This window comes from Eupeodes corollae, chromosome 1, assembly GCF_945859685.1.
Source record: "Eupeodes corollae chromosome 1, idEupCoro1.1, whole genome shotgun sequence".
In the NCBI taxonomy this organism is placed as follows: domain Eukaryota; kingdom Metazoa; phylum Arthropoda; class Insecta; order Diptera; family Syrphidae; genus Eupeodes; species Eupeodes corollae.
Window position 1 is genome coordinate 156,558,410 of NC_079147.1, and position 144,179 is coordinate 156,702,588.

A 144,179-nucleotide genomic window follows, 5' to 3' on the forward strand; every position below is an offset into this window, starting at 1 on the left:
GTCGTCAGCGAAACAGTTTAATGCATTAGAAGTGGTAGACAAGAGAATGTCAGGAAGAGAGTTGAAGACAAAAAGCAGCCTTAGGGAACACCATCATTTATTTTATGAATTATAGACTTGAAACTATCCTTTACAACTTTTGCTGAACGGTTAGCAAAATAGTTTCTAATCCAAAGAAGAAGAGATTTATCAATACTCGGCATTATGTCAAATCATATGAATAATCAACTTATTTGATTTTTCTTTTCAGTTGTTAATAAGTCAGATAAGTGAGACAAAACGACCTTAGTTTAATTTTAAGTTTACAATGACTCTTAAATATATATAAATAAATAATCTTAATTTTAACTTTAAAAAAATTGATTAACTAAATTTAATAGTTTTACCTATATGTAAATATACAATTTTTGGTTTTGTTTTTATCTTTTTCTATTATTATTTAAAATAATTTATTTTGTTGTGTAAATATAATTTAAACATAATTTACCTTTATGTATGTTGTACATTCATTTGGTTATTTTACAAAGATTTTTTCTAAAAAGAAAAAGGTACGTACACCGCAATATTTGGTTTACACTTCTATATCCCTTAAATTAAACTTCTATAGATTCTGCAATACATGAATTTGTGGCCGCACAATTCGGCACTGACTTAGAACGTTTGCAAAACACTTTGAACATTGAAAACTTTTCACTATGATGGGCAGCATCTAGCTGAATGGTAATTGTTGTATCAACAGCATCATTTATATTTTCACATTTAGGATTGAGACTGTTTTGACTCTGCTGCGGCGATGGCGGTGAAGAATTTTGTAAGCTATTTTCAACCTGTGCACTTGTTAGGAATGTATTTGCTTCGTGCTTATTCTCTTCGATTTTATTTCTTAAGCTTCTATTTGTATGCTTGAGAATTGGTGTAAGATATTTACATGAATTCATAGAATATGCAGAGACCTTGCTACTGCTACGTTTAACACTGATCCGAGCCTTCGTACCGTATCGCAGAAATATGCCCTTGCACTGCAAACGATGGTCCTTCGACCGGGCATCCAAACCAAACAGTCGAGTGACTCCATGGCGCACACGCTTATTTCTGTAAGCGAATATGAACGGTGAGCTGAAATTCGCTAGCAGAATCATTAGCACTGCCAGTTGTGTTGAATGAGGAAAATTATCGATCAATCGATCTTGTAGTAATACTAAGAGGCCATACGGTAAATATGACACTAGGAACATTATTACGACTAAAATACTGATACGAGCGGCTCGTGACTCTTCGCGTTGCTTAAAAAGCGACGAAGCATTTGACAGCCTCCGACGAATTGATGTCATATAGCTCAATGACTTAGGTGAAGCGTGAGGATGGTGATGATTACGCAAATGGAATGTTGTTTCAAGCCCTGTTAAGGAACTTCGTTTTTGTAGATTAGGTGATGATTTTATCTGTCGAAACGAATTCAACCGACTACATTCAATGGTATCTTGATGCGAAGAAAGTCCCGCAACCGGAAGTTGTCGCACTGAATAATTCCTTTTTATCTCTCTTTTGGTACTTTGGCACAAAGCCAATGGATTGACGGTGGTGGTGGCTGATGTATTTCCTTCTTCCGTCAAAGATGTCTCGTCTGGTTCGGAAAGTGGTGGTAATATTGACTTTGGCTTTTTAGCTTCAGCAATCTTAACAGTGTTTGATGTTGTTGTTGTGTTTGTGGTGGTTGGTATTGAATCTTTGTGGTTTCTTTTCCTATCGATTTTTAATTGCAATCCACCACCTCCCCCCGAATTATTGTTAGTGCTGTTAGTTATCGAATTTCTTCGCATTAATAAATGTGCATTTCTCTGCTGCTGCTCTTGACTATGTGTAAGATTTGTAGCACTCTGCAGCAGCGGTGATGATCCATTCTGACGCATTCTCAGACCATTTTCTTTGGCTTCCGAAAAGATTCTCCAATACATACCACAGACAAACCCGAATGGGAGCAAAATAATCACAATAAAATAAATACAAGCGAAAATCATGCTAAAAATTGTGCTATGTGAAAAGCTAGAAACTTGAATTTGCTCCAAAGAGGTATTTCTCCTTTTCTCAAAAACTGTGTTGTATTGAAAATTGATTTCCCTCAATGCCGACATCACTCCGAAAAGAACCCCCAAAACCCAAGTCATGGCAATCAGAACCCACGACTTCAAACCCGATATCCGACTGTGATAACGTAGGGGATCTCTCACCGCCATCCAAGTATCGCCCACCACCAGCAACACTGACAATGCTCCCAAAGCTGCCGCCAGATCTATCGACCAACATCTCACCCCTGGCCTCATCGTCGTCGTCGTCGACTTCAATAGTCTCAACATATCACTTAATTTCTTCTCATTCAATTCAGTTATCACAATTTTCTCCTCGTCTCGCTCCTCAATAAATGTCAGCTGTTCGCTGCAATAAGTTGAATTGCATTGGAATGTTGTCATCTGTGAATCTGATGAATGCTCACTTTTATTATGAAAAGCAACTCCGGGGCCTCCTGCGTTAACCATCGTTGTGGTGTTCTGGCTTTGAGTTCTTAGTGCTGTTGTCAATGCAACTTGTTCACTGCCAATTTGATGAAAACTTTCATCATCGTCACTTAAATATAATGTAGGTGCTAAGATACAACAACCAATTAAATTTATAATCAATAAATTTATAACAAATCGATTAGCCGTTGTTCGTAAACCTGGTGTCACCCAGAATGCACCTAATGGCAGCAAATTTATTATGAACGATATCACGAGAAAACCAAAAATTAAAAAGTCTATTGCCATATTTGTTCATATTAATATTACTTTTATTTGTTGTTGTATTTTCTTAGATTGGCTTTCTGCCAAGTTTTACTTTTTATATTATAATTTCTCGTTTTGGATTATATCCGGATTTAATATTCATTTCCTTCGAATTTATTAATTTTTGTACTACACCGATTGAAATCAAAGCTTCAATATGGTTTTTTTGATATAACTTTAAGGGAAACAATAATTTGACTTTGCTTTTATTTAAATATTTTAGCCCATTTTGTGGGATTTTTTCTTTCAATTTACATAAATTTTGCACTCAAACTATTATTCACAATGAAGCAACTTTTTCATTTAATCTGAATTTCAATTAATTTATGTTGATTTTAATTGACAATTTGTTAATAAATCACATTGATATTATTTAAGTTAGATTACCGCTAGAGTTTAAGATCTGTTTTTCTGGATTTCTGATTTCACTTAAATAAGTTCTTTTGTTTCCTTAATTTTGAAGTCGCTTAGTATTTTATTCTTTGCTTTTTTACAAGAAGAATCCGCGTATTGAATAGATCTTCACTCTTGAGCGTGATATTCACAACTGAAGTGTTCATGATTGGAATTAAAAAAAATTCCCTCAAAATAACAATAATAATAATAATTATAATAAATAAAAGATCTAAACATAAAAAAACTGTATTTATAAATAAAATACTACAGAAGAGTCTTCTATATTCTCAACAAACTGAATCTCCTGTCGGCATTTTGTTTTGAGTTTAGAGTTTTTGAGGTGAGGATCGGTGCGGCGTATGCGGCGTTTCTGTGTTTTGTATCTTCTATTTTTCAATTTTTTTTGAATTCGAAAAACCCTTACTTTTTTCTCTAGATGAAAAATCTCTTGACTTGTTTTTGAGCAGATAAGAGATTCATAGAGAAGTTAAGAGAATGAAAATCGTAGCTATAAGTTTCTGTAAGTTTTTGATGAGGTACATAAAAACGTGGTGAATTTTATTTTTTCAATTCTCATTTATTTATTTTATGCATTTGTATTCGTGGTTGAAATTATTGGTATCTAGAAGGTTAAAGATACATGATCTTCTGTAAGACCGGATTTTGAGTGAGAAGTTAGATTTGAGTGGTTCTTTGATTTGTTTATTAAAATGGAACGTTACTGTTGTTTAGTATTATTATTTATTTATTTTTTTTAACATTTTGTTCATTGATTTGTTTCATATTTTTTAATGAATGATATTATTAGGTTAAGGCTGATGAGTTCGAGCTTTTCTTAAAGTTGTTCAAATTTTCATTTATTCTTTTTTGTTCTGTTTCTTTATTTTTTTGCATATTAATAAAATCAAGTTTATCCCACAGTACCTAAGTGACAATTTATTTGAATACAATTATTTTATAATTGTTGATGACGTACAATTCCAAAGTTCTTAAATGTGTGAAATAAATGTACTTCAAAAACGAGTCAAAGCGTCACGTTGCGTCGCGTCGCGTCGTGTGTTAAGTTGATTGATTTTGTCAATAATAAAAATTATTATTGTTGATTAAAGATTCACTTGATCTTCAAATTCGCGTGGTCAATGCAAAGTCTTAGACAAATAATTATTAACGATGACGTTATTTTATATAAAGTGTTAAAATTGGAGGGAAACAAGTTTTGTTAAACTATTTTTTAATATCGCAATCGATTGATTGATGATTGAGATTGCTGGATGGACATGGACATAAGTTTAAATGGCTTAAAGTTGTTTTTACTTTAATTTTTGTTAAAGTTAGATTTTTTTGTTTATATTTGGTGATTTAACTTCTTAGGTATATTTTGCGCCACGATTTGTGTTGAATGTCTTGTGTAATAATGTTTTTTTTTTTTAGCTCACAGATGTTTTGTAGTTTTCCTTTACCTCATATGTAAGTTGTTGTATAAGTTGAGAGCGAGAGATCTTGAATGAATTCTGAAATTGAAATAAGAAATCGTTATTGCACTTGTTTCTTTGAGGGGTTTCCCCCATTCAAGAGAGTTCTATAAGACTATAAGACGTGTTAAAAGTGGTTTGTTATAATTGTTTAATATAATATTACTATAAATAATTGATGATGTTGCAATTTTAATTCAATGAATTTAAAACAAAAAAGTAGTTTATAGAGATTAAATATAACCAACTTATAAAAATACTCTAGCGTGCTACAAGATAGATTAATATTATGTGATTTGTGTTGCATTTTGTATTTTAAGTATCTTTTTTGTTTGGCTCTTAATATTATGGCTAAAACTTAAATGAACTTCAAACAATAATTAATAATGTTCCATTTATTAAAAGTTTATTCCATCGTTTTGGCTAGCATTTGAAGTTAAGTAAAGTTAAGGCAAGTGAATTATCTTCGGATAAGAAAGAATAGCTCATAAGACTCTTAATTTGAAAAAAAAGACATTTTTAACTTCCCATAGGAAGTTATTGTAATGGGTCCGATTTGTCAAATTGAAAATTTTGACATTTCTCGACGTTTCAAGGTCCCTAGAGTCGAAATAAAAGATTTTTAGAAAGATGTCTGTGCGTGCGTGTGTACGTACGTTTGTACGTCCGTACGTCCGTACGTCCGTATGTCCGTACGTCCGTACGTCCGTACGTCCGTACGTTCGCGACGTTTTTTTCGTTGTCCATAGCTCAAGAACCAGAAGAGATATCGACTTCAAATAAATTTTGTTATACAGATAAAAAGGCAGAAAGATGCAGAAAGGGCTCTCAAGAATATTGCGTGGGTGGTTTTTTTAACCCTAAATATCTTACGAACCAAAAACGCTAGAGACTTGAATTAAATTTTATATAATATATTGTAACATGATGCCAAACAGGTATATTTTTTGAAAAAAAATCAATATAACAGTTTTTTTTAAAAATCAATAAAACTGAAAAAAAAATTTGTCACCTCCAAAATTTTACGATTGAAATATGATTTCATCTCTAAAACAATTTTGTGCAACGAAGAATAATGTTTTTGACATCTGATAAAATTTTGAGAAAAATCTAATTGACAGTTTTTTTTATAAAAAATAAAAATCTAAAAAAAAACATTGCTCAAAGTTGGTAAAAATTGAATATCGATTTAAATATCTTTTCAAAAACTTGAAATTTAGGCTTCAAACTTATTTTATCTTAAAAGAAATATTGTTTTCAACATTTTGAAGAATGTTGAGAAAAATCGAATTGACAGTTTTTTTACAAAAAATAAAAACCTAAAAAAAAAATTATAAAAGTTGGTAAAAATTGATTTTCGACTCAAATATCTTTTCAAAACTTTGAGATATTGGCTTTAATTTACTTTTATCTTTCAAAACATCTTGTTGTCAACATCCAGTTAAAGTTTGAAAAAAAATCGAATTGACGGTTTTTTTTAGAAAAAATAAAAACCTAAAAAAAAAATTATAAAAGTGGGTAAAAATTGATTTTCGACTCAAATATCTTTTCAAAACTTTGAGATATTGGCTTTAATTTACTTTTATCTTTCAAAACATCTTGTTGTCAACATTCAGTTAAAGTTTGAAAAAAATCGAATTGACAGTTTTTTTACAAAAAATAAAAACCTAAAAAAAAATGTATAAAAGTTGGTAAAAATTGATTTTCGACTCAAATATCTTTTAAAAAATAAGAAATATTGTTTTCAACATTTCGTAAAATTTTTAAAAAATCGAATTGACAGTTTCTTTACAAAAAATAAAACAATACTAAAACTTGGTAAAAATTTACTTTCGACTCAAATAGCTTTTCAAAACTTGAAAATATTGGCTTGAAACTTATTTTATTTCACAGAAAATATTGTTTTCCATATTCAGTAATTTTTATATAAAAATTCAACAGTCAGTTTTTTTCATAAAAAATCAAATCTACAAAAAATAGTACGCAAATTTGGTAAAAATTGATACGAGTACATATAGACAAACTTTTAAGCAAGACAAATCGACAGACGGGATGGGAAGTTATCAGTGTGGGTCGCATCCCAGCCTCTTTTTAAATTATAAAATTTAGACAGATGTTTGAATTTTTCTCATAAGAATATTTTAAGACAAAATGGAAGATGTTTTGAAAAATTTTATTATAAAAGTACTTTTTTATCGTGATATCAATTTTACCGATTAACGAGTTATTTTTTGAGAGCTATCAAAGATTAAAAACAATAAACATGCAATTGAGAAAAATGCAATCTTATTTGAAACATTTCCTCCGCTACCTCGAGAATAAGTACTTTAATGTTGGCTTCTAAAGTACTTATCTAAAGAGACTTGTCTCTTGAGACATAAGCCTTACATAGCCTCACAAAATATAGTCATAAGGCATTTGATCGCAAGATCTGGCCAATTGGCCATCTTCAAATGTGAAATTAGCTGTTTACGCCTGTTGTATGACATGTGGAACCATCTTGTTGAAACCTCATGTCATGGAAACTCAAGAACTGAATTTGGATCAACCAAATTGTTATTATAGCACTTTAGCCCTTAACGTTGCAATTCGCATCATCATCTTAGAAGAAATACTGCCCCATGATTCCACCAGCCCATAATCCGCACCAAATAATAACTTTCAAGCCTTATATGGAATGTTCGCTTGTTCACGTATCCATTCAACTATTCACCAAAAATTCGGTTTCAATTCTTGAACAAGCTTTATTTCCAAAGGCTTTACATCTTTATACTTTTGCAATTTTGTCTACTTAGTAAAGGATTAGAGGGCCAATTGATGCGAATGGGACCGAATTGATAATTCAATATCATCATTAACGCAAGCCTATTAGGCTGCGATATTTACCTTAGTTCGCACTTTTCGTAAGCAAGGTTTTGACTTAATGACCAACACTATAAATTTGGTTTCGAATAGCCTCATCATTAAGTCGTCTAAACTAATACGAAGAAATTCAATAATTTGCAAGCGTTTTTTTTTCGTAAGATTATATTTACGAAATTAGTTATCTTAAGGGCTGTTAAATTTTAAGGGCCGATGGGATTTTTAAATTAAACTCAAATTAAGTTTTTGGTTTTTCAACAATCACTCTTTGATTATCATTTTGCTATTGACGCATCCACTGAGGTGATAATCTGCCTAATCAATGAAGCAATTTGGTAGCGTCTCAAGTTGTTATACAATTTAATTGAAGTCAATAGCGTTTTTTGTTCGTAAATTATTGGAGTCAACCAAAATGTTTCTCAAATTGCTATATAAAGAAAAAACTTCTTTTATATTTTTTTAGAAAAAGCTTTCCGTATATTTTAATGTTATCTGTAAGAAAAGATTTTTTTGAAGTTCTTGAGATATAGCCGAGGAAAAAAAGTATCCCCAACGTCCGTTCACTCGCAAAAGCAGGCATCTCTCTATAGTCCAGTCAATTTAGACATTCGAAGTTACTTAAATTCCCACCAAGCTGAAAATCGATCAGATTGTTTAAAATATCATTAAAAACAAAATTTGAAAGTTCCGCAACTTTACAACTTTTACAACTTTTTGATTCGTTACAGCTAAAAAACGGTGGCTCGTAGAACAAAATTTAAAGGAATTTTTTGTAGATAATTTTATGATCTACATTTTTTGTTTGAAATATTTTTATGATCAAACTTACCGTTTTGCTGAAAATCGCGAAAAACTCATTTTTTTTTTACATTTGACTTTGAAAAAAAAAATTGTGGATTTATATTCTAGGGTATTGGTCCAAGAATGGCCTTATTTTCATTTTGATTAAGTAAGACAAGACAAATTTACCACAAAAAGTTATTATAGATTGTTAAAATGCTTACGAAATTGGTCATCAAATTAAAATTTTAACAATCTCAAGGCAAGCTTAAGAATCAAAAACAAGTTTACACGCACCAAAATGTGTATACAAGGATTAATCTGTAAATTCAGCTAACAAAGTAAATATTATGAATTTCAAACAATTTAAAATGTTTATGTTACTAATCAAAGCTGCTAACTATAGAAATAAATTTGCAACATTTGTCAAAAAAAATATATCAGATCAGTGCTATTTATATATTCTTTAAAAAAAAAAACCTTGTTTACTACGGATACACCACTTTCTTCATCACGTTGATTTTTGCCAAACTTGTTTTCTTTTTTATCTCACAAATTCGTTATTGTTATTATTTGTGTTACCATTATACAGGTCATTGTTTAATATCAAATCAAAGTCACACGGGAGAGCAAATCCGAAAATATCTAGACAAGAAGTGTATTTTTGATACAAATTTATTACATGTGGCTGATTTAAAATTATTGTCAAATGTCACATATATATGTTAAATTTCTCATAAATATAATAAACTAATACATTAAAATTTAGTGAATAGAAATAAAAGTCCAGAGTCCTGCATGTCTTTTTGTTCAGAAAATAAATAAACAATAATAAATGAATTTGTTTGGTAGCTATACATTATATAGTTTTAAAACAGTATGAATAATTTAAAAACTGTTGTTAGGTTGCAGACATATTTTTCTGTCTGGAAGCTGGGCTAATTGATTGAATAAACCTTATTGAGATTTTGTAGTTCAATCTTCTTTTTTTTTGATATTTACAGAGTCCAATTTATTAATCGATTTTTTTCGCAAGCCTTTGAACTTTGAAAAATAGTAGTACTCTTGTTTACTTGTATTTATGTTTTAAACTTGACGATTGAATTTATTTATTATGGAAGATTTATTAACTTCCCATAGGAAGTTATTGTAATGGGTCCGATTTGTCAAATTGAAAATTTTGACATTTCTCGACGTTTCAAGGTCCCTAGAGTCGAAATAAAAGATTTTTAGAAAGATGTCTGTGCGTGCGTGTGTACGTACGTTCGTACGTCCGTACGTCCGTACGTCCGTACGTTCGCGACGTTTTTTTCGTCGTCCATAGCTCAAGAACCAGAAGAGATATCGACTTCAAATAAATTTTGTTATACAGATAATAAGGCAGAAAGATGCAGAAAGGGCTCTCAAGAAAATTGCGTGGGTGGTTTTTTTACCATAGCAGTTTTAAAAAAAGGTGAAAATTTTGGTTAACCCTTAATATCTTATGAACCAAAAACGCTAGAGACTTGAATTAAATTTTATATAATAGACTGTAACGTGATCTCAAAGAAGTATATTTTTTGAAAAAAATCTATCTAACGGTTTTTTTCTAAATCAAAAAAACTGAAAAAAAAAAATTTGTCACCTCCTAAATTTAACGACTAACATATGATTTCATCTCCAAAACAATTTTGAGCAACGGAGAATAATGTTTTAAAAATGTGATAAAATTTTGAGAAAAATCGAATTGATAGTTTTTTTTATAAAAAATAAAAATCTAAAAAAAACATTACTCAAAGTTCGTAAAAATTAAATATCGATTCAAATATCTTTTCAAAAACTTGAAATTAAGGCTTCAAGCTTATTTTATCTTATAAGAAATATTGTTTTCAACATTCAATAAAATTTTGAGAAAAATGGAATTGACAGTTTTTTTACAAAAAAATAAAAACCTAAAAAAAAATTAATAAAAGTTGGTAAAAATTGATTTTCGACTCAAATATCTTTTCAAAACTTTGAGATATTGGCTTTAATTTACTTTTATCTTTCAAAAAATATTGTTTTCAACATTCAGTAAAATTTTGAACAAAATCGAATTGACAGTTTTTTTTATAAAAAATTAAAAACCGAACAAAAATTAACAAAATTTGGTAAAAATTGAATATGGATTCAAATATCTTTTCAAAAACTTGAAAGTTAGACTTTAAACTTATTTTATCTTATAAGAAATATTGTTTTAAGCATTCTGAAAGATGTTGAGAAAAATCGAATTGACAGCTTTTACAAAAAATAAAAACCTTAAAAAAAATGTATAAAAGTTGGTAAAAATTGATTTTCGACTCAAACTTCTTTTTAAAAATTGTAGATATTGGCCTTTAACTACTTTTATCTTTCAAAAAATATTGTTGTTAACATTTAGTAAAATTTTGAAAAAAATCGAATTGATGGTTTTTGTACAAAAAATTAAATACCTAAAAAAAATTTAACAAAAGTTGGTAAAAATTGATTTTCGACTCAAATATCTTTTCAAATCTATTAAATATTGTATTCAAACTAATTTTATCTTATAGAAAATATTGTTTTCAACATTCGATAGAATTTTGAAGAAAATCGAATTGACGGTTTTTTTTTACAAAAAATAAAACTCTAAAAAAAACAATACTACAACTTGGTAAACATTTACTTTCGACTCAAATAGCTTTTTAAAAATTCAAAATATTGGCTTCAAACTTATTTTATTTTACAGAAAATATTGTTTTCAATATTCAGTGATTTTTATATAAAAACCCAACAGTCCGTTTTTTCATAAAAAATAAAATCTATAAAAAATAGTACGTAAATTTGGTAAAATCGATACTAGCACATAAAGACAAACTTTTAAGCAAGACAAATCGACAGACGGGATGGGAAGTTATCAGTGTGGGTCGCATCCCAGCCTCTTTTTTTTGTTCGTTTTATTCCATTCGTTTTCTTATCAACTTCCCATAGGAAGTTATTGTAATAGGTCCGATTTGTTGAAATGAAAATGTTTACTTTTCTCGACGTTTCAAGGTCCCTAGAGTCGAAATAATAGACTCTTAAAATGTCACGAACATATAATTCTAGAAACTTGAATTAAATTTTACAATCTATATTGTAACGTGATACTAAACAAATATATTTTTGGAAAACAAATTAATTAAAATAAAATATTTGTCACCTCGAAAATAGTACGAACAAAAATTATTTTATCTTTAAAACAATTTTGTGCAACGAAGAATAACTTTTTAAACATTTGGTACAATTTTGAAAAAAAAAAACGAATTGACGTTTTTTTAACAAAAATAAACACTTAAAAAGGGCATTACCACAAAATTCGTAAAAATTAATTTTTCGACTCAAATATCTTTTCAAAAACTAAAAATATTAGGTGCAAAACTTATTTTATCTCATAGAAAACATTGTTTTCGACATTCAGTAATTTTTAATAAAAATTCAACAGTTTTTCATACCAAAAATAGTACTCAAATTTGGTAAAAATTTATGTTCGGTTCTCCATATCTCGTGAATAATAGAAGATATTGGCTTAAAACTAATTTCATTCATCCAATTTGTATTTTATTATTTAAGAAATATAAAATTTAAAGAAGTGCTACTAAAATTAGTAAACATTGGTTTTAGACTAAAAATCTCGTGAAAAAAAATAGATTTCGAAATCAAACTATTTTATTATATGCAAAATATTGTTGGTTATTTCTGATTTTTTTAACTGACAACTTTTTTAAGAAAACACGAAAACCTATAAATTTTTAAGCAAGACAAATCGACAGGCAAGATACGAAGTTTTAAATGTGGATCACATCCCAAACCCTTTTTTTAGTGTAATTTAACGAGGCTGGGGGTGGGGGCAGAAGTGCAGTGCTGGGGGAGGATATCACTGAGTGGGTCTACCTGAACGATCACACACACCGTTGTCGGACGCATGCAAATTACAGAGAAATCCTGCAAATATTTTATTTGTCGTGTAAATTTAATTGTTTTTTTAATACTTAATGATTTACTCGGTTTGTCACCTAACCTTACCTATGACAATCACACTTAGTATGGCCTCAACCTATCTCGGTAAATTTAAACATACGTAACAAAAAGTACAGCTTAGGCTTATTCATTCACTATCCAAAAAAACTATCTAATGCGGACGAAATCGCGGGTAAAAGCTAGTTAAATATAAAAGGTAATATTAATTATACTGAAAAATAAAAATGTTTTTAATAAACGTCAAACATTTAGCTTTTTCTTATGAGAAGGCGGTCAAAAGCACCCAAAAAAAGTTTATCAAAAATTGTATAGCACTTAGAAATAGTAAGTTTTGGGCACTCACTTGAGTATTGCGATGACAGTTCGTGAAACATTTAATTCTGCATCAGAAAAAATAAGCCAAAAGTTTTGGGACTGAGTATTTTTTGAAAATTTAAAAGTTGTGAGTTATTTGGCGTTCGCTTTTAAATGTGGCAATTCTTTTTTCGGAGTTGGTTTTTTTGACAGCCGACACTTGAATTAAGCTTAGGGCTAGCCATTTCATAACGAATAGACTTACTCTTGAAACACGTTTGCAAATCGTTCAAATACCAAAATAATGGTAGGGTTGGCATGAAGCCACAATTGAAGGTAACTTTTGGTAAGCGGATTAATTACGACATGTTGTCAGGCCTTTTAAATCGTCCAATCAAACACCGCTGGACTAGTTTTTGTGTGGTTATGTGAAGTCCCTTATCTACGCAGATAAGCCGGGGTCGTAGATTAACGTTCTGAAAAAGATTATCACATTTTGCTGAAAAAGAGTGGCACAAAACATTGACCAAATTATTTTTAAAACATATTGGCATACGCTTAGTTTTATAATAAAGCAGGATTCTTCGTCAGAGAATTTGATAATATGTGTTTTATTTCTTCTTGAAAACCACACTTTCGAAAAAATACAATCTGTCTGTACGAAAAACCATCCTGCCTTAAGATTTTTGCAAATTCAAAGTTTCGAAATAACAAACAAAGATATAAAATTCAATAATGTTCCTTAAAAGGTCCCAAAGCAAAGTTCTTATGTAGCTTTTTTAATACATCGAACGAAAGATGAAAATGTATGTCATTATATGAATTATTTTTTTATTGAGTCTCGTTTTTCAGGCAAACATTGAACCAATTTGAACAAATAAGGAATCAAAAGAAAAAGAATTGTTTCTATATGTCAACTTGCTAATCGAATGCAATTCCTGCATTTCATTCGATAAGTTTCCCGATATTCCATTTTTTTTGGGATGAGTTCTTTCCTACGTTATGAATGATTATCTCGGAATGCTTTTGTAATCGGTCTGAACGAAGGCCATACCTAAGGGATAACTCATACGGGAAACAAAAACTCCCAAACTAGTATCTTCCCTATCTCCTTTTGGGTTTGAACTTATAGGTTAGGTTAAGGTTAGGTTAAAGTAGCTGTTGGTTGGGAAGTCCAACACACATAGACCAAAGTATGATCCGTTGTGATACCACATGGATCAGTTAATCGGCTTAACTCGTCGAACCAATTGGAGCTCCGAATGAAGCGTTGGAGACAAATAGTGTCAGAATTTCTTAGATTGCTGGTATTGTTGAAGTAGTAGTCTCCAAGGTGCATTCTACGTCTTTGTAATAAGGCAGGGCATGTGCACAGAAGATGAGAGATTGTCTCCTCCTCGTCCATGCAATTCCTACAAAAATCATTTGCAGGGTCTCCAAGTCGAATAGCACGCCTTCCTATAAAGCAGTGCCCGGTCAGGACACCTACAACGTAGCTAATGTGCAATCTACTCAGAGATATTAATTGTTTTGAGCGCCTGGCGCTAAGATTAGGCCAAATTAGTTTTGTCGCTAAATAGGTGGTGGTGTTATTCCATCTGAAGTTTGTTTTCTCTATGGTATCTTGCTTTAGCATGATGCTATGAGGGGATACCTATGATAGCATTGTGAGCCAGCAGAGTTAAAGTTGTTTAGCTTTTTGCAAGTTCGTCAGCTCTGCAATTTCCTGGAATGTCTCTATGGCCCGTCACCCAGAAACGATGAATGTTGAACTGTGTAGCCATCTCCGTAAGAGATGATCGACAATTTAGGGTTGTTAGTGAGTTAGCGGAGACAGAGTCTAGGGACTTTAACGAAGTTTGGCTATCCGAGAAGATGCGTGTATCATTAGTTCTTATAACGTTTTCTCTAAGCCAGGATGAGTTTGAACTTGATTTAAATTAATTTTAAATTTTTCATTCACTTGGATTTTGTCAGAAAATGGTGAAAACGTCGTGTTTTCGCATACTAAAAAATTTAACCAAAAAATTAAAACGGTTTAGCTGACTGCATAAGGGGCAAGAAAAAACGAGACTAACTATAGGAACCTTGAGATATACTTATTATTCATTTTGATCTTTGACACAAAACTTGCACGGGTATTTATTTATCCTTTGCAGACTAATGAACAAAGGTTAAAGTAACGCCCACATATAAGCTTCGCTCGTTTGGTTTTTCTTTATTTTGGTTCGAATAATGTGGTTTCGTAGCTTTGTCTTTCGTATCTTTGCCTTCTATAATTTTGTATTTCGTAACCCTGTCTTTTTCTAAAAAAAAAAAGAGGCTGGAATGCGACCTACACTGATAACTTTCCATCCCGTCTGTCGATTTGTCTTGCTTAAAAGTTTGTCTATATGTACTCGTATCAATTTTTACCAAATTTGCGTACTATTTTTTGTAGATTTTTATAAAAAAAGGGACTGTTGGATTTTTATATAAAAATAACTGAATATCGAAAACAATATTTGTGAAATAAAATAAGGTTGAAACCAATATATTTAATTTTTGAGAAGCAATTTGAGTCGAAAGTAAATTTTTACCAAGTTTTAGTATTGTTTTTTTTTAGAGTTTTATTTTTTGTAAAAAAACTGTCAATTCGATTTTTTTCAAAATTATATCGGATGTTGAAAACAATATTTCTTATAAGATAAAATTAGTTTGAAGCCAACATTTCAAATTTTTGAAAAGTCGAAAATCAATTTTTACCAACTTTAGTTGATTTTTTTTTAGGTTTTTAATTTTTTGTACAAAAACTGTCCATTCGATTTTTTTCAAAATTTTACTGAATGTTGAAAACAATATTTCTTGAAAGATAAAAGTAGTTTAAACAAAATATATACAATTTTTGAAAAGATATTTGAGTCGAAATTCAATTTTTACCAACTTTTATACATTTTTGTTAGGTTTTTATTTTTTGTAAGAAAACTGTCAATTCGATTTTTCACAACATTTTTCAGAATGTTGAAAACAATATTTCTTATAAGATAAAATAAGTTTGAAGCCTAAATTTCAAGTTTTTAAAAAGATATTTGAATCGATATTCAATTTTTACCGAATTTGAGTAATGCTTTTTTTAAATTTTAATTGTTTATAAAAAAAACTGTCAATTCGAATTTTCTCAAAATTTGATCAGATAACAAAAACATTATTCTTCGTTGCACAAAATTGTTTTGGAGATGAAATTATATTTAAGTCGTAAAATTTTGGAGGTGACAAATTTTTGTTCAGTTTTTGTGATTTATAACAAAAACCGTTAAATGGATTTTTTTCAAAAAATATACTTCTTTGATATCACTGCGTTTTTGGTTCGTAAGATATTTAGGGTTAACCAAAATTTGCACCTTTTTTCAAACTGCTATGGTAAAAAAATACCTACGCAATTATCTTGAGAGCCCTTTCTGCATCTTTCTGCCTTATTATCTTTATAACAAAATTTATTTGAAATCGATATCTCTTCTGGTTCTTAAGCTATGGACGACGAAAAAAACGTCGCGAACGTACGGTCGTACGAACGTACGACAAATCAGACCCATTACAATAACTTTCTATATGAAGTTAATAAATGATTTTGTGTGTCATCATCCAAAACACTGCCAAGCTCATAGTTTCTACATTAAAGGAAACACATTTTTAAAAAATTCTAAATATTTGTTTGATTATTTTAAAGGAAGAAATAAAAATTATGTATCATGTGTGTCACGGAACTTTATACTAAAGAGAGTAAAATGCGTCAGTCACGACTTATTTATTACTTTTACTATATCAGTTGCAAAGATTAAGATAATTGCCTTGAATAAATTTCAAATAACGATTGGTGATATGTTATATGACTTATTTACAAAATGAAAGTTAATATAAATCAAGGAAATAGTTGTGTAAATACCCAATAAATTTATAAACCACAGGTGGTGATCTATATATTTTACAATTTTTCAACAATGATAAGCAAAGAAGGCTGTCAGTCTGGAATTAAAAATGTATTAGTCATTCTTATTACACATGGAACTAGTATGATAGAACTGTAGATAATTGAATAAGAGTTCATTAGCTTTCATTGAAAAGTATTTTAAAAATGAAAAAAAAAAAACCTTTTAAATGTGGACAGTTTACAAAGAACCAGAAATTAAATCATAGCCAGGCAATACTTTTCTGCAGAACCAGATCAGTGTCCGTATCTGGTTAATGCACATAGTGTTATTATTAAGATCCACTACTAGGTTGTTTAAGTGACTGCCACTGTTGGCTTCACATTTCACGACATTCTATCATTCTAGTTTAAAAAAAAAAAACAATATATGGATATTGCTGAAATCCTAGCTGTAATGTGATCAATTATTATCGCTAACGGGTTAACGCGATTTGGGAATTTGGTGTACAGACGATCGATTAAGGTATGAGCTTTGTGGTTCACCATCAAGGTCGCTCAAGCCGAATCTTTAATTTAAATTTAAAAAAATATATATATATTGGCTCCCGGCAGTAACGTGCAGGTTTGTCGTGCCCTAGATGCCCTAATGCTTCTTGTCAGAAAAGATGATTTTGTTAACCCAAAGTCTCTACTGAGAAACAATTAAGAGGTGGATGGATGGCTGAATGTTCGTGCGTGTTCAATAGCTGAGTCATTTAGATCTTGCAAGCGAATAATTCGAGATTTTTCTCAAGCTAATTCATGAGGAGATTTCTTCTTTTGTGTCAATTGCGAGTTGATGTTGGTGAATTGAATCTTCGTTACAATAAGCTTTGTCATTCACATACCATTCAAACTAATTTTTGTGCAGCAAAAGCGGTGGTAACTTCATTTCTGTCAAAACTTCTCACTTTGGAAATAAGTTTACAATATTTCCTAACGTTGTTATTTAAGAGTCATTTCGTTCCACTATATGGTAAATGATTGAATTTGAATTTGCAGAACATCACATTGAACTCATAAATATTGGATGATAATTACTTAATATTGGGATTTTCCAAAATAATAATTTCTAAAACTTCAAATAAATATGTCGATTTCAAAATGTTTTTGCGGCAAAAGATAAGGATATGACCAAGACATACATATTTAAATTCAATAGTAAAGGATTGCATAAAATATTCCCTAAAACATGACCAATATTGTGTAAAATTATATCTCATTTTTAATAAAACAATTGTATAGGGAAAAACACAAATATCCAACTCAAATAAATACAAAAAATATATAGACAGACAATTATAGACTACCACTCAAAAATCGAACTTCAAGAGTTTTTAAGTTAATATTCAAACTTCAAGTAGTTACATAATTTAGACGTGATTTATTAATCCATTTGGAAAATATTTCAAGGTATTTCCCGACGACATATTACTTTGTGTTTTTTTGTATATAAATGTAAGGCTTAACGTTTATTTTATGTATTATAATATTATCTTGTCTGTGCTCCTAATCTATATCTTTATTTTTATATGAAATAATAATATTTAATTCATATAAAGTTAAGATACACAATTTCGGTAATAAAACAATATTTGAAGAGTAGAGTTAATATCTGAGATTGCTTATTGTAAAAAAAATAAACTTTGATGGTCTCGATAATGAAAACAGTTTAATTCATAATAAAAAGGTCTTCAAAAAAAGAAAAGCAAAAAAGGTTGAATTCAATAGTGACTAAAAGTAATCATTGGAATTAGTTTCTGGCTGACTAAGTTTCTGTTGATGTTAATAAAAGACGAATGATATTTTTAGTTTAAAAATTGGTTTCTTCAGAAGTTTAGATTAATTGAAAATATTCTGATGGTAAAAAAAAAATGATGATACATATTGGATACATAAATTAAAAACCATTGATAAAAATATGACTAACAAAATTAAGGGTTTTTCTCTGAAACTTCGTGATAAGGCAGATTAGGTGTAAATAGTAAAATTGACTTTCCAGAACAAATATGAATAATACAAAATATTTTGTTAAAACTAGATAAATCATTGAACAAAATATGTGACTGTATGAATATAAATTTTATGCTGAAAGCTGAGGAACGTTTTCCTTTAATAAATATTGTTTGTTCTTTTATAAAAATAGTCTTATCCTTATCACGTTATGGGCCCAGTTCCATCTTCAAATCCCGCAGGCTTTGAAAAGTATACTTCTTCTTCAAGAGAACCGTAAAAAAATTTGTTTTGACGTGAAATTGTTCAGTCCTTTAGTTGCAGCTAGGGCTAACGAACTGTGTCGTAATGGGCTACAGGACATACCTTTTTGCAACAAGTCGTGCTTTGTATCGTCTATTCTCGGAAATTAAAAATATGAAGATACAGGTGGACAAGTTTCATACCGTAAAGCTGCTGGCCGCTTGATGTATCTGCCAACAGCAACTTGACTAGGCATTGGTCTTGAAGTAAGTTCTGCAGCAAGGAAGATAGAAAATCATAGCATAGAATTGTATACGAACTTTTCTCTAAGATGCCAAGGGAAGACCAGCAAAGAAAATCTATCTATATTGCGTACATGGACGAGTCAGCTTCTATGAATCTCTCCCTTACCAACAACGAAAGGAACTGACACCAATGTTTAAAGTCATTAGTGCAAGAGCTGTTAAATTAGGAAAGAATCCCGAGTTTCACAAAAGAACGAAGGATATTGAGGTTCGCTATATTTATGTTCGTGAATTTTTGGTGAAAAGGCTCTTGAGAAATTGGCCGAAAATCCACTTTTTTATCGAAAAGATGTGTTCAGCAACGAAGTTTATTTCTTGTTGAATGGATACGTGCACAATCGAATCTCATGTATTTAAAGTAAAAAGCAGTCATAAGTATTGCCAGAGCTCCCAATTTATCCTGAAAAAGTCAATGTTTCGTACGGATTATGGGCTGGCAGAAACATTGGGCTATATTGTCTCAAAAATGATATGCGAATCGCAATATTACTTTGATTGGTTAATGCTACCGTGCGATGATAACAAACCATTTTTTGTGCATAGTGAAAGTGTTTGACATGTGATTTTATCAAGACGGTGCCACATACCACACAAGACGTGTAAAAGTAAACCTTTTGAGACGCGAGTTCGGTGAACTTTTTTATTTTTCTGCCCGATCTTTTTTGCGGGGATATGTTAAGATTAATATCTGTAGCGATAACCCGATTAAGCAACATTAACATTAAAGCACTTATTCCTGAGATATTAAGGGAAATGTTGGAAGGAGTATGCCCAAATAAGTTCATACGGATGGACCATTTGAAGCAAAGCTGCGGCAAAAATTTGAATGAAATAATGTTAATTTTTAACAGCTCTTACAAACTTAGTCAATACAAAGTAACATACTATAAAATAAAACAACGTAACTTATAAGAAATTAAAAACAAATCAACCTATCTCCTTATCCAGAATATCACACTCACTTTTTCAACATTACCATCTTTCATTCACCAAACAATTAAACTTCCGTCTTCGTTATAAGTTTCAATTCATTAAAAGTTAAAAGTCGCGTGATTTTAAACACTTTTTTAAAAATTAACATAAAACAAAATAATATTTCAGGTTATAAATTTAAGCATAATTAAAGTAAATAAAAGTTTAATCCATTAAACTAAATTGAATGCATATTAATTTAAACAATATACAATAAAAAGGTAGATTTTCCAAAAACACTATATTTAAACTAATTTCATGTTCAATGCCACCGAGAAAATTGATTTTATTAATATTTGTTGGGCCATTGACCATCACTTTTATGTCTACCTAAATACGTCATCAATATTTAGAAAGAGGAAACTCCCGATTTTTGAATAATAATAATTCAAAAAATTAAACCGGCTAACCGCTTTAAATGATAATAGCTTAGATCTTAAGATAAATGTCTTATTATTTTCTTATAAAACAAATTCATATTGAAATAATCAATTAACAAACAATACTAGCAGACAACAAAAAATAAAGAAAAACAAGAATATTTTAATTTTAATACGGATCCAATCAAATAAATAAATAAAAAAGAAGTTATTTTGTTTAGCTTTGTAATTTTCGTAATTATTATGCACATAAAATATTAGTGGAAATTTTTATTTCTGGTTGTTTATTGGAGAAGTCAGAGTTGTGGAATATCGAGAATCAGTTTTTCATAAAAGAAATTACGTTTCAAATAAATTATTATTTTCTTTAATATAATGAAACAACAATGATTTATATATACTTTACTTATGTGGGTAAATAAACAATAGGAATATTATCTCGATTTTCGGTGAATATTTTTGTCTTATTGGTTTAATAGGTCTAGGTTACCGTGTTTTAGATAGTTTTTTTTTTTAATTTAAGCTTGTTCTTTTCAAGCTCTGCGAATTGTTTACCGGTTTTTCAAGGCCAAATCTGATTTATATTTTCTATGTATTATTTATAAACTTTTTAAAGTAAACCAATTTATTTTTTTGGTTCTGAATAAAATGTGTTAGAAGATGTTAAGTTTGTTTTATGAATAATTTTCACAGTGTTCCACATACGGTTAATACAATTTGAATAAAATATTATTTTTATTTTTATTTTTAATAAACTATATCTAACAATGAGGTAAAATATTAATCTACCATGAAATAATAAAAACAATTACTCAGCAATTTTGAAGTAACAAAAGGGGTTTTAACCACAAACAAGAAGTTTGGTTAAATCAAAAGATAATTTAAATAAATTGCGTTTTCATTTTTATTTTTTGAGGAGAAATTATTCAATATCTTATTTATTAAAAAGTCAAAAGTCTTAAGTTTAAAACAAACAGTTTTTTGTGAATAACAAATTTACAAATTTCAACAAAAAATAATAAACAAAAATATTGACATCGTTAAAAATTTGAATGAATTTATTAGGTATTGAAAATTTTCCAATGAATGTTATGGTCATTTTATAAAAGGCTGTTTTTGTGCTTCTTTTTTTTTTAATTCGATGTGAATCAAGCTTTCAAAAGTTATTAAGGTATGACCAATTAAAAATAAGTGGAATCCCCCTGATATTTATGTAGGTATAATTGATTTATTAAAAGACATAATGAATTTACAGTTATGCAAGTCAATACATTTAAATGCAGTGTATAGGTGACTGGTACTGTTTTCAAATAAATAATTTGTATTTTTATTTGGGTAAGACAATGTCATCAGTTAAAAAAGAGGCTGGGATGCGACCTACACTGATAACTTTCCATCCCGTCTGTTAATTTGTCTTGCTTAAAAGTTTGTCTATATGTACTCGTATCAATTTTTACCAAATTTGCGTACTATTTTTTGTAGATTTTATTTTTTATATAAATATTACTGAATATCGAAAACAATATTTTCAGTGAAATAAAATAAGTTGGAAGCCGACATTTTTAATTTTTGAAAAGCTATTTGAGTCGAAAGTAAATTTTTACCAAGTATTGTTTTTTTTTAGAGTTTTAATTTTTGTAAAAAAAACTTTCTATTCGATTTATTTTCGAAATTTTATCGAATGTTGAAACCAATATTTCTTATAAGATAAAATTAGTTTGAGGCCAATATTTCAAATTTTTGAAAAGATATTTGAGTCGTAAATCAATTTTTACCAACTTTAGTTAAATTTTTTTAAGGTTTTAGATTTTTTTTACAAAAACTGTCAATTTAATTTTTTCCAAAACTTTACTGAATGTTAACAACAATATTTTTTGAAAGATAAAAATAACCTAAAACCAATATCCCAAAGTTTTGCAAAGATATTTCAGTCGAAAATCAATTTTTATCAACTTTAACAAATTTTTTTTTAGGTTTTTATTTTTTGTAAAAAAATTGTCAATTCGATTTTTCTCAACATTTTTCAAAATGTTGTAAACAATATTTCTTATAAGATAAAATAAGTTTGAAGACTAAATTTCAAGTTTTTGAAAAGATATTTGAATCGATATTCAATTTTTACGAACTTTGAGAAATGTTTTTTTTTTAGATTTTTAATTTTTATAAAAATATCTGTCAATTCTATTTTTCTCAAAATTTTTTCAGATGTCAAAAACATTATTCTTCGTTGCACAAAATTGTTTTAGAGACGAAATCATATTTCAGTCGTAAAATGTTGGAGGTGACAAATTTTTTTTTTCAGTTTTATTGATTTCAAAAAGAAAATCGTTATATTGATTTTTTTCGAAAAATATACCTGTTTGGTATCACGTTACAATATGTTATATAAAATTTAATTTAAATCTCTAGCGTTGTTTGTTCGTAAGATATTTAGGGTTAACCAAAATGTTCACCTTTTTTTCAAACTGCTATGGTAAAAAAACCACCCACGCAATTTCCTTGAGGGCCCTTTCTGCTCCTTTCTGCCTTATTATCTGTATAACAAAATTTATTTGAAATCGATATCACTTTTTGTTCTTGAGCTATGGACGACGTAAAAAACGTCGCGAACGTACAATCGTACGAACGCACGTACACACGGACGCACAGACATCTTTCTAAAAATCTTTTATTTCGACTCTAGGGACCTTGAATCGTCGATAAATGTCAAAATTTTCAATTTGACAAATCGGACCCATTACAAGAACTTCCTATTTGAAGTTAATAATTTGAAAGCTATAAATGTGCGAATCCCCAATCTCATTTTAAAGAATAGTACGATACTTTGTCCTATTTTTGAAAGTTCTTAACAGTTGTAAACTATCAAAAAACCAAAAATATTGGAGATAGCAAAGAAAAAGTAAGCAATTCTTGGAGGTAATTCAGCAAAACAAAAATATTTGTCCAGATGATGGCGGGCGTTTTCCTTGCAGTCACTTTTTTTAAGACTACTTTAGGTATTTTTGCTCAAAAAACCATACAGCCCAAATCATAAAATATCATGGAGCTCAAGAAGTTAAAAAATAAATCTAAAAAAAAGCACAAAACGGAACACCCAAATATATTTTTAATAAGGAAACATTTTTAATTTATATTACCCTTTGTGAGATTTATTTTGGGCATTACGACGATTATGATTTTTATCGTTTCTAAATCTACACCAAGCCCAAATAAACTGTCATATCATATCAACTTTCAATGTGGATGTGGTAACGTCCTATTTTAGAAATTTCATAACGTCTAAAATATTTCTTGTTTTTTTTTGCTAAATTGTTGAAAATTTTGGCAGGAGGATTGAAAGGGTGCAGAATGTCCCCATACATATTTAACAGTTTATAATCTGTAAAATGTGTATGGGGAGTTTTTGTGTCATAGGACATTTATTTCGTCCTATAACGTTTGCTTTGGGCAATATGACATACATTTTGGGATTTATGACATTTTGTTGCTATCTGCCCAAATCGTAAAACTGCAAAATGTTAATAAAATTGTTTTGGGTGCTATGATATTTTCTATTTGAGTGATATGCGGTTTTTAAGCGAAAAGAGTTAACGCACTGATAAAGTTGATTTTTTAATAAAAAATATTTTTCCAAATGTTTTACTCCGTAATATTTTCAAACATTTGTCTTTTTTTATTATCTAAAGACGTTGCTCGTTCATATCGTTATCATGATAAAAATGTTAAGTTAACTAAATAAATTGACAACGACTCGACGACTCGATGATTAGTGAAAGGATGCGTTCGCGAATTAAATTAAAAGTTATCAAATCCCGATTGGAAACTCTGATTATAGTTATTTTAAAATTAAAAACGGTATTCAAAAATCGTTTTTCAATTTTCGTTTTAATGAAAGGCAATGGTTCTTTTCATAATTTGTAACACAAAAGACTGCACTCGAAGGAAAAAACAAAACTTCAATTTTTTCTGCTTGGAATGGTGCTACTTCATAACTTACTAATTCAATGGTATTAATACAACGCGAGTACAATGCAATACAATACACGAGACATAATATTTTTTAGATCAAAGCAATTTTCAAGAACATAATAAGAAACTAACGCAGTTCAGTGATCCACTAAGTTGATAAAAACTAATCCAATTCATTGTCAGAAGCAGAACTCGGATTACAACAAATTGTACACATTTTATAGTTGCCATTAAAAATGATGAGATACTTTCAGCCAGGTAAAAGACAAACCTGATGAGAGAAAAAAATCAACTTGTGCTTGTGCAATGTCTTGATTTGTTAAACAGTTTCCCACACTATTAATTTTTATTTGGCTTTAGGTGGAATCTTACACCCCATTTCATTTCAATTGATACAATTTTTATTTTTTAATCTAATTAAGTAGATTAAGTATTGATTTCGTGTAAAAGTTATGGAGGTCATAAACAGAGTTTTCCAATAAAAGGTTTCAGTTTTGATATTGCAAAAACAGTATTTTTTAGAAATCTATGGATGCGTATTTCGTTGTAAAGCTGAAGGTCTGAAATAATCTTTTAAGAACTTCAGCCAATATCCTATTGATGTAATGATAAGTTGACAAATTTGCTGCCCATAAGCCTTATATTTTGCCTGGTTTCAGAGAAAGGAATAAAGGTCTTAAATCACAAACACTCGGTTCCCAATATTGAGCTTCTTTTTTAGACACGGTCAGGAAACTTTTCTTGCAAAATTGAGTTTATTTCTTAATTCTAAGAATTTAAATGAGATTACAGCTTCAAAAGTGACAGCTGTCTAAATAGCGGACTATTTAATCATTGGAACGACTAATTTTACGATTTACTAAGTTATTCTTAAAGAATAGGCAAGTTTTCCTTTCATTTAAAACAATTTAATATATTCTTGGGTCTATTCTTTTGAACAAAAGTTTATGCGGTTGTGGTCTCCTACATACTTTGGCTTCATTTACTTCTTTTCTCAGAGTCGTTGTCCCCATCATCAGTGGGTTCAATCTACTTTTATAGATAGAATTGAATAAATAGATAGAGGGCATTCACTGTATTGGATGCATGCAATGTGACTATGGCCTTAAACTGTTTTTTTTTTGTGTGTTTGGGGCTCATTTTTATTGCCTCTCACATTTTGGTCAGATCTATGGTATTAAAACTATATAGAAGTAGATTGTGTGACTTAAACGTTATTTACCTACATTGTGTCTTATAATATTTTGAGTTGAATGCATATGTTGGGTAGTTGACCTTGGGAAATGTTTTTAAGTATATGATTGTATTTTTATTTTTAAAAACTTCATTTATTCTTCCTTTGTTTAGAGAACACAAAATAAAATTAAGGTATGAGATATTGAAATATGAGAAAATATAAAAATAGATTCAAGCTTATTAAAGGTTTTTGTAATGAATTTCTAAAAAATAAAATGCATTATTAAGTGGGTGTGATCGTGGTGTCGTAAGAGAAGCCTAAATTAATTTGAATTTAATTTTTTTATACCTAAAGGGTTTTTTAATAAGGGAAATAATCTTGAAATGGAATAAAACATGCTGCGTGTTAGGTATAAACAGTTTTTTTGTATTTGAAAGTCGCATGCATGCCATTAAGTGTGGAATATAACATCATTCAAATACCTGCCTCGGTTTCCTACGGTGGCACGGATCCCAGTGGTCCTATTTTCACTGACTCTTCTGCATAGATCCGGCTGAATTTAAACGATGGCCTGTATAACACAACGTTATGTTCACCTTTAGGGCATAGTCGATTGTGGTTTATTTGCATAGACCTGCGACTTCAACAAACCCGAAAGAAAAAAAGTCTAGCGGGGTCAAATAGCATGACCTTGGTGGCCAATTCTCATCACCCCTGCTAGAGGTAACCTTACCTTCAAATCTTTCTTGCAAAATGTAAATCGTGACGTTTGCTGTTGGCACTTAGCGCTGTCTTGCTGAATCCATATGGTTCAAATATAATGTAATCTTAAGGCCTACAATTCAGCTTTATTATAATTACAAGGGTATATCGTTATGTTTTTTTTTTTTTATAATAACCGCACACTCGAAGGGATATATTACTCTTATTATGTAGACACAGTGTGAGCACTAGGAAAGGAAGAGAGGGTTTGAAAGGAGATGTCGGTGCACATTGGTTTTGCATTCCTGAATATTGCAATAGCTGGGAAAGACAAAGTGTGGCAAGGCAGTACGACCGAAATTGGGCTCGAGGGTATATTGATGAGCATTCCTAGAAGCGCGAATATTACGGTTGAACTGTTTAAGGGGAGGAATGCAGCTGTCTATTTCTCTAGAGCATAAACCATTAAAATAACGGTAAAAGAGGGTGAGACAAGAAACATTTCGACGATGTTCAAGTGACGTAAATGATCTTATGATCAATCAATCTAAATGCTTCACGTTCAATACTATCCAAGAGGCTTAAGTAAGTTGCAGGAGCACCAGCCCAGATATGGGAGTTATACTCAAGCTTTGGACGTATATCAGTCTTGTAAATAACAGCCAGATCAGAGGGGGAGAAAAACTTCTTGCATCATGAGGCATTTTTGGTGACATCGCGTATGTGATCGTTCCACAAAAGGTGGTTGGTGATACACAAACCAAGAATATCGAGATGTTCAGTTTGATCGATGCAAGTGCCATTTATGGATAATGGCAGGGGGGTATATTTCGCTTTAACGATACAAGACAGCATTGCGTTTTCGAAGCATTAAATTCCACGCGGTTTCTTATTCCCCATTTTACAATGCTGTTTAGGTTGGAATTTAATGAGCTTATCATATTTTGACGTTGCAGTTCCACATCCGAAAAAGAGGGGTGTCAATCTGAAAACGAATATGAAAAGCTAAGAGTACTATCGTCCGCGAAACAATGTATTGGATTAGATGTTGCAGACAGGAGATCATTAATAAAAATGAGAAAGAGTGTTGGAGATAAAACAGAGCCCTGGGCCACACCAGCATTTATTTTGTGGTTTTCAGACTTGAATCCATCCAATGCAACTTGTATTGAACGATTCGAAAGGTAATTACTAATCCAATGAAGAAGGGATTCATGAAAACCGAAGGCACGCATTTTCGATAAGAGAGCCTGATGCCAAACCCCCTCGAATGCTTTTGAAATATCTAGTACAATAATCTTACTTTCTCCAAAACTATGTAAAGATTTGTTCCACTGTTCGGTGAGATGAACCATGAGATCACCAGTGGACCTATTGCTACGAAAGCGATTCTGTCGGTAATTATGAAGCTTCCGTTCTTCAAGAAATTTCTTGATCTGATAATTAATCAGCGTTACCATGACCTTGGAAAGAGGGGACGTAAGTGCAATCGGTCGGTAATAAGAGGGTGGGGAAGATTCGCATTTTTGGGAATATGCTGGACAAATGCGGTTTTCCATCCGCTCGGAACGAGACCTGAGGAGTAGGACAGATGAAAAATCTTACGTATTGGTTTTGCCAGCAGAACACCTCTTCAGAAAAATAGCGGGGATACCATCCGGACCAGCAGATTTATGTATGTTAAGATCTTTTAGGGCTCTCGCTACAGTACGAGTGCGAAAAAAGATTTGCCCCATAGAATCATTAACTCGATCAAGTACAGCCGGAGTCACAACACTCACTGGCAGCGTTGAATTTGCGGCGAACTGCCTAGCAAAGAGATTTGCTTTCTCTAAAGAGCTAACAAATGGAGTGTCATTCAACGAGTGTAGGAACCGAGGAAGAGGAAAAATTCCTCATATTTTTTACAAATGTCCAAAAATTTGTACTGCCTTTGGGACATTGCAGTATTTTTTGCCGTAATTTGTGGTCATGTAAAAATTTAGTCCGTCCAATATGGGCCTTGCAGGTCTTCCTGGCTTGCTTGAACTTATTCCGGTTTTCCTCAGTTCGATTGGCTTTAAAACAACAGAAACTGACCTTCTCTCTTCGAACCATGCGTTTTCCTTTGGTCTGATGCTTTTAACCCTATTCGGGATAAAAGTTCTCATTCCCAGGAGAATTAAACTTGTGATCGTATCAGCGCTGGCGTCAACGTCACTATCGAGGAAGCATAGTGACCAGTTAAAGATCCTGAAGTAATTATTGAGACCGTCCCAGTTGGTTTTCTCGTATTGCCAAACGGTTCTCTTAGGAGCTCTTTCTTTAACTGAAGAGTTAAAAAGTGATTCGATTTGATAAATTCGAACTTATTGCAGGAATTAAGCCATATGTCACATTGAGCTTCAATCAACAACAACTGATGTCAAAAATACAATTTCCGAAAAACGTATTCCTATATATTGAAAACCATACCACTAAAGAAACAGCCATTATTATAAAATTTATTTTGCTAAGGTCAAGGAAAGGATGTTTAATTACTACTTGAAATGCTCTTCGATTTAATCAACATTAATTGTTTGACAAATTTTGCTTCATGTTTCATAGTACAAAAGTTAAAACCGTCATCAATTTTGTAGCTTGTGTAATTATTCAGAAGGATTTATGTTTCCAATGTTTTCAAATAATCTTATTGTGTTTTAAGATTAACAATATAACCATCATTAAACTTTTATCTCTACTTGAAATGATGTTATTGTAATAATAAATAAAACCAAATTCCAATTAAAAAAAAATTATAAATTCAATTATTTTTGAACCAACATAAATATGTAAGTATTTTTATTGAGCATTCATATTTAATTAAGAGAAATAAAACATTCAGCATTACAATAACACCGATAAAAGCTGCTAAAACCAATGACACTTTTTATTTTTTGTTTGAATAAAAATATTCATATTCATTGAACCATCAACCCAAAAAAAGTTTTATAAAATAACGTGCGTAAGTATGTAATAATAAGAATGTTAAATAAAAATAAATTAATGTCTACGAAATATAGTATTGCATTCATTAAAAATACATTCAATAAAATAGCACGTTCTTATCGTTCCTATACTGTCTACTGACTGAGACTTATTGTTAAGTAGGTATTTAGTTGACGTTTGCAATAAGTTTAAAAATACTAAAGAAGGCTCACGCACTTTGCAATGATAAATAATGAGGGCAGTCGACAACTGGCGCGAATAATTGTGAATGCAACCTATTATCAGTTGTGGGTTGGCATTAAGTTGTGTTTTTGTTTTTATTTTTAGAATATTAATATAAACCAATAAATAATGTGAAGAGCATTTATTGTTGTCATGTCATTGATTTACAATTTATTCTGAGCTAAATTTATAAATTATTGTTCTTTCTTTTCAACAAAGAATTTTGCTGGATTAACACAAAAATTGGCGATTTATTCGACAATATTTGTGTTTTCGGATTTTTGCCTTAGTAGTAAAAATTGAAAGGACTAATTTTCGGGAAAATCATAGACTTAAGACTATAGAACTATGAAACCATAAGCCCATAAAAATATAACACTGCAGAACGAGATGACCTTTAGGTTAGGTTAAAGTGGCTGTCCAAGATGGACACACTTAGGCCTGTTAAATGGTCCTATATAATTATTGCATTTTCGAGCCAGAGCAGGGCATGTGCAGAGAAGATGAAGAACTGTTTCTTCTTCTTCCTCGTCCATTTAGCTTCTGCAAAAGTAGAAGAAGAAGAGAATACCCCTAGTCACTTGGCGTGTTTTCCTATTAGACAGTGTCTGGTTATAACACCTATTATCGAGCTTATATGCGATCTGCTTAGAGAGAGCAAGCACCTTGAACGTTTTAAATCCAGTGTTGGCCAGATGTTTTTTGTGACTCGACACGTGGTGATGTTGTTTCACCTGGTGCCTGGTGCCCTCCCCACATCGTCTTGCATTAGCAGCAGTTTACAAGTAGCAATTGGTATGCTATGCCCGTAAGAACCATAGGACTATAACACCATGCGAGCTTAAAGTGGAAACGTACGAAACACAATGCCATTATCGGTTGTAGCACATCCACAATTCCTATGAAAATAAATAAATAAATTATTTGGCGCAGCAGTCCGTTCGAGAACTAGGCTTCAGTGACTGGCAACTCTCTACCATTCCTGTGTGCAAGTATTGTTGTCAGGGATGGAAGGGACCTACAGTTTTAAGCCCAATCCTAACGGAAAATTTCAAAAAGCATGACAAGAATTACTCTTGGAGAATTTTTCAATTCCTCGCAAAAGGCAGTACCCGTGAAAAAACTTTCGATGGCACAGGCAACTATTGTCCAATATCACTCACATCACTTCTTTCCAAGGTCATGGAAACGCTGATAAATTATCAACTCAAAAAATATTTCGAAAAATTAGAGATTTTTAATGACCAGCAGTATTGCTCTCGTATAGCCACTGAACAGTGGAACAAATATTTACATCATTTTGGAGATAGTAAGATTTTTGCTTTTGATACTTTAAAGGCATTTGATAGAGTTCTTTTGGTGCTTTTGGTTTTGATCTCTTCTTCTTTGGATTAGAAATTACCTTTCAAAACGTTCAATTTGAGTTGCTTTGGGTGGTTTCAAATCTGAAACTCATAAAATAAATGCTGGTGTGACCCAAGGCTCCGTTTTGTATCCCACTCTCTTTCTCATATTCTTAAACTATCTCTTGTCTGCCACTTGGAATCCATTAAACTGTTTCGCTGATGACAGTTCTCTCAACAGACAGTACCATCGCCTAAAACGCTGTAAAGTGCTCAGGATTTCTCCGACCCGACGACGCAACCGTGCAAGACATTTTTCACCCCTTCTGATCTGGTTGTAATTTTACAAAAACTTCATTCGTATAAGACTTGAGTATAACTCATTGCATTTCCCCCTTAAAAAATTCAGCCGTAATACTCGCGTTTTTATTTTTGAGGGCTAAGAGCGAATTCTAAAAAATGTTTATATGATGTTGCAGATCTCCAAATTATGATCACATTTGTGGAAAACTTCCTAATTTGAGAAAATAGGGAAATTCTCTTACAGTTTCCGGCTATCAGCTTTGGTTACTTATCAACAAGTGTGATTTCTTTCAAAAATATCCGCAAGAAGTATAAATTTATGGGTATGGAAAATACAAACCCTTCTCTGCAGATAAAAGTAGAAGTAGGTTCCAACTGCGATTAGAATTTTGACGTTTGCTTAAGAAGAGCTTGAGAACTTTAAAAAAAAAAAAAACGCATAAAATTTGCAAAATCTCATCAATTCTTTATTTAAAACGTTAGATTGGTCCATGACATTTACTTTTTGAAGATAATTTCATTTAAATGTTGACCGCGGCTGCGTCTTAGGTGGTCCATTCGGAAAGTCCAATTTTAAGTAACTTTTTAGAGCATTTCGGCCGGAATAGCCCGAATTTCTTCGGAAATGTTGTCTTCCAAAGCTGGAATAGTTGCTGGCTTATTTTTGTAGACTTTAGACTTGACGTAGTCCCACAAAAAATAGTCTAAAGGCGTCAAATCGCATGATCTTGGTGGCCAACTTACCGGTCCATTCCTTGAGATGAATTGTTCTCCGAAGTTTTCCCTCAAAATGGCCATAGAATCGCGAGCTGTCTGGCATGTAGCGCCATCTAGTTGAAACCACATGTCAACCAAGTTCAGTTCTTCCATTTTTGGCAACAAAAAGTTTGTTAGCATTGAACGATAGCGATCGCCATTCACCGTAACGTTGCGTCCAACAGCATCTTTGAAAAAATACGGTCCAATGATTCCACCAGCGTACAAACCACACCAAACAGTGCATTTTTCGGGATGCATGGGCAGTTCTTGAACGGCTTCTGGTTGCTCTTCACTCCAAATGCGGCAATTTTGCTTATTTACGTAGCCATTCAACCAGAAATGAGCCTCATCGCTGAACAAAATTTGTCGATAAAAAAGCGGATTTTCTGCCAACTTTTCTAGGGCCCATTCACTTAAAATTCGACGTTGTGGCAGATCGTTCGGCTTGAGTTCTTGCACGAGCTGTATTTTATACGGTTTTACACCAAGATCTTTGCGTAAAATCTTCCATGTGGTCGAATAACACAAACCCAATTGATGCGAACGGCGACGAATCGACATTTCACGGTCTTCAGCAACACTCTCAGACACATACGTAATATTCTCTTCTGTACGCACTGTACGCATTCGTGTGGTTGGTTTAATGTCCAATAAAGTAAACTGAGTGCGAAACTTGGTCACAATCGCATTAATTGTTTGCTTACTTGGTCAATTATGTAGACCATAAATCGGACGTAAAGCGCGAAACACATTTCGAACCGAACACTGATTTTGGTAATAAAATTCAATGATTTGCAAGCGTTGCTCGTTAGTAAGTCTATTCATGATGAAATGTCAAAGCATACTGAGCATCTTTCTCTTTGACACCATGTCTGAAATCCCGAGTGATCTGCCAAATACTAATGCATGAAAATCCTAACCTCAAAAAAATCACCCTTTATTATATTACTGTGCTAAGTCTTTGTCTCTAAGGCATGTTTGTAGAATATAATGCCTAAGTGGTTTGTTGTTAAGTATTTTCCATTTTACAGTGAGAGTTTATGCCTTTTACTGTTTGCTGCACGTTTTGAAATTTTATGTTTTAGACGCAACCAAACTAACGCATCATGATTAAAAAAGTATCTTTTAAAGTCTTCAAAGAAAAAGATAAAGATACGAAAATTCGAATCTTACTTCTCATTCTAGTTTTCAACTTTGCTTAGCATAAACTCTAAATCTTTGAGTTCTCTGTGCGTCGTTATAATCGTTTTTTTTTCAACACTGGATTTTTCTTGGCAATCAAGTTGCAATTTTTTTCGGATTTTCTAGCTTCTATTAAAGTCCGACTAAATACACATGTTAATAAAAAAAAAATGAAATAATGTTGACAACGGTTTGCTCAAAACAAATATCTAGAGGATAAAGACTTCTTTATTGCAAATCCATCTTTGAATAAGTTGTACTTTAACTTAAAAACCGAGTTTTTGGTTACCATATTTTAAAAAGCAACCTGATGTGATGTGAATTCAGGACAACTCCTTTGAAAAAAGTATTGTTTTATTTGTGTGACAGAAAAAAAAACATAATTTTGACGACTAGTGTAATTAATTGTTAAAGTTAATAAAAATAAATTGTGTTCGTAAGCTATTTTAGTTGTACAGAAATAGACAAAAGCTGTTATATTTGTTTGTTGCTATTCAAAAAGATACTGCTAACATAGCCCCATCTTTTGCACGCAAAGATCTACACACAGTCAGACCACAATCAACGAACAAACCCCTTATCGTGAGTTCTTGATTTAATCAAATGCAGTTTACAAAAAGAAAAAGAAATTACATATAAATTATTTCTCTCATTTTCTTAATTTATCTTTTTTAAAATTGTCCATTTTATTATGTCAAGTTTAGGTTTAGTTTTAATTTTAATTTCTTTAAATGTTTGACAATTTTCTTTTAAAATTACTCTAAAATATTAATGCATTTTCAATTATATCATCTTTCAAATGTATGAAACAAACTACTGTGGATAGATAATTTTTGTCAGTACTATAAATGGGATCCCAAAAAAGCACAACTGATATTGAAGTCGCATGTGTTCAGTGCTTTAAAACTTGCAACAAAAACACGGGTACATTCGCGGAAGACTCATATTTTATTTTGATTTATTCAAAATCTACTCGTATAGCCCTTAAAATGACATTTCAGTCATTTAAATAGGAGCAATAAGGACCGTTAGAAAGGCAAAAAAATGACCATTTATGGAACCTTAACTGCCGATAGAAAGTTTTAGAAAAATGTCTTTGGGTTTCGGTATTTCAAAAACTATGGAATATTTCCACATAGTTTTAACGAAATTAGTATTTAACATTGTTCATTTTTTTAAATCAAAAATTTTTAGATACAATGTCGTGTGAATTTCGACAGTATGTTGTGTTCATCTTTTCAAAAACTAGCCATGCTTGTATTTGAAATAGTGAACCGATTCAGTTGTTACCAAATTCCCGATATCGATCTTAACAAATTCAAATTCTAAGTAGTACAGGTTTTTGAAAATTGTACAAAATTAGATCGTTTTTGGATTAACATCAATAAAATGAGAACTATGCTAACACATAATTTCATTAATTAATCAGATCGATCAAAATAACTTTTTTTCAATACGAACAATTCAAAATTAATAATAATAATAAATCAAAACCAACACCTTCTGTACATCAGTAGATTAAACAGCAATAAACATAAAGGCCTGTGTTATCAATATTATTTTGTTTACGATTCCAAATGGCAATGACATTTGATAAACTTGAATCTATTGTCATGAATATAAGATTCGCCAGTTGTCACCATGCAACGTATAATATTTCTACCATTGCCACCCTCGCTTGACCTCAAAAACTTCTACATAATTCACAAATACAAAATGTTGAATTACTGAAAACTTTTTTGATTATGTTTGTGAATCGTGTTAAAAAAATATCGCTTAATCTCTGTTGTAATATAAAAGTGTAACGTTGTATACCTACAAATAATAATTTTGTTTAATAGCTGACTAATTAAAAAAAGCCGGCCGGCTTGCCACTACGCCACCCGCCGCCGCGCCGGGCGGTCGGCGTTATATATATTTATATTTTCCTGATGGTTTGAAATAAATAAATGCTTAGTAACAAAAACTTGGGTGTCTTCTATATATATTTTTATATAAAGCTCTATGGAAGATCCCCAATAGAGTTTTCCAGACAATTATGTCAAGTAAGATGTCAAAAGAGGACTTTCCTGAGTAATGGAGTCACGTTTCAGAGAATTATTGGAGCAAGAAGAGATTTGTTATTTGACATACTGATGGGAAATCAGATTGGATTGTATTCAACTTTGTTTATGACTTTTCTTCAAACTTATCACACTTTTATTTTTCTTTCTCTTAGGAAACCGCTGACCAGAAGCAATTGACGAAGAGACGAACGAATGCTGAGTGACAACCAACGATGGGACGAACGGCGCGACGGTAGGTTGGTTTTGGTTGATGAATGGATAATTCTCATCAAAATTATGAAAACTTTTTATCTTGACAGTGTTTTAGGGGCGAGCTTTAACAAAAAAATAAAAATACCTCCAATATTTTTTTATTTTCATAAGATAGCCCAAGGCCAATTTTTTTTACTCACACAAAGTTTAACTTAACTTAGGGAGATTTTTTGTATGGTTATATTGTTCACTGACTCAAAGTTGAACTCTTCATACTTTAGACTTAATCAATTTTATTTTTTCTACTTTCAACTGGAAAAACCGAACAGTTGGCCAACTGTATACTTTTTACATTTGATATTTCAAAAAGGTTAGTACCAGAAGGTTGATCCCGGAGAATCTGAATTACCATGAGTATTGCAGAACGATATCTTAAATGTGAGGTGCTTAAAGAATTGTTGGAAAGACATAATAGCGCTTTGAAAAAGGAGCTTTTAGAGTAGATAAACTTTTCATTGAAGCTACCGATATTAACCAGAATCTACTGCAAACAATGCCTTGCGGCGCAGCCAGACCAATTGCTGGAAAACAGGCGTAAAAAGGCAATGCAAAGATTCTACAGAAGTACGTACGAATACATAGGGAACAATGTAAGCACAGACTACTTGACTCCCAGTCTGAATTTCAATAATCCTATTAGAACAACGTTCTGATTGCTGGAACAAGGGTGCTGGAATAGGTGCGCAAGTGAGACTGCTGCGAAGCAAGTCTCAATGATGGCATTATCACGAGCTAAAATCACCATTTTCATTGAAAGTCGAACAGCAATAACATTTATGGCACAATATTCAGATCGAAGCTGTGCGATTTAAGAAAGAATCTCTATACTTGACAGTACGCCCAAAATTTAGCTCAAGGGTAAACTGATGAGCATTCCTGGAAGTGCGAGTATTACGGCCGAATTGTTTAAGGGGTGGAATGCAACTGGCTAATTCGACAGAACATTGTTTGTAAAAATATCGATAAAACAACGAGAGGCATGAAACATTGCGGCGGTGTTCTAGCGATGTAAATGTTTCGATTATAGTTCTATCGCCTATCATTTTTAAAGCCCTTTTTTTGTATTCTTTCCAAGAGATTTAAACTTGTTTTAGGGGCACCTGCCTAGATATGCGAATTATATTCAAGCTTTGGAGGGATGAAGGCTTTGTAAATTACAGCCAGATCAGAAGAGTCAAAAATTTCTTGCACCGTCGGAGAAATCCTAAGCACCTGGCAGCATTTTTGGCAATATCAAATATATGATCGTTCCTTAAAAGGTGATCTGTGAATCTCATACCAATCACTGACAGTTGATTAGTTTCTTGGATGCAAGTGCCACTCATAGATAGTGGAATCGGGGGTGTGTTACGCTTTAACGACAGGAGACAGCATTGAGTTTTCGAAGCATTAAATTCTACACGGTGTTTGATTCCCAATTGTACAATTGTACTGCCGGTGAAGTTTCACATCCGAAGGGCAAGGATGTGAATCTATAAACGAGTATGAGAAGCTGAGGGTACTGTCGTCGGCGAAACAGGTTAATGGATTAGAAGTGGCAGACATAAGATCATTTATGAATATAAAAAGAGTGTCGGAGACAAAAAGAAGCCCTGAGGAACACCAGCATTTATTTTATGAATTTCAGATTTGTAACCATCCAATACAACTTGTATTGAACGGTTAGTAAGGTAATTTCTAATCCAACGAAGAATAGATTCATCAATACCAAAAGTACGCATTTTCGATAAGAGAGCATGGTACTCATCTCGGTGAGAGAACCATGAAATCACCAGTGGACCTATTGCTACGAAAACTATACTGTCAGTCATTAAGAAGCTTCCGTTCTTTGAGGTATTTCTTGAGCTGATAATTAATCAGCGTTTCCGCATGACCTTGGAATTGGAAAGATGGGACGTGAGTGCTATTGGACTATAGTTAGAGGGAGAGGAGGATTCGCCTTTTTTAGGGACAGGCTGGACAAATGCTATTTTCCATCCGCTTGGAAAGAGACCTGTAGAGTAGGAATAAGGGAAAAGTTTTACTCAGTGGTTTTGCCAGCGATGAAGAACACCTCTTCAGAACAATTGTTCCAGAGCCAGCGGATTTGTGTATGTCAAGGTCTTTCAGTACTCTTGCAACTGTCCGAGTGCGAAAGAAGATTAATCCCATAAAATCATTTACGCTCGCAAGAACAGAAGGACTCATGACACTTTCCGGTAGCGTCGCATTAACCGCAAACTGTGCTGCAAGCAAATTGGCTTTATCAATCGAGCTTACATAGGGAGTCTCATTGTGGACGAGTGTTGGAACCGAAGATGACGTGGTGTTTCGTACGTTTTTTACAAATAACCAGACATTTTTACTACCTTCGGGACATTGTAGTATTTTTTGCCTTAATTTCTGATCATGCAAAAATTTGGTTCGTCGAATATGACCATTACATGTCTTTCTAGCTTGTTTGAACTTATTCCGGTTTTCCTCAGTCGGGTTGACTTTGAACCAACGGAAACTTACATCTCTGATCCTAATAACCTCTTTACAGCTCGAATCAAACAATGAGTTCTCTTTGGGTTTGACAGATTTTACCCTGTTCGGGATAAAATTTCTCATTCCACAAAGAATTAAATTTGTAACCATATCTGCGCTGGAATCCACGCCACTATCGAGGAAGCATAGTTACTAGTTAAAGTTCCTGAAGAATTCATTGAGACCGTCTCAGTTGGCTTTCTCATATTGCCAAACGCTTCTCATAGGAGTTTCTTCTTTAACTGAGTTTTTTAGACATGAGAATTTTGCAGATACGATACAATGGTCTGATGTACCTACAGGCGGTAATACACTGATTGTGTATTTATTAGGGTCAGAGGTAAGAAACAGGTCTAGGGTGTTGGCGGATTGACCTGCAACGTCAAGGATTCGAGTTAAGCTGAGTTAATTGATTTAACTCAGCAAAGATCTTAACATAACTTCCTCCGGTGTTGACTGGCCAGAATAACGAAGCCAAGAAGAATTGTGTACATTAAAATCAGACGGAGCATCGTTAAAAGTTGAATTTCTGTCCAGATTTGGACTTCGATATAAAAAACATGTGTGGATGATGTCTTTATTTACCGTGAATTTTAACCACATAAAGTTAAAGTTTGTGATTGAGCACAAACCATATTGTGGCTGAAGTTGGTATGCAACATCATTTCTTATATATACGGCTAATCCAGTCATACACTTCTTAAATAATATTCAAGAACTTGAAGAAATTTCAGGAAACAACCTATAATGCTTAATCAAAACATCCAAATGGCTACAGCAAGACAATGCATAAAGTTCAAAACTTCAGGATGTGTAGCGATAACGTCAACAATTGTCAGGCTATTTAGCTAATCTAACGTAAGCTGGTAATGCAGGATTGTTTAAACATAAAATGAATATCTTCAAATATGCAAATTCAATAGATACTTTTGAAAAATATCCCAAACAAGGATCCGAATAAAAAGATTGTTATTCCATGTTTTGTGTTACAGGATTTATTTAATTCCATATCAAACAGGAAACACGATATCTAATCAAACCAAAACCAATAACCTATTTTTCTCTATCAAAATGTCTCCAAGCATCTTGGCGACCAACATACGACCTTTCTGTTTGAATAAATTATTCTTATCTATAAAGAAAACTTCTTGAAACTGACCACATCCTGAATGGTTGAAAGGATAAACCTATCATACCTACATATTTAAATATGTTTGGTTCTATGCAAATTCTTTTTTCATAGAGTATTGATAAGTGGATTAGAATAATGGACAAGATTCCATTTAAATTATCCAGAGCCTACAATTTAATAGCTTCCACATTATTTCTTTAACTGTGTTTTTTTTATACAACGTCTCATTCCTATAGATGAAAAGTTTGGTTTATTTTGTAATATTTACCGGAAAAAAAGTGCTACAAGTAAATTTGAAGCAAAAACTAGTAAGTCATTTTGTGTATTGGATTTGCACAGCTTAAAGTCCTAGATCTTTTTATGTTTTTCAATCTGACAAGACTTTCTTTGCAATTAGTCTTTTTGACAGCTGTCACTTGGCTAATGCTGGGTTTGGTCTGTTATTTAATAATGAGTAGGCAATATCTTGTGGTGGAATCGTTTAAAGTGGTTTTTAATATATTACAATCTTGAAAACTACACGTTTCAAAAGAAAAAACCTCTAGTTCCTTCATATTGAAGCCATCATAAGTTGAAATCTATCGGCTGACAAATCCCATGAATCGACTGACTTTGGAACCTTTTGCGAATACTCTCTTGTATAACGGCGTTATATTCAACAGATCTTGTATTTCAAAATTGATTTTAAAAAAAAAAACGCATAAAATTTGCAAAATCTCATCGATTCTTTATTTGAAACGTTAGATTGGTCCATGACATTTACTTTTTGAAGATAATTTCATTTAAATGTTGACCGCGGCTGCGTCTTAGGTGGTCCATTCGGAAAGTCCAATTTTGGGTAACTTTTTCGAGCATTTCGGCCGGAATAGCCCGAATTTCTTCGGAAATGTTGTCTTCCAAAGCTGGAATAGTTGCTGGCTTATTTGTGTAGACTTAAGACTTGACGTAGCCCCACAAAAAATAATTTAAAGGCGTCAAATCGCATGATCTTGGTGGCCAACTTACCGGTTCATTCCTTGAGATGAATTGTTCTCCGAAGTTTTCCCTCAAAATGGCAATAAAATCGCGAGCTGTCTGGCATGTAGCGCCATCTTGTTGAAACCACATGTCAACCAAGTTCAGTTCTTCCATTTTTGGCAACAAAAAGTTTGTTAGCATTGAACGATAGCGATCGCCATTCACCGTAACGTTGCGTCCAACAGCATCTTTGAAAAAATACGGTCCCATGATTCCACCAGCGTACAAACCACACCAAACAGTGCATTTTTCGGGATGTATGGGCAGTTCTTGAACGGCTTCTGGTTGCTCTTCACTCCAAATGCGGCAATTTTGCTTATTTACGTAGCCATTCAACCAGAAATGAGCCTCATCGCTGAACAAAATTTGTCGATAAAAAATCGGATTTTCTGCCAACTTTTCTAGGGCCCATTCACTGAAAATTCGACTTTGTGGCAGATCGTTCGGCTTCAGTTCTTGCACGAGCTGTATTTTATACGGTTTTATACCAAGATCTTTGCGTAAAATCTTCCATGTGGTCGAATAACACAAACCCAATTGCTGCGAACGGCGACGAATCGACATTTCACGGTCTTCAGCAACACTCTCAGAAACAGACGCAATATTCTCTTCTGTACGCACTGTACGCATTCGTGTGGTTGGTTTAATGTCCAATAAAGTAAACTGAGTGCAAAACTTGGTCACAATCGCATTAATTGTTTGCTCACTTGGTCGATTATGTAGACCATAAATCGGACGTAAAGCGCGAAACACATTTCGAACCGAACACTGATTTTGGTAATAAAATTCAATGATTTGCAAGCGTTGCTCGTTAGTAAGTCTATTCATGATGAAATGTCAAAGCATACTGAGCATCTTTCTCTTTGACACCATGTCTGAAATCCCGAGTGATCTGTCAAATACTAATGCATGAAAATCCTAACCTCAAAAAAATCACCCTTTATAAGAGCGACGTAAAAACTAAAATAACTTGTTTTAGTGACGTTAAGCAATATTACATTTCTTGATTGATGTCAAGAGATTACAGTGAAATTATTAGCTGTTCTTTTATAATTGACTAAAATTAAGTACTGACTTTGAAACGTATTTGAAGAGTTTTAAAAGTCAAAGATAATGCAGTCCAATAAATTAACTAATTTCTTTGCAAAAAGTTCAATTAAATATGGTGGCGTAACAACTCGCAAAGTCAGTAATATGCACTAAACATCACGCTACGGAAAGTCTCTGGCCTTCAGTCATTTCGAAAGACCTCACAAATCGGTAAAAAGCGCTAAACGAAATACTTATGTACTTTCATAAAACAATGAATATGTTGATTTTGTAAAGCAGATTTTGGTGGCCAAATGTAATACGACTGGTTGAGTCGTATCTTTAAGGAACATCAGATCAGCCGAGAACATTGCCACGGTCCGTGAAAATGTACAGCAGAAACCGAGGCAGTCTATTCCTCGCCGTGAACAAGAACTCAGTCTTTCGCAGACTTTAACTTGGCTAGTTTTGCGTCGGGACTTGGGCGTACACCCGTACAAGATCCAACTGACCAAAGAGTTCAAAGCAAACGGATGTCAGGTCTGAGCACCAAATTATAACTGTCATAAATTAATAACTGCTGCAAAAAAGTTCTTGAGATCTCCCACCTTATCAGTACAGACTAAAACTTATTGATGGGCGGAGCCAGACGTTCTCATTTATGTTTTGTGTTTATTGTACCTTATGTCTTATATCAAATATAATATTCCCGAAAGGAAACTTAGATCGACTTTTTGAGCATCAATAAAATTGTTCTGATAGGTAATGGTGCAACAATCGATACGAAATCACCACTAAATTTTGTAGGGCTAGTAAGAAATCAAAAACATGCATATTAAAAGAAATATTAGACAAAATTTGATATCAGCGTACTGAAAAAATACACAATTAATTTAAATAGGAAGTATTTCTGAAATTAAATTAAAAACAGTTCATTTTAAATATCAAAGTCCATCTTGTGTGACACCATAGTGCTTTGCATGTTGGATACTACATTACTATCACATCTATCAAGTGTCAAAAGTTTCAACGCTTTAGGCGAGAAACAGATTTATACAGCAATTTTGACAACCGCTTCAAACTTCTTAGAGCCAATGTTTTTAATTGGCTATGAATACATTAACACAACAAGCGAATTCAATGTCAATGTTGGCCCTTTACTACAAATTTGATTTCTCTGTGCAAATGCTATGCGAATATTTTGTTTATACGTTTTTAAGCTGTCAAAAGCACAGTTAAAGTTGTCATCTACTTCACATGACTTTTGTAGCGGAAGATTTCGTTGGTGTAAAAATTTCTGTTAAAGTTGCTGAGTCAATCCGTACATATCTCGATTAAGAATAAAAACCTCCAAAATTGTTTTTGATACACTCATAAGAGTCAAATCTCGATACCCGCAGCAGGATTTCACTTTAACTTTTATCGGCAGTACTTCTACTGCGGATATTGCACTTGTTATTCATTCAATGTACTACGGATAGATTTTTCAAAAAAAAAAAAAAAACAATCCCAATGTCGCGAAAATTGTTTTTTAAAGCAGACTTACCAACATAATTAATATGTAGGTCAATATAGTCAAGATACTAAAATGTTTGTCTCTCCTAAAAGAAGAGATCCTAGCTCAAGTATAACCTTTTTCAATTCTACATCAAACATCCTGTGTTGATTATCATTTTTGATGTGAGTGTGTGCTGTGCATATGCACACATAAAACAAACACAAATATATATGCATAAATTTATGTAGGTTAAGGAAAATATATTCAATATCACACTCTAAAATGATGAAGCCATCAGGACAGGATAGAAAGAAAGACTCCTTTGGCCAAAATTAAATAGCAGCTGGTGAAAATTATGTTTACCCAAGCAAGTTGTGCTCGTGTCATCCGCTTGTGCAAAATATTTACAAACGCATACTTCCTTTTTTTCATCCTTCGAGTAGGACTCCTCTGTCTGTCATTTTGTTGTTTGTATGATGCAAGCTTTTATATTATTATTTGTACGATTTCATCTGAGTAAATCTTCAATCCTCATTCGTGAGGAGTGAACTTTTTGAGTAGAGCAGAAGGAAAAGAAGAACATCGTTTCCTTTCCAGACGTTTAGATTGATTTCTACATGTGTATGTTGTTTTATATACGAGTACAAGAATATTGAAGCTATATTCATCACATATTAAATAGCTTTTGGCATTCAAAACAATAAATGGCAAAACCTCTGAGGAGGACTTGTTTTTGAGTTTATATTTACTCTAAACACAATCAGTATTGCCACTTTTAAAATTTAGATAAAGTAAAAGACATTCCATTTGTGAACAAGCAGGGGTTTCCAAACAACTAAGAAATGAGTGACAGTTTTCAATTAAACATATATTACAGGGATAACTAGGCTAACGAGCAGTAAGGACCTTGCCGAAAAGATCTTGTTTAAGAAAGGGTTATTGAGCTAATTTTTACGATATATTTCGATTTTCGAACGTCACCACTTTAGTTTTATAATATGTATATAAAAAGAAGCTATGATTTACAACTCTCAACCATTCCCTTGTGCGAGTTATGTTGTCAGGGACAGAAAAAACCCACAGTTTTTAAGCAAAATCCGACCGGCTAATTTGAGAAAGCACTTTGCTGACATACGAGCGATCAAAAATTGGGCCTCTCGCCTGGAACTTCCTCGATCCAGTCGCGGTGACCACTTGCCAGGGAAACACTTATCTACAAACAAAAGTTAAATTCTTGGCAATAACATTAAATCATACACGTTAAAATACACCCTTTATTAAAGGCTTAAAATCTAATAGCATATTGCAATTTGACTTTGTGGTATGTGTTTCCAATAAAAGACGAAACAAAGAGAAGATTTTTTTCTTTGAAAATGCAATAAACAATTATTTTGTTTATAAATATTCTGCAAACGAGTCGAATTATCTCAGCAGCCAAATATAATAACATTAGAAATAACGATACAGTTTTAAATATCAGTTCAATTGTTTATTGAAAATCGAATAAAATAAAAATCCGGATATTCCAAAAATCAGCATGATACCATCCCTCTTCCTTTAGATGCATAGCCACGGCATATAGCCAACTTTCATAGTTAATTCTATTAATGTTAAACGCATGGCCTGCACTGTTGTAGGTGAAAATAAATTATATATTTGATAAACAAACACTTTAGAGATCAAGATAATAGTGCATTTAAGTCTTTTGGAAGTGTTTCACATTTATACGTCAATATTAATGAAATGAAAACATACATTTTTAAAAAACTAAAATGAACATAATAATCTTTGTGAAACTATAAAACATAAATTAAAAGTTGAGTCATTTTGAAAACAATTTCCTTGAGGTTATCAAAGCACATCATAAAAATTTTTATTCGGTAATCAATACACATTGGGTCCGTGACCTAGGTGCTTAGTAAAAGGCACTCCGACCCTTAGAATTGTTGGCCCCTTATTTGAAGAAGGACAATTGCGGAGACTCTACAATAATGAAGTGTGTGCAATCTACCTCGCAAATTACTCGTATACTGTGCAAATATTAAGCTCGGTAGATTCTGTTGGCCTCGACACCTAGCTGGTATGAGTTACAATACAAAGAACCAGTTCGGAAATTCATTTGTAGTAGGTACATCTTATAGAAGGCGACAGCGTGACAGACCATACTTACACTGGTCCTAAGCCCGGGTTGGATTTCAGCAACTCAAACAAGTATGTACGTGTAAGTGGAAGGTCTGCTGTAGTAGTTAATTTTCTATTTTTGAAGTTCAAATAATTTCTGAGCTTCTATTATTGGTTCCTGTGATGTAAGCTCTAAGTCAGAAAGTTCTTCTATCCAGTTGGAAGTCATAACAATTCAATCTCCAAAATTGTCGATAGGTCAGGGCTCTAACATAGCTGCTATGATACAATAGCCAAATATTTATCAATAACCAAATATCTGTCGCAATGGTTTGCAGATCTTGTTGAAAGTCCAATAATACGTTTCATTTTGGAATCCCCGTATGTGGGCGGCTAGTACCTTTAAGGCTGTCATCTTTTTATATTTACTTGCTAATGTACTTAAGGTGACGCTACAACCTTGTAGAAACAAGGCCTTACCCAACAAACTTCTACATGTAGCTCGGTCCCCAGATAGATGTTTCTAGTTGCGCACTCCAAGTTGGGTGAGTTCACTTTCCACTTGTGCGCGCCTGTTTCAGTGGGCTCGGAATCGAATGGGAATCGCTCGTAAGCAAGAGTAATTCTTCAATTGATTTCATCGCTGGTGTTGGTTTCCACATTCTTCGGTGTTATAAGTCTTTTCTTGATGACAGTATGTACTTTGTTTTGCCCTCATTAACCGCCAAACCATTTTTGCCATGTTTGTTGCAATACTTACACAAGTCCTATTTGCATCACACTGACTTCTTCCAAATATTTCAATGTCATCTGCATATGCTACTAATTCGATAGACTTTTGAAAGATAGTGCCTCTAGTGTTGACGTGATAGGTTAGGTTAGGTTATAGTGGCTGTCCAAGATGGAAACGGACACACTTAGGCCAGTTTAATAGCCCATTGTGATACCACATGAATCTTGAGGCTTCTTCCTAAGCTTAATGGAATCAGCTTGAATCCCTAACGAAACGTGAGAGGCTGATAATACCGATATGATTTAGATCGTTAGATCGTTAAAGAAGAATTCTCCTAGGTAATTCTTGTGTTTTCAAGCTAGAGCAGGGCATGTGCAGAGAAGATGAAGAACCGTTTCTTCCTCTTCCTCGTCCATACAGCTTCTGCAAAAGTCATTTGAGAATACGCCTAGCCTCGTGGCGTGCTTTCCTATTAGACAGTGTCCGGTTATGACACCTATTATCGAGCTTATATGCGATCTGCTTAGAGAGAGCAAGCGCCTTGAACGTTTTAAATCCAGTTAGGCCAGATGTTTTTTGTGACTTGACACGTGGTGATGTTGTTCTGGTGCCTGCCCTCCTCACAGCGTCTTGCATTAGTAGCAGTTTACAAGTAGCGATTGGTATGCCAGTACTTGCCAAACGTGGTAGCATGGGCTGTACTGTACCGTTCCTGGCGAGTTCATCTGCCTTACAGTTACCTGGAATGTCTCTATGGCCCGGCACCAAGCAAAGGTGAATATTAAACTGTTGCGCCATCTGCATTAGAGTTGATCGACAGTTATGGACTGTTATGGAGTTTGTAGAGACAGAGTCCAGAGATTTGATAGTGGCCTGGCTATCAGAGAAAATACGGATATCAGATGTTGATATCACGTTTTCTTTGAGCCACGACAATACTTCTTTTATTGCCAAAAGTTCCGCCTGGAATACGCTACAATGATTGGGAAGGCGGAATGAGAGAATACGGAGGCTGGTATACCTTGTTTATGTGGGAATGGATGATGATTTTGGGAAGGTAGGACTCATCTGGCGAAAATTCTCGAGAATCATTGACCTTACTCAGCTTCTACAACTCGACAAGTTCGACGTTCAGAGTAGAAGCAACGTGATAGCTCTTCACTGATTTTCCAAGACAAAGACGAAAGAAATCAGATGTTCACATAATAGGGTGGAGGAGTTTTTGTACGCGCTGTATGGGAGACCGGTTTCCCTATAGATGGCACTTAACCAAAATACACACCAAAAGTTGAAATATTATAGTAGAAACGCAGTCTGCTGAGAAAATGGAAGGACCACTTCCGGAGATTGTATAACGATAAACCGAATTCCATTGTCGGGCAGGGTGATGAATTTCAACAACATTTAAACTCCATCATAATTATAACAAATTCAGATTCCTTGAACATTGTACATCAAGGCTATGCACTGAAAATCTTCCTTATATTTTGAACTTGATTTGAGAGACGAAGGTAATTTTGAACCGATTGAAGATCTTTGAAGGTCCATTTTTAAATGAAATGTTCATATCTGAGGTCATTGAGTTTGAATGAAAGGAACTTGCTGAAAAAAATTCAAGAATTGTTCATTAATAGCTTGAGAAGATATTTGGAAGCTCCTCGAATTTGTTAATCCAATACCGTAAAAATAAATAATTAAAAATGAAAGGGTTTTTTAGCAATAAACTTAAAGAAAACTAAGTTAAAAAAATAGACTAGAAAACAGAACACTTTTACGTAATTATGCATACTTAATTATTTATGAAAGACCCCAATTGTATGGAATTAGAAATATATAAAGACTGTTTGCGTCCATACAAACTTATTTCTTCTTTCCTTTCATTGTAGTTGAATTAATTTGTGATAACCAGAACGGTTTTGTAGGAAAACGATCTACTGTTACTAATTTTTTTAAATTTTACTTCTGTTCGTCAAGATGGTTTTGACAAACTTGAATAATGAAATTGTATACTAATTTTAATAAAGTATACTAATTTTAATAAAGTTGGTTCATAAAACACTTACTTCTAAACTGTGATTTTTTTGAGGTTAGGATTTTCATGCATTAGTATTTGACAGATTACGCGGGATTTCAGACATGGTGTCAAAGAGAAAGATGCTCAGTATGCTTTGACATTTCATCATGAATAGACTTACTAACGAGCAACGCTTGCAAATCATTGAATTTTATTACCAAAATCAGTGTTCGGTTCGAAATGTGTTTCGCGCTTTACGTCCGATTTATGGTCTACATAATCGACCAAGTGAGCAAACAATTAATGCGATTGTGACCAAGTTTCGCACTCAGTTTACTTTATTGGACATTAAACCAACCACACGAATGCGTACAGTGCGTACAGAAGAGAATATTGCGTCTGTTTCTGAGAGTGTTGCTGAAGACCGTGAAATGTCGATTCGTCGCCGTTCGCAGCAATTGGGTTTGTGTTATTCGACCACATGGAAGATTTTACGCAAAGATCTTGGTGTAAAACCGTATAAAATACAGCTCGTGCAAGAACTGAAGCGGAACGATCTGCCACAACGTCGAATTTTCAGTGAATGGGCCCTAGAAAAGTTGGCAGAAAATCCGCTTTTTTATCGGCAAATTTTGTTCAGCGATGAGGCTCATTTCTGGTTGAATGGCTACGTAAATAAGCAAAATTGCCGCATTTGGAGTGAAGAGCAACCAGAAGCCGTTCAAGAACTGCCCATGCATCCCGAAAAATGCACTGTTTGGTGTGGTTTGTACGCTGGTGGAATCTATTGGACCGTATTTTTTCAAAGATACTTCGGAGAACAATTCATCTCAAGGAATGGACCGGTAAGTTGGCCACCAAGATCATGCGATTTGACGCCTTTAGACTATTTTTTGTGGGGCTACGTCAAGTCTAAAGTCTACACAAATAAGCCAGCAACTATTCCAGCTTTGGAAGACAACATTTCCGAAGAAATTGGGGCAATTTCGGCCGAAATGCTCCAAAAAGTTACCCAAAATTGGACTTTCCGAATGGACCACCTAAGACGCAGCCGTGGTCAACATTTAAATGAAATTATCTTGAAAAAGTAAATGTCATGGACCAATCTAACGTTTCAAATAAAGAATCGATGAGATTTTGCAAATTTTATGCGTTTTTTTTGTTAAAGTTCTCAAGCTCTTAAGACATCACCGTTTAAGTGAAACTTCTTCATCATACTTAAAACATAAAATATTTTGTATTAAATGTTTGAGTTTATTTATTTTAAATTCTGGTGTTCCTCAAAGAAGCCATTTAGCTCCAATTTATAAATGAAACCAAGATCATACAAAATGCTAATGTCATTTAACTTCAAAGGAATCGACTCTTAATATGACTGCCTGCTTTTCTAGAAGAATGGTGCACTAAAAATAGTCTTTTGTTTAATGTTGAGAAATGTAAAACAACGCAAGAAAGTTTCAATTATTTTTTATTTCATGTTTGATTGTTCTTTAAGTAGAGTATCCATTTTTGCTGACTTGGGAATAGTTGTAGACTCAGTTACAGTGATTACAGTGATCCTTATGTTCTCAAATTATCAAAATCAGAATCAGATAGCTTGAAGTTGCTTTTTTTTGTCATTCATTTAAAACATATTCTTAAATGTATTAAAAACTTAAACTAAAGATTATCAATAATTGTGACTTGTTGTGGTTTTCAAGGATCCTTATTTTTTGTTTAAAAGATACAACAAAATATTAATAAAAAGATTAACGTATAACTTTCCACAAAATTATTTGATATTTACTATTCATTATTTCTAACGGATTATGTTTAATACAGAATACCAACATCAAACTTCTTATATTCTTCAAATAACTGATTTTGCATCATTATACAAATTTCCATTCTACTGTCTCATTTTGATGGGTGGCAGATGAAGATATATAAATTTAGCTTTGCATTAATGTAGACTATAAGACCACTCCTAGTGATAATCTGTTCATAGACTCAAATCTAATTTAATTTAATCCCATCACAATATAATTCCCAGCTAAACTTATTTCAAATTGAAAACTGAAAAAAGAGATTTTCATGAGAAAACACAATATTTTTGGGAGTGTCTTGAATGAATGTGTTGTATATTCATTTCTATCTACAAGATACTTTACTTCGCCACTCAATTCTTTAAATTAAGTGATGTCATCGATAAATCAAAGACAGATTTTCAACTGAGCGGGTAAACAAATGAAAGCCAGCCATTTATTATCAAGGACTCATTCTCTATATACATAGATAAATAAGTAGTGCATGGTCCTTTATGTAGTAAAAATATTTCAATTAAAAACTTAAGCTCTGGGAGATTATTTTGAAAATTGATGTCCTTTGGGAGGGATTTTGTTTTGGGTGTGTGTTCTATTTTGTTACTTTTTGGCATTGAATAAATCTGTTTGATATGAAATTGATATTTTTGTTTTTTATAAATAACTCTATAAGCCATATAAGAGTTGTGGTTTAAGGTCAAAATTTTATTTTACGAGTGAACTCATCGAAATCATAGTCGTTCAATCCGAAAGATTAACAATTTTTCTTAAACGAATTTATTTGGAAACCAACTGATATTTTTAATAATTTACTTTCTGAAGTGGTTTATGATATAGCTGATAATTTGAAAAAGTTGCCAAAATTGAAACTTTGGAAGGAGTTGGGTCATTACTCTTTTAAAAAACATTTCTTAACTACTATCAAACTATGTATGTCTATAAAAGATTCTTAAGTTAATAAGCAACAATAAAAAATATTCTTTGTGTTTTACATCATGCGGAAAATATTTTCTATTCTATTTTCTTTAAAGCTGAAATGTTGCTTTATTTCCAAAATTCTAAATTAGAATCAAGCTGAATGCATTCAAAATCGAAGAGATTTTTTAACTTCGGTACTTTTTCAAATTGAAAATTGTTAAAATGTCCACACTTTATTCCAACCGTATGTTAAAAATACCTTTTTTACGTTTAATAACATCTGTTTAGAAAAAACTTTGGAAGAAAATTAAATAGTCTATTATTATCAGTCTATTCACAGGCCCCGTGTCGTCGTCGCGTCGTAATAGATTTGTAGAAAGTATTTCTGCTCCCGTCGTACAAAAGATATTGCTACGAAATTCGGAGCTCTTCCAAATCGGTGTCATTAGCCCTAAGTGAATATTAATGGAATGAAAGGCAACAGGTAGCGGAGGATAAACCACATTACCTCACTAACATCGAAGAAGATGTTATGAGATTGACTTGCCTTGAAATTGTGACTAGAGAAATTAAAGAAACACAATCATTTAGAGTTCCAAATTCCTTAGAGATTTTAGAATCCAATTAAAGTTCTGAAAGGACCGCTGATATTTCGATGTCATTCTCATCAGACGTTATTGTTGTTGGTTTAAGAAGTTTGAAGACTAAAAATAACAGCAGTCCCCATAAAATTTATTAGTCAAAAATGTAAATTCGAATTTTCTCAAAAACAAACAAATAGGTTTTTGCTAAATTTTGATTTTTATTTTTTTTTTTTTCAATATAAAACAAATATTTTTGAATTGCTCCAGAAAGGTACACCCCATGGAACCGTTTCTTTGTTTTTAAATTTTCTCAAGAACTTATGAATTGGTTTTAATCATTTTTCTTAAGAACAAGTTCTCAAACTGTCCAAATAGTTTTTGATAATCATACATTTCAAAATGTTTCTTTTGGATTTTTAAATACAAAAAATCTATGGCTCAAAATTTTAGACGATTAAGTACGATGTTAAATTATTTTTAGTATGATACTAGGTTCAAAAAAGTATTTTGATAATTTTAAACGAGTTTTGTATCGTACTATTTTTTTTAACATTTTACTAAAGTTAAAATCACCAAATGGCTACTTTTTCTTTTTAGTATCGTACTAAATCTGTATGAAATATGTCATTTTTCTCAAATGTGACAGTGTTTTAAAATTGATAAATTGTGAAATAAAACTGAACATGGTGTCGTTCCTGGTACAAGTTATTATAATCAATAGATGTATCTTCTCCAGCATCCCAATCGAACACGAATTTCCTATCGTTCAATCCTCTAACCCTTAGCTTCTTTTTTATTATTCCCAAATATCGCTCGCAAATTGCTTCAAGCTCGTTCTCCTTGTCCTTGTGACTTAGATCATCAACACGTTTGGTTTCCTTTTCTCTGTCATCTTTGTGCCGGTCTCGATCACGTCCTCTGTCATAGTCCCACTCACGGTTGTCTCGAGCGTCACGTCTGTCGTCGCGTCCCCGTTCTCTTTCATTGTCAAAATTCATTTGGAAATTATCCTCGGATGCAGGTTCTGAGCGGCTAGCTACTTGGTTGGCTCGCAAAGCAGCAACTTCTTCTTGGCGACGTTTCAAGGCTTCCGCAGCTCGTTGCTCTTTTGTCAAGAAAACAGAGTTACTACGAGCCTTCTCTTCTTTCTTTTTTTTCTCTAGAATTTCCTCCAACGAAAGGGGCTCAGTTTTTCTTACTTTAGCAACTTCTTCATCGTCTAATTGAACTTTCAAATCTATTTTCATAGGTTTTTTTCTCGTCGAGGTGTTCTTTTTTCGTATACTCATTTTTCATCTTATTTTTGGTTTTCTCTGGAAGATCCATAGCATTACGATTTCTTTCGCGAGATTTAGAGCGGGAACGTATCGAACGAATATTATTTCTTTGGCCAGATCTATCTCGTCCATGTCGGTCCTTCGAACGTGATCTTGAGCGGCGCGCGGCGAGACGTTCCTTATCAATCTCACGACCGCGATCCCGATGTCTTTCACGTTCTCTTTTTTTTCGTATCTGTCTCGGGATGCTAAATGTTTTTAGTAATAGTTACTTGATATGATTTTAAATCGATTATAGATGTTTTTAAATTTTTTCTTTTGTAAAAACAAATGTTGTCACTTTGACATTTGCAAAAATATTAAGGTATGTTTGTTTTGATTGCTCCACAATCTGTCATTATTTAGATGTGTTCATGTTTTTTTTAAATAAAATGGTTTAAACATGATACTAGTTAGCAAAACAATAAAAAGTGTTTAAAATTAGTGAAAAGTTAGTAGATTACTATGTATATAGTAAATTGTTAACTATAGTATCGTGCCAAGGCCTTAATAATAGGTTGCTTAAAATTTTGAGCCGATATCTTTTAAACGGGTCAAACAAAAATCAAATATATATTAAATATTCTAAATAACTGTGTACCAAACACTTTTTCAAACAAAAATTGAAAAATTGTATAGATAACAAATTATTAAAAGAACGCTTTTACGATTTTCAAAACAAAAAATCTGAAACATTAAGGTTTTTTGAGAAATCAAATAGCATTTACATTTTTGAATACAAACTTATATTTCAAGTCATGTACGTGTCAAATTCAACGAAAAAAAACGAATTTTGCGATATCAAGGATATATTATTTTGTTTGGTTTGTTGCTGCAGAAAATATAGTTTTAAGATGACATTTTGAAGGACATTTTATATATTTTAAGGTACATATATTTTCTCGAAAACATGGCAAAAAATATTTACAAAATAATTTCAGTTTCACCATTTAAAGGTAGTTTTTTTTACAGAAAGTATTAAGTTTATAGCAAGCGTCAAACTACGAGACTACGATCAGAGGCTCATCAAAAGTGCATGTGTTAGTGTTAGTAAAAAATAATACGATTATAGACTAACACACGCCCAAAATGCAAAACATAATTAACATTTAACTATTAGAGAACGAAAAATAAAATGAGAACGTTTACGACAGTGGAGCACTGGTCCTAAACAATGATTTTTATCCCACCTTATCAAGAATTTACGAAATGTAAATTTGGTTTGAGAGCATACAAAATGCAACTCGTGCAAGGCTTCAAGCCTAACGACTATCTAACGCGTCGAGGTGGCCACCAATTTTGATCATCGATGAAACTCATTTTTGGTTGGGTTGTAGTTGGAGTCCGCAAACCATGGAGGTTGAAATCACTGTTTCGTATGCTCTATTGGTAGATTGAGTCATTGGTCCACATTTTTTCAAAAATGAAGCCTGTATAACGTTACAGTCAATGTTTAACGTTATGCGAAGTTATGTGAAATCACTTGTCTACGAGACGATTGACGCTTCTTCGGTGGAACGGATCCGAGTGGTCCAATTTGCAATTACTCTTCCTTAAGGAAATCGGTCGATTGTAGTTTATTTGCATAGACCTGCGACTTCAACAAACACCACAGGAAAAATTCTAGCGGGGTCAAATCGCATGACCTTGGTGGCCAATTCAAATCACCCATAAGAGATATAAACTTACCCTTAAACCGTTCATGCACAATGTCAATCGTGATGTTTACTGTGTGGCACGTAGCCCGGTCCTGCTAGAACCACATGTCGTCTAGGTCCATATGGTTCAATTTGGGCCATAAGAAATGAGTTATCATCGTTATGTAGCGCTCGCTGTCGACGGTGACCGCCTTACTAACGTCGTTTTCAAAAAAGTACGGACGAATACACCGCAGCGCCGGCCTTAAATCCACACCAAACGGTAACACCTGGTGAATTTTGATAGTGTTGGTATCGTCCCATATACGGCAATTTTGCTTGTTAACACAGCCATGCAACAAAAAATGCACCTCGTCACCAAAGATGATTTTTCGGCCAAAATTTTGATCCTCTTTCAAACGCTTACAAGCCCAGTCAACGAACAAAAGGCGTTGTCTGTGATAATGAACTTTGTGCTCGTTTGTAAGTTGGATCTTGAATAAAAATTCGCTAAGTTGAAGTCTGCGAATGGCCTATTTCTTGCCATGATGATTTAGCATAGACAATTGAATAATAACCAAAAGATTCGAGTCACCAAAGCATAATGGCGCCAAAATCTACCCGCGCCATTTGAAAAACCCTTTACAATTTTGTATTTAATGACCAAGAATAAAATACATCAACAAATTAAATGAGAAGATACAAGATTACAAATATTTCTATATATTAATCTAGACCGAGACGATACTGAGCTTCTTTCAAATTTTGACGAGACTAGCAAAATTCTCGTTGGATCTCGTCTAGTGACCATACCTTCAAATTAATTAAGAGGCGTAACCTTACATAACATTAGTTCTATAAATGTATGGAAACTAATATCACATTTTCTCTGGTATTTCTAAAATTTAAGAAACACGTGACTAAAAATAAATATGTACATAGTATCAATAATTGAATATACTGCATTTTTCGCCCAATCAGCAAAATTTCTTATCATCAAATTCCAATTCTAAGTATATTGTAAAAAAATATCAAATTAAATTTTGTTTACTTGTATTTTGCTCTTCCTCGGTGGTATAATATTATATATGTAAGTACTTTAAGACGTAGGTGCCTTTTAAATGTCAAGATGTGTTTGTCTTTAGAATTTTTCACATCTTTTATAAGAATCCTTCAAATGTTATTATTTACGTCTAAGTACTTATTTACATCGAAATAGCTTTGACATTGGCAAACACACAGCAAGATTTTTTGTTTTGTATTATCTAACTTAAGTTCTAAGAATGTGTCCTCGTAGATAACACATGTTTGATATCACCTTACCTGCACAAAGATAAACACCAACGTGTGTTATAGTCGTCTTCGTCTACGTTTACGTCTTCGTCGTCGTGTTGTTAGTCCTTATACACTTTCATTTGCGTTGTTTCAAAAGGTACGGGTTACGATGACAATAAACGTATATATATACCTTCATACCTAAATATTCTATATTCTCTATGTAATGTGTCATTGTTTAAACAAAGTAAACTTTTCTATGAAGAACTAGGTAGATAATAAAGCGTAGGATTTATCATTATGTCTTATATTTTCCTTAAATTTTCAGTCAATATTTCTCTTTACAAACACCATAATCCTAAGAAAAGATTCATCTGAAGGATCAGCTGTAGAGTGTTTTCCTTCCTCGTAAGACAGGAAGTACGACCCATTTGTTCTTATGTACTTTAATATATATATTATATCCATCAAAATGCGTGTTGTACCCGAGTTTGGGAGTTTTCTTTTTTTCAAAATTAAAAATTTAATCAGATTTGAAATAACTTGCTTTTTCAATTTACCTAAGTACCCATGCAGATATAATTTGGTTTATCAACTAAACTGAACTTATTTAATGTCAGTTGCTCCATAAGCTTATAAACTACTAAAACATACAAGTTTTTTTAAAGAAAATTCAATTCAATCTTGTTTAAAAGGTGTTTTTTAAGACGTGTGGTTCTTAAGAAAAAATAAAAACAAACATATAAATTAATGCTACGTCCATTAATTTAACATTATTATTACATTACTATACAAAGTTCGGGCAAGTTGCCGCTGCGGCTGGCTAAAATACATTCCACTTTTTGCAGCAATTAGGGCGAATGTTAGCAATAAAATAACACTACAAATATGCTCTTCCAAGGCGTCAACCTTCTCGAGGTTATAAAATATTAAGGTAGTGTTAAATCGCACTTTTTTGAAGGCCACTCCGAAAGGCCTCGAAGCGAGATAAACAGCTCACCAAAAGTTTTCTTTCAAAAAATTAAATCTAAAGGTGGTCCACACCAACAATCCTCCAATTCAGGCACCAAAAAGTCATTAATCATGGCTTCAATCATTTATAATCCCAATTGACTATAAATTATGCCCGGCTTCATTTTTGAAGAAATACACTGGAAAACAGCATGTTTGTTGCATGAGATTTCTTAAATGAATCTGAATAATTTTTCCACGCTGATTTCAAAAATATATGCTGTTTTTATGTGGCAGCTCTAGTTTTGGAGTAATGAAGGGATAGGATTTTTCATTGAAAATGCACATATTTTAAGTTTAAAAAATGTATTAAACATATTTATACTGAATAAAATTTTCCTTTTTTTGGATTTTCTGGAGTGAGATGTATTATGAGAACTATTTTGAATGCTCCAACAATAATCAGCCATCATATGTTCATTCCAGTACCCCTGATACCTTTCCTCCATAGTGCGAATATCCTGGTGAAAGCGCTCTCCCTGTTTCTCGCTTAGGTCGCCGAGATTTTCAAGAAAATAGTCTAGATGGCTGTGAAGGTAGTGAAGCTTGATGCTCATGTTGCATCCAAGCCGCTGGAAGTGTATCAGCAACTGCTCGAACGTGCTGAATGTAGCCGTCAGACTTCCTATTGCCCAAAAAATTCCTCACTACCCAAACAAAATCTTCCCATGCAGATTTCTCGACAGCTGTCATATAGTTGATGAAATTTGTATCATCTATCAACTTCCTGATTTGTGGGCCATCGAAAATACCACTCTTGATTTTCTCACAACTCAATTTTGGAAACACTTTTACAATGTAGTTGAAACATTCGCCATCTTTGTTTAGAGCTTTTACGAACTGTTTTATCAACCCCAGTTTTATATGCAAAGGAGGCAATATAATTCCGTCTCTGGATACCAGTGGAGCATTAATTACATTTTGCTTACCGGGAATCAAAGCCTCCCTGGAAGGCCATTCTCTTTTTGTCCAATGCTCAGCTTTAGCTCGGCTGTCCCATAGGCATAGGAAACAGGGGTATTTTGTATAGCCACTTTGTTGGCCCAGGAGAAAATTTACCATTTTTAAATCAACACATTATACCCAGTTATGTTCCTTGTACTTAATTTTGTCGAGAACTGGATGATACTCTTTTAATCCCATTGCATTCATTAGACCCGGAATATCAGTACAAAACACAAAATTATCTTTTTTAGTAAAGAAAGGAAGTAAATCTTTTTCCCTGTTACGGTAGTACGATATCTTTGTTTCTCTGGTCAACAAATTTCTTTCCTTCAATCGGGAAGCTAAAATTTCTGATGCCGTTTTAGACAGTCCAAGGTCCCTGATCAAGTCATTTAGATCATCTTGATTTAGTGGTCGGAGACTAACGTAGCAATCAAAATCACTGTTGCTACCATTGCCGTCGTTTTCGCTTAACTGGGAAAAACATAATGTGATAAGGCATACCACATTGGTGTAGTACGGCTAAAGAACTAAACTCTGTAATTGGTAGTACGTACGAAGTTGGGCTCAAGGGTATACTCATGAGGCATTATTGTAAGCGCGAGTATTACGGTTGAAATGTTTAAGAGGAGGAATGCGAAAATAACGGCGAAAAAGGGTCAGACAAGAAACCTGTCGAAGATGTTCAAGCGAAGTAAATGAACTATCAATTTAAATGCTCTACGTTCAATACTATCCAAGAGGCTTAACTAAGTTGGAGAAGCACCAGCCCAGAGATGGGAGTTAGACATAAGCTTTGGAAACATATTAGCTTTGTAGATAAAAGCCAGATCAGAAGGGGTGAAAGATTTCTTGCATCGCCTAAGGATACCCAAACACCTTGTGGAATTTTTTCCGACATTTTCTATGTGATCGTTCCACTAAAGGGTGGTTGGTGATACACATACCGGGAATATCGAGATGTTCAGTCTAATCGATGAAAGAGCCATCCATGGATAATGGCAGAAGGGTATATCTCGCTTTAACGATACAAGACAGCATTGGGTTTTCGAATCATTAAATTATTTATTTTATTCCTGTTTAGGTCGGAAATTAATGAGTTTATCATATTTTGTCTTTACAGTTCCGAAGAAGAGGGATGAGATTCTGAAAACCTGAAAACGAATATGAAAACCTAAGTGTACTATCGTCACCGAAACAATATATTGGATAACAAGTGGCAGACAGGAGATCATTAATAAAAATTGGAAAGAGTGTTGGAGATGGAACAGAGCCGTGGGGCACACCAGCATTTATTTTGCAGTTTTCAAACTTGTAAACATTCAATACTATTTGTATTGAACAATCCGAGAGGCAATTACTAATCCACTGAAACAAGGATTCATGAAAACCGAAAGCACGCATTTTCGATAAGAGAGCTTGATGCCAAACCCTATCAAATGCTTTTCAAATATCAAGTGCAATAATCTTACTTTCTCCAAAGCGATGTAAGGATTTGCTAAGATGAGATCACCAGTGGTTATTAAAAAGCTTTCGATCTTCAAGATATTTCTTGAGCTGATGATTAATCAGTATTTCCATGACCTTTGGAAAGAAAGGGCGTAAGTGCAATCGGTAGCTAATTAGAGCGTGAGGAATATTTGCCTTTTTCTGGGATGGGGTGGACAAATGCAGTTTTTCTAACGTTGAAGAACACCTCTTCAGAACAATAGTTACCATCCGGACTAGCGGACTTATGTATGTTAAGATCTTTTAGGATTTCGTTGGATTTTGTAGCCCTCAAACTGAAATCGTTCCGCAAAATCTTCCATAAAGTGAATAGACACAGCTCCAATTTTTGCGTACGATGGCGGACTGCAGCAATAGCGTTTTCGCGTCTCTGAGAATGAGTATTATACACTAGAGAAAACATGGTGCAAAATCAATTAATTGTGGTGGAATATGTTACGCCAATATTGCACCACAATTTTGATGATAAATTGGCACGATATTGAAACGTCAGCTTGTTAAAATGACGCAATCCGAAAAACGTATTGCCAGATTGAAAACCACATATCTAAACAAACCGCCCTCTATAACCACAACATACTTTCACTATCATAAATGGATTTGAAATATATACAGTAAGTTTCACATGATACTAGGGCACTGAGCTGATTTTAATTGGGCTAGTTTATGCGTTCTTTAATAACCGAATTTTAAAAGACTTCAATGCCTCCAGATTATACAGATCATTATTTGGCTATGTTTTAAAACTGCCGTAGAGAACGCCGATGCACTTTTGGCTTAAGGTTTCCGTAAACGGCAAGCGCTTGTTGGTCGTATACATAAGTCACAAGTTTTTTTTTCAAAGATAACTCAGATTAGAAGAAGAGAAAAAGTCGAAAGTTCCATAAATCATTACTAAGATTTACGAAGCTTTTGAGTTTTTCCTTATTTTTAAAGTTTAGATATATTTTAGTATGAATAAGGAAGAACCAATGTGCCATTGCCAAATGGTTGACTTTGCATTTCAAATCAAATGGCTCTATTATCGTTTTTAGCAAAGTTCGCAATCATTAGTTTACTCTAAAAGCCAAAATGCAGCTACCTAAAGCCACACAAAGAGAATCTTATTAATAACGCACCAACTTCTATTATTTTATATTGGTTTTCATTGTTGTTCTGAAAATTGTTCAAGCATGGAAATTCCACACATTAGTGACATGGCCTTTTAAATCTGCTTTCATAAATAAATGGTTTAAGTTACAAAGTAATGAATACGATTTTATTCGGTTTTAATGATGGATAAACATTTATCAACCACCAAATCAGGAATAAAATAAAGAAACTTTTTACTTGACTTTAATTCACACAATGGCCACGAACAATTTTAAATTCAATATAAAATGATGGTAAGGTAATTTAAATACCATTAATCAAAAGCCTTGTAATAAAGTTAAAAACAGAGAAAAAATATAGATTGTGATTTATCAAAAAGTTAACATTTTACGCACAAAAATGGCAATCAAATATAAAAATAATGTGTTTTTAAATTGAAAATGGCTTATTTTTAGCAGTTTAAATATTTTTAAGTTAATTTTTATTTCCAACAACACAATAAAGAAAAACAATATGTTTTTCTTCAGAAGTTAAAATAAATAGCTCTAATGTCCATTCTAATTCGTTTTTCTTCCATTTACTCATAAAATAAATTCTGGTATTTTAAGTCACTTAATATTTCATTAAAATTTGTTGATTTTTCTGCTCTAAGAATTTTCTTGGTAACTGGAATTCTGGCGTAATTAAAAATTTTAATAAAGGTGTAAGGCAGGTAAGTGTACAATACAATTCAATGCATATTTTATCTATCTATTGTATATGCTTAGTATTTAAACCACAAAGTCCTTTCGAATACACCTAAGGGCTTTTCAATTAGCTTAAAAAAACTTTGTTTCATTTAACTTATAATAAATTTTTTAATTTATATAAGTAAGAGTTCTTAAGACATTCGTATACAATAAGTATCCAGATGAATTATGTTTAAGACACTTGGCTACAACGTAGGAGTGACGATTTCTGAAATACGATTTAAAACAATACTTTGAAAAGAACTAACTTTCCGGAAGAACTTTCACCAACTCCCTAGATAAATAAAAAAAAAAAGTTTTAGTATCATGGAATCACACAATTTTGCTAATATGCTACATTTACAATCGATAGATACGTACTTCTGAACAGTCCAAATATTGATGAAAATTAGTACAACATGCATTGAAATCATCATTATCAAGAAAGTAATCCTGATCCCCAAAAATTCACGGAATTTAAAGTTATTCAAGTTGTATTTTCGTTTTCTATTTAGACTAAGCTTTGTAGGTAACTAAAATTTAAGTTTTTACATAATATTGATATATGATTATATGTTTCAATATAATTTGGTACATGGGTTTATGAAGAACATTTTTTGAACGTGCTGTTTTTAATTTTTTTGGTTGGAGTCATTTTGACAATTCGGTTTGCTATTTCATATTAATGTTTCGGTTCATGAGAGGCCACGCATAAATTTATTAATTTTTGTGGATTGAACGCATGGATTATTTCTTGTGATGTTTGCGTTTCATGCTGGTGTTCCATGTTTAGTTTAAGAACAATCATTACATTCCATTTTGAATATTTGAACTTCGGGATTTATTTTCGAATTATTCAAGAATACAATTTATTTATTAATTTTATAATTACTAATCGCGTTCCGTTGTACAACCGTGGATAGTTTATTACGAAACAAAACTACAGGTGATCCAACCTTAAGTTGTAAATTATGCAGGGGCATGCCTGGTAAATCCAATGAGTTGAAAAACTTAGTTGGATAATTTACAGCTTCAGTATCTTGAGATTTAATTCACTCTTTCTGCCAGCCACTTATGATTTGTATATTGTCTGTGTAAATCGGGAAATGTCTGGTCAATGAGAGCATCTGTATGCATCCGGTTTTATCTGTAGTAAATTTTCCATCGCCTATATCTAACAGTAGTTTTGAGAATGTTTCAGCGGATGGATCTTGAATCATTTGAACACGCATATTTACTTTCAGTTGTACTTTTTCAACATTACGCAACAGTGGCGATGATTTCAATCATCAGCGTACGTTGAACGGGGAATGACGGGAACTTTGCCCATTGATGATTGTTAATTTTTATATTGCACACCGCGTCTTTGTTATTTTGAATACTTAGTGGCAGTTTAAAAACTGAATGAGCTGATCTGCCTCAATCCAATAAAGTTGCCGAAATACCAGAAGATGCAACAGCCAATGGGATACTATTATTTGATCGTATTTTAGCAACAATTATGGAAATAAGGAAAAAAAGAATCCACCTTGTTCTGCCGAAACTGCGAGCATGATGTGGTCATAAATGGTTCTTTGTTCTTAATTCATTAGCGGGACATTGCTAGGAACAATCGTTGCCATTTCTACAGTATTGTATTGTAGTTCAAGATTCAATTCAGTGACTATTAAATCAAATGCCGTTCGATTTGGTGAATGCATACCAAAATGACTGAGTGGTAAGCTGGCAATGATACTGCAAAGATCCTCTATAGCAATCAATGCTTCATTCTACGTATAATAGCGTCACTGAATACTATCGCAAGATCGTTGCACCGTGTACATGTACAATGTAGATGCAATCAAGCAATACCACTTAGGAATTTAAAAAAATAGATAAAAACCTATTCTCAGACCCACCGAATATATGCAAAATTTCATTAAAATTGGTCAAGCCGTTTAGGAGGAGTATGGCATCTAACACTGTGACATTAGAATTGTATATATTAGATTACAGATTGAATTTATTTAAAATGTTAAGCACAGAATGAAATCATTTTGAAATTAATGCCTTTATTTATTTACGAGATAATGAGAATCAAACATCAATTTTTACCAATTTTGCGTACTATTTTCTATTGATTTTAATTTTTACGACAAAAAAACTGGTTGTTGGATTTAAATCAACATTGAATTATATTGACATATTGGTTACGCTATTCTATTAAATTTAATTCAAGTCGCTAGCGTTAATGGTTCGTTACATATTTTAAGTTAACAAAAACTACTAAGAGTTGAAACAACTCTTAACAATAAATATGTGTATGATGATTTAACAAAGAACAGCACTTTTCCTTCTAGATAAAATTTTAATAATTTTTAGTACGAGTATCTTACTTAGTTTCCGGAAACTCTCATCACTTTTAAGGCTGTATTTGACACTATGTGAAGTTTAAAAAAAAAACCTTGAATTGATACTTTTAGATTTCCGAAAACTCTTCAGGTTTACAGTAGTAGATGACATAAGACAAACAAAATTGGCAAGTTTTATTAAATTCTTTAATTTAATCAGTTCAGTTCGAAACTTCGAAAGTGAAAGACCTAGTCTTGCGATCAGTGTTTTTTTTCTTACAACTAAATAAACTCAAAATTAAAAAAAATTCCTCCCCATTTAAAAAGAGTGAGAGTCTCATCGACAGATGAGAACTCCATCACTGTTAAAATGGCAACCGCAATCGAATCAAATCGTTATGCTGAATTATCAGACTTTTCTGATATGGATGAAGAATCTGAAACCGTACAAAAACAAAGATCAAACAAACTTAAACTCCTTCCAATCCATTTAATTGGAAAAAATAGAGAATTTGTAGCAAATTATTTAAAAGAAAAAAACATCATGAACTTTGAGTGTAAAAGTAGTTTATAACGAGTGTGACCTACGAAAAATCTCCAAATCCCTTGAAGAATCAAAAATACCGTTCTTTACTCACAATACTAAAGAAAACAAACCTTTAAAAGTCGTGCTTTATGGCTTGCATAAAGTGAAGGAAGAAGATCTTCAAAATTAACTAGTTCAAAATTGACAACTAGATGTGCTTAAAGTTAATGTTATGAACGTTAAAAATACCAAATTTAAAGACCAATGTAATTACCTTGTGTACTTAAAAAACAAAATTGTAAAGCTTAACGATTTGCGAAAGAACTCAAAAAGAGTCTTTCATGTGAGTGTTTATTGGGATTACTACAGAAAAGCCCTTACTTCGTCCCACAATGCGACAAGAGCTTAATGTTTGGCCATGGATCCAGTTTTTGCCATGTGAATATAGCCTGCTCTTTTTGCTCAGGAGAACATTACTCATGATTGTTCAAATAAAGAGACCCTCAAATGTGTAAACTGTGGTGGGAGACATGCAGCTACCAATGCAAACTGCAAGAAAAGACTGGAATATATTGAAATCAATCTCGTTTGCAAGAACGAAATAGAAACCGAAACAAAAGCAGCAATCGCTTCAGTGGCCATGACTCTTCAAATCCGAATCAACAGAGGCAAAACAATTTTGTTTACCGATCATCCCATTTTCCCCAGATTAATAAAGCTCAATCTGCAATAGTTCAACCAGAAAATATAAGTACTCCCAATATCCATCTAATCTAATCAAAGTTTTGTAAATCCATTTCCAAATGTTCCAAATCCTAAAATTAACAATACAAATGAAAATAATGATCTCTTTCTCTTTTGAAGAATTAATTTCGTTAAAATATAAAATGTTTGATAAATTATCAAAATGTAAATCAAAACAAAAGCAATTTAATATTATTGCTGATTTAAGCATTAAATGTCTTTTTAACAATAAAAATGGCAAGTAAATTAAAAAGTTGTTTGTGGAATGCCAAAAGTTTAAAGAATAAACAAACTGAATTTCTCGATTTTCTTATCAAAAACAATATTGAATTAGCGTTTGTTACTGAACCTTGGTTGAAAAAAAATTAATTTGCACTTTAAGGACTTTGTTTGCTATATAGTTTAGAGAGAGAAATCGAAAGAAGAGGTGTATGCATTTTTGTTAAGAAAACTATGAAGCATGGTTTACTTAAGATTGATAAAACGGTTTTATTTTAAACATTTCCAATTGAAGTTGAAATTCAAGGAAACGGATGTGTAAAATTCATAGCTACATATTTTCCGGGTGCGAGAGTAAACAAAATTTATTAAGATGTAATACACATAAAAACTTGTTCATCTATGGGGACCTAAATAGTAGACATTCATCATGGGGATACTGTGTAGTAAAGACCCAACCTATGTATATACCAATAAATCGTAGAGGACTTCCATCAACTTTGGATATTATTCTTACAAACCGACATGATTTATTTTCAGATCCATATGTTGTTAATGACCTCAGTTCAGATCACTTACCGGTGATCTTTGAAATTAATTCAACAGCAAACTATTCTGGCCGAAGGGAAAATTTTAACTTTCACAAAGCCAATTGGAAAAAGTCGAATACAAATTTGTCTCATAAACGTAACACCGCTTCTCATGGCTCTATAAATAGTATAGAGGACATTGATGAAAATATTAATTAATTTAAAATTGCTGTTAATGAATCGGTTAATATCTCTTTTGAAACTTTTGAGAATCTTTAAGAGGAAAAACTGAAAAAGACCCCATATAATAGTAAATGGCAATCAAAAAACCACAAGTCTTGAGAAAGAAATAGAGTTAGGAAAATTTTTTGAAAGCAACCACTCAATCACACATTACTTTAATGATAGTGTACCAACAGAAAATGTAAAAAAATGCATCACTGAATTAAATCACCTTATTATAGATCCTCAGAACCTTCACAACATTTCATGTAAGTTGATTAAAACTATTATTAAAAGAGATCTCAAAACAAAGAAATCTCCAAGTTATGATAAAATATCCAACCTAATATTGAAAAAACTCCCCAAAAATTGTTTGCTTTCCAAAAGATGGAAAGTTGCAAGGATTGTACCAATTCCAAAACCTAAAAAGAGGCTGGGATGCGACCCACACTGATAACTTCCCATCCCGTCTGTCGATTTGTCTTGCTTAAAAGTTTGTCTATACGAGTATATATATTTTTACCAAATTTGCGCACTATTTTTTGTAGATTTTATTTTTTATGAAAAAACGGACTGTTGGATTTTTATACAAAAATTACTGAATATTGAAAACAATATTTTCTCTGAAATAAAATAAGTTTGAAGCCAATATTTTAAATTTTTGAAAAGCTATTTGAGCCGAAAGTAAATTTTTACCAAGTTTTAGTATTGTTTTTTTTTTAAATTTTATTTTTTGTAAAAAAACTGTCAATTCGAATTTTTTAAAAATTTTACCAACTGTTGAAAACAATATTTCTTACAAGATAAAATTAGTTTAAAGCCAATATTTAAAATTATTGAAGAGATATTTGAGTCGAAAATCATTTTTTACGAACTTTTGTTAATTTTTTTTTCGGTTTTTAATTTTTTGTACATAAACTGTCAATTCGAATTTTTTCAAACTTTAACTGAATGTTGACAACAAGATGTTTTGAAAGATAAAAGTAAATTAAAGCCAACATCTCAAAGTTTTGAAAAGATATTTGAGTCGAAAATCAATTTTTACCAACTTTTATACATTTTTTTTAGGTTTTTATTTTTTGTAAAAAAAACTGTCAATTAGATTTTTCTCAAAATTTTATCAGATATCAAAAACATTATTCTTCGTTGCACAAAATTGGTTTAGAGATGAAATCATATTTCGGTCGTAAAATTTTGGAGGTGACAAATTTTTTTTTCACTTTTATTGATTTATAAAAAAAACCGTTATATTGATTTTTTTCAAAAAATAAACCTGTTTTGTGTCACGTTACAATATATTATATAGAATTTAATTCAAGTCTCTAGCGTTTTTGGTTCGTAAGATATTTAGGGTTAACCAAAATTTTCATCTTTTTTTCAAACTGCTATGGTAAAAAAACCACCTACGCAATTTTCTTGAGAGCCCTTTCTGCATTTTTCTGCCTTATTATCTGTATAACAAAATTTACTTGAAGTCGATATCTCTTCTGGTTCTTGAGCTATGGACGACGAAAAAAACGTCGCGAACGTACGGACGTACGGACGTAGAAACGTACGTACACACGCACGCACAGACATCTTTCTAAAAATCTTTTATTTCGACTCTAGGGACCTTGAAACGTCGAGAAATGTCAAAATTTTCAATTTGACAAATTGGACCCATTACAATAACTTCCTATGGGAAGTTAATAAGGTACTAAGTGAAATATCTTCATACCACCCCAATAGCTTGCTTAGCTGCTCAGGAATGCTATTTGAAAAAATTATCTGCCTTAAAATGACAGAAATCATTTCAACTTATAATATTCTTCCATCAGAGCAATTCGGTTTTAGATAAGAATACTCTTCGACACATCGGGTCATGCGTCTTACCAAAAAGATTAAAACTGCACTTACAAATAAGAAATCTGTCAGGATTGTATCATTTGACATTGAAAAGGCTTTTGATTGCGTCTGTAAATGGGTTTCAAGCTTATCTTGTCGAACTAATCCAAAGTTTTTTTTCAAGAAAGAAAGTTTTTTGTTGAAATTAAAATTAACCCTGCAGAGACTCAAGCTTGCGTTTTTACAAGGAAACGAAAACAATGTCATTTACCCCAAACCAATCTCCTAGTGTTCAACGCTTCTATTCAATGGGAAAAAAAAAATAATAAATACCTGGGTGTAAAACTGGATAAAAGATTGACTTTTTCGAACCATATTTCCGAAAGCATTAAAAAGTCCCAGTTTTTAATCAAAATTTTGTATCCACTCTTAAATAAAACTTCTCACCACATCCTTGAAAATAAATTACTATTTATAAAGTCATTTTTCTCCATGCTATGCTTTATGCTTCACCGTGTTGGCATACATGTTCAGATTGTCACTACAAAAAATTACAAATCTGTCAAAACAAAATCCTTAAAACTATTTTAAATCTCCCTTGGCATTTCTTAACAAATAAGACTACACGAAATTGCTAAAATTCCAACAATTAAAGATAATCGTTTCATAGTTTATACGAACTTTATAGATACGAGTAAATGTACAACAAATGAAAACCCTATACTACAAACTATTAGCATATAAAATACATACATTAATTTAATGTGCACATATTCTTGTATTTTTTTTTTATTTTAGATTTAAGTTTTAGTAATAAGTCCAAAGAGTTTTTGCAAATAAAGTTTTCTCAAAACAAAGTAAATTTTTACTTAAAATATCTCCTGTTAATTTAAAGTTGCTGAGAATTTATATTATATTCTCATCTCTATGCATTAAGTATCTATAAGGTGTGTTTACCATGTAGATATGTACATTGAATAAAAAAAGTTTTGAATTTGAATTAATTAAATTAAATTTCCTTTCTTTATAATCTATTTGTTCACAAGTAAGACCCAAAAAAGCTATACGTGTCTTATCGTATGCATCGATATACTCGTACATATCCATACAAAGCTGATTTTTTATTGGATTTAATTTGTAATGTTATATGTACATGTCGACATTATTTGTCAAATTAAGTTAAGTATGTACATATAATTGTAGTAATGATGTTATTCCAATAATATTCCTTTGAAAAAAAAACTTATAAAGTAGTTACATGAAAAGAAGTAACACATTACTTCAATTTGAAGTTTATTACCTACAAAGTAAGTTTTATTGGCAACGTTATTTATTTGTTTTTATACTTTTAGCTACTACAATTAAAACAAACAAATTATTTTTTCAATTACGAAGTACTTTCAGATTGAAAACAAGGTTTATGTCATCCTCGCCTGGTATGAGAATAGATTAATTTCTTTAAACTCAAATGGAAGCAACATTTTAAACCAGTTAAGAAACAGATTTTATAAAATAAAAAACTTGAAACATTGCAATAACCTAAATGACATACAACATTTTACACTGATAACTTCCCATCCCGTCTGCCAATTTGTCTTGCTTAAAAGTTTGTCTATATGTACTCGTATCAATTTTTACCAAATTTGCGTACTATTTTTTGTAGATTTTATTTTTTATGAAAAACGGACTGTTTGATTTTTATATAAAAATTAATGAATATTGAAAACAATATTTTCTGTGAAATAAAATAAGTTTGAAACCAATATTTTTAATTTTTGAAAAGCTATTTGAGCCGAAAGTAAATTTTTACCAAGTTTTAGTATTGTTTTTTTTTAGAGTTTTATTTTTTGTAAAAAAAAACTGTCAATTCGAGTTTTTAAAAATTTTACCAAATGTTGAAAACAATATTTCTTATGAGATAAAATTACTTTGAAGCCAATATTTAAAATTTTTAAAGAGATATTTGAGTCGAAAATCAATTTTTACCAACTTTTATACATTTTTTTTGGTTTTTATTTTTTGTAAAAAAAACTGTCTATTCGATTTTTTTCAAACTTTAACTGAATGTTGACAACAAGATTTTTTGAAAGATTAAAGTAAATTAAAGCCAATATCTCAAAGTTTTGAAAAGAAAATTGAGTCGAAAATCAATTTTTACCAATTTTTATACATTTTTTTTTTTAGGTTTTTATTTTTTGTAAAAAAACTGTCAATTCGATTTTTCTCAACATTTTTCAAAATGTTGAAAACAATACTTCTTATAAGATAAAATAAGCTTGAAGCCTAAATTTCAAGTTTTTGAAAAGATATTTGAATCGATATTCAATTTTTACGAACTTTAAGTAATATTTTTTTTAGATTTTTATTTTTTATAAAAAAAAACTGTTAATTAGATTTCTCTTAAAATTTTATCAGATGTCAAAAACATTATTCGTCGTTGCACAAAATTGTTTTAAAAATGAAATCATATTTCAGTCGTAAAATTTTGGAGGTGATGCATTTTTTTTTCAGTTTTTTTGATTTATAAAAAAACCGTTATATTGATTTTTTCAAAAAAAATACCTGTTTGGTATCACGTTACAATATATTATATACAATTTAAAACAAGTCTCTAGCGTTTTTGGTTCGTAAGATATTTAGGGTTAACCAAAATGTTCACCTTTTTTTAAACTGTTATGGTAAAAAAAACCACCCACGCAATTTTCCTGAGAGCCCTTACTGCATTTTTCTGCCTTATTATCTGTATAACAAAATTTATTTTAAGTTGATATCTCTTCTGGTTCTTGAGCTATGGAGGACGAAAAAAACGTCGCAAACGTACGTACACACGCACGCACAGACATCTTTCTAAAAATCTTTTATTTCGACTCTAGGGACCTTGAAACGTCAAGAAATGTCAAAATTTTCAATTCAATTTGACAAATCGGACCCATTACAATAACTTCCTATGGGAAGTTAATAAGATGTTCCTTTTTGAATAATCTGGACAGTTTTGGCTGTCGTCCTTTGACATTTGAAGAAACTTGGCATAGAAATTGTCAAGTTTCAGTACAAATCTGGTGAATATTTTGCAGTCACATTTCAAAAAACTTAGCCCCTTTCTAACTGACAATAATGAAACTGGTAGACAAATTTATTCTTAAAGTTTAGGTCTTAAAGTTTATGTAACGGAAGATCTCAACCTGGTCAATCACTAGCAACGCCGGATCTTGAAATTCATCCAAATTATCCGGATTTTCTTTAAAAAAAACATCATCAGAAGAAGCAGAGTTGTGGCATTGCTTCATTCGAAAATCCAAGAATGATTCTTGTTAAGCCGCCCTATTTTCAAAGTGTCACAATTTGGTGCTGTTTTTTTGGACTAGTGGGTGGTGTAATGGGAGCTTTATATAGTTGCTGGTGCTACTGTAAGACCTGTTCACCACATGATTATATATATGGTGGCATTTTTTTCGAAATCTTATTAGTGGTCCTTGATTCTAAGGATAAATCATGCGGACAAAACCGTCTTGTGAAACAAGACTTATTACGTCTGATTTTGTATTTCTAGAATTGAAAGATATTGATATGATATGGAGTTTATCTTTGGCGCAAAGTGTCACGTGTAAAGTCGATGCTAAAGCTTCACAATCGATTTAAGATCTTAAAGATTAAAGTCGTCAAATTATCGATGACTTACATGGGAAATTAGACATGAACAGGACACGGTGATGCATTCAACCATAGATGTAGCAATCTTTGCCTCATATCGTTATTCAATAGTTAGGTTAAGGCATGCCTTCCTTAGTTACAACACAGCTTCTTTTGATTTCAGTTAAATAATACTCTTTTTTTAATTCCAAAATAAAACTTGATTTTTGTTTACATAAGCTTATATTATAAAAACAAGAGCATATCCGTGCGACCAATGCCATGCATTTTATTTTTATTTACTTGTGATTAGTCTCAAGATCACATTATTAAAGGTAAGCCACATAATTAGTGTCTCAAACGCCCACCTGCCGGCAAGGTGATATACTTATATCTACTTATGGATAATTGTGTACATAATATATACCTACGTGCTTATTCAATTAAAAAGCACATGTTCATAAGAAAATAAGAATCACGTCAACGCGGGATAGCGGTTGTTAGCGGTTTTGTGGTTGTATCTTAGAAGACCTTTTTTCTCATCATCCTCACTTTTTAGCGTTAACATTTATATTGTCATGTCATGTTCATTATCAATTACAGAAGGTGTGATATGACACTTACCTGCAACTTGCTTCGTCAGCATCTTAATGTCTCATCATCCCTCTTATGAATAAATGTTCATACTTTACTTTTACTTTATTGGATTAATTAATATTCGATATCTAGTATTGTATTAAATAAAGAAAACCACACAAATTTAACACACTCAACAACGAATGAAAGATTTACACTTGATATCCATAAGCAACTATGAGAGACTTATAAAACCATGTGAAAGCCGAATTTGCACAGCATATTTTATTGCTACAGCTTTAATAGCAAAACATCACGTTTTGAAGCGAAACATATGCCAAATATCACGTGTTGTAGGCAGTAGAAAAAATAGATATCCTCTTTTTGAATAAAAGGTCATTCATTCATTTCGCGGTTTCAATTTGGTAGGCATAACATTTTTGACCTTTCAAACTCAACTTTCATTTGAAATGCCACAATATTTACTTTACCTTATATTATAATTAGGAAAGTTACTTTTGTAAAACCCATCAGTAGTGCAGTTACAATGTATATAAAACAAATACAACATCCGCAGTAGAATAACTGTCGATACAATATAACTTTGAGAACAGTCGTATCAAAATTCAGTGGCAGTGATGCCATCAGATAAAAGAGCTTTGTTGAACTTCGGATTCGATATAGCTTTCTTCATTTTGTCTTAGCCGGTTAGGTTAGGTTAGGTTATAGTGGCTGTCCGAGATGGAAGCGGACACACTTAGGCCAGTTTAATGGCCCATTGTGATACGACATGAATCTTGAGGCTTTCTTCTAAGCTCAATAATCAATAACTGATTATGTTAATATGATTGAGATCGTTATGTACAGTTCTTTTTGGGGCGGGTAGATTTTGGCTCCCCGTGGTGGTATTTTGTTTTTGGAACATCTGTCAAATCATTACTTTATTATTGAGTTTTTTATACCAAATCATTATGGCAAGTTTCACGGTTGAACACCAAGTTCAAATGATAAAACTTTATTATCAAAATGAGTGTTCTGAACGCAAACGTTGAGCGCATTGCGCCCATTTTACAATGTGGTGGCCCTTCACAGTCGACTCTTCAACGTTTGGTGGCAAATTTGAACAATCAGCCAACTCTTGAACCTTCAAGGAACGCAAGTGTACAGCAGATCCCGAGGCAGTCTATTCCTCGCTGTGCACAAGAACTCGGCCTTTCGCAGACTTCAACTTGGCGAGATTTTCGTCGGGACTTGGGCCTGCACCTGTACAAGATCCAACTGACCTACGAGCTCAAAGTTAATGGCGTTTGGGAGAGGACCCCAATTTTGGCCGAAAGATAATGCATCTTCAAAAAGTTACAGTTTGGTTAGGATTATGAGACGGTCGGCAGCGTAAACGGTTCGTACTTTTTTGAAAACGACGTTAGTGAGGAGGTCACCGTCAACAGCGGGCGCTACATAACGATGATAACTAATTTCTTATAGTCCAAATTGAACCATACGGACCTAACGACATGTGGTTCCAAAAAGACGGTGCTACGGGCCTTACAGCAAACGCCACGACATCTACACACAACATCTCCCCTCCCTTATTGAAAAACCCTATATAAGAAATCTGACAGGTAATTCTTGTGATTTTGAGCTAGAGCAGGTCACGTACAGAGGAGGTGAAGAACTGTTTCCTCCTCTTTCTTATAAATACAACTTCTGTGCTTTCTTATTAGACAGTGCCAGGTTATGAAACCTTTTATCGCGCTTATAAGCGATCTGTTGCGCCATCTCCATTTCAGTTGGTTGACAGTAATGGACTTTTATTGAGATTGAGATCCAGAGATTTGATAGCAACCTGACTATCTGAGAAAACACGGATATCCGATGCAGATATTAAGTTTTCTTTAAACCAAAATAAAACTTTTTCTATCGTCAAAAGATCTACCTAATGAGAGACTTCATTTCGGTCGTTCAGTATAGAAGTGGATTGACTCTTCTTCCAGGAATGCTCTATCCTCCCAGAAAGATCTAGAAGATATAGAAATCTGGGAGTTTATGTTGAGTTGCAATTATGCTTTGAAATTGATTCTAAATACTTAAGAATTACGGAGTGGCCTATGTTGTTGTTAATACACTGCTACGAAGCTTTGAGGCAAGCGGTTGTTAGCAGCTTTTTGTTTGCTAAATATATAAAGAAATGTTAGGTAGAGTAGGGTGACCAGGTCCGCAGATGGGGTCGTGCGAAGCGATCCACCGGCGGGATTACCGATGTCTATAACCAATGCGTGATTCGGGGTTGTAGCTTTTTTAGCTCTTTCTTGTATATTGCATTTCCAATTGATTGAGTTTTATGCCTGAAAACCCAGGTGCTTAGCCTCGTCTGAGAACTTAATTTGGATTCCTTTAATATAAGGAGTCCTTAGTATTAGTTTGTCTAAGGTATTTTGTAAGAGCTCTTTAATGGTGATAAGATGCTTTCCTGAAACCGCTATAACAACGTTATGCGCCTAGCCAATCACTCTGAAACCCTCCGCATCCAGACCAGTTAGGATTGCATTTACCACTAGGTTAAAAAAGGAGTTTTGAGTTTTGAGCTAAATATTCTGCTAGCCATCATTAAATGAAATAACTTCCCAAGCGAACGATCTACGTTCAGAGATGTTGTGTAGATGTGATTGCAGATGTGTCCACATTTTTGAAAGCATCTTCGATGTCAAGGAAAGCAACCATAGTACCCCTTCTATGATGAAGGGAGTATTCAATTTTGCATACTAATGTGTGTAACGATGTTTCCACTGATTTGCCTGTACAGTAGGCATAGACATAGACAAAATTCTTGTACTAATACTTGCCTTAAAAAGAAGGATCGTAGATCTTAAAAGTTGACTTACCAGCATTTTCCTGCTATGCCGAGGGAATATGGACTAGATATAACCTAGAATTATGTCTGAGGCTTGGTCCTGTAGATTTGAATGGTTCGCGAAGCTGACGAGATCCCATTGTAGCTTGTCCCTTTGGATCAGACCTTGTGGATATGTTATATTGAAACTTAAACGAATTTGATTGATACATAGTTCAGTAAGTAAGTTCAGCGATTCTTGACTTGAACTGGTCCAGGAGCCATCTACATTTTTCAGACAGCGTAGCGTCGCTGGATTAGTTGAAAGAATTTCCGTAACCTGGAGGCCTTAAAAGTTTCTTCTATCGTGCGTGACGCAGATGGATTTCCAGGGTAATCACTTAGATTTCCTTAGTGCCTTTTTATAACTTTTTAGCGATTTTGTATAAGAATTTTTGGTACAAGCTAGTATTGTGACTTAGGCTCGGTAAAAGCGAGTCAAGCAACGATGTACTTCCTTCTTCGTCTGCGTTCTTAAACGATTCGCGAAGATAGCATTGGTATATTTTCTCGCAAAACGCTGGTAACTAACTAAAGTTTAAATATCTGTAATGCAACATTAGTTTGTGTTCATTTAAATTCATTTTTAGATCTGAACAACGTTTTTCCTTATAGAAACAAACAATTGAACTTATATGAATGGCAACAAGACAGAAAGGCCCCGGAAAATTTCAAAAATTTGTTTGTCTCCAATACTCAAAAAATGTGTTTTTCAGTTGTTTTTTTTAATGAGCCGACAAGTACAACTCAGCTTTCATTTAATTGTTTTTATAAAAGAATTTTTTAATTTTTTGATAGTCCTACCAAATTTGTGGCGACTCTAACGACAACGGTGTATCACTTTCTTTCAGAATTTCAATGCTGAACGCTATTTAGCTATGAGATAACTTTTTCGTACCTGAATTGGAAGATATTAATGTGGATGATTTTTGGTTTCAACAATATGCTGCTAAATGATATTTAATAATAATTGAACCAAATAAAATCCTTTTGAAACAATTGTTTAAAATATATATGATTCCCAAAATATAGTTTTTCTTAAAAAGTACAATTTGTGCATCACTTTTCCTTAAAAATTAAAGCAGTTCAAAACCAATACTAAATTTAATTTAAAAAAAAAAAGAAACGAAGAAATTTCACTTTTGATTTAATAGATCATCACCTTAACCAAAGACACTGCCCATGGTTCATCCAAAGGTGTATATGCGTACACCTAGTCCTATTTTAAATTTGTCTTACCTTGTTGCAATAAGAAATTTTATTTTATTTGCTTTCCACTGACAATGTGATTGATATAAAAATAAATTCAAAGTCAAAATTCGGATAAAAAACAATTTAACATTGAAATTTACGATGGAAATTTTTTAAAATCATAAATCTTTGATGTTTTCTTAAATTTTGTTTTTCTTTTGAAGGAAATCAAAAATACGGAGGTAAGAAATTATTTACCTACCTTTTGATTTTGATGATTGTTAAAAATCTGAAAAATTTAAGAAATGATTTATTATATTCATCGAAATAAATTTGTAAAGAATTTTTATAATGTAATTTAATCATTTTGGGTCATTTAATTTCAAAGCTCTGTACGAAAAATAAAGACACAATTTATGGAAACATACATATATGTATATGTGGTGTTGATTCTTAAAAGTTACTGCAAGTATACTATAACCTCCGGTATATCAGAAGTTTTTTTTTCATTTCTATAGTTTTTTTCAAAGAAAAAGTTTAAATCCATCCTAAATTTAATTTTAAGTGTTTAGAAAATTCCAGTCCCATCTGCATTTTAATTTTTTGAACTATGAAGAGCTATCCTTTTAAAATATATAAAGTTTTGTATTAGATATAACATTAAGATGAACAGAAAAGTATGTATTTCTTAAAAACAATTTAAATGTTTCGACAAACAAAAATACAGCCAACAATTTTGCAAATCAATCATATTAAAGCAGAAAATAATTGCTCATCAATAGACTTCAAATCCTTATTAACTTCCCATAGGAAGTTATTGTAATGGGTCCGATTTGTCAAATTGAAAATTTTGACATTTCTCGACGTTTCAAGGTCCCTAGAGTCGAAATAAAAGATTTTTAGAAAGATGTCTGTGCGTGCGTGTGTACGTACGTTTGTACGTCCGTACGTCCGTACGTCCGTACGTCCGTACGTCCGTACGTCCGTACGTTCGCGACGTTTTTTTCGTTGTCCATAGCTCAAGAACCAGAAGAGATATCGACTTCAAATAAATTTTGTTATACAGATAATAAGGCAGAAAGATGCAGAAAGGGCTCTCAAGAAAATTGCGTGGGTGGTTTTTTTACTATAGCAGTTTAAAAAAATGGTGAAAATTTTGGTTAACCCTAAATATCTTACGAACCAAAAACGCTAGAGACTTGAATTAAATTTTATATAATAGATTGTAACGTGATACCAAACAGGTATATTTTTTGAAAAAAATCAATATAACGGTTTTTTTTTTAAATCAATAAAACTGAAAAAAAAAATTTGTCACCTCCAAAATTTTACGACTGAAATATGATTTTATCTCTAAAACAATTTTGTGCAACGAAGAATAATGTTTTTGACATCTGATAAAATTTTGAGAAAAATCTAATTGACAGTTTTTTTATAAAAAATAAAAATCTAAAAAAAAACATTACTCAAAGTTCGTAAAAATTGAATATCGATTCAAATATCTTTTCAAAAACTTGAAATTAAGGCTTCAATTTTATTTTATCTTATAAGAAATATTGTTTTCAACATTCTGAAAAATTTTGAGAAAAATCGAATTGACAGTTTTTTTATAAAAAAATAAAAACCTAAAAAAAAATGTATAAAAGTTGGTAAAAATTGATTTTCGACTCGAATATCTTTTCAAAACTTTGAGATATTGGCTTTTATTTACTTTTATCTTTCAAAAAATCTTGTTGTCAACATTCAGTTAAAGTTTGAAAAAAATCGAATTGACAATTTTTTTACATAAAATAAAAACCTAAAAAAAAAATTTATAAAAGTTGGTAAAAATTGATTTTCGACTCAAATATCTTTTCAAAACTTTGAGATATTGGCTTTTATTTACTTTTATCTTTTAAAAAATCTTGTTGTCAACATTCAGTTAAAGTTTGAAAAAAATCGAATTGACAGTTTTTTTACAAAAAATAAAAACCTAAAAAAAAAATTATAAAAGTTGGTAAATATTGATTTTCGACTCAAATATCTTTTCAAAACTTTGAGATATTGGCTTTAATTATCTTTTATCTTTCAAAAAATCTTGTTGTCAACATACAATTAAAGTTTGAAAAAAATCGAATTGATAGTTTTTTTTACAAAAACTCAAAACCTAAAAAAAATAATTTATAAAAGTTGGTAAAAATAGATTTTTGACTCAAATATCTATTCAAAACTTTGAGATCTTGGCTTTAATTATCTTTTATCTTTCAAAAAATCTTGTTGTCAACATACAATTAAAGTTTGAAAAAAATCGAATTGATAGTTTTTTTACAAAAAATAAAAACCTAAAAAAAATAATTTATAAAAGTTGGTAAAAATTGATTTTCGACTCAAATATCTTTTCAAAACTTTGAGATATTGGCTTTAATTTACTTTTATCTTTCAAAAAATCTTGCTGTCAACATTCAATTAAAGTTTGAAAAAATCGAATTGACAGTTTTTTTACAAAAAAAAAAAACCTAAAAAAAATGTATAAAAGTTGGTAAAAATTTATTTTCGACTCAAATATCTCTTTAAAAATTTTTAGTATTGGCTTTAAAGTAATTTTATCTCATAAGAAATATTGTTGGTAAAATTTTTAAAAAATCGAATTGACAGTTTTTTTTTACAAAAAATAAAACTCTAAAATTAAAACAATACTAAAACTTGGTAAAAATTTACTTTCGGCTCAAATAGCTTTTCAAAACTTAAAAATATTGGCTTGAAACTTATTTTATTTCACAAAAAATATTGTTTTCGATATTCAGTAATTTTAAAATAAAAATCCAACAGTCCGTTTTTTCATATAAAAAATAAAATCTACAAAAAGAGTACTCAAATTTGGTAAAAATTGATACGAGTACATAAAGACAAACTTTTAAGCAAGACAAATCGACAGACGGGATGGGAAGTTATCAGTGTGGGTCGCATCCCAGCCTCTTTTTTTCTTTTTATTTTACTTTAAATATTTTACATTAAAAATTTAATTTTATTAACAACTTGTCAACAAAATAATAGAAGAAAGGAAACTAATTTCGAAGCATCAATTTGGATTTAGAAATAAGCATTCCACTGTAGACTATGTTTATTCTTCGAAATTGAAGCTTTTAAGAAGGTTTGCCACTTGGAACTTGAGTGCAATCAAAGAAAGAACTGGTAAACCGCAAGGAAGTTTTCTAGGGCCAAGTTTGTATCTATACTTATACTAAATATTAAGCTGAAAAGTTCGTTTCTTTATTTCTTCTTTAAGTGTTAGATAGCTCATACATTGAGAAGGGCTATAGGCTAAACAAAATCACGTTAAGACTAATACGAGCGGAAAACCAATACAAAATGTTTCAAAACAGCGATTTTTTCCTCTTTTGAGAGCATCCACTGCTGCGGAAAGATTAAAGTTTTGCTAAAATAATGTATAACAGAATTTTTCTCTTTTAACAGTTCTATAAAAAGAAGACAGCATAAGTCTATTTTATAAGGTTGGCTCATTATAACCTTTTTTATTCTTACTAAATGTTTTATAGTTTTGTATATCAAAGTCATATTTTAGTGGATATAAATGTTATCATGGCCACTTTTACAAATGAAACTGCAATATTGGTGAAAGATAGATCTGTTGCAAAGCTTATAAACACACATTGCAAAATGCTGTAGATACAGTAAGTAAGTGTTTGTGTGCAAAAATCACCATCATGACTTGTTTCTTACTTCGGACCTTTATAAACACACAATCAGTGTTTTAACGCCTCTAGGCACATTGGAACATTGTGTCATATCTGCTCTTATTACTCGTGTCAATCCAGTTAGAGAAAGAGCTCCAAAGAGAACCGTTTTTCAGTACGAGTAGTAGGTTTAAGCAAGCCAGGAACGCCACACTCGAAGGACCAACATTTTTGCATTACCAAAAATGACTGCAATTTCCCAAAGGTAGTAAGAATTTTGGGTCATTCGTACAAAGCATGAGGAATTCCTTCTCTTCCTCAGTCCCGACGCTTGTTGTCACTCCTTTAGTTAGTTCTATTCAGAAATTTAACTTGTTTGCAATTCAGTTCGCCAAAAATTCCACCAAATTTGATAGTGTCATGGCTCCTTCAATTCTTGAGTGCGTTAATGATCTTATTAGACTAAACTTTTACTATGGTGAGAGTCCTAAAAGATCTCAATATTCATAAAACCTCTGATCTGGATGAAACATTGATAACCCCTCTATTATTCTGAAACGGTGTTCTTCCACTCTAAAAAAAAGCGCAAGCTTTTGCATCTATTTTAATCTTCTGGGCTCGTTCCGAGTCCAAAAAGGCAAAACTTTCTTATATTTCCAGGTTAAAAACTATCTTGAGGAAGGAAAGCTTCTAAGTGACCAGCAATACGGATTTCGTAGCATTAGGTTATTTCACTGAACAGTGGAACAAATATTCACTTGATATTTCAAAACCTTTCGATATAGTCTCTCACCTTCCTCTCTTTTGCAAATTGAGTGCTTTTGGTATCAACGAATCACTTTTTCGTTGGATTACAAATTTTCTTTCGAAGCATATATCCCAAGTTGTTTTTGACGGATTCAAGGCTGAAACCAACAATATAAATGTTGGTGTGCCGCAGGGCTCCGTTTCGTCTCCAACCCTTTTCCCAAGTCTTATAACTGATCTGCAGTCTGCAACTGCTAATCCAATTAATTGTTTCGCTAACGATAGCACTCTTAGGTTTTCATTATTTTCACATCCAAAGCGAAACAAAGTCGTGGAGTAATAAATGCCCCTTCGTATATAAGAAATAACGATCCACATCGATACTTTTAAATTGAAATAGTTACAGAAATGCTTGAAAAACACCCTGACAATATTCGAGGATTAAAAAGAACCAATCCTCTAAGAAAAATCATTTGTCGATCATTCATATATTGGTCCTAATTTTAAGGTGGTTTTTGTACGGTAAGAGCCCACACTACTCAATACTGACTCTAATCGAGTTTGTTTTATTAGATTTTCATCGGGCAGAAAGAAAAAAATTAGTAATGTGTTGTAACTAATCCTGAAACGACTCATACACATAAATGGTTGAGATTTAAGAGTCACCAGCCTTTAGTTATCTACCACCTGATTTATTTATCTAACTTTATTAATTAGAATATGATAAATAATGATGCAAGCGAACGGTTTTCCATAAAATGTTTGTATTTCAATTTCTATTTTTGATGCTCTGGAACATTTTATGAATGTTTGTGACATTGTATGGCAGTTGCAAAAAGGATACGAACTCTCAAGAGAATAATTGTTGTTTTGCAATGCCTCAAGAACTTTAACTTTTTACTGTTTGATTAAAGTTGCAAAACACACACAAATGGAATTCTGAATTCGTTTCATAAATTCTCATAACCTCTCTAGAACCAATATAAGAAACTTTCACAATTTTATTTTGATACATAAATTGTTGAATTCCCTAACTGTTGAATTTAAAATATCATCAGTCGATACACCAAATAGTTTAGAATTCAATTTTGTGAGCGGAAATAAACAAAATTAAATTAAATTCAATTGAAATTCGATTAAACTCTTAAAATGTGTTTTACATAGAAGAGCTCTTTCGTACACCGAAATAAATACAAATATGTATTTTTGTTTCTGTATATCTCTGTATGATTCTAAAAACATTAATTAACGTTAAAAATCCTTGATGTCCACATCCGCCTTAGCGATATGATATCACTTGTTTTTCTTTGAATTAAATTTAAAACACATTTTTGTATATAAGCCTACAATGATAAAAATTAAATACTCATAATAAATAACAATACATGTCTAAAGGACATAGTTTACGTAAAATAAGTTTACGTTTAAATGAAAGACAAGAGTTTTAAAATAACTCAAAAAAGTGTAGTTTATAAACATATGTAAAGTTTTGCAAAAGTCAAAGAAAGTAAAAGTGATGCTATTGAACAACAACAAAAAAAAAGGTTTTGATATTATTAAACGATGAAAACCAATCAAAAGTTTCTTTTCCAATAAATAAACTTAAGAAAGGCAATTTCAATTTCTAACACAATTTTCACAGACAAAAAGTATACGAAACAAAATAAACTGGACATCGTGTATTAATTTAAAACTTTTATGCTGTTTAACAAAATCAAGATGTACTCGCACTTATTATTTTAAAATTGTTCTTTATCTTGAAAGATATTATCCTTTCAGTGATGGACTCATATCATCTTTTTTTAATTGTTTGTGTGTCTATCTTGGCAAGAATGAAGAATAATTTAACTCCCAACCTTAACATAACAAATTTTTTTTTTTTCTCAAGGCCATTTTGGGCTCTATAGATTACACAAATTTAGTATTAAACTCTTAAGATATAATTTTTGATTCCTGCCAAACCAACATTGTCTATTGACTTAGATCTTGGATTTACCTTTATAGGGTTTTCTATGGGTACAAAAGATCAAATTGGCAGAAAATTTCCACGAACGTACAGACGTACGGACGTACGGACGCACAGACATTTAAATCTTTTATTTCGACTCTAGGGACCTTGAAACAATGTCAAGTCAATTAAAGATTGATGCATAACGAAGCAACCACAATGAATTAACTAACAATGAAAGTAAAAAATTGTGTTAACGAATGACTTGGGTTTGATTTTATGTTCTTAACGAAAACTTTCTTTTTTTAGATTTTTGCTCTGCTTTTGAATCTATTGCATGTGAAGCATTTTTTTAATGAGTTGTATAAAATGGAAATATCAAGTAAATCAAAAGACTTCGAAACGAAACTGAAAAAAGAGGCTGGGATGCGACCCACACTGATAACTTCCCATCCCGTCTGTCGATTTGTCTTGCTTAAAAGTTTGTCTTTATGTACTCGTATCAATTTTTACCAAATTTGAGTACTCTTTTTGTAGATTTTATTTTTTATATGAAAAAACGGACTGTTGGATTTTTATTTTAAAATTACTGAATATCGAAAACAATATTTTTTGTGAAATAAAATAAGTTTCAAGCCAATATTTTTAAGTTTTGAAAAGCTATTTGAGCCGAAAGTAAATTTTTACCAAGTTTTAGTATTGTTTTAATTTTAGAGTTTTATTTTTTGTAAAAAAAAACTGTCAATTCGATTTTTTAAAAATTTTACCAACAATATTTCTTATGAGATAAAATTACTTTAAAGCCAATACTAAAAATTTTTAAAGAGATATTTGAGTCGAAAATAAATTTTTACCAACTTTTATACATTTTTTTTAGGTTTTTTTTTTTTGTAAAAAAACTGTCAATTCGATTTTTTCAAACTTTAATTGAATGTTGACAGCAAGATTTTTTGAAAGATAAAAGTAAATTAAAGCCAATATCTCAAAGTTTTGAAAAGATATTTGAGTCGAAAATCAATTTTTACCAACTTTTATAAATTATTTTTTTTAGGTTTTTATTTTTTGTAAAAAAACTATCAATTCGATTTTTTTCAAACTTTAATTGTATGTTGACAACAAGATTTTTTGAAAGATAAAAGATAATTAAAGCCAAGATCTCAAAGTTTTGAATAGATATTTGAGTCAAAAATCTATTTTTACCAACTTTTATAAATTATTTTTTTTAGGTTTTGAGTTTTTGTAAAAAAAACTATCAATTCGATTTTTTTCAAACTTTAATTGTATGTTGACAACAAGATTTTTTGAAAGATAAAAGATAATTAAAGCCAATATCTCAAAGTTTTGAAAAGATATTTGAGTCGAAAATCAATATTTACCAACTTTTATAATTTTTTTTTTAGGTTTTTATTTTTTGTAAAAAAACTGTCAATTCGATTTTTTTCAAACTTTAACTGAATGTTGACAACAAGATTTTTTAAAAGATAAAAGTAAATAAAAGCCAATATCTCAAAGTTTTGAAAAGATATTTGAGTCGAAAATCAATTTTTACCAACTTTTATAAATTTTTTTTTTAGGTTTTTATTTTATGTAAAAAAATTGTCAATTCGATTTTTTTCAAACTTTAACTGAATGTTGACAACAAGATTTTTTGAAAGATAAAAGTAAATAAAAGCCAATATCTCAAAGTTTTGAAAAGATATTCGAGTCGAAAATCAATTTTTACCAACTTTTATACATTTTTTTTTAGGTTTTTATTTTTTTTATAAAAAAACTGTCAATTCGATTTTTCTCAAAATTTTTCAGAATGTTGAAAACAATATTTCTTATAAGATAAAATAAAATTGAAGCCTTAATTTCAAGTTTTTGAAAAGATATTTGAATCGATATTCAATTTTTACGAACTTTGAGTAATGTTTTTTTTTAGATTTTTATTTTTTATAAAAAAACTGTCAATTAGATTTTTCTCAAAATTTTATCAGATGTCAAAAACATTATTCTTCGTTGCACAAAATTGTTTTAGAGATAAAATCATATTTCAGTCGTAAAATTTTGGAGGTGACAAATTTTTTTTTTCAGTTTTATTGATTTAAAAAAAAAACCGTTATATTGATTTTTTTCAAAAAATATACCTGTTTGGTATCACGTTACAATCTATTATATAAAATTTAATTCAAGTCTCTAGCGTTTTTGGTTCGTAAGATATTTAGGGTTAACCAAAATTTTCACCATTTTTTTAAACTGCTATAGTAAAAAAACCACCCACGCAATTTTCTTGAGAGCCCTTTCTGCATCTTTCTGCCTTATTATCTGTATAACAAAATTTATTTGAAGTCGATATCTCTTCTGGTTCTTGAGCTATGGACAACGAAAAAAACGTCGCGAACGTACGGACGTACGGACGTACGGACGTACGGACGTACGGACGTACGGACGTACAAACGTACGTACACACGCACGCACAGACATCTTTCTAAAAATCTTTTATTTCGACTCTAGGGACCTTGAAACGTCGAGAAATGTCAAAATTTTCAATTTGACAAATCGGACCCATTACAATAACTTCCTATGGGAAGTTAATAAGTGTTTTTGAGCACCTTACTCATCATTTCCATGCCTGACAACATTAGTCACTAAAGTCACTAGGCCCTAGTTCTCAACAGACTATTGCACTATTGATATCGGAGAAACTATTGGAGGAAGAATTGAATTTGATCAAAAACGAGTTCCATGTCTTATATTTGCAGACGACATAGTTTTTCTCGAGGAGTCTGTAGATGGAATGAAGAGAATGATCAATCGAATCGAAGGCTATAGCTATCTTTGGAATCCTTCCGTTGATTTGAGGATGTCGAAAATTATGATCCTTAGAAGAAGTTGTTTTTGCAATGAAAAGTGGAACTACAAAGTTCAAAATTTTGAAATTGCAAAGGATCACAAATATATCTAGGTCCACTGATCACTCTAACCTTTAATATGACAAAAAAAAAACTTCGAGGTAAAGTTATCAGAGTCGAAAAGAGCAATTTTTTGACAATAAAAACGTTTACCAAAGGGTAAACATACAATTTTTTCCAGCAACTGGGAATCTGGCCAGAAGTGGGTGAACTGGGAGTTTAGTTTGGGGAAATTGTTCAAATGCATGCAGTTATAAGCCTGGGTGACTTTAAAAGCTGTTTTAGAAGTCACTCTATGGTATAATAATTGTTTATTAGAAGCGCAACCGTCGCAACACAGGATGATTTACAGCTAGTAAGACACTTTGCAAAACAATGCCGCACGCCAAACATGTAAAGTCTCCTCCGAACTCTGCTTCCCGCGGAATCATTTCAATTTCTCAAAATTTAGTTTCTCGAAGAAGTTTATGGAACCTTGGAATAAGCATATCGAAGAATTGGCTCTCAATACGACAGTGCGTACCTGCCTCCAAAACATCTACGACTTCGTTGTGAGTGAAGCCTTTTTTAAGATATTCCTGTTCAAAATAATCGCTCATATCAACGATTCTCAGCCTAAAATCAAACCGGAGGACATATCCCGCATATATCCTCTACCTATGAGTCCGATGATAAAGTCCAGCTTATGTGTGGCCTGTCTGTACTCGAACTCTGCGTGATCATAACAATGAAACGTCATTCCGATATCTATGATAGAAGTCCTTTCGATTTTGAAATTATATTCAGTCGATTTATGAAATTTGAAATTTGGTTTATTGCTGTTTTGTATGCACCACTTATGAGGTTACTAGAATTTCACCTCATAGAATGTAGCTATTTACAGGAAAATTTGTTGGAAATGCTGTGGCCGATTGGGTCATCTTGAGCTATTCCAAAAACTACTGACTTCATTTCGCACGTCCTCAACAAAGCATTGGAGTTGCATCTGTTATAAGACTATGTAACGTCAACCCCTCTAGACCATAGAAGTTTTCTAATGACCATTAGTATTCGCATCGAGTTCTTAAAAGACTGGAGAAGACAACAACAAGATGTTAAGCTTTGACGACTTCTGTTATAGATGGGATCCTTAACCATAATCATTTGACTTTTTTTTCGCTGGTAGGCTAATTAATTGATACATTTTCCTCTCGCGTACAATCGCATTAATATACGTGTTATCTGATAATACCTCTGTTGAAAGTAGCCAACGATAACAGTGTTAATCAAAAATGATATATGTGGGGTTGATGGCATCTCTGCAACTGATGAATATCGCGTACCATAAAAAGTTTTAATCGATTTTTGTTTTTAACACAATGCAATAAATACTTTTTAATCGTACTAAAAATTTATATAATAAAAGTGTACATACATACGTATAGCTATAGTATTGAATAAACTATCTCTTTTTTCTTATACGAGAATACTACCCTGTCGGAAATTTATTTGTATTCTCAACCCTGATATGGGGTGAGTGGCATCCTGTTGAATATACCACTTATGAAATTTGTGTCGATGAAATTGTGTCACACGATTGAAATGATGTGGTTAGGTGTTCAGTAACTTTTCTCTTTCAAAAAAATAAAACAATAGCAAAAATGACCGTCAAAATAAACGTCCGTCCATTAGATATGACCTAGTTGTTGAATAAAACTTTACATATAGATGTATATGTAATAAGTATTGTACTGTATGTACATTGTACTTTCGCATCATAATAGAAAAGAAGAACTAAATTTCGGAATTGAGTGCAGATACTTTTTTTTTTCATATAAAGACTTATTGGTTGAAAAGTTAGTCTAAATAAAACTACAATAATGAAAAATCCTTTTACTTTCTCAAATTGAATTTAATGCTTTTACTTTTTAAATTTAATAATACAAAAATTAATGAAATTACTATTGCTAATTCCACAGTGAATACGGCTGGGTTACTTTTTGACTATAGGAGACATATTTAGGTAAAACAAAATTGTGCTTTTTTAGACGTGTGGTAATCTGGCAATACTTTTTTATAGTAGGTCGTTTTGAAAGCTTTCACTTATCTTATGCTAAGTTTGGTTTTCCATTTTAAAATGAAAAGACTTGCTCCTGAACTCAAAAAATAATAATATAAAGGATTATAAAATATTACTAATAACATTTTTTGTGAGATAAACAAAATTTAAATCAATATCTTTACTTGTTCTCCGAATACTAGAGTCGAAAACTACTTCTATCAGTTTCTTGTTGTTTTTGTAGGTTTTCATTTTTTGTAAAAAAAAGCATTAAAAGTTACAAGCAATGTGATAAAATAAGTTTGATTTCTATGTTTATTGTTGCCGACATTTTTTGTCGAAAATCCATTTTTTATTTCTTTTAAAAAAATACTGATTGGATTTTATAAAAACATTTTCCAACGTTAACAATACAATTTTTTTATAGAATGAAATAATTTGAAGTCAATCACCTATTTTAAAAAAAAAAGCAATTCGATTTTTCTTAAAATTTTGACAAATGCGTAAAAAATATTTCCTATAAGATAAAAGTAGTTTAAGTTCAACATATTTAATTATTACCAAGACATTCGAGTCGAAAATATAATGTTTTTTTTTTTATATTTTGTAATAAAACTGTCCCCTCTATTCCTGACAACAGTACTCGCACACAGAATAGTTGAGAGTTGTAAGTCACAAGTTCTCAACGGACTGTTGCGCCACCCAAACTATCTTTCTAAGAAAACTGTCAATTCGGTTTTTGTAAAAAACTTTACCAGATGCAAAAACGCAATTTTTTGTTGGATACAATTATTTCGGAGATAAAATAATTTCTTGTTGGTAAAATATTTGAGGTGACACTTATTTTTTCAGTTTATTTTTATAAAAAAAAAACCGTCAATTAAATTCTTTTGAAAATTGTATTGGTTTTGTATTACGTCACAACTTGACGTATATATCTTGCCACGTTTCCCCATTGCTTTTAAACCCGAATTTAATGTGTTGGTTCTTGATGCTAAAATTCTATCATACACTTTGGGAATATCAAGGGCAATAATGCTTATTTCTGCAATATTATCTAAAGATTTAATCCACTGTCCGGAGAATTAACCATGAGATCAACAGTGGACTTTTGCTGCTTATCACTCACTCATTAGAAGCCTTCGTTCTTCAAGTTGTTTTTTCAGCAAAAAATTGATCGTTAATTTTTAAAGAAAAGTTTCCTAGAATTGTTCTTACACGTTTAGCCTTTTTTGTTTAGGGTCTCGGAAACGATAAATTTTATGCCTTAATGCTTAACAATCTATTCAAGGACGTACAGATGGAATTCGTCACTACATCGAGAACTTTTAGTCGCGAATTTGAAAATTTCGGAAATCGAAATATAGCTTATATTGCTTTTCATTTCTAAAAGTATCCTTTTGTACAGTAAAATAAAATATTAAAATGAAACCAATATAGAAAACCATCACTTTCCACATTGCTAAATAATTCAATGAAATAATTAAAGAAATTTGAGACCCAAAAGAAGCAAATGTATCTTATGATGAAAGAATGAAATTAATCGAAAATTATAGCTTAAGGAAAAGGTTCATAATGTATAATTAAATCTATTTCCATGTAAGTAACATACTTTGGATGAGCAAATCGTAGTAAGTCAAATGTATGTATAGAAGTAGGTAATAAGAAACTTCTCTTTATTATTATATCGGGTTATCTAATAACGGATTTAACCACTTTGAATTGAATTTGTGAACGCACCAATTCACTAATTAAATTTTGAATTCGGTGACCGCAACTTTTATTTATTAACTTTATCTGTAATTCTCGCCTTAGTAGAAAGACAATAAAAGGGTACAACACATTATGGCGTATTTTTCGGAAATCTCTTTATTTACACCCTTACATGTTCAAGCTGATTTAAGAACTGTTTTATTTTATGGAAAGACCGATAAAATACTTTTGTTATCCAACGTAATATATAAAACAAAAAGTAATATATCAAAATTTCGAACGAAAAAACGGCCTCGAAAGTTGAGCATGAAGCTACTCTAATTTAAGATGACTTGGTTGAACATGTGTTTTTTAAAGAACATTCAATCTCAATATTATATTGAGAAATTTATTGTCGGAATGCAGGGGCACTCCTAAAACAAAAGTAATTTTTGAGGATGTTTTACACTTCAGAATTTCAGAAAGTAGTAAGCTTATAGCAAGCGTCAAACTACGATCAAAGGCTCATCATAAGTGCATGTGTTAGTTGTTAGTAAAAAATAATACAATTATAGCCTAACACACGCACAAAATACAGAACAAAATTAACATTTAACTATTACAGAACAAAAATGAGAACGTTTACGATAGTGGAGCACTGGTTCTAAACAATGAACCTTATTTAAATTTAAAGTTATATAAAATGCTCATTCGACTTAAAGCTTCATTCTTCCCTTAGTTAGTTCTATGGAAGTCAATATGGTATAAAATCAAATGTGCGCAGGTGATGAGTTCCGCCCGGTAATTCAAATGTACACAAGAAAGCAAATTTTACCATTAATGAGTTGATGAAAAAATAAGTCATTATTAACACGCCTTTGATGGAATGATTGCATTTGAAGGAGTAGTAGAAGTTATTATTTTGAATATCTTCATATCGTCAGCAAAAATGAGAAGTTAACTTGAGCGTAGACATGACGATACATCGTTAATAGACAGGATGAACAGAAAAGGGCCAAGATGGCTTCCCTGGGGAACACCAGATTGAGCAACAAAAGGTTCAGAATGCCAATTTCTAAACTTTTGCCTCGTAGGATCTGTTTTCAAGGTATGACATAATCCAAGCTAAGAAAAAGGTGGAACACTAAGAGCCTTAAGTTTAAATAAAATAATTCCGTGGCTAAGTTGGTCAAAAGCTTTAGAAAAGTCAGTGTATGCACAGTCAACTTCATTACCTTGTTCTAAAGCGTTTGAACATATGTTTGAGAATGTGAGGAGATAAGTAACGGTTGCTCTTTCTTTCACAAAACCATGTTTCTGTTCGCAAATGATATTTTTACTAAAATATGCTACGCTTTCACAAACAACTTGTTCAAATACTTTAGGAATGCAAGAAAGCTTTGCAATGGGCCTGTAGTTGCTTATATCCGACTTGTAACCTTTCTTGAAAATTGGTATAAGAAATGACGTCTTCCATATACTGGGAGATTTGCCTGTTCTTAGAGAAAGTTTGAATAAAAACGTAATGGGTTCAACTAAAGCATTACTACACTTTTTTAGTACTATCAGGGGAATACCATCAGGACCGGCTGAGCAGTCATCATTCAACGCAGATAAAAGATCAAGGACCGTACTCTGTAGCACAGGTATGTGACTACAGCTAGTTTGCGAAAAAGTGTGAAGATTATGAAAATATACTTCATCAACTTCTTGAGGGCTAGTAACAAATGACTCACGGAAATTCGTTGCGAAAGCGTTACAGATATCAAAAGTTTTATCTAACGAAACGTTCTTGTAAGTGGAGTTAACTGGAAAGCCATCTGATTTTTTCTTTGAGTTTACAAAATTCCAAATTTTGTTAGGATTCTCTTTCAAAGAGGAAAATTGGTTAAAGAGTTCAACATAAAAAGAGAAGTTGACTGGAGACAGAGTTTTGAGATACGTTTTCCATGCCTTATTTCTTTTGTTACGCAGTCAACGCAATTCTTTCGTGTACCAAGGATGGCTAAAGTTTGTATTTCTTGATTTCTTTATCGGTACATTTTTTTCAAAACAACAATTAAGGATCCTATAAAAAGTTGAAACTGCTTCGTCAATGTTAGAAAATGATAGTGTATCAGCAATTCCAGAAATGGTTAAATCTTCAGATAACTGCTGGAAATTGGCTCTTCTGAAATCAAAATTATATAAGCAATCAAAAGAATTACTGTGATTAGTAAGGTGATTACTTAAGTCAAAAAAAATGTCCAAAGGGGGGTGATATTTGACAATATTAGTAATTCCTGATCTAGACTCTAGAACAAGAGTACTAATAGCGTCAGAAGAAAAGACTAAATCGAGAATTCTATTTTTTGAGTTTTTAATACAGCTTGTTTGCTGTAAGTTAGTAAGAAGGACTTTATCGAGAAGAGATAGTTCCATTTATGAAGAAAAACGACAGGCTTCAAGGCAGGATTCGTCTTCGGATGGAATCCAGTCAATGTGTGGTAAATTAAAATCACCTAGAAGTAAAATATTGGTGTCAGAACTGGGCAAATTTATAAGAAAGTCTAATGCCAAGGAGAGGTCGTTATAAACAAACTCCAAACTTTTTGGAGGAATGTAAACGTTTAAAATGAAAAATGTCTTAGTCTGTATCTACCATTATCTTTACACATACCAGTTCAATTGATAATACAAATGGAAAATATACAGAAGAAGAGAAATATGTATTTTTTACCGCTATGAGAACATGACGATCGTTTCTGTAAACTTCGAACTCTTGACTGAAAAGTTCTGTGTAGGAAAAGCTTGAATTAAGCCACGTTTCTGTCAAAACGAATATGTCGTGTGGAAATGATTGGGAGTGAAGAAAAATATCAGTAGTCTTGCTACGAAGTCCCCTTACGTTTTAGTAGAAGAGCGCAAGCCTGTTAAGTTTTTTGATTTGTTTTTCAAAGAAACAACCTGTTTTTGACTAAAGTCTCTGCGGGCTTCCGCAATCCACACAAAAAGTATAAGTTCTTTAAGTCTTGAATACAAAAGCTAGAAACTAATATGGCTACAAAACATAAAAAAAAGAAGATTAATATTTCAACTAGACGAAATGTTGCAACAATTGATGAGAATAATCCAATAGTTTTTAACTACATGGGTGAGAATAATGACAAGCTGACTTATTCTCACAATTGTATTAAAAATTCCAAGAATGACTTGAGTCATGATTATTTCTATCAGATAAAAACGACCCGGAACGGGGAAACTTAAAGAAGTCACTATTGGAAAGCTTGTCCAAAATGTGGTTGCATTTATTTGAGAAGAAAAAATTACTCCGGAGAAATCGTGAATTACTTGTTTTTGTTATTCGTTAGTTTTCTTGTAACATTTTTAATGTACACGACTTAACTTTTTGCTTCTTCTAAGGAGATATACCAAATTTCATTCATATTCAAGCATAATCATTTCAAATTTGATGCGCTTTAAATAAAACAAAACATAATTTCTTTGAAACATTATTGCACCTGTGCTGTAAAATTTCAGTACATAACTTTGTTTCTTCAAATTAATCCCTCAGTCCCCATCTCTCTATCTCTCATTAAAGTCTGTTAATGTTAAATTAGAATTTCACAATTCCAAAACCAAAAACCACACACAAATTTTTCCCGCAGTGCGCTAATGAGAACAAGTACTATAAGTCTCGAATACTCATATAAATTTCATTACAACAAGTACTCAAGCTGAGCGATGCTATGGTTGATGAAAGACCTCAACTTTCATAAAAGGGATGACTTTTTTTGTATGCATAAACGAATTGTTTATTGTAAATGAAAAATATCGTGACCTTGGGTAAAGTTCAAGAGGGGAAAACTTAAAAGTTGTGAAGGTGAATTATTATAGACTAAGACTTTTATATGAGACAGCACATGCACCAACAATATTTAAAGATAGAACTGATGAAATTTAGTAATTTTATTCGAAGGAAATCCAAATCGTCAAAAGGTAACATTTTTTTCCATCTTTTAACGCTTGGCTTACATTTCCTGACAAACAGAAAGTAAAAGAAAAACACCTTACCATAAGGAAGTGTTAGGATAATGCTATGCGATGCTGAAAAACATTAATACATTCTGAGTGGAATTCATGTACATTGAACACATCCCCTCTTTTAACGTACAACAAAACCATCACTTCTCACCTTTAATACAGATTCCAACCGGAAAACGGAAAGTCTGGGGATATGCTGAAAGAGAAAAAAGAATAAATTCTGCTGACGATGAAGGTATGGTGAAAAACTTGTGTTAATCCATTTTATATTTTTACTTGGTACACTCATAAATTCATAACAAATTTATAAACAAATATGTTTAAGACTGATTAAATGCTAAAGAACCACACCCTTAAGATTTGTTGACACCTCAACAAGTTCTACAATTTAAAACGTCAGCCTCCGTGGCGCAATTGGCTAGCGCGTTCGGCTGTTAACCGAAAGGTTGGTGGTTCGAGCCCACCCGGGGGCGCTTCCTTTTTTAGAAATTTCTTTCGTTATTTTTTGGAAAATAGTTGAAATTTAAAGTAATGTGTCTTATGTAGAACGTATGCAGATTCTGGAATTTAAACTAATAATTTATTCAATAGGGAGATTTTTGATCAGTTTTGTTTTGCCTAAACATTGTTATAGATTGTAAGGAGACTCTTTAGTTTACCTTACCAAATAAAGAGTTGCCTTAGAGGAAATTGATTCAGCCAAAATTCATATATCACAAATAGGGCTTTTGATTGTGGTTATAGTTTATTTTAATTTGAGCCGTTGTCGGCGCTTAGTATAAAAAACGGTCTTAGCTGAATTCGAAATTAAATTCTTATGTGGAGAATTGTTGCTCTTGTATGTGTTAACGATTCCAGAAACATTATAAGAATTAATTTATGCAGGATATTTAACTTGTATATATCAACCAATTCGGAAAGTTCTATGAAGCTCATTCGTTGGTAAGAGTTTAATAACGAGGTATACTACACTTATACTAGTAGACTGAATGATGTCACAACATGTCCTTGTGTCTAACAATGGCGTTAAAAAGCTATCATAGAGTTGTTAAAGATGGATGATCAAAGAAGTAAAGAAAGGGGTTTTACAATAAGACTTTTCATTTTTACTTCTTTTCGAAATAAAGAAACTAGTTTTGGAAAAAAGAGAAGCTCGAAGAAAATGGCAAGATACAAAGTTTCCAGATGAAAAGACAGTCTTTGACCGTGTCGAAAAAAGCAATACAAACAAAATTCAGTAAGTACAAAAAAAAAGTAGATATCTGAAAAGTCTGACTACAAATGCTTCTACCGAATAATTGGCTATTGAAAGAAGCAAAGTGTCTGAAAAGACCCCACACACAAAATCGGCCAATAAAATCGCAAGACGGCAAATTTATCGGAAACCTGAAACAAAAAGCTGAACATTTCGAGAATGTTTTTAAACTTTTCCCAGCAAATACGGCCAGGAATCTCTTACAGTTTGTTACGAAGTTGAAATTTCTTTTGTTAAGCTCAAGGAAGTGAAGAGTATGTGTTGATGTAAGTACCAGTGTACGATCTTATCCTATTCAGGTCTTGAATGAAATGCCCTCAATAGCATTCAAAAAACTTAAATTTATAATAAACGCAGGCCTTAAATAGATATACTAGTATTTACCACATCTTACTTACTTACTTAAGGTGGCGCTACAGTCCTGTGTGAACTAGGGCCTCACCCAACAAACTTCTCCATCTAGCTCGGTCCCTAGCTAGATGTCTCCAGTTTCGCGCTCCAAGTTGGGTGAGGTCACCTTCCACTTGTGCGCGTCACCTGATCCGCGGTCTTCCTCTACTGCGCTGTCCTGTGAGTGCGGATTCGAAGAATTTCCGGGCCGGTGCATTGGTTTCCATGCGCTCTACGTGACCCAGCCATCTTAGTCGTTGGACTTTTACTCTTCTGGCTAAGTCTACGTCGTCGCTGTGCAGCCCGTACAGCTCGTCGTTCGATCTTCTCCTCCACTCCCCTTCGATGCATACGGGACCATAGATCACACGAAGAACATTTCTCTCGAAGCGACCCAAGGTGCTTTCATCCGCTTTTGTTATGGTCCATGTTTCTGCACCGTATAGCAGGACGGGGATGATAAGGGTCTTATATAGCAACACTTTGGTCGCTCGAGAGAGGACTTTACCACTCAATTGCTTTCTTAGTCCTCTTTTTCCCCGGCCCATCCTATCGTATTTCCTGGATGGCGGTGATATCTGCTTTATAACGTTCTAGGGCCTCCGCTAATTCTTCGGCCGCACGTGGTCTGTTAAGGGACCTAACATTCCATGTGCATATCCGAAATTCGTTGTCCTTTATTCGTTTGCGTTGGTTTTCAACAGTAAATCCGTCCGTATCGGAGGCTTGTTGGTGCTTCGCACCTATGAAAGCTTTTACGTGGCCAGAAAGTCACCCCCGCCCCACAACACCCAACCTGGAGGGCCAGATCCTAAGTATAACTCCAAGGATGGGGAGCCGGATAAAACCGCTCCTTACAGGCCTGGGCTCCGAATAAGTCGAAGAAGCCCTAAAAGGTGTTCACTAAGTAGTTCAACCTTACTGGAACTGTAGACGCCACCGTTGATTTCATCTCGGGAATTCCTCCGCTGCCGTCTGGATAAGGAGAGGTGCCTTAGTGGAAACACCTCTCCCCACCTCTCTCGTTTGCTGCCCCCAACAACTTTTCACTGGGGTTGGAACCCAATCTCCAGTTGAGGTACTAGGCACCCGATGTTCACCACGTGGAGGTGAGAGTAGGAGTTGATAGACAGAGGTTGGTTTTAAGAAAAACCTGTGGACGCTTGTGTCCTCTTGAATGCACATGTCTACCATTTGAACATTTACCCCATCTGTGGTGTTATTATTTCACTTAAACGAGGTATAAGCCACCATCAGGAGTAACATTTTACAGACCAACGTTGTTTTAGCCAAACCTGGCAAAAGTTTTCGAAAAACTGCTTCTGAAAAAGTTCCGCTAAATAATGTAAGCAAACAGACTAATTCCCGTCTGAATTCGGAAAAAAGCGGCTGGGATGCGACCCACACTAATAACTTCCCATCCCGTCTGTCGATTTGTCTTGCTTAAAAGTTTGTCTATATGTACTCGTATGTCGTATCAATTTTTACCAAATTTGCTATTTTTTGTAGATTTTATTTTTTATGAAAAAAACGGACTGTTGAATTTTTATATAAAAATTACTGAATATGGAAAACAATATTTTCTGTGAAATAAAATAAGTTTCAAGCCAATATTTTTAAGTTTTGAAAAGCTATTTGAGTCGAAAGTAAATTTTTACCAAGTTTTAGTATTGTTTTTTTTTTAGAGTTTTTTTTTTTGTAAAAAAAACTGTCAGTTCGATTTTTTAAAAATTTTACCAAATGTTGAAAACAATATTTCTTATTTTTTAAAAGATATTTGAGTCGAAAATCAATTTTTACCAACTTTCATACATTTTTTTTTAGGTTTTTATTTTTTGTAAAAAAACTGTCAATTCGATTTTTCTCAAAATTTTGTCAGATGTCAAAAACATTATTCTTCGTTGCACAAAATTGTTTTAGAGATGAAATTATATTTCAGTCGTAAAATTTTGGAGGTGACAAATTTTTTTTTTTCAGTTTTATTGATTTAAAAAAAAAACGTTATATTGATTTTTTTCAAAAAATATACCTGTTTGGTATCATGTTACAATATACTATATAAAATTTAATTCAAGTCTCTAGCGTTTTTGGTTCGTAAGATATTTAGGGTTAACCAAAATTTTCACCTTTTTTTTAAACTGCTATAGTAAAAAAACCACCCACGCAATATTCTTGAGAGCCCTTTCTACATCTTTCTGCCTTTTTATCTGTATAACAAAATTTATTTGAAGTCGATATCTCTTCTGGTTCTTGAGCTATGGACGACGAAAAAAACGTCGCGAACGTACGGACGTACGGACGTACGGACGTACAAACGTACGTACACACGCACGCACAGACATCTTTCTAAAAATCTTTTATTTCGACTCTAGGGACCTTGAAACGTCGAGAAATGTCAAAATTTTCAATTTGACAAATCGGCCCCATTACAATAACTTCCTATGGGAAGTTAATAAACATTTCACGATAGACCAAGTATATCGAATTACAGATGTGGTGGAAAAGGATCTTGAAGAAAAACAAGTATACATTCTTACTTACTTATAATGCTACAGTCTGGGACGGACCTAGGACTCAACTAACATGTGTCTCCAGCCAACTCAGTCCCTAGCTAGCTGTTTATAGTTTCGCACACCAGGTTGGTTGAGATTCTCTCCCACCTACGTGCACCATCTGAGTTACATTCTTCCTTTAACGTGCCGTCCCTCGAGATTGGATTCAAAGATCTTCTGGGTTTTAGCTTTGTTGGCTATTCGCTCTATATGACGCAGACATCTAAGTCGTTGGGCTTTTATTCTTTCGACTTAATCAGTTTCGCTGTACAGCCCATACAGTTCGTCACTGTATCTTCTCCTTTAATCTCCGACTATGCAGACGGCTATATTCTTAGACATTTTTCAAGCCTTTCACAAGGTTTCGTACTTGGGACTTAAGTACAATCTGCATAAAGCCTTTCTCAGAGAACACTACGAAATACTGCAAACAAACAGACTCTAATGAGTGCAGTGAGACCAAAATTTTTCGGAACTAAGGAAAATAAAAACCGGTGTACCACAAGGAAGTGTCGTAGGACCAACTTTGTATCTTTTATAAACAAGGCTTATTCCAGTAGATACCAACGCTATCATGGTCACCTTTGTGGATGATACTGCAATCACCCTACATCACACAATAATCAACGTCAAAGTCATACCAACTACGAAATAAAGACCGTCTTAAATGTACGACACCATGTTCAAAGATTAAACAAAAAAAACAATTCAAGTATCACAACTATGAACTAACCTGAAAGTGAATTATAAATTAAGACAGAAAACTCATTTGTCAATCTTTCATAGATTTGTCCTGGTTAACCAGTGTTTTCAGTACGAAAAGAGTCCCACACAACTTGTTCTCCATTCTTACCGAGTGTCTTTTGAAAATTTCCATTGGATACATTTTCAAATCACTTCAAAATTATGGGACTGTGTTTCTATTTTTCAAAATAACAAGCTTTGGTGTCACTTAAAATTCTGAACCCACGTGCACACTTATGCATATGTAAACTTAATCTATTCATAAGCTTAATTCAGCTCCCAACTCTTTTCAAACGATTCCTTTTCCTTCCATGGAATGTAAATATCATGCTTTCATGGTGCACGAGTGGGCCCAGACACACTATAAAAGCCTTAAGTTTGAAAACTTCCTTATTTATATGTAAGGTAATGGGTGCTTGTGTTATATCTTAGTATATATTTATGTTATGTACCTTGTACAGTAGGTACATATAAGAAACTCGAGTGACCTATTTACCCTATAGAAGAATTAGTGTTCAACTCAGCTAACTAATTAATTTTATATTATATCCTTCCTAGGACTACAACACACATTTGTTTGAAGAGAGTATAATCTTAACATATATAGAAGAATAATTATAAATATTATGTCCTTCAAGTCGAGCAAGCTTAAGAAAAGCGAAACGACAACTTCATGTTATTACTCTTAAACTTTTGTGTGAGTAAATCCTTTTCATTAATCCTAGATACAAATTTGTACGTACAATTTTCCAAACAAACAAAAAACATGGAATTAAAAATACTTGGCCGTAAAATATAAAAATCTTTATTAGGGCTCATTTCAAGAGCTTTATTAAAATTTCAGCTTTATTATAAATTTTATGTTTGGTTTCTTTTCGTTTACGTCAAACTTGAAATGTCCTTAAAGGATTTTATTTCAATATCGTATATCCTATTAATAGCAGTGTACTGAGATCTATGTATAAGTATCTCAAAAGCTGCCGATGGACATTTCACTTTCGCGTGTCTTTTATAGTTTTTAGTGTATAAAACTTTTTGCTGCATGTGCGGGTCCTCAGGATATAACTTTACCATATGTATGTATGTCGGTTTGTGCGGTTTTGAAGTTTGCATTGCTTTTGGTAACATCTGTGAAGCGGAGCATAACACAAACAAAAATTAATTTTAAAAAAGGATACAACTATGACAAAGAAAACGCAGTTTATTACTTGTCAACAGACGAACCATCAAGCTTCGTTGGTGTTGCAAAAATGAGTTCTTACCCATCACCCAGTTTTTTAACCATGAGGGTCTACGACTATCTTTAGTCTGCACAACAAGTTTGCTATGAGAAATTTATGGTTAACTTGTAAAAGCTTAACTATTTTTTGTTAGTTTATCGTAAGAAGATGATGCTGCAGTATAAAAACCCTTTATTATCATTACATGGAAATTTTATACTGAAGAAAAAGTAAAGTAAAAAGTTGCTTTGTTAAAAAAATAATAATAATTGTAAGCCCTTATCCGTGTTTTTTTTTTAATTACATTTTTGAGCAAGTCGTAAATTACTAAGAAAAAACTCCAGCTGAGAACATTTTTAATCACCTATTATTATATTTAATGCAAAAAGCTAAGCCTCTATATATTTTTACATTCATTAAGATAAATGTCAGAATAATCTCAAAAACCGTCATGTTAAGAAGGATTTTTATTAGCATAAGGCTGCCTTGGAGACTTTTTTACCATAACCATAGTATAACTATAAGTCCAGTCAGAATGGACATACAATTTTAATTTACATACCGATAAAAATGGGTAAACATACTGAGGGTATCGTTATAACCAAACAACAAAAAGTTTCTTTGTCGAAAAATATGCGTTGTTAGGCTGTAAATTTCGAACGGTAAATCTTCCAAAATAAAGTTTTTCAGATAGACTTTGAAAATCATAAGATTTACTTGTATTTAAAATAACCCGGGTAACATTTTTTCTTCGGATAAACGTTTAGAAGTTACAGTGGTTTCAAAAAATGTCTTATGCCAAAAGTATCAGATTAAAAAAATGTTTGTATCAATGTTGATTCGAAAGAAACAGTTTTTTGATGACTCTTAGGCATAAATCAAGATGGGAACTTAAGAAAACCCTACACGAAAAATTCTTAATAGGGCTGATCATACGATCTTGGTGGCGTTGTTGTGAATTGCGCTTCCCAAATTCTGCAACTGTGCTTATTCACTTTACCATTCATAAAAAAATATCCCTAATCGCTAAAGATGATTTTTTGACCGACGTTGGAATCAACCTAGAGCTAGTCAAAGACCCCATTATAGTTTTATCATTTCCACGCATTGATTAATAGAGATGTTTCGACACATATTAAAAGAAACAATATGGCTGCCACGAGCTGTCAAAATAAACCAGTTGTAAAACCTTTCATAACGGAACAACAAAATGGCTGTGTTCAATCTCGTGTTGGACAGGGTTTATTGGATAGGTGGATTTTTAGATACCTTGTTGAACGAGTTGGATAGCTGTATTGAGATAACTATCAAAAAATAAAAACAACATTCAGCTTTTCACAAAAAGCAGAAAAATATTTAAACTTCGAAGTCAAAATTGTTTTAAGATAAAACATTTAATGGATAATTCAATTGATTATTCGGACAATGATGAATTGGTAGGGTGCGTAACAATTTAATAAATAAGAGATAACCTTAATCTGTAATCTATGTTAAATTTCCACTTGCTCAATTAGAATTCTATACGATTAATAATTTACTTGTGAAATCTCCAGTTTTAAACGATTTACGTTCAACAGAAAACTTTCCAAACAGAAACGAGGACTATTATGAAGTGGCAAAAGTCGGAGGCAAAAAGTTTCTTCATCGTCTATTAAGACAGAAGATCCTCAAATACAACTTCATCTTACATTTTGTATTTTTTTGTTTGCCAACAAATACAGAAAGCTAATATCAATTTTCAAGTTTCTTGAAGTTCAGTGTTGAATTAGCGGTTCTGTCAGATACCTACATACCCCAGAAATTCTTGGATACCTTTGGATTCCTTTTTTTGACATCTCAGGTGTTTTTGATCATGTTTTACACCTTACGTAAACATTAACAAAAAGGTATCCGGATACCCTATCTGTCTGAGATTGAACGCAACCAATTTGGTCTAATTAAAATAGAAATTTTGTTTCAAAAAATATTAATGGAAATTGATGCATCATTATTCAAAAACTATTAAAGTTCGTTTTATTAGACCTTTAAATTCGACAGTAAAGGATATTAAAACAAGGTTAAGCAATCTTTCAAAGGCTTTTTCCGGTTTGTATTAAATTTTAGACCACAAGAACATTTAATACATTAACATAAACAGTATTTGCAAAAAGTCATAAATAGGGGATGCATAATGTACAATGTTAAAAACGTTGACAGTTTCATAAACCCATTAAAGTATTTACTTTTCGTTCGTTTCATTTACGTTTAACTTATGTATGTATGTTTCGCACGTCATAAAAGCTATTAAATAAAGGGTGATTTTTTTGAGGTTAGGATTTTCATGCATTAGTATTTGACAGATCACGCGGGATTTCAGACATAGTGTCAAAGAGAAAGATGCTCAGTATGCTTTGACATTTCATCATGAATAGACTTACTAACGAGCAACGCTTGCAAATCATTGAATTTTATTACCAAAATCAGTGTTTGGTTCGAAATGTGTTTATCGACAAATTTTGTTCAGCGATGAGGCTCATTTCTGGTTGAATGGCTACGTAAATAAGCAAAATTGCCACATTTGGAGTGAAGAGCAACCAGAAGCCGTTCAAGAACTGCCCATGCATCCCGAAAAATACACTGTTTGGTGTGGTTTGTACGCTGGTGGAATCATTGGACCGTATTTTTTCAAAGATGCTGTTGGACGCAACGTTACGGTGAATGGCGATCGCTATCGTTCAATGCTAACAAACTTTTTGTTGCCAAAAATGGAAGAACTGAACTTGGTTGACATGTGGTTTCAACAAGATGGCGCTACATGCCACACAGCTCGCGATTCTATGGCCATTTTGAGGGAAAATTTCGGAGAACATTCATCTCAAGGAATGGACCGGTAAGTTGGCCACCAAGATCATGCGATTTGACGCCTTAAGACTATTTTTTGTGGGGCTACGTGAAGTCTAAAGTCTGCACAAATAAGCCAGCAACTATTCCAGCTTTGGAAGACAACATTTCCGAAGAAATTCGGGCTATTCCGGCCGAAATGCTCGAAAAAGTTACCCAAAATTGGACTTTCCGAATGGACCACCCATGGCATGATGGTTAGTGCGTTGGACTGTCATGCTAGAGGTCTTGGGTTCGATCCCTGCCTATGCCATCTAAAGTCTTTTCACGGGTACTGCCTCTTGCGAGGAATTGACAAATTCTCCAAGAGTAACTATTGTCATGAAAAAGTGCTTTCTCAAAATTAGCCGTTCGGAGTCGGCATATAAACTGTAGGTCCCCTCCATTCCTGACAACATTACTCGCACACAGGAATGGTTGAGAGTTGTAAGTCACTAGGCCTTGGTTCTCAACGGACTGTCGCGCCACCCAATTTATTTTTTTGAATGGACCACCTAAGACGCAGCCGCGGTCAACATTTAAATGAAATTATCTTCAAAAAGTAAATGTCATGGACCAATCTAACGTTTCAAATAAAGAATCGATGAGATTTTGCAAATTTTATGCGTTTTTTTTTTTAAATTTCTCAAGCTCTTAAAAAATCACCGTTTATATTGTAACGTGATATCAAAGAATTCTATTTCTTGAGAAAAATCCATTTAACTGAAAAAAAAATTTGTCACCTCCAACGAAGAATAATGTTTTTTACATCTGATAAAATTTTGAGAAAAATCGAATTGACAGTTTTTTTTATAAAAAAATAAAAATCTGAAAAAAACATTACTCAAAGTTGGTAAAAATTGAATATCGATTCAAATATCCTTTCAAAAACTTGAAATTTAGGCTTCAAACTTATTTAATCTTGTAAAAAATATTGTTTTCAACATTCTGAAAAGTTTTGAGAAAACTCGAATTGACTGTTTTTTACAAAAAATAAAAACCTAAAAAAAAAAATTAATAAAAGTTGGTAAAAATTGATTTTCAACTCAAATATCTTTTCAAAACTTTGAAATATTGGATTTAATTTACTTTTATCTTTCAAAAACTATTGTTGTCAACATTCAGTAAAATTTTGAAAAAAAAATCGAATTGACAGTTTTTTACAAAAAATTAAAAACCGAACAAAATTAACAAAAGTTGGTAAAAAATGATTTTCGACTCAAATTTACTTTCGACTAAAATAGCTTTTCAAAAATTAAAAATATTGGCTTCAAACTTATTTTATTTCACAGAAAATATTGTTTTCGATAATTAGTAATTTTTATATCAAAATCCAACAGTTCGTTTTTTTCATAAAAAATAAAGTCTACAAAAAATAGTACGCAAATTTGGTAAAAATTGATACGAGTACATGTAGACAAACTTTTAAGCAAGACAAATCGACAGACGGGATGGGAAGTTATCAGTGTGGGTCGCATCCCATCCTCTTTTTTTCTATTGCTATCTGAAGCACTTTTAGATATAAAGTACTATGTAACACTTTATGCGAAAAATTGATATTTTCGACATTTGAAACTTTGATTTAATAGCAGTAATTTCCAAACACTTGCTCGAGGAATAAAAAAAAGTCCACGACTTGGACGCAAGAACTAGCTACTGCATCCAACGACTCTGTTTAATATAAGTATTTACTTGTATTTTAAAATTTTAAAATTCACCTTTAAAAAAAGGTTTGTCTATCTATCGGTTTGTTTTTGAGAAAATTCGAATTTTCTGTTATTGACCATACATTTGTATGGTGACTACTGTCATTTTTAGTCTTAAAATAGATTGAAAAAAAACTTCTAACACGAGGGTCAAAACCCTAATTTCTAACTTTAGAGTCAATCAACTCAATGCTTTGGGCTCTAGTGGCGAGAACAGACAGACGGATGGAATCGGGGAACACACTTTTTTTGTCATATTCATCATCCTTATATCATGTTTAAGATCTCGAGTTCGAATTATTTACGAATGCAATACTTGCCATACAGTTCCTTTATTTTAGAATTAAAAATCATCTAAGTTATTTTATGATTTATTAAAAGGAGCTTAACCACTATCAGTTGCATTTACTGTCCAAAAGTCTAAATTTCGATAAAAAAAAACCTTAAAAACTTTGTATGCTCTCTTAAAATTTCGAACAATGGCTCTTCCATTGTTATGTAATAAAAAACAACAGACTAAAAATGTAAAAATGGTATGATATCTGTCCAATTTGTCCATGTTTGATATCATTTCAGTTACTAATCTCAAGAATGATGAAGCTCGATAGGGTTACACCCTTCAAATGCAAAGAAGAAGTTGCTATCCTCCCACTTATTGGTATAAGCAATTTAATCCAGGTTTATTAGACAGATTTTACGTTAACCAAAGGTAGATGGATAGGTAGTAACGAAATACCGAAATTCCTCAGATTTTCTGATAATATTATGTGAAATGAACAGTAGAACGAACCATGCACTACTTCATAACACAAGACGAACTGAGAAAAATATTTTGTAAGCTTAAAAATACAAAATGAAGTGGTAAAGATAACATTCCCAACATTCCTAATTATTCTTATCGGAATCATATGACAATACTGCGTTATGTTCAATAACTTTCTAAATAACCGTTACTTGCCGAGTTGTTGGAAAACTTCAAAAGATGGAAAAAGTTAAAAATAGTAAACTCGAAGGGTCTCCCCATCGAATCAAAGCTGTGGTACCTAGGTGATTATTTGGACACAATTTTGTACTATAATAATCACATAAACATTCAATTATAAAAGCTATTACAGCTTTCTGAAATCCGATGTGAAGATTATTTGCTATCAAGCATTTATACGTAAAATTCTGACGCGATTCCAGTATGGTAGAAAATTAATCCTTCGTATATGGAAAAGCTTCGCATGTTTGAGAGATAATGTCTTGGAGCTTCTATGCAAATGTACAAAAGTTTACATTCTGACTTTTGGCACAACGTTTCTAAACGGTGATTTTTTAAGAGCTTGAGAACTTTAAAAAAAAAAAACGCATACAATTTGCAAAATCTCATCGATTCTTTATTTGAAACGTTAGATTGGTCCATGACATTTACCTTTTGAAGATAATTTCATTTAAATGTTGACCGCGGCTGCGTCTTAGGTGGTCCATTCGGAAAGTCCAATGTTGGGTAACTTTTTCGAGCATTTCGGCCGGAATAGCCCGAATTTCTTCGGAAATGTTGTCTTCTAAAGCTGGAATAGTTGCTGGCTTATTTGTGTACACTTTAGACTTGACGTAGCCCCACAAAAAATAGTCTAAAGGCGTCAAATCGCATGATCTTGGTGGCCAACTTACCGGTCCATTCCTTCAGATGAATTGTTCTCCGAAATTTTCCCTCAAAATGGCCATAGAATCGCGAGCTGTGTGGCATGTAGCGCCATCTTGTTGAAACCACATGTCAACCAAGTTCAGTTCTTCCATTTTTGGCAACAAAAAGTTTGTTAGCATTGAACGATAGCGATCGCCATTCACCGTAAAGCCTAGTACATACTTCCTCGTGAAGTGAACGTTCGCCAGTGGAGAAAGTGAACTTTTGACATTGCTCACTGGTACACACTTGTGAGTACACGTTGTGAACATTTGACTTCAGCTTCACCAACAGTTCCCGTACATTTTGCACGCGAATTGCCCGTGAACGAAAACTCTCCACTTTGTTCTCCACTCAGCTTCACGAGCAAGTTCACGGGTGAACCAAAAACTGAAATTTGTATGGGTTCACGAGATGGTTCACAAGTATGTACTAGGCTTAACGTTGCGTCCAACAGCATCTTTGAAAAAATACGGTCCAATGATTCCACCAGCGTACAAACCACACCAAACAGTGCATTTTTCGGGATGCATGGGCAGTTCTTGAACGGCTTCTGGTTGCTCTTCACTCCAAATGCGCCAATTTTGCTTACTTACGTAGCCATTCAACCAGAAATGAGCCTCATCGCTGAACAAAATTTTTCGATAAAAAAGCGGATTTTGTGCCAACTTTTCTAGGGCCCTTTCACTGAAAATTCGACGTTGTGGCAGATCGTTCGGCTTCAGTTCTTGCACGAGCTGTATTTTATACGGTTTTACACCAAGATCTTTGCGTAAAATCTTCCATGTGGTCGAATAACACAAACCCAATTGCTGCGAACGGCGACGAATCGACATTTCACGGTCTTCAGCAACACTCTCAGAAACAGACGCAATATTCTCTTTTGTACGCACTGTACGCATTCGTGTGGTTGGTTTAAAGTAAACTGAGTGCGAAACTTGTTCACAATCGCATTAATTGTTTGCTCACTTGGTCGATTATGTAGACCATAAATCGGACGTAAAGCGCGAAACACATTTCGAACCGAACACTGATTTTGGTAATAAAATTCAATGATTTGCAAGCGTTGCTCGTTAGTAAGTCTATTCATGATGAAATGTCAAAGCATACTGAGCATCTTTCTCTTTGACACCATGTCTGAAATCCCGCGTGATCTGTCAAATACTAATGCATGAAAATCCTAACCTCAAAAAAATCACCCTTTAAAATGAAACTATTGTATGCCTCCAGTGTATCCAGAACTGACAATGTCATTCTAAACCTTGTGAGGATACATTTTGAGCGGTCGGCAGATGTTGATGAAAACGATTTAGTTTCTGGGTTATTCTATTTTTACCCCAGATGCTTCAAAAACACACTTACGAGTTGATTCATACCTCCCGAAGTTTCTGGATGAACCTGGCTATTAATCCGACTGACTGAACGTACCTATAATACATGGCAAGCAGAGCTAAGATAAAAGAATAGTAAATATATAAACCTTCTGAATTAGTAAATGGTAATATGGACCTAAGATACTGCGTAAGCATAACTCAAAGAGATAAACAAAATTTCGATCGTTATAATCGCAAAACATATTGGTGGCTTCACTAAAGTCAAGATGTATGATTTCTGATCGATTGAGAAGGCAAATTAGACATTTGGAAACAGTTGCCGATCCTGACGATTTTATTTTATTTATTTAAGTTTTCAATAACTAGTTTCTTAGAAAAGAATGAAAAAAAAGTTTTTCAAATGTTTTTTAAATCACGAATGAATGTTAATAATAAAAACTGCTAGAATGTAAGTGAAATAAAAATAAACAATCAACAAAAAATAATATTAAAATTGAAATAAAGGGTTTTTTTCGTTAAAAGATCTCGTTTTGAATAGCCTGCTTTTAGGTTTGCCATTGTTAAAAATAAACCGATACACTCTTCAACAACACGTTTTAATTTTTAAAATTCTATTACAAGTCCCGTCGCTTTGCCACACAGCCAAAGAAAAAAAAATAGTTAACCTGACCACGATTTTTCTCAAAGAGATGATCACAACATTTTGATTTAAAATTTTCAGATTCTTTCTTCTGGGCCACTTAGAAGATAAAGTCTATGCAAAGCTAGAGCTCCAATACCCTTTCCAGACCTTTACGATGGAATTCGTGATGTTGTCAACGAACAGTCTCAAAAGTGCGAATTGTTTATGGAAAATTTCTTTCTTATTGTTAATGGCTAGCTCTTTAAAATGAAATAAAAATCCATTGATTTCTCTTAAAATAACAGTCTCAATATGAAGCCTATTGTTGGAAAACCCTACATGTACCATAAAACGTTGCAGATTATTTCAGCCAATGAATTTCCAAATTGTGTCTCCAAACAAATATTTCTGATGTCAGCCATTAAGTAAATAGATAACATTTTAAGAGCAATCCTTAAAATTTCAAATACCTACACCAAAAAAAGTAAACAAAAAAAAGGCAAAATAAAACCCAACCCTTCTTTTTTAGATCCTTTGCAGTCCTTTTTCATACTACGTATTATCCTGTCAATTTAACAAATGGTATCCCATTCTTTTCTTTTTATTTATTTTTGTAGTAAGAGTGCGATAATCTTCATTTTCACTAAATTGCATTATATGAGTATACGAGCACCTTTTTTTGAGTCGTAAAATATATAGATACTTTTTTCGTTGGTATTAAATTGAAGAAAGTGTTAAAAAAAAAAAAAAAACAAAAATTGCACATAAACATACGCTTTTTTTTGTATACCTATCTACCAAATGTATAAGTCGTAAAAAAGTGTAAGCTCTTGAGTTTTTTTCGTTTCGTCATACCTATAAACATGCGAGAAAGATCCCATATTTAAGGAGTTAAAAACCAAATTGTGTGGCATAGACAATCTTTCTTTTTTTGAAAATTTACGACCAGAAATGTTTTGCCACAAAATACATCATGTGTTGCGGGACATAAAATGTTGATATACATACGTAACTTTGTACATAAGTATCTTAAGTGATAATTCCTGCCTACTTTTGTTCGCTCCAGACTTGCAGACTGAATATCAGACAAGGATTAAAAGGTTGTCTCCTATAAGCCTGATTGGGACCGAGAAATAATTTTGTCTTACTCAAAGGAGGTATTTCTAAAGAGTTAACAGACAGAAGCCTCAAGTAATTTTATGCATGTTTCATTCAAGAACAATTTTAATCCTTTTTTCACACGCTAGCTGGCCCTCTGTAATGTTTAAAGGACGAAATTGGGACAGTACCTAACGTTCTGATAAACCTATCAATTTTGAAACTCCTTTGTCTCCACATAAATGTATGATGTGGTGATGGAAAATATTTTGTAGCAATTTCAGTTACGACCTTAATTAAAGCCTAACGAAAAGATTTAAGCAGCAGGATCTCATCTCTGTTATATGTATGTATTCAATCTTGATAATAAGATAGAAATGACATATTAAGTGCCTGTGGGATAAGCGCGATGAATCATCAAATTTGGTATAATTTTATACTTTAGGGAAGTAAACATACCTTCATACATCATGTAATAATTTCTATAGGGATGGGAGAGTTGTAAGTATACATTTACTCAACAAATAACCATATACTCGTAAAAGAGAAAAGGAACCTTATCTCCTTCGTTCCTGGTTCTTCATGGGAGCATTGATTTAATTTGTATGTACTTTCGTCTCGTTTGCATAAATGTACATACATACGTATACACAAGTTTCCAAGATGGTTAAGACTTTAATGTGACCAAACTGTGGGGATTTTCCGACATAAGGCTTTTAAGGAATTTCATATCATATCATTAAGAGCTTACTAATCAAGAAGCTTTAAAAATAAATTTAGAGGTTTTAAGGGTAAAATGTCATGAACACATTAAGTTCCCAGATTAATTTAAATATGTTAAGTATATCTTTCGATAGAAGATTTTATTGATGAGCATATGTAAACGGTGTTTTCTTATAGTGTGGTTTTCAATCTGACACACTTTTTTTTGGAGTTTGGTCTTTTTGACAGCTGTCACTTCATTTACGCTTAGTCCATGCAATTTATAAAAGATGTTTCGAAAGGGTTTTGGTTTGCAGGCTTACAAAATTCAACTCGTACAAGAATTAAAGCCGAACGACAATTAAGTTCGCCACATATTCTATGAATGGTCCTAAAAGTAGCTTCATGAAGCTAAATTTCCGTAACTAGGCAAAATGGTCGTATTGGGAGTCGACATAATCAACGAGCTATTTGTTAAGGCGCCACCGCCGCGATGTTACCTCGTCAAAAAGTCACTGTGTGGTGATGATAGAATCATTGGTACAAATTACTTTTTAAACTGAAGCCGGCCATAATTTTACAGCCAATGGAGAACGCTATATAGCCAAGATTAATGACTTTTTCGTACGTTAGTTGTAAAATGCTAATTTGGACAACCTTTGGTTAGAACAAAATGGTGGTACATGTTATACAGAAACGAAACAATCAATTTATCTCTTGCTGTGGAACTGTAGCGGTTATGTGAAGTCGCTTGTTAACACAAACAAGCCCGAGATGATTAAAGTTTTGGAAGAGAATATTCGGCTCGTGATTGCTAACATAGGCTACCAATTGCTGCAAAAAGTTTTGGAAAATTGGGCCTCCCCAAAGAAATTTATTCCACCCAGTATAATTTTTAAAACATAATGGCAAACTCTTATCTTTATAATTGTGTTAAACTCTTGGCCAAAACATTGAAATATATGAGTTTTTTTAAACGACACGTCTTAAACAAAAACAACCGTTATAATTTTAAATCTAAAGAAGTTTAGTTCATTTAGCTAACTACTTTGCATTCGATTTTAAAAAAGCATTCTCACAAGATTATTTTACCAGAGATCGAAGTATTGACCGAGTTTTTCGTTGAGTCCTTTCTTATCCGATTGCATTTCTCTATCAACCAGTAAAAACAAATCATCTCAACTTAATGATGAATTCAACGCTGGTCCTGATAGTCTCTTCTCTTTTAAATTTTCCATCTAAACTTCTGCATTAATCATGGTCTTAAGGAACATCTCTTAAAATAGGAAAAAAATCTATTATCACTAAAATTAACTGGAAGAAAGCGAAAGAAGATAAACTATCGATCAATTTCTAAACTTTCTTATATCCCAAAAATGTTTGAAAGCATTTTATATGAACTCCTCAGCTTCTATTGCAGATCTCTTAATATTTCAACCAGGAAGGTATAACGCAAATCTACCACCACAAACCTTATACAGTTTGTTTAATTTAATCTAAAAGAATTAGCAGGCGGAAAGGAAGTTGATATGGTCTCCACTGACTGCAGCAAAGCGTTTGACGGATAATCTTATAGTCTTCAAAGTCTCCTCCTTATAGATTTTGAACTTATTTTCCTGAAATAGATTACTTCTTACATTTGGACTTCTCCAAATCAATCTACCGTCAACCAGATTGACCATATTGCGATCGACGCCAGACACGCTTCCAGCATTATGGATGTACGAACTTTCCGAGGAGCTAACATCAACTCGGACTACTACCTCGTTGTAGCCAAGGTAGCACTTCGGATTTCCAGACCCAAGGCAAAACAGGGAGGTGCTGGGAGAAGGGTTTCAAACAGCCACCAACAAGGAACCCTTCGTTTGATGAGGAATGTCGGCAAGCCAATGCAGCCAAACAACAGGCACGCAAAGCGGCGCTGCCCAAAAGGATGAGAGCTGCTCGTGAGCTCTATGAGCAGAAGAGGCGAGAGGAACGCCGACTTCTCAGAAGGAAAAAGAGAGGGCATGAGAAGCGTGCGGTTGAAGATGTTGAGAGGTATAAAAGCAGGAATGAAGTTCGAAAGTTTTATGAACAGGTGAAACAGGTACATAAACCTAGAACCGAAGGCTGCAAAGACGAAAGTGGAAACATCATAATGGAACCGCAGTCAATGCTGAGGATATGGAAGGACCACTTCTGCAGACTGTATACTGGAGACGAAGAACTGAATTCCGCTGGCAGGCAGGATGATCCATTCAATATAGATGACGAAAGTCAACAATCCCGTCCTCCCGACTTAGACGAAGTAAAGATTGCCATATCTAAGTTGAAGTCTAATGAAGCCGCTGGAGCGGATGGCTTGAATTCCAAGCTCTTTAAAGCAGTTGGAGATAAGTTGGTTAGGAGCATGCACCAACTTATCTGTAAGATATGGTCGGAAGAAAGCATGCCCAATGAACGGATCCTCAATATTGTTTGCCCAATCCTGAAAAAAGGAGACCCTCTAAACTGCACCAACTATAGCAGAATCAGTCTACTTGACATCGCCTACAAAATCTTCTCTGCCGTAGTATGTGAACTTCTAAAGCCCATCGTCAAAAACCTGATAGGTCCTTATCAGTGTAGTTTTAGACCAGGAAAGTCCACAGTTGATCAAATATTCACATTACGGCAGATCCTGGAAAAAACCCAAGAACACCAAATCGACACCCACCATCTTTTCATCGATTTCAAGGCCGCATATGACAGCATCTACAGGGACGAGCTGTATTGAGCCATGTCAAGTTTTGACATCCCTGCCAAACTCGTCAGTTTGTGCAGCATGACCATGGAGAATTCACGTTGCTCCATAAAGGTTGGAAACAACTTAACAGAACCATTCGATGTCAAAAAAGGTTTTAGACAAGGTGATTTTTTTAACATCGTGCTTAAAAGAATAGTGCAGTTCTCACACGTCAACACTAGAGGCACTATCTTTCAAAAATCTATCCAATTACTGGCATATGCTGATGACATTGACATAATCGGAAGAACTCAGCGTGATGTCAATGGGGCTTTTGTGAGTATTGAGGCAGAGGCAGCAAAAATGGGTTTAATGGTTATTAAGGGCAAAACAAAGTACATGCTGTCGTCTAGAAAGGACATACAACACTGACGTCTTTGTCAAAACGTCACAATCGACAGACGTAACTTTGAGGTAGTCAAGGACTTCGTCTACCTAGGCTCCGCTGTAAACGCAGAAAACAACACCAGCGCTGAGATCAAACGCAGAATAACTCTTGCTAACCGCTGTTTCTTTGGACTAAGAAAGCAATAGAGTGGTAAAGTCCTCTCTCGAGGGACCAAAGTGTTACTATATAAGACCCTTATCATCCCCGTCCTGCTATACGGTGCAGAAGCATGACAAAAGCGGATGAAAGCACCTTGGGTCGCTTCGAGAGAAAAGTTGTTCGTGTGATCTACGGTCCCGTATGCATCGAAGGGGAGTGGAGGAAAAGATGGAACGACGAGCTGTACAGGCTGTACAGCAACGTAGATTTAGCCAGAAGGGTAAAAGTCCAACGACTAAGATGGCTGGGTCACGTAGAGCGCATGTAAACCGGGCCGGAAAGTCTTCAAATCCGTTTTGGTATACAAAGTTCTAAACTACTCTAAAGGTATAGTTGTTCATGGAGACGATTTGTCCAAAACGTCAGCGATCAATGTCTCTTGACAGCATATGCTTTCATCGCTAAGCTCTACAATAATGTCAATATCATCGGCTTATTAGAGTAATTAGACGGCCCAATGGAAGATTGTTCTTTTAATGCTGATGACTGAGCTTTGCACAATGCTTTCCAGAACGACTTAAACCTTTTTATATATCAAAAGCATTGGTGAGATCTTTTCCTGTCTTGATGAAGCATCTTGCAGTATCCATTGTTGTTCTGCAGGATTGATGTGTAATGTTCTTCTCTGTCATACGTGGCCTTGAATTTATGACTCAAAAGTACTTCAGTTTATAGTAGGTTCGAATTAGTTTAACTTTGTAGTATTCCATTTTTAGTGTTGGCGTAGCTTTAACTTCTAAAATATCAAATGATAAAAGCTTCTAAAGTGACAGCTATTTATGTGTATTCTTACTCTCTAAAATATTATAAAGTTACACATTTCGGGATGGTCAAAATAAGTTTTACATTTAAAAGTCTTGCAATTTAAGTCATCAAAATTAGTCACAAATTGTTCGACTAATAAATTTCCATGCACGAAAATATGCATCGATAGATCTCATGATTAAATATTATAAAATTCTTATATTAAATGAAACATTTTGATACTTCAAAACCTCCTTTCTCAATTTCACACTTTCTACAAAAACACTCTAATTAAGTTAAACATTAATGAGGTAATTAATACAGATTAAGATTACTCCTGTAATAAATCTGGTCCTCATAAACTCAAGAAAAAAAATAAAATAATAAAGAACGAGACTTAACAAATTTTGTTAATCAATTTATTATATTCCTCAATTAGGTTCCTTTGTTTTTTATTATAACCTTCTTTTTAAGAAAAAAATGAACCTCATTTACTGGAGGTTCAAGTCTTATAATTTTTGTAAGCATACAAAATTAGATTTGTTATGCAAAGTAAAATTGTTTGTATATTTATGTGACTCCTGTGTTAAGGAAAAAAATGTTCATTCAAGAACTTTTGTTTTCTTTTTGTTATCTAAAAGTCAGGTACTTTTATGTATATATTGTAGAGTCGTATGCATGAATGGATATTAAAATTAAAAACACACAAAAAAACTTTTCAAACATGAATAAAGTTATCAGAGGTTTGCCGAAGTTAATGTTTCTTTAAAAATTAAAGAGAATCAAACTTTGGTATGAGAAAGAGTTGTATTATATTGAATAAAATTTCCCTTTCATCTTTTATTTATATTTTCTATAATTTTGTCCATATCTCTATTTTATACTATTCATGTGCAAAATAGTAGTTTGCGTATAATATATTATTACCTTAAGGTTTTGGTAAAACTATAAAAGTTTATGAAATTTTAAAACTTTATATCAAACCAACTATAGCTAAAAATGAACTAGTTTAAATTGGTTATTTTCCACATGAGATACTCTTTTAATTTATAGTTTTCATATATGGTAGATGCAACGCTTTTGACGACTTCCCTAAGAGTGAAGGTTTTGGCATTTTTCGAGTATGTAGAGAAAATATCTCATTCTGATAAAAACTAAAGGATGCTTTTGAAGACGTACATTTGAAGATTTTTAAGAGGAAAATCAATGCATACAATTTAATAGTATGGCTAAAATGTTAGCTTTGTTATAAAGATATATGTTTTGAAAACGATTTTGGGGCAAGTGGCCTTCACAGCAGACTCGAATCAATTCCAGCCCAGGGCAAGTCGATAATTTGACACAAAAGTGTCATTTAATAAAGTGATTGGTATTGATGTTTCACTCAAACCGAACCGGCCGAATTATAACCATAATACAATATTTGAATTTGTTTTAAAATTAAAAAAAAGACTAACTCGAATCGGCTTAAAACCTTAACTTCCCAGTTTGATGGTTTGGGCTACAAGGGCGAGAATATACAGATAGACAGAAGTGCGGAATCGGGGAAACCACTTTTTTGACTTCTTTTCCATCGTGATGTTAGTCCGATAAAAATTTCAAGTTAGAAATTTTGTACGAATGCAAAACTTGAAATATAGCTCCTGTGAGTCACAAGTAAGAAGAAAACTTGGATGCACTTCATGCTGATAACTTCCTAAAAGCCTACCAAAATATTATTAACCAATTTGTGTGTAATTGTAACAATTTTGAAGTCAATATCTTTCTTTGTTCTCATAATACTTGAGGCGAAACTTTATTCTTATGAGGTTGTTGTTGTTTTTTTGGTTTTGGTTTTTTGTAAAATAAAAAGTTTAGTTTAGTTTAGTTTAGTTTAGTTTATTGGTAATTGTTACTAACACATTAAGATAAATCTTATAAGGTAGTGAAAGTTTATGAATACATAATATATGATAACATTTTAAATAATAAGTTACAATTGTATATAATATAAAGTGATTTTAAATAGCCAAAGAAGAAAAGTATAATAAAAATAAATAATAATATGTACATCTATGCACAAAAGAAAAAAAAAACTTTAGGCAAAATCTTTATAGTATCTTTACTTTTGGTAATTATATAAAAAAGTAGAAGAAATAGAAAAAAAAAGAAAGAAAAAAAAGAAAGAAATAAAGAATTAGAAGTGAGATGTCTGTAAAAGATAAGCTAGTCGTTTTGATTAGAAATAAAATCATGTAAGCTTTTTTGAAATTTTTGTATGTCACTAAGTTCTCGCAAGTAGGTGGGAGTGAGTTCCAAAGGATGCATGTATTGATGAAAATTGTCTCTCAGATGTAAGACACGTAAAACGAGGATGAATTAAATAAGTTGATCTGTTTGATAATGAAAACCGAAGTTGTTCATAAAGATATGTTGTTATAATTTTGAAAAGTAGAATGAATGTTCGGGATTTGATAAAGTTATCGAAAGACATTTTTAAAAAGCTTCGTCTCAGATGGGAAACATGGTCATATCTTTTTAATCCATAAATATATCGTATTACACTATTAAAGGCTACTTTTAATTTGTTTTTGCTATAGAAATCACAATTGTAATAGATTTCACATCCGTAGGTTAAGATTGGTAAAACCAAAGACTTAGCAAGTAGAGTTCGTGTTTTAATCGGCGTAAAGCCTTGAGCAGTCCATAATGTTCTTAAAGTGCCATATGCTTTTCCTACTAATGAGTTTATATGGCCATTGCTTGTAAGAGCCCTATTAAAAACCACACCAAGGTTCCTATAGAAGTGTTTACAAATTTTAATATAGTACCATTTAGCATGATTGAGGGAAAATATGACAAATCAAGTTCTTTTTTGGATATCAAAAGGCATTTGCATTTGTTTGGGTTAAGAACTAAACCGTTATCAGCTGCCCAATTTGAGATCCTCTCGAGATCCTGATTGATATCAAAAGCACAGTTTTCGATAAGGCCTAGTGAACAACTTCTATAGATTTGTATGTCGTCCGCATAAAAGTGCTTTGAAGCGTCGGGAATAAGAGAAGCGATTTCGTTTATATACAGCGAAAATAGCAGGGGTGATAAAATAGAACATTGGGGAACACCTTTAAGTAAAGGTAGGTACTCAGACAGACTATCATTCAAATAAACGGCTTGTTTTCTGTTGCTAAGATAAGAAAAAAGTAATTTTATTGCATCTGAAGATACGTTAAACTCCCAACGCAGCTTATTCATCAGCACGGTATGGTTCACCATGTCAAAAGCTTTGGAGAAGTCAAGAAGTACTAAATACGTTACGTTATCCTTATCCAATTCGGTCCTTATGTCTTCGATGACTTTAAGAAGTGCAGTTGTGCAGCTTTATTGAGCGCGAAAGCCTGACTGAATTAATTGGTACCAAATAATTGTTGCGGGTTATATAGCCGTTCAGTTGTTTTTGCATAATGCGTCCTCACAAAGTGAGTTTTTGCGAATAGGAATTATTTTACCCATCTTCCATTTCTGAGGAAAAATTCCTGTTGTAAGAACTGTGTTGATAATATAGGGTAAAAGCATTGGCAAAATTGGTTTCAAAAATACAGGATTTAATTCATCAATTCCTTCAGCAGTGGATTTTATTGACAGAAAACTTTCCACAACATCTAGATTGCTCACTCCTGAAAAGCTAAATGAAGGGTCTATCGAAGGAAATGTTGAAGTTAAAAACAAAATTTTGTAACTCAATCAGGCCAATCACGAATTCCATCGTAATGGAAAACTTTTACGAATCCCGAAAAACCGTATCAGGAAATCTGTATGAGATTTTCTTCTACGAACGTATTTGATAATTGTTTTTTTTTTCGGAATTCGTAAATGTGTCCGAATACGACGGAATTCGTTATAGGGCTGAATACCTTCATAGAGCTGAATACTTCGAATATTCAAATCGAACATCACTTTTTACCAATTTTGCGTAGCTTGTTTTGTAGATCAACTGACAGTCGTTTTTTTCTTAGAATTTTAATAAATGATCGAAACAATATTTTTTATATGATAATATCTGTTTAGAGGCAATATTTTTAATTGTTGTTAAGAAATTCAAGTCGAAAATAATTTTTTGCAAACTTATAGTAGTATTTTTCAAAAAAATTAACAGGATGTTAAAAATTGTATTCTTCCTTACATAAAATTATTCTGCAGGCAATAATATTTTTAGTTTGTAAAATATTCAAGGTGAAAAACATGATCAATGTAGTACACAATTTAATTGAAGTCACTATCGTTATTGGTTCAAGAGATATTAGGGGTGAGAAATGTAAACATTTCCAATCGACAAATACAATTGATTACAATAACTTCCTATGGGAAGTATGGGAAGTTATAATAAGACAAAGGTCACATATTGATAAAGTGGCACGAACTTAAGAAGCCTTTTTTGTAATGAATGTGCTGCATAGAACTAGATGAGTTTTATCAAGAGTTTAAAATTATAAATATTTGAGGCACTTGTTATTTTACCATTTTTTTTGTTGATAATTTTGAGAAATGTATATAGACGATTCAAATAAACTTAACATCTTTTATGAGGTATGGCTGATTTGATGAGTTGTTATTATATTTTATTAACATTTTCAACAATAAAAATGTGGATTGATCTAATTTCAATACTTTAAATTAAAAAAAAAGAACTGAAGAAACAGTTCTTGAAAAAGGATAACTTGTAATTTTGAAAACCAGATGGAGATAAATATTTGTTGAAGCAGCTTCAGTTGCTTAAATTAAAATAAGCAAAAAGAAACAAGTTCAAGCCACTTCAAGACATTTTATACGACCCGGTCACCCGGAAATGACAATCTTTCGATATTATTAAATGACCTAGGTCTGCGACGTGCCTATAGTTGCCTCTTTTGGAGGTAGTTCATAAAATAATATTATTACAGCCCCCAAATCAAATCCCCCCCAAACGTACACAAATAAAATCCGAAACTAATAACCGAATAAATAAAGCTAAACTACCATAAATTATTATACTACGACAAAATTGATATAAGAAAAATCCAATCCAATCAATATCTAACGCACAAAATTATGGTTGCCAACCTTAAAATAAAAGAATCAATCAAAATATCGGTCAATTAAAAAAAATGCCTAGAAAAATAATGTTTAGAATAAATTGTTTAATTTTTAATGGATTAGGTGTAAGTAAGCCCACACAAAACCGATTTAGATCTATTTTCTAGGAAATATAAGACTCACAATAATAACCCTTCTAAAAGGTATCCAAGTTAAAATTTCAGATGAAGCTTATCTGGGACTCGTTTTGGACAAGAAAACTAAATTGGAAACGTAATAAACAAGAAAGTGTCAAAACAAAGTTGTGATGCTCCAATTTCCAGCAAGAAAATCAGAAGTGATCTGACATTTCTGAATATCAGCAAACAAATAGCTGCAAGCTCTGCTATTCGCATCAGAGTTTCATTACAGTTGACTTATAACAGCTATGGCCACTCCGTAATTCATAATTATTTAGAATCAATTCCAAAGCCCAAAGACTACCCCATGCCCAAACTACAGTTCCATAGAAACTTCCCCAGATTTCTAGATCTTTCCAGGAGAAGAAAACAATTCTGGAAAACGAGTCAATTCACTTATATACACATGGATCAAAAACTAATGAGGGAGTTAGTGAAGGCGTATATTCTGAAGGACCTGAGTTTTAAGAATTTCATTCCGCCCAACCGAACAAGCTGTAACGATTATTTCATCCACATCGAGCAAACAGAATTAGTGAAGGAAATATAAAGTACATGGCGCCGCCGTTTACTGCAAGAAATACAATTGGTAAAACAATCAACGTAGCGGATATAAATTTGAAGTAATACAATTCTTCAAATATCTTGTGTAAATAACAGTAGCCATTAACAACAATAGATCCTACTCCAGCCTGTCAAAGCTTTCTAAATCGAGAAACCTTACCATAAATTCTAAGCTACTGCTGTGCAGGATGATGGTGCTCACATAAGGATCCAAGACATGGATGCTTAGCAAAATACACTCCGATCCCTTAAGTGCGATTGAGGGGAAAGTCTTACGAAGATTGATTGATGGCCCCTTACGTGAAGAAGACGCTGCAATCATGAACTGCAATCCATTTGTGATACAAATTAAGCTCGGTAGACTTCAGTGGCCTACAAATCTAGCTCGTATGAGCGAAGAGGAACCAGCTCGGAAAGATCTTTATAGAACTTGTACGGGAGGCGACAGATCAGAATGCCCGAAGCGTCACGTCAGCTAGTGATCGGGATATATGGAGAGGCCTGTTTTAGGAGGCCAAAACCAGATTTCTTTTTTCAAGCTGCCTTATCATTTTAGGGTATTCCAGGGATAACTGTTGACGGTAAAATAAGTTCTATCCTGGCTTAAAGAAAACGAGATATCAACAACTGATGTATGAATTTTCTCAGACAGTGAGGCCACCATTTAAATCTCGGGACTCTGTCTCTACAAACTATCTAAATTTCCATAACTGTCATTATCGATCATCTCTAATGGAGATGGCACAAAAGTTAAACATTCACCTTTGCTGGTTGCCGGCCCATAGAGACATTCCAGAAAATTTTAAAGCAGATGATCTCGCCGAAAATAGTACAGTACTTCCCATTATATCAAGTTTGCTTAGTGCTGGCATACTAATCTCTAAACTTAAGCTTTTGCCAAAAAAAGACGGTATAAATAAAACCAACATCAGGTGGAATAACATTACCACCTGTCAGGCCACGAAACAAATATCTGGCCTACCCTATATTTAAAGGGAACAAGGTGTTTGATATCTTCAAGGAAAAGCTCGATAAATTGATGTCATAATCGAACACTTGTAGTACCCGTGGAATGATGGTTAATGCGTTGAAATGTCATGCCAGAGGTCTTGGGTTCGCTCCCTGCCTCTGCCAACTAAAGTTTTTTTCACGGGTACTGCCTCTTGCGAGGAATAGACAAATTCTCCAAGAGTAATTATTGTCATGAAGAGTGCTTACTCAAATTAGCCGTTCGGATTCGGCTTAGAAACTGTAGGTCCCTTCCATCCCTGACAACATTACTCGCACACAGGAATGGTTGAAAGTTCTAAGTCACTAGGCCCTAGTTCATTGGACTTTTGCGCTACCCAATTTATTTATTTTATAATCGGACACGTGATTAGGCGTATTCTTAAATGACTTCTAGATGCCACCCCTTCAAAAAACCACAATGATAGTATTATGTATAAGTTTTTTTATATAAAATGATGATGACTTATTAGACAAGAAATATTCATCTAACTGTCAAGTTAAGACGACTTATGTCAAAATGACAACTGATCTTATTTTTTCATTCAAGTGAAAGCTAAACTTCATTACTTTGGAATTCATTTATTTGTGTAAAAGACTTCCTTATCAAATTGAAAAAGGAATAAGTTATAAACATATTAGAAGTATTTTGTAGACAACAATGGTTCTTGGCACTTTCAACTAATGATAGAAAATAGCGAAGTAAGGTTCTGAGTTTTGAAATTTGTGACACTTAAAAAACTAGTTGCCTTGATCTAAAATTACGTTCAAAAAATGCAGTTGACTGCAAATGATTTCCCTAACGTTTTCTGAACCAACCCATTGTCATTCATTTAAGGATAAGACTAAACTTTGGATGACCATACATTTTTGTATTTCAAAAAAGAAATTAACTCACAAAATATTGTCAGAAACCACATTAGTGGTTGCCATTTTAACTATGCTATTGATTTTCTTCACATCACAAAAACAAAACAAACGTTATAAATACCGATTTTTCCAGAATTTAAGGATGAATTATTGAAAACAATGTAGTAACGAACGTTACGTTTACGTAGACCATAATGGACTTTTTTTATTTATTTGACATACTGCCACATGCTCTGCTCAAGGTGTGTTCGGTTTTAATATTCTGGCAAACAATAGGTATATAAGCTATAAAATACGAAAATGATGGTGACCTATAGGTTATTAATGAGGTATAGCTCGGTCAAATATTTACTGTCCTCGTGGCTCCCAGGAGAGAATGTTGGAACTAGCAACCAACGACTAACGACCAACAACGAAGACGTTGACATTACACAGCTGTGTAAGGTGTATCCCTAATTGCCCAACAGCAATTTGAATTTAACTTGCACAACACTAACATTTGTTCAACAAGTGGTTTCCAGAAAACATCCTAACATCAAGCAACAGTATAGAAAGCTATAAAGTAAACCAGCTTTACTCTAAGGGTGTGACGAATATACCTACGAACGTAATATACTGGAGCATTATTCTATACACCTTCAACCTTAATCTTTGTTGTCCTTTAAAGGCAATATAAGCATTATTCAGGGCATAGGTTTTTGTTTTGGTTATGGTTACGTTACGTTCCTTTCCTACCTTCTAAAGGTACCTAACCTCCCTATATCTATAATTTAGATGTTAATGTGTGTGTTTTTGTTTTCAGTCGAGGTCAGGGCTTTGACATCGTAAGCTTACTTATTTAATTAGTAGTTCACTGACAGAGGACGGAGGACTTGAGGCGAACTGAAAACATACTGGGTTGCAAAAACACAAAATATTTATAAAAACAACAGAAACAAAGCTAATGGGCTTTTTGTTTGGTCCTTTTGCTTTTGCAAAAAGACTAAATATAGAATTAAATTTTAATTTGTAGACAGGTCCAGGTGGGTAAACAAATATTACTTTTTTATTCAAAGGCTAACGTATGTGGGCAGGTAGTTAAACATGAATTTGGGTGTTTTTGAAATTAAAAATTTAAATTAAAAAGAGCCAAGGATGCGTCCAAACTGGGAACTTACCATTTTGTAAACATATAAAGACCAGACATTTATCTGATGTAAAATGTGTTAAAAACAAATCACCAATTAAAGGAATACCTTATCAGTAACATACAGAGCTAAGAGGGACAAAAGGCGGATTTAGTATGGAAAAGGTAAAGGAGTCGCAATGGAGCCTTTCAACCAGGCATATGAAACAAAAAGCAGTACACACAAGAAGAGAATTCTGATCACCTTTCCTAAGGGCATACTGTTGCAAAGTTCTCAATAGACTTTAAAATAGTTGCTATATGGTCAGCTCACTTAAGAAGTGAAGGCTCAGCTGCTTCAAAGAGAATGCATCATGTCACCAAAAAAAAAAAGAAGAGGTATAGAGAAGCCTTAAATATCTGAAACTAGACAAATCGCACCAGAAGACTTTATAAAGGTAGAAATTATAGAGGCATAATCAATATCATTGCAAGAACTTAACGAGCTGCAAACGGTACCAATATCAAGTCGAACAAACGGTAAAAAGTCTGGGAATGTAACTGGTGTCTTTTTTAGATGTCTAGATTTCAACATGGCAATGGCTTGTATATTATTGCTTTAAATTTGCGGATGATCTGAAAATGCCAATCTGCATGAAAATAAGTCGTTATCTTCCCAAGCTGAAGAAATTTCGTCTGCCACATCTTCTAAAAATTCCGGAGGTGGATCAAAAAGCCAGGGACATGAAGCCCTAATCATGAAACTGCAACAACTCGAATTGTAGCTGTTGTAAGGTTTTTGCTTCGAGATGGCTTCCATTTCGCGGTGATAATGAGATCCTCGGATCTCCCAATAACGGGAATTGTTGGATGCATTGAGTTGCTTAGCGAGTTTGACCGGTATCTCGCAGATCATTTAATCAAATTTGGAAATCCAGGAAGTGGTCATACGTTTTTCAGCAAATATCTGTAATGAATTTATTCATCTCATGGGAAGACAGGTTTTGTAAATTATTGTAAAAGAAGTCAAAATGGCAAAATATTTTTCAATTAGCGTTAATGTTGATCAACTAACATTTAATATTCGCTACGTAAAACGAGCCTGTTGGTTTTTGGACTTTATTCCAATTAACGAACATAGATCTAATTATTTAGCGGAAACCATATTGAAGTTTTTGGAGGATCATGACATTTTGATAACAGATTGATAACAGATTTCAGAGGCCAAAGCTACGACATAGCGGCAAATATGTCAGGAAGGTTTTCTGGTCTGCAGGCAAGAATAAAAGTAAAATGTAAATTTGCCATTTTTGTAGCATATGCAGGGCACTCATTAAACTTGGTAGGAGTGCATGCGGCTGGGTGTGTCTTAGAAGCAACCAAATTCTTTGACATTATTCAAAAATTGTAAAACTTCTTTTCGGTATCTTCTCATCGATGGAGTGTGTTGACTGCTTAATTAGGTCCAAAAAAAGTTTTAAAAAGTCTTTCTCAAACAAGATGGTCAGTGCGAGCTGATGCACTAAGCGCCTTATATAAAGGTCATCAAGAAATTGAATGATAGCGAACGATTTAGGACAGGCACGAGAGGCCAGAGAGGAAGCATGAAGTCTTTGCAAAAAAATGTCCAAGCTTGAATTTACCATACTTACAGAACTTTGGAACTCTGTATTGCAAAAAATTAATAAAACAAGTACTTTACTTCAAACCGAAATATTACCCTGGATTTTGCAATAAATTTGCTGAGTGCAATAGATGAATCTATAATTGGGCTCAGGGACAATTTTTAAAAATTTAATTCATCAGCCAGACAAAAAACCCGGATTCCGAATATAAGGACCTTTCTGAAAGGATGAGGTGCAGAAGCTCACGCCATACTTTTTTTGACGGCTCTGGACCCTCAGTAGTTCTGACTGGGAAAGCAAGATTTAAAATTGAAACCCTTCATCCCATTGTCGACACACTAAGCGTTCAGTTGAAACAGACGAAGACTGGCCAACGTTTTGACTTTTTTTTCGATTAAAAAATCTCAATTCAGAAGACTTAAAGAAAACTGCAAATCTTTTGCTAAATTTTACACCGAAGATGTGAACGGATATGAACTACATGCTGAATGCCTGTATTTAAAAGAATACTTGAAAATTAGTTGACACGAAAATGAAAAAACTGACAACATTGTAGAGCTTTATAATTTTTTAAAAACTAATGAAATTGAATATGAATTTTCAAATTTTGAAACTACACTAAGAATTTTCTTCAGCATGATGTTGACTAATTGCAGTGTGGAACGTTCCTTCTCTAAATTAAAAAGAATCAAAAACGAGCTCAGAGCTACAATAATTCAAGAAAGATTGACATGTTTATCGCTGATGTCAAGAAAGCGACATCCTCAGAGGCATGGGTTTTAAAGATGTAATCAATGATTTTGCTATTCTCAAATCAAATCAAATTTTGTTTATTTTATTATGAATTTTTATATGAAATATTTATTTTTACTTTGTTTATGTTTATGTTTTAAATGCTGCAACAACTAATTATCTTTTTAATGAATTAAAAAAATGTATTTATTTCAAAAACAAAAAGAATAAATATCAATTCAAAGCTATGTGATTTTTTCTGTATACCTTTATTACATAACATAACATTTTTATATAATCATAAAGGGGCCCCATTTTAGAAAAGTGCCCAGGGCCCCCAAAAGGGTAAAGACGGCCCTGATGGTTACGAAGTTTGTGAAGACTTTGAAGTTATGTAGCGATAATTCTTTAAACGTATTTTTAAGGTCCCCTTAAATACGCCTAAGTATGAGATATTGTATCTGGATTAACTGCAATTCTCTTTTAAAAAAAACTTCAAGGCAAATGCGGACTATACTACCAGAGTAAGTAAAGAATTGTTTTATGGAAGGATAAATTCTATATAGGCTGAAGAATATTTGTATGATCTGTTAACAGTGCTAAGGAGTCGATGTCTAGAACTACGAGTATAACCAGCTGTCTAATACTTCATGAAATTAGAAAATATACTTTAACAAGAGTTTTCTGCCAATAGAAGAGAGTTACTCAATTCAATTCAATGGTGAGTGTACTGTACATGAAAAGTTCTTATCCGGCTTATCGAAATACGTATGTGAATTTCTTATAAATTCAGGGCCGTACCAATTATCAAATTTAGAGTCGATTTTAAAATTTGGGAAATATTATCCTACATTGAAAGGATCACAAATAATAAACCATAAAGGTTGTTTTTTGTAGATAATTTACAGGCACTCAAGGGATTATTAGTACCCTTTATAATTTTATACCTAAACACAGTGTAAACACAGAAGAGATACCGCTACATATTGGTCTAGAAGTTCTGAACATCAAAATGGGAGGGAAAGAATCTTTATACTTGACAGTGTGCCCGAAATTGAGATCAAGGGTCAAATTGATGAGCCTTCCTGGAAGTTACGTATTACAGTATTACGGCTGAATTGTTTAAGGGGCGCAATGCAACTGGCTAATTCAACAGAATATTGTTTGTTAAACTTTCGATAAAACAACAAAAGATATGAAACTTTGCGGCAGTGTTTGACGGATGTAAATGTTTCAGTAAAAGTTATACCGCCTATCATAAGACTTGTTTTCGGGGCGCTTACCCAGATATGCGATTTATAAATATTAAAGATTTTAACGAATGAAGGCTTTCTAAACTAAAGCTAGGTCAGAAGGGTTGACCAATTTCCTGCACCATGCGTCGGACCCAACAGCATTTTTGGCAATATCGAAAATATGATCATTACATATAGTGGCATCGGGAAATTTCGGAAGTATTAAATTCCACATGCTTCTTAATTTCCCATTGTACAATGCTGCAATTTAATGAGCTTAACATACGCTGCATTTGAACTTCCCCATCTGAAAGACAAGGATGTGAATCTAGAAACGAATATGAAAAGCTGAGAGTACTGTAGTCGGTGAAACAGTTTAATGATTTAGATACTCTTATTGAACGGTTAGAAAGGTAGTTTCTGATCCAACAAAGATGACATTCGTCAATACCAAAAGCACGCATTTTCGATAATAGAGCTTGGTGTCAAACTCTATAAAATGATTTTAAACTTATTTCTTCTTTTCCTTTAAAAAAAAAGTTTAACTTTTGTAATAAACTTATATAAGTTTCTGTTTTTTCCAATTAGATTTCATCAAAAAAATAGGCTGGGTGCGACCCACACTGCTTAGTTCTCATCCCGTCTGTCGATTTGTCTTGCTTAAAAGGTTTGTAGGTTTTTTGTTTTATTAAAAAGGTGTCAGTTGAATTATTAAAAAAAAAAAATTACCAACAATATTTTTTTCCATATGATAAAATAAAGATATCGAAGACCGAACAACAATTTTCACCAATTTTGCGTACTATTTTTTGTAGATTTTAATTTTTTATAAAAAAAAACTAACTGTTAGATTTTTATAAACAAATGTACTAATTGCCGAAAACAATATTTCCTGTGAGATAAAAATAGTCTGAAGCCAATATTTTTAAATTTTTAAAAGATATTTTTGATTAGGTTTTTGTTTTTTTGTAAAAAATAACTGTCAATTAGATTTTTTTTCAAAATTTTACTGAATGTTGAAAACATTATTTTTTAAAATTAGTTTAATCCAATATTTCGAAGTTTTAAAGAGACTTTTCAGTCGAAAATCAATTTTTACCATTTTTTAATAATTTTTGTCAGTTTTTTATTTTTTCCAAAATAAAAAATGCCAATTCGATTTTTCTCAAAATTTTATAAGATGTTAAAATCTTTATTCTTCGTTGCTTACAATTATTTTGAAAATGAAACAAATTTTTGTTGGTAAAATTTTGGAGGTAACAAATATTTTTTTTAATTTTTTTCATTTATAAACAAATTGTTAGTTGGAGCTAGTATTATTGGTTCATGAGATATTTTGGGTTAACCAAAATCTTCACCTTTTTTTAAACACCTATGGTAAAAAAACATCCGCTCAATTTTTTTGAGAGTAATTTTTGTATGTTTCTGTATTAATATCTGTATAACAAAATTTATTTGAAGTTCTACTGGCTTTTGAGGTATGGACGACAAACAAAATTTAGCAAACGTACGCACGTACTGACGTACGAACGTACATACGTACACAGACGCACGCACAGACAGCTCTCTAAAAATCTTTTATTTCGACTATAGGGACCTTGAAACGTCGTCGGGAATGTCAAAATTTTCAATTTAACAAATCGGACCGATTACAATAACTTCCTATGGGGGGTTGATATAGTTTTAAGCTTCGATGATATTTTGTTGTTATCAGTTTTTGTTTACTGACAATTTGAACTTTTAAGACATTTGTAGTTCTTACATTGTGCCTTTAGAGACTATCAAGGATCTTTAAGTCTAACACTGAAAAATGGTTATGAGACTCAGATAAAAACACTTCGATCTTTTAAGCGTTCGAGAGAAAAGTTGTATGCAAACAAATTGAAGGCCAGTATATGAGAAAAGATGGTTTCGAATACTCGGCAGTTGATAGTTATAAGGGGAACCAAATCTGCTAGTCCTGTGAAGTACATTCTATGGTAGAAAACAACCAAAGTGGCAGACATGCTTACGCTAGAAATTGCGTAGACCAAAATTCCTCAAGTTTTATTTTGTGCAATTTAAGAACTTCGCGAATGAAATAGTAAGAGAGTTGAAGAGAGTTAAACTTAGATTAAGGGTACTTTCAATTAAGAATATAGGAAGACTCAACAGGGTGCTATTGTGTCTTTGGTGCCAGAATATTAAATAAGAGGGTGATTAACAGGGTTTACCAGTATTGTCAGCTATGGAATTAAGTAGTAAATAAAGATAGATTTAAGATTATGGTTGTTAAAAGTGGTGGTAGACGTAATGCATCCAATGAAAAATGGAGCTATAATCGCGAAAATATTGAGTTTGTGCTAGAATACAAATACCTTGGCATTACGTTACGAATAATTTAAATATGGATAAACAATTGAAGGAGAAATTGGTTAAGGCGAAAACTGCTATTATCTGGAAACAATTCTTCATGAATAAGTGAATAGCACATAGTAGCAAGTTTAAAGTATTTGAAGCAGTAGCTGAGAGCATACTTTTATATGGATCGCAGATATGGGGATGTAAAAAGTACAGTTCGGTTCAAAAACTTCTAACGCACTTTATAAAAAGAATATTTCATTTGCCGAAAAATACGCCAAACTATATAATAATGCTGGAAACGGGTCTCTCTCCTTTGTTTATAAAAACATTGAAGTTGCAAGCGGACTTCTTGCTTAACGTTTTTAAAATGAATGCTTCACGGTTCGTGAAAAAGTGGCCATAAACGCCATACAAGATCAAAGCAGTTGGTATCGAGAGTGGCAAGATCTTGCTGAGGAATGTCAATTTAATTTTAATTTACCCATCGAGGATTTAACAAGCGCTAAAAACATCTTGTATGAAGTCATTTTAAAGGTTGATGGGAAATGTAGAGCTGAATATATTGCTGACAAGTCTAATTAACTGTACAGAACAACTTACAGCAGATTAAATCATAACCTTGCAGAGGACAACTATTTTAAGGATTCCAATAATGTCCGTGTGATTTCTATAATGGTCAGACTACATAGATTTTAATATCATTCTACACAGACCTGACTCAACCCTAGAGTCCACTTCTTGGGAAAATGCCCCATTCTAAAAGAAATCAGAAGGAATGTATTTAGAAAACACTTTCTATCGGAAGATAAGTTTATTGAATGAAATGGATGTTGTGAATCTTTACGAATTTTGCAAAACTGCGTTTGGATATTTTTTGATTGTGTTTTATTCACTGTTTTTTAAATTATTTGTAATCTATCATGAATTGTTTTTAGTTAAACAATTAGGTTAGGTTAGGTTGGAGTGGCTGTCCAGATGTCATTGACGCACGTAGACCTCAAGGGTCCACTAATGAGGTTACTCATGGGAGAGTAATGAATTTAAACAAACCATTTTGTACTTTTAATAAAGTTAGAGAGACGTTTTGTGTCAATCGTTGCCAGTTCACTGGTGTTATCGAAGAAGAGATTACCGAGAAAGTAATTCCTTCTATTGGAGAGTGCTGGATATGTACATAGAAGGTGTTGGACCGTTTCCTCTTCCTCCTTGTCCATGCAGCTTCTACAGAAGTCATTTGTGTAGACCCCTAGCCTCAGAGCATGTCCTCCTATGAGGCAGTGTCCCGTTATTACTCCAATTGTAGAGCTTATACTTTGTCTGCTCAGTGATATCAAGCCTTTTGACCGTTTTAAGTCAATACTTGGCCATATTTGCTTGGTTGCTAGGCAGGTGATACTTTGTGACCATCTAGCATTTGTTGTTTCTAGAGCATATTGCTTGAGAAGATATTTGCATGTAGCAAGTGGCGTTCCTATGTTATGTTTTTGTCTAACATGAGGCAGAAGTGTTCCGTTTTTGGCGAGCTCTTCGGCTTTGCAATTTCCCGGAATGTCTCTGTGGCCTGGGACCCAAATGAGGTGAATGTTAAACTGTTCTGTCATCTCATTCAGAGATGATCTACAATCGTGGACTGTTTGAGAGTTTGTGGAGACAGACGCGAGAGATTTAAGAGCGGCTTGGCTGTCTGAGAAGATTCGTATATCCTTACAAGATATAACGTTTTCTTTGAGCCAGGATAGTGCTTCTTTAATCGCCATTACTTCTGCCTGAAATACACTACATTGATTGGAAAGTCTATATGATAGACTGAGATTCAGTTGTTCTGAAAAGATACCACTTCCAACTCCGTGATCGGTCTTTGAACCGTCAGTATAGAATTGTACCGCATCGTCTTCCAGGGGTCTCTCTTCTTCCCAGGAGGATCTTGAAGGGATGGACACATGGAATCTTTTACCAAATACCATTTTCGGGGTGGTATAGTCTAAGCGATCTGGGATAGATCTGAAATTGTCTAGAATAGTAGTATGTCCAGTATTGTTACTGGTCCATTGAGAGGTGGCTCTAAGCCTTACACATGAGTTGGCAGCCACCTTTTTATAGAAGATGTCAAGTGGTGTTAGGTTTAAAAGCACTTCCAGTGCTGCGTTTGGTGTTGAGCGAAGTGCTCCTGTGTTGCACAATACCTGCTGACCGCTGGACTTTGATGAGCTTATTTAGATTTACCATCTTGTCCAGTGCGGTCCACCATACGACGGCTCCATAAATTAGTATCGGCCTGATTACCGTGTATAGCCAGTGGGTTATCATTGGGGAGAAGCCCCATTTTGATCCTATGGCCTTTTTACAAGTAAAAAGCGCTACAGTAGCCTTTTTGACTCTTTCATCAATATTTGCCTTCCAATTTAGGTTTTTTTGTTTAAAATGAGGCCAAATATTAAGCTTGATCGGAAAAGCTTAATGGTTTTCCTCTAATCTTGGGTGGGCTAATCTGAGGAATTTTATATCTTCTCGAAAATAGTATTAATTCTGTTTTGTGTGGGTTGACGTCCAATCCACATTGCTTAGCCCATTTAGTATTTTTTATATTAAGGTATTTTTTATATTAAGGTGCTTCCCAGATACGGATATCGCAACGTCGTCAGCATAGGCAATCACCTTAAAACCCTCTGCTTCCAATGCTGTTAGTAGGTCGTGCGAAAGCACTCCACCTTGGGGAGTGCCCCGATTCACCGATCACCGATGGTGGTAGTAAAACTTCTCACGTTAGAAATTATTGTCCTGCTTTGGAGCATGAAACTTATAGTTTAACAATATTATAAATACCTTTTTTAATATTAAGAAGTAATTATATTGAGGGCTTTTTACATTCATTGTGTTTTGTTGTCAATTTGGCAGACGGCAATTGCCATTCTTTAATGATTTTTGTAAACATTTTTGGTGTGTAATATAAATTTGACTTTAATTCAATAAAATCTTTATCTATCTATCTATCTATTAATTAAGAGGCAAGTCATGAATAAATTGTTCAATCTTATCATTTTTTCTTTGATACTAACAAGTTATGCATGTTTTAATGTACAATGTCATATGGTAATTGTTAGGAATAAGGTTCACTTGAAAATTTGGTAAAATTTACAACAATTTAAAAACTGACACAATATAAATAATTATGTAATAATAATTTCAACAAAAAAGGATATATCAAGGATAGATATACATGCATATACACATCACATACCTAACACATTTCCTTTGTATTTTTATTATCCATAATACGATTATCTTTATTTTCTTAGTTAATTTAACATCTTACAACATAGCACCCGTAGGGCGGGTGGGCGTATAGGTACTATACTTCCATCATAATGACCTTTTTGTTAACCTTTTTTACAAGTTTTCACTTTGAATTCACGACGACGATGAAGTACGATTATTCAAAGCCGTATCTTCATGATTATGGTTATTGAGTTTTTTTCTGTTTGTCTTTCTGTCACAAACAGACAATACCCGAGAATTAAATAAAATAAAATAAATTTTCAACTCACGCATACATATCTATAGGAATACCTATACATATTGAGATAGAGCTAATTTTACTCACGTGCCTTGCACAACAAGTTGTTATTGTTAAAAAATGACTTGTAGTATAGCTAAAACCTCAAAGGACAATAAAAATACAAAAACAAAGTATGCAGAAAAAAGGACATAAATTAAGTGTCATTGCCACACCACAGTGCTGTTTTAATTAGATTCCTTTCTACCGTTGTTGTCGTTGGTTGGTTGTTGGTTGGTTCGTTTGTTCATTCATTCTTTCGTCCTTATTGAGTTACCAATTGTGTTCTCTTCGAAGCAAGGACGAATATAGCAAAACAAAAAACATGAAAATAATTAAGGAAATTATTTGCTATAGCAATTATTATTGTTGTCGTACACTTCCAAATAGATTCAAGGTTTTAATTTACAGTTATTGGTTTTTGCTTCACTGAAAACACAACATTTATTTTTGGATCTTTACGGTACCTATAAAATAACAAATGTAAAATCTCATTCCAGTATTAATATTAAGGCTTACGTTTACAAAGTACCTTCCCTACGATAGTGTTGAAAAGAAATAACTTCCTAAACCAACAATCCAAAATTTGATAATTTTATCTTCGAACTAATGGCTAAGATTCCACAAAAATCTCAACCTCACCTGGGACATCTTGTGGTAACTCTATTGTCTGTGTTATCTTCATAGATCTTATCTTCTCTTCATCTTATCTTATCTTCATCGATATCCTCTCATCCGTAGAGGAATCATGACGATATCAGCGTTTATTATCTTCGTATTAATATCAATTTCTTCCAGAGCGGAATCGAGATTGTGGAAACGTTTTCCATAAAATATTTTTGTGGAAACAGATCTAAAATCTATTTTGGATACTTAAAAGAAAAGTGTATGCATGAACGCACTGTCCTTTTTAAAGTACATCTAACTTAAGCTTTGCTTACCTCCGTATTTTTATACAAAACTATGTGGGAACCCAGGAGCTTCAAATCGATACCCACCATCTCTTTATCGATTTCAAAGCCGCGTATGACAGCATCTATAGGGAAGAGCTCTACCGAGCAATGTCTAGTCTTGGCATCCCTGTCAAACTTATCCGTTTGTGCAGAATGACGATGGAGAATGCACGCTGCTCTATCAAGGTCGGAAAAGATCTTACCGATGCATTTGATGTCAAAAAAGGTTTTAGACAAGGCGATGCACTGTCATGCGACTTCTTCAACATCGTTCTGGAAAGAATTGTGCAAAACTCAACCGTCAACACTAGAGGCACAATCTTCCAAAGATCCATCCAATTACTCAGATACGCAGATGATATTGCCATAATTGGAAGATCAAAGCGTGATGTCAGTGGAGCGTTTTTGAGCATTGCGACGGAAGCGAAGAAGATGGGTTTAGTGGTCAATGAGGGCAAGACCAAGTATATGCTGTCATCAAAAAAGGACACTGAACGACGACGCCTTGGACAAAACGTCACCATGGACAGCTATAACTTTGAGGTAGTTAAGGACTTTGTCTACCTAGGCACCGCTATTAATGCAGACAACGACACCAGCGCTGAAATCAAACGAAGAATAACTCTTGCAAATCGCTGCTTCTTTGGACTTAGAAGGCAATTGAGAAGTAAAGTCCTCTCTCGAGCATGTAAAATCACCATCTATAAGACACTCATCATCCCGGTTCTCATTTATGGCGCTGAGGCCTGGACCCTGTCAAAGAAAGATGAGAGCGTCTTAGGATGCTTCGAGAGAAAAATTCTTCGGGCGATTTTTGGTCCCGTACGCATAGATGGAGAATGGAGGAGAAGATATAAAGACGAGCTGTACGGGCTGTACAGCGACACTGACCTAGTTAGCAGAATCAAAGTCCAACGGCTTAGATGGCTAGGTCATGTAGAGCGGATGGACATCAACGCTCCAGCCCGGAAGGTCTTCGAATCCAATCCCGAGGGACGGCGCAGTAGAGGAAGACCGCGACTCAGGTGGCGCACCCAGGTGGGAGAGGACCTCAACCAACTTGGCGTGCGAAACTGGAGACAGCTAGCTAGGGACCGAGCTGGCTGGAGACGCTTGTTGGTTGAGGCCCAGGTCCGCCCCGGACTGTAGCGCCACCTTAAGTAAGTAAGTAAGTATGTGGGAACTAATTTTTAACTGATCTTTATGTTTATTTTTAATAAATTCTGCAGAAACAATCAAGTTATCTAGTTGATTGAATTTTTTTAAGAAACAAACTTTTTTTGATGGAAGCGAAACTAAGAATATTTTAAAATGCTCTGCGCAAAAAGACAATGCAATACACGCCTACTTCGATAAAAAAAAATTGATCGGAAAAATTCAAAAATACTCAATAAAGCCGAAAAAGCCTTTAAACAGATAATTTTTATTTCATAGCCTACAGGACAGTGGGAAAGAATGGGTCAAGGAAGGAATAAGCGATAGGAGATATGAAATTAGACCGGAGAAGAAATTTTGGGTGGCGACACCAAACAAAAGAGTAGAATGTCCTTAAACGTGATATTAAATCCGCACCTCTGAAGTGCTTTAATATTGCAAATAAAATGTGTATGACCAAAAATCCGAAGCTGTTCCTAAATGCCTAACAGATATCTTAATAGGTTTGGACAGATAGAACAATGCTAGGTGCAACTAACTCATTTTGTCGATTCTTTATTGAAAGCTTGGTTTTCAGCTTTTTCAAAAGTAGGCTGGGTTGCAACCCTAATTGATAACTTTTCATAGGTGCCCTATATTATTATTATTTTAAGTAAAAATCCAAATTTATATTCAGTAACTTCGAGAAGAAGGAATCAATTGTAGTTCATGCTGTTTTTGTCGAGATATTCAAAATGTTTTCTTTTACATTTGATATGTCAGGCACACAGTATGGCCTTTGGGAAAAAAGAAGGGGTTGTCTACATTCGTTTTTATTTCCTGAACATTGCAATGACAAGATATAATAATAGCACGGCTAAAAACGAATATTTTTACTTCACTGTACGCCCTTAGTTAAACTCGAGGGTGAACTGATATGTATCCACAACAGCGTAAGTTTTACGGGTTTTGAAATGTTTAAGAGCAAGACGCACAAGTAATAAAATGTTATTATCAAAATGGTTGTTCCCAATACTACCACTGATACGCGCGTTGTGACTATTTAGTGAAAAAACAGCCAACACCAGTACGTCAATAAACGAAAGGCTTGCCGAAAAATTTGGAGTTATTCGTGAAAGCGTGCACCAGTATCCGATTCAATCAATTCCGCGTAGCTCACAAGGACTATGGTCTGCGATACATAACATGGATAATTTTGTGTCGGTTTCATGGCATGGTTATCTCACGCCGAGCCAATGTGAATTGACCACCAAGTTTATGTGATTTAACCCCTTCAGACTTTTATCAAGATATTGGATCCGCAAATCATTTCTAACAAATCTTTAGTTTGTAAATAAATACAATTTATTTAAAGTCCATATACCTTGTTTAAGATATGGTCTCTATACTTAGCTTTCTTTGAAAAAATGTAAGAAGTATTAGTGCGAAATTTTATGTTGTTGAACAAAAAGAATAGTATTCATTTTTTGAGGCAAGACTATAAACATTTTTAAAATTTAATAATATTAACTTTTCAATGTAAAATAATTTTCAAATTTCTTCTATGAAATGTCGTTTTTAAATATTTGTGTGGATATCTATATACATATAAGAAAACCAAAAATTATATCCTGGTAGAACATTGAGTTAAAACTTTTTAAATTAATTTTCTGTATAGAAATATTTAAAACACTTCACAAACCAATACAAAATATTTAATTTTCTTATTTCAATTTCAAATCTTGATAAAGCACCCTCCACCAAAAACAAAACCAGAACCAGAACCAAAAACCGAACTAACCAATTTATCATTCTACCACAATCCACAACAAAGGTAAGCAAAATATTATAATGGGAAATGTATATACATACATACATATCGTACATACGTAGTAGATAAAACAATATTTAGGGAATGAAGAAAATTCATCCGCACAATTCTGATGATTGATCATCTACTTTATATGAATACATAAACGTATATATTATATACATAAATATGTTAAATTATACGGAAAATTAAACAATAAAGTTGTAAGTTTGAGGTTTGAAGGTAATGATATATGTATATGTAAGTACTCACAGTTAATTTGAATATACAAACTACATATTATAGATTACACAAGTTTGTGTTCATAAGAATGTTCAATGTTTCAACTTAGAATTTGAAATTTAAATGTCATGATTTTTATCAAATCAAAAGTTGTTGGGGGCAGGAAACGAGAGAGGGGGGGAGAGGTGTTTCCACTAAGGCACATCTCCTTATACAGGCGGCATCGGTCGAATTCTCGAGATGGAATCAACGGTGGCGTCTACAGTTCCTGTAAGGTTGAACTACTTAGTGAACACCTTATAGGGCTTCTTCGACATATTCGGAGCCCAGGCCTGTAAGGAGCGGTTTATCCGGCTCCTCTTCCTTGGAGTTATACTAAGGATCTGGCCCTCTAGGTTGAGGGTTGTGCCGTCGGGGTGACTTCCTGGCCACGTACAAAATACCTTTAGTTGCGAAGCACCAACAAGCCTCGGATGCGGACGGATTCACTGCTGACAACCCACGCAAACGAAATAAGGACAACGAACTTCGGATCTGTGCATGGAATGTTAGGTCCCTTAACAGACCATGTGCAGCCGAACAATTAGCGGAAGCCCTAAACTGCTGCAAGGCAGATATTACCGCCATCCAAGAACTGCGATGGGATGGACCGAGCAAACGCAAACTAAAAGACTGCGACATATAGTACGGCGACTGCCTCCGAGAACAAAGACATCGTCTATTTGGGTGTGGATTTGTTGTTGGAACTAGGCTCAGGCAAAAAGTCTTGAGTTTCAACAGTGTGAGCGAGCGCATCACGACAATCCGCATCAAGGCTGAATTCGCCAACATAAGCCTAATATGCGCGCATGGCCCAACAGAGGAGAAAGATGTAGACACCAAAGACATATTCTTCGGGCTCTTGGACAAGACATATGAGCAGTGCCCTGGCTATGACATTAAAATTGTCTTAGGAGATTTTAATGCCAAGCTAGGAAGAGAAGACATCTTTGGTGGCATAATCGAGAGATACAGCCTGCACGACACCACCTTCGACAACTGATTCGGGCTGGTAGATTTCGCTGCGGGGCGAGACGTTCTGGTAGCTAGCACGCAGTTTACGCATCTTAATATCCACAAGGGGACATGGAAATCTCCTGATCAATCAACCTTCAACCAGATTGACCACATTGCGATATACAGGATATCCGAGAGGCCAATATTAACTGGGACCACTACCTAGTTGTAGCTAAGATACGGCTACGGATATCCCGATCCAAGCCAAAACAAGGAAGTACTATGAGAAGATTCGAAGTTAGACGGCTACAATCGCAAGAGACTGCCATGTCCTTTTCCGATCGAGTCTCTAATAACCTCTTGATGCCTGCATTAAGCATTGAAAACCAGTGGCAACATTGCCCTGCAGCCATCAGAGATGCCGCCTTTGAAGTTCTAGATTTCACACGGCCACCACAGCGAAACCCCTGGTTTGACGACGAATGCCGGCAAGCGCACGCAGCGAAACAAGAGGCATACTAAACGGCGCTGAAAAAAAGGACCCAAACTGCTTGCGAGCTCCACGAGCAGAAGAGGAGAGCTTCTTAAATGGAAAAAAAGAGAGCATGAGAAGCGCGCGATCGAGCAAGTAGAGGAATGTCACAACAGGAATGAGGTTCGTAAATTTTACCAAAAGGTAAAAAAAACCTCCCAAGGGTACCAGCCACGAACCAAAGCCTGTATAGACGATCAGGGGAACATCGTAGTAGAAACGCAGTCGATGCTGAGAATATGGAAAGATCACTTCTCCAAATTATATAACGGCGATGACGAACCGAATTCCGCTGTAAGGGAGATAGCAGATCAACAATTCCGCCTACCCGACCTTGACGAAGTGAAGATAGCTATATCTTAACTTAAGTCAAACAGAGCTGCTGGAGCTGACGGCATCGCTGCCGAGCTATTCAAAGCAGCAGGCGATGACTTGGTACGGAGCAGGCACCAACTCATCTGCAAAATATGGTCGGAAGAAAGCATTCCCGATGAGTGGAATCTCAGCATAGTGTGCCCGATACATAAGAAAGGAGACCCTCTAAACTGCGCCAACTACAGAGGCATCAGTCTCCTTAACATTGCGTATAAGATCCTCTCTGCCGTATTATCTGAACGTCTGAAGCCATTCGTCAACAACCTGATTGGTCCTTATCAGTGTGGCTTCAGACCAGGAAAGCCCACTGTCGACCAAATACTCACACTACGGCAGATCCTGGAAAAAACCCAGGAACTTCAAATCGACACCCATCATCTCTTTATCGATTTTAAAGCCCCGTATGACAGCATCTATAGGGAGGAGCTTTACCGAGCAATGTCTAGTTTTGGCATCCCTGTCAAACTTATCCGTTTGTGCAGAATGACGATGGAGAATGCACGCTGCTCTATCAAGGTCGGAAAAGATCTTACCGATTCAATTAATGTCAAAAAAGGTTTTAGACAAGGCGATGCACTCTCATGCGACTTCTTCAACATGGTTCTGGAAAGAATTTTGCAAAACTCAACCGTCAACACTAGAGGCACAATCTTCCAAAGGTGCATCCAATTGCTGGGATACGCAGATGATATTGATATAATTGGAAGATCAAAGCGTGATGTCAGTGGAGCGTTTTTGAGCATTGCGACGGAAGCGAAGAAGATGGGTTTAGTGGTCAATGAGGGCAAGACCAAGTATATGCTCCAGCCCGGAAGGTCTTCGAATCCAATCCCAAGGGACAGCGCAGTAGAGGAAGACCGTGACTCAGGTGGCGCACCCAGCTGGGAGAGGACCTCAACCAACTTGGCGTGCGAAACTTCTTCTATCGATGGAGTTAAAATTCCAGTTTACTACTCATAAGTAATAATTAAAGGGCATTTTGAAACCCTATAAACATTCTCAATACATTTTAAAATATTTCACGAAATTATGATCATGGTAACAATGTTGTTAAAAGTAATTTGATAATTTAAATTTGTAAGTTTATTTTAATTATAATTCAACAATAAATTAATCCATGAAGAAATGTTGTTGTTTCAGACATACCTTAGATTTAACTAAGCAAAAATGTACAAGGACGTTTTCTTATTGCGCAGATTTTTGTGGTACTATGCTATATACAGGACATACATTTTTATGTTCATGTAAGAATATAATTTTACTCCTTATCGAACTCAACGTTCATTCTGGTGCTGTTACTGAACCTGGATTAGGGACAAGACGGTAGACAACTGAGGTTCCATGAACCTGCTCTTCAGATTTCGAATTTCGTTGGGAAAAATAAATATAAATATAAATATAAATATAAATATAAATATAAATATAAATATAAATATAAATATAAATGTAAAAATAAATTTAAATATAAATATTAATATAATTATGAATAAATAACTTTCAAAGAAACATATAATTGTCACATTCTTGACCTTGTCCTTGACTACGTAATCAAATGTTTCATTTCAAGGTCAGCTTTAGAAAGAAAAAAAACTAAGAGTCAGAATTTCCCATGAACCCATAACTTACCTTAGCAGTTGAGACATGAGCACATAAAATTGAAAATAATTGAACGAAATGACAAGTAAATAGTGCACCAAACGTGTGTTGTACGCATATAGATGTTTTGATTTTACATACATTTTATATACAAGATTTTGTTATGCTTTTGTCTTATCAAGGATATGAAAAGTTATTCTATTTAATGTATAAGCTGGTATGTGATGTACATTTTTATTTTGAGGATCTGCTTCTGCTGGTTTATGATTTATTCTCAAGAAATTGAAAATTCTTTTTATAAATTTTGTGTTTTTTTTCTTTTTTGTTCCTGGATAAAAATCATAAATAAATTGAAGGACATTTTTGTGCTTTTTGAATAAATTTTGTATCTGAGAAATTTTCAAACTCATGATATTCTCATATTTAACGTACTTATGCTTACCTTGAATAAATTCTCATATCTTATGAATGTAACTCGTACAGCATAAATACAGTCGATACTTTTTGATTATGAAGTAGACCCTTTTTCACGTAAAGATATGAACATACCAGTAACATAGGTATTTAAATATTAATAATCCAATACTATGGTTATGTGGATTGTGACAGCGGTTCTAGGAAATAGCATATTCATGAATTGATGTTGTATAATTTATGATACATTTTTGATATTGATGACAGCGAATGGTTTTGCTGTAAATGTTTACCTTACTTCACTTTATGTTAGTAGATTTATCAATTAAGATGTCTTCTTCAATTAATTAAAGTTATGTTGTATTAATTTAAAATGTACTTATGTAATTTCTTGAATTTTGTTTAGAATAAATTAGGTTACAGGATGTTAGTGTATACTTCATCGGCAATTAATTTTGTTCAAGGATAGGTAAGAAAAAAAAACTCAAATTAATTAAATTAAAAGGAAACGTATACAAATGAAATGACAATATCTTCTGAAGGTCTAATGTTTTACTATATCCCTTAATATCCTCTTCAGTATGTTAATTACTATTAAGGACTTTTGAATATTTCACTAGATATTCCGCGTGTTGAATTAACAAAATCAATAAAGTATACGAAAACTTTTTCGTTCACATTCATTCTTGGAATTTCAATTTTTGTAAACAAAAACAAAGTTGATGTAATTGGGATTTATGGTGAAAACAAAATTTCGATTTCGAAAGTTGGTAGTTTATTTGCAATATATGTAACTGTTCTCCAGAATATTTACCTATTTGGCAACACATTTCAATGGGCCAAAAAAAAGCTTTCAATTTTAAATTTTAAACACACAAACATTCCAAGGACACTGCTTAATTTACTCAAGAAAAGATTGATCTAACAAATAACGGATTCTGCAAGTTTGTTTAGTAGACTGCATTTGAAAAAATTGGAATGTAATAAATTTTATAAATATTGTGAATATAAAAATAAAGGCTTTTCTAATTTATTTTTCTAACAAGTTATTTTAGGAAAAATAATTTTGATTATTCATCTTTAAGATGTTGAATTTTCTAAACTTGAATTATTATTTAAACATCTTTAGTTAGAGATCGTATTCGTTTAAAACTTTGTCCTCACAAATTTAAGATAATAAGAACTTGGTAGGAAAATAGAATAAATTCAAATTAAATTAAAGAACTTATTACAAATTAGGAAGACGATGACAGCTTCAAAAGTCACAGCTTTCTGAATAATGAGTTATTGTATGTGCCCATGTTCATGTTCTTTGGAAAATGTATCCAAATTAGAAAAAAAAGAGGCTTGGATGCGACCCACACTGATAACTTCTCATCCCGTCTGTCGATTTGTCTTCCTTAAAAGTTTGTCTATATGTACTCGTATCAATTTTTACTAAATTTGCGTACTATTTTTTGTAGATTTTATTTTTTTTATGAAAAAACGGATTGTTGGATTTTTATATAAAAATTACTGAATATAGAATAAACAATATTTTTCTGTGAAATAAAATAAGTTTGAAGCCAATATTTTTAATTTTTGAAAAGCTATTTGACTCAAAAGTAAATTTTTACCAAGTTTTAGTATTGTTTTTTTTTTTGGGTTTTATTTCTTGTAAAAAAAAACTGTCAATTTTATTTTTTTCAAAATTTTATCGAATGTTGAAAACAATATTTCTTATAAGATAAAATTAGTTTGAAGCCCATATCTACAATTTTTGAAAAGATATTTGAGTCGAAAATCAATTTTTACCAACTTTTATAGATTTTCTTTTTAATTTTATTTTTTGTAAAACAACTGTCAATTCGATTTTTTTCAAAATTTGTCCTAATGTTTAAAATAATATTTCTTATAAGTAAAAATTAGTTAGAAGCTATTACCATACATTTTTGAAAAGATATTTGAGCCGAAAATCATTGTTTACCAACTTTTGTTAATTTTTTTCTGGTCTGTCAATTCGATGTTTTTCAACATGTTACTGAATGTTGAAAACAATTTTTTTTGAAATATAAAAGTAAATTAAAGCCAATATCTCAAATTTTTGAAAAATTTTTCTTTACCAACTATTGTTAATTTTTTTCCGGTTTTTATTTTTTTGTAAAAAAACTGTCAATTTGATTTTTCTCAACATTTTTCAGAATGTTGAAAACAATATTTCTTGTAAGATAAAATAAGATTGAAGCCTAAATTTCAAGTTTTTGAAAAGATATTTGAATCGATATTCAATTTTTACCAACTTTGAGTAATGTTTTTTTTTAGATTTGTATTTTTATAAAAAAACTGTCAATTCGATTTTTCTCAAAATTTTATCAGATGTCAAAAACATTATTCTTCGTTGCACAAAATTGTTTTGGAAATGAAATCATATTTTAGTTGTAAAATTTTGGAGGTGACAAATTTTTTTTTCAGTTTTATTGGTTTACAAAAAACGGTTAATTGGATTTTTTTTCAAAAAATATACTTTTTTGATATCACGTTACAATATATTATATAAAATTTAATTCAAGTCTCTAGCGTAAGATATTTAGGGTTTACCAAAATTTTCACCTTTTTTATGTTCAGTTCAAGTTCGCGAAATATTCAAAACAAATTGCTTAAAACTTACTGTTTTCGATTCTAGATTTCATACATATGACTGGGAAGATTATTCTACAGTCTAACAGCATGAACGAAAAATTCCCTGCGCGATGTCAACACGTAAAGGTGGACGGAGCGCAATAAAATGGAACGGCTAGAAACACACAAATTAAGTGTGTTACATAGATAACTTGGAGTCTTTTTAACCATCAATTTGAAGAGTAAAATATAACAATGATATTTAAAGAAAACTACTCGCAATTGAAAAGCTGACGAACTTGAAAAGATACTTGATCGAACCTACGTAGGTTAAAAACAAACCGAGCTATTGCATTAAATGCCACCTTTAGTTTGTGAGCTGATTGAGAATCAAGATCAGCAAACAGTTGACCCGTATGTTACTATAGGTAGGAAAAATGCTTTTACCAGCTTTAATTTAATATGGGTAGGTAGTACGGATTTAGTAACAGATAGTATTCTAAGTGAAGCATAAACCTTTGACACAACTGTATCGACATCGTTATTCAAAGTTATCCTGTTTGTTAAAGACCAAACCTAAATTTCTAACTTTGGCAACATATTCAATAATACAATTATTCAACATAACATAAATTCGAAGAGCTTTCGTTTTTTCAGGATTGAGTTTAAGTCCGTTCCGTGTGGACCAATCATGTATATAGCCTGTAATACAATATTTATTTAAGATATTACATCCTTAAGCATCAACATAAAAAAACTAATATATAATTGGACATCACCTGCATAAATATGAAACTTACAGTAAGACAAAACAGAGAGCAGTTCATTAATGAACAATGAAAACAGTAAAGGTCCAAGGATTGATCCTTGAGGAACACCAATTTTAACAGGGAGAAACGAAGACATTCTACCATTACTGGACACGGCTTGCATACGATTGGTCAAACATGAGTAAATAAGTTTTTAGTTGTGTCAGAGAAGCTAAATAGGGTCGTCAATTTATCACAGAGATGATTATGGTTTACACAGTCAAATGCCCTTTGAAAAGTCAAGTAAGGTTATCACTGTTGAAAATTTATCGTCTAAAGCATGTCTTATGTAATCGGATACGTTGATTAAAGCTGAAACAAAACTATGTACACACCAAAATCCAGATTGCAAATGATTTAATAAATTGCTTGTCTTTAATATAATATTTTATCTGGTTACTTATCAGACTTTAAAATACTTTAGATAGAAAAGAAAGAATAGCTATCGGTCTATATTCCTTCTTCTTTCGTTGTTTTAGAATGGGGATAATTTTTGATAGCTTCTATAGGATGGAATATGTATATGTAACTATAATGGAAGGAAGGTTAGGATTATTTTAATATAGTCAGGATGAATATTGTCAAGTCCGTTGCATTTTGATTTTATGGAGAAAATTGCTTTACTTACTTGATCATCTACGGCACTTACCGCAAAAGCTTTAGTAGTATTATTCCCTGCACGTCTAGAAGACATTTCTCTGAATTGGTTTTGTGAAGTAGAGAATTTAACATTCAAATCTTCCAAATAAATATTATCATCACAAGATTGATCATCTCAATCCAACATTCTTAACTTCCTTCCGAAAAAAAAAACGAATCTGAGTTAAATTTTTTAGTATAAAATTTGTATTACGCAATTTTCATCAAATTCCTTACAGAATTACGTAACCGTTTAAAGTCGAGGAGCATTTCTGGACAACCAAAACGTCTCCAACATCCGGTATGAGACATCTCTAGCCTTAATAGCATTAAGTATATCCGCAGAGAGCCAAGGATAACTTCGAGATTTCATATGACACGTTTTTAATGTAACATGTTTCTTAAAAAGATCTTTAATCACTGATGTCTTGTTAACTTTTACTTATTTTTTGACTTTTCAAAACAGTTCATATATTTTTTTTAATTTGTTTTCGACAACTCTTCGAAACAAGTTCTTATTTTCAAATAATATTTTCTTTTTGGATTTTACTGAAAAGTTTTTCAAAATTGTTAATATAACATGTAAAGTTTATTGTTTCGTAAAACAAAGTAAGAAATGTTTGGTGAAACAGGGTTCTAGTAAAATATTGAAAAAAGTCGAAGCAAGGGTTTTGGTACAAAAAGTTAAAACCTTAAAACAAAAACTACGTAAAGTTGGTTAAATATTATATCTCTTCAAATTGAAGATATTGTCTTCAAACTAATTTTATCTTACAAAAAATATGAATTTTAAAATATATTAAGATAAAATTTATGAAATTATTAAGAATCTAGAAAAACACTGCGCAAAATTGATAAAAACTGATGTCCAATTCGAATATTTCGAGAATAGATAAAGTTTGTTATAAACGTAAAACATTGTTTAAAACCAAACTTATTTTTCTTTATTAATGTGTGAAAATTGTTTTTTTTTGTTTGTGTTAACATAGATTTTATAATGTTAATGAAAAGATCTTCATTGAGGAGCTCAATTTATTGCTGATCAAAAACAATTCTAAGCACTTGTTTATAGTTGGTGATATAAATATAGATTTGTTATCTGATCCTTTAAAGGTTGAGAAATACAAGTCTTTATTCTCAGCCTATGGTCTTAAGTCTTTTATTAATGTACCAACAAGATTAACTTCAACATCCAAAACATGTATTGATCATATATTGTATAGAATTGATTTGAAGACTAACTTCAGATCATTGTAAGATGTGTTGGTGTTTGAATTTTAAAGAAAATAGTCAAATTGTAATGAGAAAACAGGTTCTCCACAAGCAAACTACCAAAACTAATTTTGAACTGCTTAACTCTCATTTGGTTTTTTAAAACTGGGCAAGAATCTATTCCTTTTTGACAATTTTGTTTTAGTTTTAAAAGGTTATGTAGATCAAAGTTCAAAAGTATTTGCAAGCAGTAAAGGAAAATTTAAAGAACTCAAGCCATGGATGTCTAATTATTTATTGGACAAAATCCATTTAAAAAATCTTAATCTTAGCTTAAGTGTAAGAAACATCCAAATTACGTTTTATTCCGTGAAAACTTTTAAAGTTCTATGTAAAGAGATTCGTCTTAAAATTCCAATTTGCAAGGAAAATTTTTATATGGACAAGTTCCATAAAGCCGAAGGAG

At 32.9% G+C, this 144,179-nt stretch overlaps 1 protein-coding gene and 1 non-coding gene across 2 annotated transcripts; one reads left to right on the top strand and one right to left on the bottom strand.

The window, feature by feature from the left end:
* Window positions 1–211: 211 nt before the first annotated feature.
* LOC129942301 (uncharacterized) lies at window positions 212–75,201 on the bottom strand. Its single transcript, XM_056051171.1, has 2 exons — window positions 75,174–75,201; window positions 212–4,726 (listed from the first exon to the last, which is right to left on the bottom strand). Exon 2 carries the CDS (start codon window positions 2,799–2,801, stop codon window positions 594–596), a length of 2,208 nt encoding a protein of 735 aa, XP_055907146.1. The 5' UTR covers window positions 2,802–4,726; window positions 75,174–75,201; the 3' UTR covers window positions 212–593.
* A 17,125-nt stretch (window positions 75,202–92,326) lies between these two features.
* On the top strand, window positions 92,327–92,400 carry Trnan-guu (transfer RNA asparagine (anticodon GUU)). The gene has a single exon. It is a non-coding gene; the product is annotated as a tRNA-Asn (tRNA).
* The last annotated feature ends 51,779 nt before the right edge of the window (window positions 92,401–144,179 follow it).

Bases quoted from the DNA above. Each gene is read 5' to 3' on its own strand.
- LOC129942301 (XM_056051171.1), bottom strand. From the start codon at position 2,801: ATGGCAATAGACTTTTTAATTTTTGGTTTTCTCGTGATATCGTTCATA.